The sequence below is a fragment of the Benincasa hispida genome, chromosome 6, assembly GCF_009727055.1.
Source record: "Benincasa hispida cultivar B227 chromosome 6, ASM972705v1, whole genome shotgun sequence".
Lineage (NCBI taxonomy): Eukaryota > Viridiplantae > Streptophyta > Magnoliopsida > Cucurbitales > Cucurbitaceae > Benincasa > Benincasa hispida.
This window is the reverse complement of record NC_052354.1, coordinates 14,156,785-14,300,963: the sequence shown is the minus strand read 5'-3', so window position 1 is coordinate 14,300,963 and position 144,179 is coordinate 14,156,785. Positions and strand designations below refer to the sequence as shown.

The following is a 144,179-nucleotide window of genomic DNA, read 5'->3' as shown; positions in this document are numbered from 1 at the left end:
AAAGGTTAAGAAAAGTGATACTTTACATTTAAAAAATGTCAAGAAACACTAATACTTGACATGTTTGAAATGTCAAGAATATGAGTGTTCTTGACAAGGAAAAAATGTCAAGGATATGTATAATCTCGACAAGGAAAAAATGTCAAGAAATTTGATTGTGATTTTTTTAAAAAAAAATCTATAATGTTGACGTTTTTACCTATAATTGCTGTTGTATTTTGATCCAACGACCACATTTGGTATATATATGACATACATACACCAATCAAATAAATAATACACACATTTTCAATCTTATATATCAACCAAATTTCTACTAATATCTCTTTATAAAAACTTCACTTTTTTAACATTGTCAATATTACAACCTCATAAAGTATTTCTAAGTTAAAAGAGTATGGAAAACCCCATATGAACAATTCCAACATTATAATCAACCTCATATGAACAATTTCAAAAGTATAACAACTATCAACCCTCATATAAACACATTTCCTATTGTACAATCAACAACCCCATCCCCTCTAAGAACAATTAAAAAAAATTACACCTATCAATCCCATATGAAGTAATCCTAGACAAATCTTGCTCACTATACTCCTGTCTCCACAAGAATAACGTAGCCCATCTTGAACTCGTCACTTTGAGTACCTAACTCGTCACTTTGAGCACCTACATCAATGAAATAATATACAAAAACTACAACATATAGATTGAAACTTTACAACTCCATGAAGGATTTTGTAATTTAATTAGAAGAATATGGACAAACCCATATGGGCACTTCTAAAACAATATAAGGAACATAATTCTTACAGTCAACCAAATATGAACAATTTCAAAACATACATTTCCAAACCTTCTATCAAAACTATCCATCTACTCACATAACAACTATCACATGTACCAATCCAAAACTACCTTTGACATTGTATTATGGTACCTAATTTTAGATCATACCTCTTAAAGGAAAAGCAACTAGACATAATAAAATAAAGCCCAACAACTCAAACGTCCACAAATTACTTTTTACAAAGCTAGAACTTTTCTCATAGCAGTACTTTGCCGTCAATAAAGAACCATTTCGTATAAAATATTCTACAAATGATACAAACACAAAGTTTCAAACAAATATCCCCAACATTGCTCAACACATCAAGATCAATATAAAATATCTTACAAAAGGGAAAGTGAAAATGACTTCAAATAAAGCAAGAAAGATGCATTTAAACCAAAGTTCATGCCTCGAACCAAGAAAATCAAGAATTAAACCTAATCTAAACTAAATCTACTTACGTCAATGAAGAATCTCTTTAAGATTGATGGACTAAAATCAAGCACTAACTTTGAAAGTTCATGCCTCAAACCAAGAAAATCAAGAATTAAACCTAATCTAAACTAAATCTACTTACCCCAATGAAGAATCTCTTCAAGATTGATAGAATAAAATCAAGCCCTAACTTTGAAAGTTCATGCCTCAAACCAAGAACAATATTAAAGAAGAATTTGTTATGAGATTTAAGAATATACATGAGAGATTAAACCCTAACTTTGAAAGTTCAAGCCTCAAACCAAAAAAATCAAGCCCTATATATTTTTTCGTCAAAATATATAGGGCTTGATTTTTTTATTTTTTCATTTTTCCGTCAAAATTTGTAGCGTTGCAACGCTGTCCTATATATTTTAATATTCTTGACGTTTTAAAAACATCAAGAAACCATTAATTGAACTTGATATTTTTAAAATGTCAAGTAAAATATTTAACGAAGACCTCCACTTTTTTAAGACAATTCTTGACTTTTTTTTCTTTAAAATCACCTATTTCTTGACATTTTTTTTCATAAAAACGTCAAGTATTTAAAATTGCAAACGTCAAGAAAGGTGGTTTTTCTTGTAGTGAACCCAACAAACTCCCACTTGGATTGAAACTCCAATAGATATATACAAATACAATGTTGAGTAAATGAGAGAAAAAATATAATAAACTAAGGCATTAGATACTCAGTATTTCTCTTACTTGTCCTTGTTCTATTTCCTTTGTAGTCCTAGTCCCATTGGAAAATCCTCGATCACCAGCGAGTATAACTCGATCCTTGATCCTCGAATAGAACTCGACACCACCACAAGATTACCTTGGTATTCTTGGTGTGAGAATCCAGGAGTTGTGGGCTCTGTATGATTGTGGATAGAGGGAAGAAGGAAGAAACGATCGAGTAGACGATCAAGTAAGCGATGAACAATCGTATAGAGGATGATACTCGATCGCATAGAGGAAGAAGTCTATCATATAGACTTGATACTCGATCATTTAGGCTCTAAGGCTATCGATTAGTAAAACTCGTTTTTACTCGACAGTGTTACTATGAAACGTTTCGAATGAATGATTTGAAAACCCATTTTTCCTTTTTATCTCACGGTTACCATACAACCGTGAATAACCACCCACTCAAGTCGATTATTGAAAAAAATAAATATTATCAAATAATTAATAAATTATAAATAAATACAATAACTAACTTATCATATCATATTTATAACCTATAGTTTTAATATTGCATCATATGTAACATATAAACCATAGTTCTTTTCCTATTTTATGACATTTAATATAAATCATATTTATATCAATGCCTCCAATCTAAAAATATATCAAATACATTATATCAATTATATCATATATAATTTAATTAATTTAATTAAACTATATATAATTAATTTCCCTCTTGTTAATTTGAACACTTCAAACTAACCAAAAATCTGATTCTTAACTTGAATCCATTGAGCTACCAAGTGACCTTATAGACCTGTAACTTGAATCTCCAACGGTACGTGAATAACTGACTAAACTCTTTAATCGATCCACCATCCGTTAACTGTCGGGCACTTCATTAAAGACCGATAGTTGCACTCTTCACACTACAGATATATTTCTGTGTCCATGGATATAACCAATCAACAATGCGATGACCCTTCACAAATCGCTTGTAAATACAGCTGAGCCAAATTACCGTTTTGCCCTTATAGTCACATCTAACTCCTTAAATACCACTGATTCCTCTAATGAACAATAAGTCATAGTCCCACTATGACTGAGTTCTCTCTTCCTAAGAGAGGGTGTGGTCACTATGTTCAAGACTTGGAATCAGCCCTTAAGAGAGTAATTATCTACTTACCCTTGCATCGGGGAAGGAGTGAATTACATCTTGTGAAGCTGAGTTGAATTGTCAATCTGGCCACTCTCACCCATACAAATCAAAGGATCGCCTTCATGAGCAAGAGTTCATAACTCACATAGGATTCAGGTCATGTCACCTATGGTCATCCTAGTGAAATGTAAGTCACTTTTATCAACAGTGTTATATAAAGAGACTAATCATTTCGTAGTCTGGTCTTATACAAACTCTTTGTATAGGATACCCCCGCTCGCATGTCTTCACATGAATGATCAGAATCAGATCATTTGTAGCACTTTACAACACTTGTAACACCTACAAAGCGGGTCGTATCCGTAGTGTCACTAGGATAAGGTACCCAACTTTATCCATCTACTACAAACCATTTAGGTTATTATTTAAACAAGATCTACTTGTATGTCTCTATATACTTGTTTAAATTTACATAAAATAACCTCAAATCTTAGTTTATTGGATTGTGTAAATGCTTATAAAATAACACTTATTTTATTAATAACAATATGTTTACAGAGTTTACAAACTACGAGATTACAAGGAGATTTAAGACACAATTCCCAACAGTTTCATCAACTCTTGTTGAAGAAATTGCTCGATCAACTCCTCTTGTTGATCTATCTGTAGTTTCTCTGGATATCTCACTTAATACTAGCTTACTGCGAGATTGATGATTTTTAATGTGGTATTCCTCAAAGAATGCTACATTTGCCGACATAAATACTTTATCTTCCTGGTGATCATAAAATCAACCACCTTTTGTCTCTTTAGGATAGCCTACAAATAGGCATACTTTCGTTCTAGCTTCTTTGGATTTTGCACCAACACATGTGATGGGCATCCTCAAATCCTGAAGTGACATAAATTACCTTTACGTCCTCTCCATAACTCGTAAAGTGTTACTAAAGCACTTTTCGAGGGAATCATGTGAAGGAACTCTTAACTAAGAGCATCCATGAGCGTGTTCGAATCTTTCCGATTTCATTGTGACCAAAAAATAACATACACATTCTAACAAACAGTTATGCAATTTACACTAATTAACAGCATGCTTTGTTAAATAAAATACAAGGGATTGAGTTCACATACTAGTTGAAGACTCTCTTCAATCTTGAACTCAACGCCGAGAAAACCACCCTCTACGAACTTTATCGTCCATTAAAGAGTTGGCTACGACAGCACGATCGTTTACACGAACGACAGCAACACGAACAAGCACAAGCAAGCAAGAGCGGGGACGACACCACCACTTGGAGCCCTTGGTATTCTCGGAGTGAGAATTCAAAGTGTGGTCTTTGGTGATTTTGGTAGAGGTCGGAGGAATTGGCTGATCGTGTAGATGATAAGCAAGTGGGAGAGAAAGCTATCGTATAGCGGGGACACTTATCATTTAGACAAAGCTACACGATCGTGTAGGTTTTACTAAGTGATCGTCTAGTAATAGGTAAACGATCGTTTAGAAAACGTGGTACGCTAGACGATCGTTTAGGAAAGCTAAGCGATCGTTTAGAGAAAGGTGTGTGATCATATAGACGCGGGTGTGCGATCGTTTAGACGACGAAGCTCTATCGTATAGACTGTCAACTAAGCGATCAAGACGTTTTCACACTGATTGCGAATTTCTCGAACTCTTTTTTTTGTTTTTTTTCCTTTGCAAAATGAAACAAATTTTCATTTTATTCTTCGGTCAAAATAATCGAATAAGGATTCTCCCACTAACGCACGATTGAGGAGAGGATTTCGACTAATTATCACATAATTAATCAATTTAATTATTAAATAAATATAATCATATTATATTTTAACCTATAGTTTGATATCACATATCTACTAATTTCTCTTCCACTTGATATAAACCATATTTATATCTAATTTTCTCCATAATAATGTATCTCATACATTTAGCCAATTATATCATATATAATTAACTAGTTCAATTATATCATATATAATCGAATTCCCTCTTGTCAATTTGAACATTTCAAACTGACCCAAAAACTGATTTTCGACTTTATTCAAGCTACCTAGAGGACCTTATGAACCTATGGCTCGAAGCTCCAACGGTACGCGAATAGCTAACTAAACTTTTTAGCCACGAGATCCACTATTCGTTAACTGCCAGTCATTCCACTAAAGACCAACAGTTGAACTCTTCTTACCACAGATATATTTCTATATCCATCGGATATAACCAATCATTAGTACGATGACCTTTCACAAATGCTCGTAAGTACAACTAGGCCAATTTATCATTTTTCCCCTGTAGTTACATCTTAATCCTTAAGTATCACTGATTCCTCTAATAAACATTACAACATAGTCCAACTATGTGCGAACACCTCTCGGGCCAAGAGAAGGTGTGTGGCACCACATCGTTCAAGCCCTGGAATCGGCCCTTAAAGGAGCTATCTATCTACTTGCCTTTGCTTCGGGAAAGGAGTGAATTCCATCTTGTGTAGCTGAGTTCCTGCCTCCCAAATCAGACGAATCCCTAAAATGGTAGGTTTGAGTCGGCGACCTGGCCACTCGCACCCATACAAATCAAAGGACCACTCTCAATGGTAGGAGTTCCCAACTCACTCAAGATTGAGGTCGTGTTACCTATGGTCATCCTAGTGAAGTGGAGTCTCAGTCATGAACGGTGTTATATAACAAGACATTAACACTTCGTGGTCAGGTCTTATACAAAATCTTTGTATAGGACGCCCCCGCTCGCATGTCCCCTACACGAATGATTAGGATCAGACCATCTGTGACAAGTCACAACACTTGTGACCATTCCAAAAAGCGGGTTGCATCCGTAACGTTACCAGGATAAGGTTTCCCTCCTATATCCATATACTATAGACCATTTTGGTTATCACTTAAGACATGATCCACTTGTATGTCACCACATACATGCTTAAGTTACATCCAGATAACAAAGGATTTTAGGTTTATTGGTTTGTGATAAAGAAAATAAAACAAACAACTGAGCAAAATCAAGATGTGAAGTAAAATATCATATATTATACAACACAAGCGTTCATACAAACTGTTTACAAACTACTGGACACGGGACTTTAGGGCATCAACCCCAACACCATGTTCAATATATACACCACAGTCTCTACTGCGTGACATCAAAAAGAACTTGGCAACTGAGCATAATTCATCATAGAATGAACCATGTCCAACAGGGTTCTATTTTCCCTTTCTACAGCACCATTTTTTTTAGGTGTGTCAGGTGCTGTGAGTTGTAACTGAATTCCGTGTTCTATCAAATAGTCCTGGAATTTTAAATCTATGTATTCGCTACCTTGATCTGATCAAAGTGTTTTAGTCTTTTTACCTAACTGGCTCTCAACCTCTACCTTAAATTCCTTGAAATTTTCAAGTGTATCAGACTTATGATGCATTAGGCAAATGTAGCCATACCTTAAATAATCATGGATGAAGTTGATGAAATATTCATACCTACCTCTCACTTTAACATTCATCAGACCACAAAGGTCTGAATGTACTAGATCTAAGAGTTCTTTGGCTCTAAGGCCTTTTCCAGTAAAAGATCTTTTGGTCATCTTACCCTCAAGACAAGATTCACATGGCGATAAAGAGCTATCTTCTAACTGGTTTAGAAGTCCACTCTTAACCAATCTCTCAATCCTATTGAGATTAATATGACCTAGTCTTAAGTGCCAAAGATAGGCATTTGGAGAAATTTTCCGTTTCTTATTTTGAGTTTCAGCTGTTTTAAACATCTTTATATTTAAAACGACTTTTACCTCAGTTGGTTTTAACACATATAAGTTATTCTCTAGATTTGCAGAACATACTTTATTACCTTTTGAAATAATGACCATTTCATTATATTCAAAAGAAACTTTGTAATTTTGTTTTAGCAAACATGAGATAAAATTAAATTCTTTTTCATAGAAGGAATGTAATAAACATTTTCAAGTAAAATGTGTCTATCTCCAACAAATAACTTTATATCTCCCATTGCTTTAGCTGAAATAACCTTCCCAGTCCTTACCGTAAAGGTTATTTCTCCTTCTGTAAGCTGTCTCCAGGAACTAGTTTCCTGAGCGAAAGTATAAATATAATTAGCTGCTCCTAAATCCATTATCCAGGATAACTATCATTTTCTACTAAGCGTGTCTCAATGACAAGTGCCTTTGTAGAAAAACAAGGAGAATGAGGACATTTCTCTGTTAAAACATAGTTTAAATTATCAACTGCTAGTATATTCGATTTCCATGTTGATTTATTATGACCTTTATTATCATTGGAAGCTAGTGAATTTGAAGAAGACATGCTAAAATTATAAACAAATTCTAATAAGTAAGTTGCTTTTAAACACAATCATATTTTAGTAAAGTATTAATGTACCCAAATATCATTATTTATTGTAACGATACTATAGTGAGTTAGAATAAGTGCTACCGAGGGGCAGACAAATATCCTTTCACTAAAGCAAGACATTCTTGACTAAATACTATCTCCAGAATAACTCGTATTTTGATAGTCATTTAGCTACCGTTTTTGGTCAAAAACTTACTAACACTTAGTAATTCTATAAGTGTAACCCTTCATTTTTCAGATCTCAGAGATTATGGCTCCAACGATACTACCAAATTGGAGAGTCAAAGTTGGAAATCGACCTAAGAAATTCCATCCATTTCTGGAGTTTGAGTTGTTCTGAATCCTATGTTACAACTCTCTGAGGGGATAGCCATGGTTAGCGACTAGCTAATGCCGCCTTAAAGACGACAGCGGGCACAATATAGGAATCTCACGGTCCAAACTAATGGAAAAGCTCGTAGGATACGTTGACACACATCCTTTACCCACTTACTCCTCTATTCCCCTTGATATTGACCCATGCAAACACTTTTCGAATGGAGGTCACTCCGAGGGTGACATAAAACATTGCATGGATCTCACGGTATGAACTCTTAGGGACGTGAGAGCTAAGATCAACATACCGTATATGTTGTTAATCTCCAACTGAAATGTTCTATTTATTTTTGGGTAAATATTTATTTAGGAATGTTCCGGCTAAATAAACAACCTAAGTCCAAGTGACAAACCAGTTTTAAAACCTCACACCGCTCACATATACTCATAAAACCAAGTTAACAATGCTCAATTATTCAGCCATAACCCCCAGGTAAAAGGTATTCCGTATACCGTCAACTTAAGTACCTCCAGCCTTAGACAGGATTATATACCAACTGAGTTTGTAACCAATGTTTTACAAGATAACGACCTATTTTAACAATTAAAACAAGCAGTTAACCTACGTGAACATGCAACTTATCTTTGTTATGGATTTTAAACGTCTAACCCAATTTATAACAACTTATAAAACTTTAGACATGCTTAACATCCATAACATACATAAAGTATCTCATTCTTTAATATAACACTTATATTAAAACAATTGAAACCCTAAACATGCATACTATATATTATAACTCCTTATAACATACTTTCTAAGCTTGTAACATGCTTCCTATAGTGGGATTTTAAATCTACATGGCCTACTATATGCACATACAAGATTTATTTAATTGTAACATACATCACATGCATAAATAATTAAACACATATTGATATGGACCAGTTTTGGCATTTCAAGCAAACAAGAGCACTAAATTATTACAAAATTAAGCAAAACTAGCTCCAAAACTCTTCTGGGCCGCCCGAACCGAACCCGAACCACCCGAACTAGACCTCTAGAGCTAAAAAAGGTGTTAAACTAGACCAAAACGGGTTGAACCGGACCTCTCAAACCTGAACCGCCTGAATCGGTTCACTTGGACCATCGAATCGAGTACGCACGCACTTTCTAGGCTAGGATGCGCAGGGTTGCAACGCTCCCATCCTAGCATTGCAACGCCTCCGATTCAGGATGAGTAGCGTTACAACGCATTGTGGGCAACGTTCAGTGGCCTCGTGAAATCTGTTGCTGACCTTCTGTGCTTCTTTCTTCAATTATATCATAAATTGAACTCTAATGGCTTTAATAAATTTATAGACGTTTAAACACACATTAAGACTCATTAAACAAAAGCCAATTACAAGAATTACAACATAATTGAAGAGAAATTTAATGTCAAAACTAAGAAAAACCATATCAATTCATCATTTTCATATAACTTATGAAAAATGCCCACCAAACGAAAATTAACATGAACTGAGTGTTTAAATCATGCTCTGAAACCAATTGTTAGTTTCAAAAAGCATGCAGCGGAAGAAAACAGAATCATTAAGCACTCTAATTCATTAATTTTCGTAACAAATCAAGCATGTTCATTCAAAATAAGAGGGTTTCAACAATACCTTTGAAGACTCTCTTCAAATCACGAGTTCAGCAACAATCTTCTCCTTTACTAGTCGTGAACCACCAGAAGATCTTCCCTACTATCCTCTAGGAACCTTAGATTAAGTTGTGAGACTCAAAACAAGCTGAATGAAAAGGAATTTGGGAGACTAGTTTTCCAGATTCTTAAAGAACCTTTCTTCAGCAGAATTTCTTAGAAAAAAACCACAGTTTGCATGTCTTTTCAGCTAAAATTTATGTGTGTTTTATGTAGGAAAAACATGGAATCAGATTGCATAAACAGAGAATACCTCATTCTTCAACAAATTGAGTGGTATGGGAATAGGATAATGACTAAGGTGTTATTTCCCACAGTGGGAAAATCCCACTTTTTAGGATTTTTCCAATTTCATTTCCTTTTCTAATTTTGAAAAATATTTTCAAAATCAAAATCATTTTTCAGTTTTAGTTATTTAATTAAACTGAAAAATTTTAATTTTATAAATAATTAATTCAATTAATTAATTTTTCAAATAAAATTATTAATTAATTAAATAATTTTATTAATTTAATATCAAATATTAATTTAATAAAACACCAATTTCACTATCATGAATCTCTATTCATGAAATTAATATTTAAATAATCAATTTTCTAATTTTTTTTAATTCCATAATTAAACGTGTAATTATATCACATATAATTACTAATTCTCTTAACTCGAATTTGAACGTTTCAAATTAATTCATTAATTCATTACGCTATTCTAAGGTTTATTCCGTTTGTGAGCTAGTAGGGGGACCTATGGACCTACAGATCATGGGCTCCAACAATCCGAAATTAATTGGTTAAACTCTTTAAACCGATTTAACCCCTATTTGTTAACTACTGGGTCATTCCACTAAAGCTCAGTAGTTGCATTCGCCTCACTGTAGATATATTGTGTCCACTCGATATAACCATGATTAGTAAGTTAACCCTTCACAGGTTGTTCATAATAACGCTGGGTCAATAGCTATCTACATGGTCTTATCCTGAAATGGGAGGCTTCTTAAGCCAGCACTGTTGAGCCAACTTTCACCCATGTAAATCTAAGGATAATCTCGAATAAATAAGAATTCATAGTTAGCTTAGGATTAAGGTTAGATTACCTAGGTCATTGCTTTGAAATAGTCAGTCTTAAATAGTAAACAGCGTTATAAAATAAGAATGACTTATTTCTTGGTCTGATCTTATGCAAACTCATTGCATAGAACACCCCCACTCCAAATGTCACCACATGAACAAATTAGGGTCACTTTGTTTGTAGCACTTTACAAGTAACAACTACAAAGTGGGCTGCATCCAATAGTGTTACCAGAATAAGGTACCCAATCTTATTCGTATACTATAGACCATTTTGGCTATTTACTGAACTTGATCCACTTTTACGTCCTCAAGTATTCTTATAATAGCCATCAATCTTTAAGTTTATTGGATTTAATTTTAACAATTGCAATTTATATATTCAAAAATAACTTCATTGAATAAACGTCAATAACACCTTTATGAAAATAGAATATGTTTCTAGTTTACAAACTACGAGTTTTAGGACATAAAACCCATTATCCTTCTTACTCATTTTGACACACTCAAAACCAAGAAATTGAATTTTGCATCTAGGAGCTCTAAAGGTTGAAGTGTTGCATCAATCATGCTACATATGGGTCATCAAATTCTCTTCACCGGCTAATGCACACCTACCGTCGTTGGTCAACATTGGCAATTATCGACATTTTTTTTCTTTCCTCCATATTTTTCTCTGTTTTCCCTTCAAATTCTCCTTCTTCAATTCCCTACAAAAAAAAAAAATGAGAAAAAAAATAATTGACGGATTCAAAATACTATTAAATGTGAACCTTAAAAGTAAAGTATATTTCATGATTACAAGAAAAAAAGGGATAATTTAGGGATTAAAGCAAAACTATCTTTGTTATAAATATGTTAGTATACTAAATTTCAAACTTTACTACTTTGTTATCAAAAGATAAATTTGTTATTTGAGAAGAGATAAATTAGAAATTTAAAAGCGAACTAAATTTGTTATAAAACTTAATTTCAAAAGTTTGTTAGTTTGTTTCAAAAAAATAAATTTTTAATGAAAATAACTAAACCATTTTCATTCCTAAATTGTTGTCATGGAAATTAATGGATCAAATGAAATAATCTAGGACTACAAAAGTTGAAGCTGATATAAATTTTATTTCAAAATAGATGGATTAAAATTTTCTTTCAAAGTTATCATAAAAATCTATTCAAAACACACTAGAGATTATATAGTTCACAAAAAAATCACTAAAATCAGGAAAAAAAAAAGTTCATATTACCCAAACACATGCCTTCATCCCAAACACAGGCTTCAAAAAACCAGACTTTCAAACCTTATATCCAAAAACAGGTATTTGTGATTCTCAGACTTCAGAACCTCCTCAGATAAACCCCAAAGCATTTCATTCCTAGGCTTTTTCGAGTTGGTCCAAAAAATTTCCCAACCCAATATATATACACCTACAATTCCTCATTTTGAAGACATTTAAGTGGGAGAAGTTGATTTATTTATTTATTTTTGAAATTGAAGTTGATCTTTTCTTACCTTTTTATCTTTTTTTTTTTTTGTTTGTTACAAATTGGGGCTGTGGGAATTTGAATAACAAACCTTTTGATCCTTAACATATATACATACCAGTTGAGTTAAGCTCTTCTTGGCTCTTACCTTTTTATTTTCACTTTATCATTCAAATTAATATAAATAACAACAAAGATGTAACGCTTTTTCCCATTCTTTTTCTAATAAGTCACTTGTCTTAGATTTTATTTTCAATTAACTAACGCTCAAGCTTTTTCTAAACAATAAGAAATAAAAAAGCCTAAATTAAAAGAAAAGATTGTAGTGTGGTGTTTTTGGAATATCTTCGAGGGGAGGATAGAAGCTTCTTAGGTTTGGTTGAATAAATATAATTTTATATCTTAAATTTTAAAAATATTTTAAATAACAAAATATTTTTGGTTGCACTATATTAAAAAATAAAAAGTAATTTTATTAATTATAGATATGTTTATCCTTTCTTATTTTTGAATTATTTATTTCTCAAATGTTTCTTTAAAAAATAGATTTTAAATTGATAAAGGATTTTTTTTTATTTATTCATATTTTTGAAAAATACTGGATAGCATATTGAACACGCTTTTAACTTAATAATTCGTTCAAATGTTTTCATAAAAAAAATCCTTTCGTTGCGAAAGTGATTTCGAACACGTTCTTATTAATTACATTTTAGTTTTGAATGAATTAACAAATTACCATGCTACTATGCATCTATGAATGTCCAAAACCGTTGGGAATACGACCAAAATCCTACATTGGTTAAATAAGGAGATGATTGTGGATTAAGGAAGATAATTATCTCCACTGCTATGAGGCCTTTTGTGGTAGAAAAAAGGCCATGAGGGTTTAACTGGACAATATCATAACATTGCAGAGGACTACAAGCATAATGTAATTCAAATTCAATAAAGAAGACTAACCATTAAGTTAATCAAAATATGTTGTACTATCTCATTCTCATTTGCAAAGTCATTAAATCACCTTCAAATGCCATAATTTTGATTCAACTAAAACATCTATAATAGCTTCAGGCTGTCAAGCCCTTCATATCAATCAAGAAATCGCAATGCCTATATTTCTCTTGTATTTCTAACTAATCCATTAACCAACATTCAAATTCTCCAACCAAAAAAGAAGACAAAATTTGTAGTCACTTTAAAAGAATGAAGCGGTTTAAGAAGAAAACTTCCTACTAAAATTTGGCAAGTTATTAGCAGGTAACACCAATCGTAATTCAATTTATTTGCTAGATGAAAAATTTTCAATTTGAATGACTTTCTATTTCTCAATAATCTTGTATGTCGCGAATGAAAATTTTCACTTTCCAACTCTCAAAGAAATAGAATAAAAATGGCCCTTAAAGTACTAACAAGCCACTTTACACCATGATTCAATTAATCTTTAAAGTAGAATAATTAGTCTGAGTCCGAGTAACCAACAACCTCAAGGTTACTACTTCTGTATGTGAGCATGTGATCTTTAGTGCCTTGTAAGTATCTTAAAACCTTCTTTGCAGCTCTTCATTGAAATAGTTTGAGATTTGATGGATAACAACCCAATATTCTGACCACAAAGCTTATATTCGGTTTAGTATAAGTCTGAACATACATCGAACTCCCAACTAAAGAAGCATAAGGGATATTATCCATTTCTTTACGCTCCAAATCATTATTGGGACATTGAAATAAATCTGAGGCGAACGATAAAGGACAACGACTGGATAGATCTAGAAGTGACGATGTGAAACGAGACCGATGGTTCTGGATGAAGTTGATCCGGATGGATTGAGTGCAAGAGGACCTGGCTGGCTACACATGTGTGCAAGCACAACAGCAAACGAAATGTATCTGTACTTGGGTGGCAGTGACGGCTGGAGCAGAGCTGGGTGACAATAGCAGAATAACTATATTAAACCCTAATGGGTGACGCCAATGAAGGGAGAGGTTTAACTAATGATAGAGCAAGTAGAAATCGGGGCGAGGCGGCAAATTTATGTGATGAGGGATCGAACAGAGGCAATAGAGAGTTGGGGAGACGATAGCTAAAAATTATAGAACTCTAGAATTTTAGGGCTCTCATACCATGTTGATTTTGTAAATTATATTGAATAATATAATCATAATTCATAACCATGCTTTCATCCCAAATACAGGGTTAAAAAACACAGAATTTCAAACCCTATATCTAAAAAATAGGTATTTGTGATTCTCAGGCTTCAGAACCCCCTCAGATAAGGCCCCAGGCATTTCATTCCTAGGTTTTTTCGAGTTGGTCCAAAAAATTTCCCCAACCGAATTTATATACACCCACAATTCCTCATTTTGAAGACGTTAAAGTGGGAGAAGTTTATTTTATTTTATTTGAAAATGAAGTTGATCTTTTCTTACCTTTTTATCTTTTTTTGTTTGGTACAAATTGGAGGGTGTGGAAATTTGAACAACAAACCTTTGATCCTTAACATATATATATCCGGTTGAGATAAGCTCTTCTTGGATCTTACCTTTTTATTTTCACTTTATCATTTAAATTAATATAAATAACAATAACGATGTAATGATTTTTCCTATTCTTTTTCTAACAAGTCACTTGTCCTGCATTTTATTTTCAATTAACTAACACTAAAGCTTTTTCTAAACAATAACAAATAAAAAACTAAATTAAAAGAAAAGATTGTAGTGTGGTATTTTTGGAATAGCTTCGAGGGGAGGATAGAAGCTTCTTAGGTTTGGTTGAATAAATATAATTTTATCTTAAATTTTAAAAGTATTTTAAATTAAAAAAATATTTTTGGTTGCACTATATTCAAAAATCAAAAGTAATTTTATTAATTATAGATATGTTTATCCTTTCTTATTTTTGAATTATTTATTTCTCAAATGTTTCTTCAAAAATATATTTTAAATTGAAAAAGAATTTTCTTTTTATTTATTCATATCCTTGAAAAGTACTATGGATAATATATTGAACACACTTTTAACTTAATAATTCGTTCAAATGTTTTCATTAAAAAAAAAAAAAAAAAAAAAAAAAAAAAAAAAAATCCTTTCATTGCGAAAGTAATTTCGAACATGTTCTTATTAATTAAATTTTATTTATTGATTTACATACTTATTAGAATTTAAATGAGTATCCACTACCCAACAACCCAACTTATAAGCCCATTAGTTGAAAAAGAAACTCTAACAACCATTGCATTCAGTCATTTGCCTTCACCATCGTTAATCATCGCATCACCTCTCCTCACTACTCTCTAATGAAATAGGTTTCATTTGTTCTATCGTTTTCTTTTAGTTGTTTTCAAGGGACTTTTGGAATGTTGTTAGTTTTGGTATCTGAGTTATTATTTTGAACAAGAATGATTTTGTATTTGGGTTGCAAAAAAAAAATAGTTTGAATCAAACTGAATATGGGAAATTCAATTTAAAATCAAAAGTGAAGACATTTGATTTTAACTGTTCACGGTTGTTATAAACCGATCTATTCGATTCGGTCATTGATTTTGCTCAAAATTAGGCCAAACTAAAGCGTGCATACTCCTATCGCAAACAATGTAGTGTACATGGTCTTTTTAATTGGCTACATATTAGAAGCAAAATAAAATTTAGAGTCTATTTGGTAGAGAATTTGAAAACCAAGACTTGAAAACAAAATTGTATTTCATGTTTTCAAATGTGTGTTTGATAATAGAGTCAGAAATTGGATTATAATTTAAATAATTGTAAATTAGTTGTAATTACTCATTAAATATAAGTTGACAATAAATTATTATTAATTTATTTACGAACATGTTTTACATTAAAAAAATTTGTATAACTATTGTTTTGTAATATTATATAATTTGTGAGATAAATTAAAATTTTGGTCCCTATGATTTGGAGGAAATTAGAATTTAGTGCATATGGTTTTTAATTAGAATTTAGTCCATATTGTTTGATAAAAGTTTCATAAACAGTCTCTATGCTAAGGTCTATTAAGAGGGTTTTAATAAACTATAGGAACTATATATGAAGTTAATTATATCAAACCATAGGGATTAAATTCTAACTTTTAAAATCATAAGGACTAACCTCTAACTTTATCCAAACCATAATTTGAAATTTAATCTAATTTATAATACATTACATATTGCATATTTCAATTTTAAAAAAAATGAAAGCTAAATTATACAAAATATCTCTAAACTTTATACTTTGTGTAGAAACTATCTTTGTACTTTCAAAAGTTTAAAAATACTCTTACCGCAGTCTCTACTACGTGACCCCAAAAAGAACTTGGCAACTGAGCATAACTCATCATAGAATGAACCATGTCCAACAAGGTTTTATTTCTCCTTTCTGCAACACCATTTTGTTGAGGTGTGTCAGGTGCTGTGAGTTATGATTGAATTTCGTGTTCTATCAAATAGTCCTGGAATTTTAAGTCCATGTACTCACCACCTCGATTTGATCGAAGTGTTTTAATCTTTTTACCTAACTGATTCTAAACATCTGCCTTAAATTCCTTGAACTTTTCAAGTGTATCGAACTTATGATGCATTAAGTAAATGTAGCCATACCTGAATGATCATCGATGAAGCTGATGAAATATTCATACGTACCTCTCACTTTAACATTCATTGGACCACAAAGGTCTGAATGTACTAGATCTAAGTGTTCTTTGGCTTTAAGACCTTTTTCCAGTAGAAGATCTTTTGGTCATCTTACCGTCAAGACAAAATTAACATGGCAGTAAAGAGCTATCTTCTAATTGGTTTAGAAGTCCACACTTAACCAATCTCCCAATCCTATTGAGATTAATGTGATCTAGTCTTAAGTGCCAAAGATAGGCATTTGGAGAAAGTTTTCGTTTCTTATTTTGTGTTTCAGCTGTTTTAAACATCTCTATATTTAAAACAACTTTTACCTCAGTTGGTTTTAACACGTATAAGCTATTCTCTAGATTTGCAGAACATATTTTATTACCTTTCGAAATAATGAACATTTCATTATATTCAAAAGAAACTTTGTAATTTTGTTCTAGGAAACTTGAGATAAAAATTAAATTCCTTTTCATAGAAGGAATGTAAGAAGGAATGTAATAAACATTTTCAAGTAAAATGTGTCTATCTCCAACAAAAAATAAGTGTTGTGGCTTGCTTCAGATGGTCTGATCCTGATCATTCATGTGGAAACATGCGAGCGGGGGCGTCCTATACAAAAGAGTTTGTATAATACCGGACCATAAAGTGTTGTAGTCTCGTTATATAACGTCGTTCATGACAGAGACTTCACTTCACTAGGATGACCATAGGTAACAAGACATCAATCCTAAGTGAGTTGGGAACTTCTACCTTTAAGGGCGGTCCTTTGATTTTCATGGGTGCGAGTGGCCAAATTGCCGACTCAAACCTACCACTTTGGGGATTCGCCTGACTTGGGAGCTGGGAACTCAGCTAATTCACTCATTCTCTGAAGCAAGGGTATGTAGATAGATTGCTTGTCACACCCCGCCCCAGACCACCCTCTTAGCCTAGGAAAGGGCGTGACTACAACAGTTATCAACCCTTTGGTTGACACTTACTGCTTAATAACTCTTGCGAAAATAACTCTGATACCACTGAACAAATTCAACAACCAACTGATTAAGTTAAGGAGGCAAACTACAACGGATTAAGTAGGTTCATCTTATATTACAACGATATAACGTTTATACAACTCCAGGACTTAAACACAAGTTTACAACAACGACTGACTGTAAAACTCTTCGAAAGTGTAACTGTGGCTTGTGGAATATCTTGACCTTAGCAGCACCCTGGAACTCCTCACCTTTCGCTACCTAGGAAGAAAAACATGAAATAACGGAATGAGCTTTTACAAAGCTCAGTGAGTGGTAGGCAACTTCTAAAGTCTATTTCAACTTATAAATAACAAGCATATCATGAATACGAGGTTACATTCAAACCTCCGCCTCGAGTGAGTCTGTTCTTAAACTTCTATCTATGTGCACATTAGAGAGCTTAAATCGATAACTAACTAGAATGAGTATACTGTCTACCTACACACACGGTAGATAGATAACTGTTACTAGTTACAACGATTACTCTTTACGTTCCCTCTGTCTCCTATGTGCACATAGCACCCCGCTTATGGGCTCAGAAGCTAGGCCCGTCGGCCCTCTGACCATCCCATACGAGGATCCTCCCACAGGCTCAGGAACTAGACCTCTCGTGTCCCCTGACCATCCCGTGAGGTTTTGCTTCCGGGCTCAGGCACTAGGTCTATTGACCCCCTGACCATCCCAATCACATAATCTCATTCACAAGCTAGATACTCATTCATAACCTAAGCATATACAATTACTCTAAAAGATATGCTTTAAGACTTAAAGGAAAGTACCACTCACCTTGGTTGTTTAGGAACTTTTCTCTCTAGAAGTTCCTTGGTCTTCTCGGGCTCCTCTTTTGAACCCTAAATTCCATATTCAACTTAAAGCTCAAACTACTCATAGTTCTAGGCTTTATCTCGAGTTACTTACTTCTACCAATATGCTCTAAAATGTCTCAGGAAGCTTACCTCAAAATCTTAGTTCATAACTCCCTGTGGTTTGGCCAAAAACATCAAAACATCAAGACTGGCCCAGCTTACCCGACAGCTCGACCCCTCTGTCTTTTTCTCATTCTCCAGTCCAATTCCTTGGAGCTTCTTCTCCGACAGTCCCACCATATCAAGGTGTTTGGGTAGGTAAATATCAAGGTGAATGGAGAGAATGTTCATATTAAGTGAGAGTGGGACGTGCGACAGCATATCCCACGGTCTCTCTCATTGGGTTGGATAACATTTCTGTGCATCGCCTCGATGCACCTTGGGAGTGTCCCCATATAAGATGGAAGTTTTGCAAGATTCTTTATCTAATCTCCTGTATAGGATAAGGTCGCTTTAGTATCTTGTCCTAATCTGGTTTTTCCCTACGGTGGGTGCATTAGAACTTTAGGCCCGAAAATGAGGGGTTACACTTATGCGGAACTATTAAGGGTTAATAGTTTTGGACCAAAAAATGGTGACTGTTAGGGTCAGTTACAAGAATTGTTTCTGCCTAATGGTTGAGAGTGTCTCATCCCAGTGAAAGGGCATCTGATCACCCCACCGGTGACGTTTTTCCTGCCTCGCTGGGGCATCCTTGCGAAATAGAAGTCTTTGCACTTAGGGTACTTGGAAACTATTTTGCTAAAACTAAAATTGGTGTTAAAATGTGGTATTGCATAGACTTATTAAGTTTGTTTGTTTTTCAGTAATGTAATTATGGCTACAGCTACATTAGCTCTATTAAGCGCTGACAAACTGACTGGCAAAAACTACGCTAGTTGGAAACACATGATCACAACAATTTTAATCATCGATGACTTACGGTTCGTCCTTACGGAGGAGTGTCCTTCTATTCCACCTCTAAACGCCACTCGAAATATTCGGGAGGTCTATAAGCGTTGGACACAGGCTAACGAGAAGGCCTGAGCCTATATCTTGGCCAGTCTTAGTGATATTTTGGCCAAGAAGCATGAGCCTATAGTCTTAGCGTGTGAGATCATGGAGTCCTTGCGGGGAATGTTCGGACAACCATCTGGACAGCTCAAGCATAAGGCTCTGAAATGCATATTCAACTCCAAAATGGAGGAAGGCACCTTTGTTCGTGAACATGTGCTTAATATGATGGTTCACTTCAATGTGGCGGAGATAAATGGATCTTGGATCGATGAGGGCAGCCAGGTTAGCATAATCCTGCATTCGTTGCTAGATAGCTTCCGGCACTTTGTCAGCAATGCGATTCTGAACAAAGTGGACTATACTCTTACAACTCTCTTCAACGAGTTGCAGAAATTCCAATCCTTGCTGAAAAATAAGGAGAAGAAGGTTGGTGAGGCAAATGTTGCCTCGTCATCAAAGAAGTTCCATAAAGGTTCGACTTCAAGAACTAAGTCTGCACCTTTTACTTCTAACACTTCCAAGTGGAAGAAGAAGAATGGTGGTAAGGGGAAGGGAAGACACCTGCTAACCTACAGCCTATCGCCCAGTGGGGAAGGCGACCAGCACCTAGAGACAAAGGAAAGTGTTTCCGTTGTAACCAGGATGGGCACTGGAAGCGGAATTGTCCATGCTGGATCAAGGAGAAGAAAAGGTTAAGGCCAAGGCCAAACAAGGTAAATATGATTTACCTGTTTTGGAAACTTGTTTAGTGGAGAATGATGATTCTGCCTGGATTATTGACTCTGGGGCCACTAAACATGTTTGTTCTTCTTTTCAAGGGATTAGATCCTGGTGGCAGCTAGAGGCTGGAGAGATGACGATGCGAGTAGGCACCGGGCACGACGTCTCAGTTGTGGCAGTGGGAGGAGTCCAATTAACTTTACAAAAGAAGTTTATCATTTTGCATGATGTTTATATAATTCCTGAGTTAAAGAGAATTTGATTTCTGTAAAGTGTCTGATACAGTGTAATTATACTTTTAATTTTCAATTGAATAAAGTGTTTATTCAATTGAATAAAGTAATTCTAAGCGAGTTAGAGGAAAATTCATTACCGATGTGCGAAATTAGAATGCATATTTAAAGAAATTAGAGGCAATGAGTTTCGGGTAATTTCTTCTATCTTTGTGCTTAGAAGAAATGCATATGTGTTGTAAAGAAATTTCTAAACTCTGGGTTTTGCTTATGAATTTGAAAGAAATTGCTCAACTCTGGGGTTTTACTCCATCCATTTCTCTTTTACTTTGTTAATTTGTTTCAGCAGCTTCTTCTCTTCAGAAGTTTCTCACTTCTTTTTGTTCTTTTTTTTGGGTTTTATATTATTTATAGCATGGAGAAGAGTTTTGACTGAAATAATAATGATATGATTGGAGATTTTGCATTTGTTATTTCCCAATCCTCAACTCTGGGATCTTTGTTATTGACTTTTTTGCCCTTTTTTAGAGGCAATTTGGACCTTCTCATTGTAGAAAAGCTATGGATAGGGGGTGTAATTTCAATTGAATTTCTAATGTTGAAAACTCTTATTTTCTAAGGGGCAGCCCAGTGGGATAAGCTCATATTTTCTTTCCCTTTTTATTTACATTTTATAATTTAAACTAATTTGATGTAAAGAACTTTCTCGCTTGTCTTGCTTTTTATTTTCCAATAAGTTTCTTCTCACTAATAACAAATAAAAGAAAATTAAAATTCAGTGCAAGCTTCCGACCTCTACAATTCATGAAGTGACCTACTTATAACCATTTTTAACAATGTTAATAGAACATAGATGGAATGTCAATGAATTCTTGAACCATCCACTACAAGAAATTTGACTTTTTATGTCGGTTGGAAAACTAAAAATGGATGTATAATGTCGGTTTTAAAAAGTGGATCTTTAATGTCGGTTTTAAACTGATATTAAAGGCATACTTTAATATTAGTTTTAAACCGACATTGTAGATGTCCATTTATTTTTTTTAGTAAAGTGTTCTCTCTCTTTCATTTAATTTCTCTAATAATTTTTCTTCCCTCTCCTCTCTCACTTCTCTCCTCCAAATCCTCCAAACCCTCTCCATTCATCCGTCAATTTTGAGTGAAGAATATGTTGTGGTCCATCAATCATCGATCGTGGGTACAGGTCCGTTCACCATGCAGGTTCGTTCGTTGTGCATATTCGTCCTTCGTTCATTAATTGTGTTCATTGATCCGGTCTCTGTGTACGGATTTAACCTCTGTTTGTCGATCTGGCCTCTGTTTGTCATCGATCATGCGAGTTTGGTGTGGATTCGGCCTTCGTTCGTCAATCCGGCCTTCGTTCTCTACAAGTTCATACAGGACCTCGTTGCTTTAGGAAATTCACATTTCGAATCTACCCAAGAATTTCTTCTCGCCCTTCTTGAATATGGCGAAGAAGGGTTTTATTACTTTGTCGAACAGTTCATTTAGTTAGCTAAATCTAAATTTGGTTAGATTGACAAACGACCCTCGAGTCGCTTGTAAAAGATCAGTGTGTGGGTGGGATTTATCGGGCATGTTGGGAGTATTTCGTTGAAATTTAGGGATTTTAATTGTCTTCTTGAAGACAAGGCATGTTTGAAAGTCAGTATTGAGATTGCAGTCACCGGGGGAATGGAAATCTTGAAGAGGATGAGAAGATGAAGAAGTTGCGTGCGAAAATGTTGATGGAGAAGCTTTCGATTGTTCAAGATTTTGTCGATGGATTCATGGTGGTGGCAAACATTCGTCATCGAAGCGGCCAGTTTTTTAAACGTTTTTAACACTTAAATGTAATGTAGAAGACTTAAAACCCACCACGACGGTAAAAGAAGTTCAAAATCATAATGGTATTTGGAATATCAGAATAACCTGGCTTTGATACCAATTGAAGGAAGTCAAACATGAGGATTTCTATGAGCAGCGGAAGTGAATGTTCCAAATTCCATTCGAGTTGAAAATAAATAATTATAGTACAAAAATGAAAACTAAGAAATTACAGCATGCTAACAAGAGTATCAAGGGATAGAGTATGCATACCTTTGAAGAAACATTCTTCACGAATCCCTCGATCAGCCTACAAGCGTCCAAGACAGCACTCGAACACAATACCGAAACAACACGAACAACAGCACGAACACAACGAACGGCCAACAGCTCCTTGAAACCAATCAAGTCACACTCAATTCACAAAGTGAGTGAGGAAACCACCACAATGGTTACTTTGGTATTCTCGGTATGAGAATCCAGGAGTTATGGGCTCTGTATGATCTTGGCTTGAGGAAGAGACTGGAGGACAACAATCGAGCAAGTGGGAGATAAGATGCTATCTATCGTATAGACGATGTGCTCGATCGTGTAATAAATGATAGCCTACTGTATAGACTTAGCCACTTAATCGTTTAGCTACAATCAGTTGATGAACTATCGTATAGTCAAAGCTCCACGATCGTTTAATCTCTGTCAGCTATCGCTTAGTGAAACTCTTTCATTTGATAGCTTATCTGTGAGTTCTTTTCGAATGAAGTAACCACCAATTTTAGGAAAACCATTTTTCTTTTTATCTCACAGTTACCATAAAACCATCAATAACCTCCCACTCAATCTGTTATTAGAGAAAAAGAATCAATTATCATATAATTAATATATTATAAATTTATGATAACCTACTTATCAAATTATATTTATAACCTATAGTTTTAATATTTCATCTCATGAAACATACAAACCATAGTTCTTTTTCTATTTTATGGTACTTAATGTAAATCATATTTACATTAATCCTCCACTTGATGTATCTCATACATCACACCAATTATATTATATATATAATTGAATTTTCTCTTGTTAATTTGAACACTTCAAACTAACCCCAAGAACTGATTCACAACTTGAATCCATTGAGCTACCAAGGAGACCTTATGAACCTATAGCTTGAAGCTCCAACAGTACGTGAATAACTGACTAAACTCTTTAGTCACGGGATCCACCATCCGTTAACTGTCGAACACTTTATTAAAGACCGACAACTGCACTCTCCTCATTACAGATATATTTCTATGTCTATATCAACCAATCAACAGTGCGATAACCCTTCTTAGATCGCTCGTAAGTACAGTTGGGCCAATTTAACGTTTTGCCGCTGTAGTTACATCTAACTCCTTAAGTACCATTGATTCCTCTAATGAACAATAAGTCATAGTTATATTATGATTGGGTCCTTTCTTCCAAAGAGAGGATGTGACCACTATCTACTTACCCCTGCTTCTGGGAAGGAGTGAATTTCGTCTCGTGTAACTGAGTTCCCAGCTCCCCAATTAGACAAATCTCCAAAAAGGTAGGCTTCTTGAGTTGGCAATATGGCAACTCTCACTAATCAAATGACCGCCCTCAAAGGCAGGAGTTCTCAAAACACTCAGGATTAAGGTCATGTCACCTATGGTCGTTTAAGTGAGATGTAAGTCTCAAGTATCAACGGTGTTATATAAAGAGACTAATCATCTCGTGGTCCGGTCTTATACAAACTCTTCATATAGGACACCTCCACTCGCATGTCTCCACATGAATAGTCAGGATCAGACCATTTGTAGTAGTTCACAATACTTGTAAACCTCTACAAAACGAGTTGTATCCGTAGTGTCACCAGGATAAGGTATCCCTTATTTATCCTTATACTACAGACCTTTTAAGTTATTACTTAAGACATGATCAACTTGTATATCTCATATACATTCTTAAGTTTACATACAATAACCACGGATCTTTGTTTATTGGATATGAGTACATGTAAATAAAATAACTCTTATTTTATTAATAACAATGTATATAAAGTTTACAAACTACGAGACTCCAGGAGAATTAGGACACTGATGATGTAAATTTAGGTGAATGCGATTATGCGATGCATGTCTTAAGTTATGCGTTTTTTCTCATGCGTCGGTGGTCATGCGTTGGAATAGAATGTATGCATTAATCTCATATACAATGACCATACATTCCTGTCACAAGTTTTCTTACGCTCTCACCAAGTATAACGAGAATGCAAGTTTCTCGGGTGAACCGAGGTCGAAATCAGGGGCTTGTAGCTAAAGGGTATGCGGTGATGTGTTTGCGGCAGGTAAATAAAAGAATGATGAGGGTGATAAGCTAAACACTACTCCTACACCTAACTAACAGACAAAGCAGTGGAAGTATGAATGAGAGGTAGAGACACGGCAACTGTTGACGCGTAGTAAAATGCATGGAAAAATAGATAAAATGTGAGGATGTCTTTACTGCAACACTAAGCTAGACCACAAGGGCAACCCTAGCCAACGCAAGTTATGCGATTATGCTATACACACCCAACGCAGATGCACATGATGTGTAATAGAAAATGGAACTTATTTCTAAGTCTCCATTCTTGCTTATGCGATCCAATCTGCTCTCCCAAGACAGATTTGGTTTTTAGACTACTTTTTCAAGTATGCCTAAATGATGAATGATGCGCTCATAAGACAAGGTAATCGCATACACCTGGTTGACGTAAGATTATTCCTATTCCTAGTGAACACTTGCTTACATTGCTTAACGTGACCAACCACTTACCCTCCCCGACAGTTAGTTGCTGCTGATTCTACTTATAGACAAGCATTACGCCCGCTTATAGACAAGCGTTGCTACAACTTCACACTAAACAAATAAGGTTTTCTCACAACACTCGCGCAACACACACCTCCTGGTGGTTTGCTACATACTTCTTATTCCTATGTTGCGATACTCTAACAGTCTCACTAAGTGATGCAATGAAAGTTAAGGATGCTAAGTAAATAAAGATAGAGATGGATTCAAAGGAAAATATAGAAATGTATTGATCACAAAATGTATTAATTCCTTAAGTCAAAATGTAATATAATACAAAAGAAAGAAGAAAAATAGAGGGCCAGCTGGAAGCAATGTCTTGCTTCCAGCAGATGTGTGTCAAGGCTGCTGGTGGAGCCATGGATGGGCGGTGGAGCAGACTCTCTCGAGCTCTAACTCTGGCGAAGGCTCCGGTCCTCACTCGGAATGGATGAAGGAGATGAAGAACTCTCAAGCTATTTTCTCACGCTTTCGTCTGGATCACAAGGATTCGCCCTAAGGCAGGGAGCCTCAGGCGAAAAACCTTGGATGATTTGAAATTCTGCTCATCGGCTTCTATTTATAGAGCTTGATCACCGACAGCATTAATGAACCTACTCTGAATCTGACACTCGCGACGTGATGGTCCTTTTCTGAATCTCTGCTGCTAATGGCGTGGTAGGTGAAATGTCAACATCATCTTTTGATTCTCTCGAGGTATGCGTTCATGTTATCATTCCACCAACCTTGTAGTCATCCCTCTATTATGGTCATCATTATGTAGCCACAATCTCTCTGCGATGACTGCATTCACTTGACAGCCGCAACTTCTATGCGATGGACGGATTCGCTCGACAGCCGCAACACCCATACGACTGACGTATGCGATCACCACATGCGATTAATGGACGCAATATTCATGCGTCGAATGTATGCGTTCGCCTTTGCGATGGAAAGATTCCCCGCATGCGGTCGTTTTTGCTATAGCCTGGCTTCTGCGCACGCGATCGCTTCCTGCGTTAGCTACAAAGATAGACAATTGAATGCATAATAATGCATAATAATGGGTTAGCCGAGATTCTTAATGTCGATCGATGCAAACTCGTTTTCTCATGAATTCCTAACATAATCGCCGCATATTCTACTTACAGCCCTCATAATTCTAAATAAAATGCCTATAATGATGTGCATTTCTGCCCATCATCACACCCCCAAACTTAGAATTATGCTTGTCCTCAAGCATGCGTTATACTCAAGAAATTCAGAATTCACCCTCAAGCTTTCCTTTGCGATGACCAGCCTCTCAGAATATAATTTACTCCTACCTCTAACCAAGGCAGCAACGTTCTCCTCCACTTCGGTTACTTCTCCAAAGAGATCTTTTCTAAGCTTAAATTCGGCAAGCCTTTGCTAAAAAACTTTTTACTCATTCCCCGCAACTTTGTGTTCAGCTTTTGAGAATGCGTTCAATCAAAACAATTCAAAGCCTTGCATTTATTTATTGGAATGTGGCGTTGAACTTGGTTACGCTCTTCGTTTTGACTTGCCCCCACGTGTGTCATGCAAATAGCCAACTTCGGATGCCATATTCAACTCAACTCTTGTTTTGGCTTAATCTGGCTTGCGCCAGACAGAGGTGTTGCGCTTATGCGTTGATCCTAGCGACTTACCTTCGTTTTGGCCCGAGTAAATACCTTTCACAACTTAACTCTTATGAACATGGGTTTCCCCATTGCGTTGGCAGTGGAGTTGTTATTTTCAACTTTTTTTTTATATATAGAATTGCAATATAGTGAACGCATTTCCCTAGGATCGCTGCCACCCCCAAACTTAGAGGTTGGCAGCACTCTCGCCGCAAAGCTAAAGACAAAATCAACAAGAATATAGTAACAAATGTTTGAACAGAGGTTTGCACATAATAAAACTTAGACTGTCAAATTTTGAATAAGCTATTAAAAGTAAGGAGGGTTTTGCGATACTTAGTTATCGGATGTAGTGAATTATACGTACCATCATAGATGCATCGCAAAGGAAAATAATCGGACAAAGAGGATTTCAAAAAGATAATGCATAAAAGATAACAAGAAAAGAATCTTAAGTAAAATAACACTTGCGATCATGCTTTAGAATTCATGCGGTCGAAGCCTTACGTTGAATGATGGGGAGGATTCTTCCATTATAACTGCGCATCGAGGAGAATTATTGTCGCACCTACAAGAAGCAAACGCACCACAACCAAGGAAGCAACCGCATATCCAAAATAAAAATAAGCTAAACTAAGAAAGCAAGGTAAAGATAGAGTAGAAGACGTCCCTGGAGAAATTGGAGTGATGTCACCGCAAGGAGTCTCTCATGCAGAAGATTGCTCTCAACTGCTTAGGTCAAGGGGCTCACCCTGACCATTAGAACTTCCGGTAATTGTTAGGCGCATGTTGGCTACCATGTGCTTAGATACACCTTCAGCTCATGTGACTGATTGCCCTTCTATCTTGGGGCCAATACTGGTTTTCGGTACATCGCCTACACGGCAATATTGTTTGCAACTTGGTCACACAAGCTACAATACTTCCGAAGGTAAAAAGTTTTCTGGCGAAAACACAAAACTCAACAAACTATTAGCTGCCAAGTCCCTGGCAACGGCATCAAAAACTCGATGACGTAAATTTAGGTGAATGCAATTATGCGATGCATGTCTTAAGTTATGTGTTTGTTCTCATGCATTGGTGGTCATGCGTTGGAATGGAATGTATGTGTTAATCTCATATGTAATGACCATGCGTTCCTGTCACAAGTTTTCTTGCGTTCTCGCCAAGTATAATGAGAATGCAAGTTTCTCGGGTGAACCGAGGTCGAACTCAGGGACTTGTAGCTAAAAGGTATGCGGTGATGTGTTTGCGGCGGATAAATAAAAGAATGATGGGGGTGATAAGCTAAGCACTACTCCTACTCCTAACTAACAGACAAAGCAGTGGAAGTATGAATGAGAGGTAGAGACACGGCAACTGTTGACACGTAGTAAAATGCATGGAAAAATAGATAAAATGTGAGGATGTCTTCACTGCAACACTAAGCTAGACCGCAAGAGCAACTCCAGCCAACGCAAGCTATGTGATCATGCTATACACACCCGATGCAGATGCATGTGATGTGTAATAGTAAACGGAACTTATTCCTAAGTCTCCATTCTTGCTTATGCGATCCAATCCGCTCTCCCGAGACTTAGATTTGGTTTTCAGACCACTTTTCCAAGTATGCCTAAATGATGAATGATGTGCTCATAAGACAAGGTAATCGCATACACCTGGTTGACGTAAGATTATTCCTATTCCTAGTGAACACTTGCTTACATTGCTTAATGCAACTAACCACTTAACCTCTCGGACAGTTAGTTGCTATTGATTCTACTCATAGACAAGCATTGTGTCTGCTTATAGACAAGCGTTGCTATAGCTTCACACTAAGCAAATAAGGTTTTCTCACAACACTCGCGCAACACACACTTCCCGGTGGTTTGCTACATGCTTCATATTCCTATGCCGCATGATTAAGTATGTGATGCTCTAACAGCCTCACTAAGTGATGCAATGAAAGTTAAGGATGCTAGGTAAATGAAGATGAAGATGGAGTCAAAGGAAAATATGAAATGTATTGATCACAAAATGTATTAATTTCTTAAGCCAAAATGTAATACAATACAAAAGAAAGAAGAGAAATGGAGGGTCAGCTGGAAGCAATATCTTGCTTCCAGCAGATGTGTGTCAAGGTGGTGCCATGGATGGGCGGTAGAGCAGACTCTCTCGAGCTCTAACTCCGGCAAAGGTTCCGGTCATCACTCGGACTGGATGAAGGAGATGAAGAACTCTCAAACTATCTTCTCACGCTTTCGTCTGGATCACAAGGATTCGCCCTAAGGTAGGGAGCCTCAGGCGAAAAACCTTGGATGATTTGAAATTCTGCTCATCGGCTTCTATTTATAGAGCTTGATCGCCGACAGCATTAATGGACCTGCTCTGAATCTGACACTCGCGGCGTGATGGTCTTTTTCTGAATCTCTGTTGCTAATGGCATGGTAGGTGAAATGTTAACATCATCTTTTGATTCTCTCGAGGTATGCGTTCATGTTCGCATTCCACCAACCTTGCAGTCATCCTTCTATTATGGTCATCATTATGTAGCCGCAATCTCTCTGCGATGACCGCATTCGCTTAATGGCCGCAACTTCTATCCGATGGACAGATTCGCTTGACAGCCGCAACAACCATACGACTGACGTATGCGATCACCGTATGCGATTAATGGATGCAATATTCATGCGTCGAACATATGCGTTCACCTTTGCGATGGAGAGATTCTCCGCATGCGATCGCTTCCTGCATTAGCTATAAAGATAGACAATTGAACGCATAATAATGGGTCAGTCGAGATTCTTAATGCCGATCGACGCAAACTCGTTTTCTCATGAATTCCTAACATAATCGCCACATATTCTACTTACAGCCCTCATAATTCTAAATAAAAAGCCTATAATGATGTGCATTTCTGTCCGTCATCAGACACCAATCCCAACAGATCCAATCTTCGCTACTCTTGTACCATTTTTCTAAAGCCATTTCGGTGATACAAGACGCATGAACATGGTACTCCCAGCACTTAGATATGTAGGACAAACAATTATCGTGGCCATCACCTTTGATGCTCTTCTTTTTGCACCATATGCACTTCTTCTGGACTATCTTGTGGAGATTGAATTCCACACCTTTGATTTGGTAATTCTTTTTGAGGTTTTGGCAGTAGAGGTAGAATTCCAAGTCATCTTTCTTACGGTGGTACGTAAAGCCATTAATAGGCTTTGTGCAGGCGTCGCATATCTGTTTGCATTCGTCGTGGCAAGCTCTTGGTGGGGTTTTGAAGAACTTGAAGGTGGAATGTGGGAAGTTTGGGTTTTGCATATGCTCAAATGCATATGAATTTGAATAAGATTTCTTGAAAATGTGTAAAAATCTGTTATTTAGAAGGATGTGAAGTAGTTTATGTTATGGAAGTTGGTTGATTTGTGTAAGGGCCCAACAGCTTCTACTATTCAACTCCTCAACATTGCCATACTCACCCACATAGAAGGTTCTCCGTTCTCTTCTATTCTGAATAATATTTTATCATGGGAAAGGTGTTTTGACTGAAATTCTATTAATTGAAAATATTCCATTTGCTTTATACTTTCCTTGTCCTTGACTCTAGGAGCTTTATTGACCTTTTTGCCCCTTATAAGAGATATTAATTGTATGGTATGGAGGGACTTTCTGTGGAAAGCTATGATTAGAGGGTCTAATTTCTTTTATAATTCAATTGAAATTCCTAATTTTGAAGACGTTTCTGCGGGATATGCTCATCTTTTCCTTCCCTTTTTATTTACACTATAATTCGAATCCTTTTAAATAATATCTCAAGCTTTAATTGTGAAAATTCATCCCTTTTTATGCAAGTCGAACTTATATAGTTGTAAAATTGGAATCCAAACATTTAACGAGAAATATTAAGCCACCAAACTTATACAAGAGATAAAAGTTAGGCCTTGAATAATTTAATTTTAGAAATTAAACTGCTTTTATAAGGACAATTTGGAGAAGTTAAAATTCATTTAACTACAAAGAAGTCTCTTGTTCAATACTTGAAGCGTACACCAAAATGTCATCCCACTGTTAAAATTGAAGTTGAAGAAGGCAAAGAGACAATGAAACAGTAATATAGTATAAGGCTGTTTGGCAGAAGGGAAAAAGAGAGTTTTTCTTCTTATTGAGGAGCTCTTCTTCGGTTCAAGAGAAATCTAAATTTGTAATTAAAGGATGTTTGAGGTAAGGGGTGAAGTTGTGAATTCTATGAAGTTATAAAGTCTATAGAGTTGTGAACAAAATGACCAAATATTTAGAATTATTCGACTCCTTTCGAGTATCTAGCCACCCCGATATTGATACAATCCTAAAGAGAAAACGATGGAATTTTCAAAATTAAACTAACGATTATATATCTAATTAAAAGTTAAAGGGTTAAATTTATATTAATTAGTAAGTTTGGGGGCCTAATTTTAGTTATTGCAAAGTTGTGGGTTCAATTTTTATCATTAAATATTTGATTCCTTACAAATTGACAAATAAAGAAAAGAGCATAGCTCAGTTGGCATCAAATACGTATTATGAACGTCATGGTTAGAGGTTTGATTCCTTATAAATTGACAAATAAAGAAAATGTACATGATCAAAAGGGTAGGGGAGCCACCTAATAGAAATGTGCTACTCGGCATCTATTAAAGTCAAAAACTTCACTCCCCCTCTTTGATGCCAAGATCGAAAAATGTAGACTAATTCAAATTAACATTAAGCTAATCAAAATATGTCGAAAATATAGATGCAAATACAGATGTACTATCTTATTTTTCATTTACAAAGTCACAAGACCCTTTTTAACTTCCTTCTGTTGTGTCATTGGATGCAAACATCACGTAAAAACCCAATTTTGTGAAAAATATCACATTAAAATGCCATAATACAAACATGATTAATATAGAAGAAGAAAAAAAATTACTCCATTAAAAAAGCTCAGATGGTAAAGCCCTTTATATCCATCAAGAAAACACAAGAAAAAATGGTCAGAAATAATCTTTTTTAGATTCCACCTTTCACAACTAGTTCGTTTTTTTGAAAACTCATTAAAATAATTTTGCTCGAAGTTTCTCGATCGAGATCGACAACCAAAATTTGTATAAAAAATTAAGCCTTTAAACTTATATCCAAACTATCTTATTCTTTTGGGCTTGCTCAGTGGAATCTCGACCAGGATGAGGATTGAGATTCCCGAGATTCACATGATTTTCCCCAATCTTAATCTTTCTAATGTTTTCAAAATTTAAAAAACACAACCAAATATTACTATAAATTTGAAAAGATAATTGGTAAATCTATTTAGATAATCGGTAAATCAATTTGAAAATTCGTGGAAACATAAATTGGGCATAAGATTTGCAAGATTACGCAATATTTTATAAAAGATTTGGGAAAGATTATAGGAGAATATTTGAAAAAAAGAGTTGATATAATATCGAGAAAGAATGCATACTATTTGAAAAAACTATCTGGATCTTGGGAAAATTGTACCAAGAAAGTCCAAATTTATCAATCCTTTTGGACTTTCTTAGTACAATTTGCCCGAAATGAATACCGAGATCAAGCTTTCTAATTAATCCATTAACCAACATTCAAATTTTCCAACCAATAAACAAGTAGAAATATGTAGTAACTGCAGAAGAGATAGTGGGAAAAAAGTGGTGACTAAATAAGAGAGTGAATCTGTTTAAGAAGCAAGCTTCCTACTCAATGTTTTCTAAAATTCAAGCACGATAATCTTTTAGGATTGAAACGTAAGGCACAAAAAAAAACGTTTTTTTTAAGACACTATATATAAGAATATTATAGAATATTACAATAAGAAGAGAAAGTATAGTTGAAGTGAAAATGTACAAAAAAGAAAAAAAAAAACCTTAAACATAAGAAATATTTTAGTTAATAAGGGAAACCCCTAATTATTACTATAAAAGAAAAATGAAAAAGCCCCAAACGCGAGGCTTTAAGCCATGAGGCTTCACAAAAGGTGTATGCCTCCTTTTGTGAGCCTTGTCTTGCCAGACCTGCACCTTGAGCCTAGGCGTGTCTTAAGGAGGGCTTTTTAAAACACTATTGCTATTGGAATCTTGCAAGTTATTAGCAAGCAACGGTAATTATGACTCAATATATTTCCTAGATAGAATTTCCAATCTGAACGACTTTCTATTTCTCCAGTAATTTTGTTGTCTCTCTTTCCAGCTCTCAAAGTAGAATAGGAAGGGCCTTTAAAGGAAAGCGACTTTAACCATGATTCAGAATGTGTTTCGATTGACTTTCTAAATGTTTACATAAGTGTTATAAGTGCAAAAAAAATGTTTATAAACACTTAGAAAGTCAATCCAAATGGATATTCAATCTATTTACTTCACTCTCCGATTGATTGAATCATCTTTATTATTTCCGGATGGTCCAATCCATGAGGAAAAACCCAAGCACTTAGAATTCCAAGCACTTAGAATTCTAGGACACAGGTTATATAGAACAAATCCAAACAATTTCCAAGCACAAATTCCAAGCTCTCAACAAATTCTTCCATCAAAAAAACATTTGACTAGTTTTTTTATACATTCTAAAAACTTAATAAATAGGTTAAAATACTACTTTGGGTTAATGGAGATTAAATATAATTTTAAAAATTAACCATAAACTAATTTCGAGATTATTGAAAGCATAGAGGTACAAGGACAAACTGTTCTAAAATTCCAGGATCAAGATAGGAGCTTGGCAAACCCTCGGCTGCAAGAGAAGATTACCAAAGGCTGTTCCATCCAGGATAAATGCAAAGAATCAAATAACAAAAGGAAGAATGCCCTTGTTATAACTGGTGAATCTTATAACACTTGAAGCTCTCGTGATGAACCTTTTAATATTCTTTTGTTCCTTTCCCAACGATAGAGAACTTTGACATCAGAGTATGTAAAAGACAATTTGAGCTCAACAATAAGAAAAATATGTATCTGGATAGAAATAAACTAACTATACTCTAATGTTTATAAAGTAATTTATTTTTAAATAGGATCTTTCTTGTTCGTCGTTTGAACACTATCCACCGGAGGCAAGGTCTACAAAGACATTAAAAAGGATAAAAGTTAGAAATTCAGAGACCACTCTGAATGTACCACTCTTTAATGAAACAAGAGAAATGGATGATGCAATACGACTGCAAAAATCTATGACCACAACTAATTTACCAACAATTTATGAAAAGCTAAAAAAAGAAAGTCATGAAATAGAATATGGATGCGCGATCCTTATATTTTCTTGGAAAAAGAAAACGAAAAATGGAAATTAATATCTGACTTCAAGAACATATCCCACAATTTTTCTGAAACCCCATGAATCAAAAAAACGTAAAGGGTAGGCTTATACTCGAATAAGAAGGCAATGGGCATAATCTACGCGGTCGACCTTTCATCCAACATGTTACATGCATTGTCAGGTTAAATTGAACACGGCACACAAATGAGAAATTATCATACTTCTGGAAAAATAAGAAGCTGAAATTGATAAATGATTTCAAGAGAACATAGCAAGACAGTTTTTCTGAAGTCCATTAACCAAAAACAGAAAATGAGAGCTTATACTGAAAAAAATTAAACAATTGGCACAAAATAACAAGGTGGGCATTTCATCGAACAGGTTACAGGCTATGGTTAAGTTAAAAAGCACCCAGTAATCGACACATACATGACTATATTTCCGTCAAGGAATAATCATCAAAGGGTCAGTCTACGTTTATATGCACATAGTAAACAGAGAGAAAGAGAGAGTGAAAGTACAAGATTTGGTTTGTAGATGTTGTGGACAATAGAGGCGCCGGCGAGAAGCGAGGAGATGACGACCACGAAGGACCAACCCACTGACGGAGTTCCCGTAGGGCGCAACCCACCACCGAATTTCTGAGTCATGATTCAGCTCAACACCCACCACCAAGATTTCGATTTCCGTTCAGGAGACTCCAATTACATTACGCTAAAGGTCCGGTGGATAAATAGCCTTATTTGAGGAAAATGACCCAAGATTCAAAAACAAATGTGAAAGGGCCTTCTATGAAATTACCAACTTGACCCAAATGCGGGTGAGAGCCTATCGCTCAAAGTCATTTTCGCTCTCGTTCCCCATCGCGCTCTCCGATTCTCACTCTCGCTCTCCATCGCGCCCCTCTGATTCTCGCTCTTGCTCTCCATCTCACTCCTCGATTCTCGTTCTCACTCTCCATTGTGCTCTCGGATTCTCGCTCTCGCTCCCCATCGTGTTCTTCGATTCTCGCTCTCACTCTCCATCGTGCTCTCCAGTTCTCGATTCTCGCTCTCATGAAAGGTTTTTTGCATTAGTTAGAACAATTTCCTATTTTTAGCTTTTGTATTCTTTTTATTCCCAGTTCTATTTCCACTGGGTCAGTTGCTATTTTTTCTCATTTGTTTCGTAGATGCAGTTTAGCTTTTATTTAAACTTAACAACATTATCAATAAAAAGTAGTTTTGTTGTGCAATTCTATTTGTGTTCTCAACATTCTGGTATCAGAGCCAAGGTGGGTTTGATTTTTAAAGCAACAGTCTTTGGAACTTTGCAGCAAAAATGACTACAGAAGGAAATAAGAATGAATGAAGTTTTGTACAATCGACAATTCCACACTTCGATGGTTATTACGATTATTGGAGCATGTTGATGGAAAGCTTCCTTTGATCCAAGGAATACTAGGAGTTGGTGGAACATAGATATGTTGAACCAGCTAGCGAATTGCAAATAGAAGTCCAACGAAAGAAAAATGATGAGATGAAGCTAACAGACTTGAAAGTAAAAAATTATCTCTTTCAAGCTATTGACCGTACAGTTTTAGAAACCATTCTCAAGAAGAACACTTCTAAAGAAATATGGGATGCAATGAAGAAAAAGTTTGAAGGCAATGCAAGGGTTAAGAGGTCTCATCTATAAGCTCTTCGTAGAGATTTTGAAATTCTTGAGATGAAGTCTGGTGAAGGAGTGATAAAATACTTCTCCAGAGTCATGACAGTTGCAAATAACATGCGAATTTATGGAGAAGATATGCGAGATGTGAAAGTGGTCAAAAAAATTCTCCGCTCTTTAACAGAAAAGTTTAACTATATAGTTTATTCCATTGAAGAGTCAAATGATATCGATATTCTCACTATTGATGAGTTACAAAGTTCTTTGATAGTACATGAACAAAAGTTTCAGCGACGAAGCAGAGAGGAGCAAGCCTTGAAGGTGACAAATGATGAAGGAAGTGGTGGGGGTTGAGGCAACTACAGAGGAAGAGGCAGAGGAAAGGGTCGAGTGAATTTCAACAAAGCAAATGTGCAGTGTTACCGATACCAAAAACTTGGACATTACCAATATGAGTGTCCTGAAAATAAAGAACCAAACAATGCCAAAATCGATGAAGAAGTATAAATGCTTCTAATTTCCTATGAGGAATTACATGGAGTCAAAAGAGAAGATACATGGTTTCTTGATTTTGGGTGTTCTAATCATATGTGTAGTGATCGATCCATGTTTAATGAGCTCAATGAAGATTTCTGACATTCATTGAAATTGGGAAACAACACTAAAATGAATGTGATGGGCAAAGAAAATGTGGGGTTGCTGCTGAATAGAGTCAATCATGTTGTTACTGAGGTATACTACATTTCAGATATGAGTAACAATCTCTTGAGCATAGGACAAATGCAAGAAAAGGTTTGACTATTTTGATCAAGGGAGGGAAATGCAAAATATTTCATCCAAAGAAAGGCTTAGTTATTCAAACAAAAATGAGCAGCAACAAGATGTTTATTTTGCTAACCTAAACTTCTTCTCAAGCATAAGTTGATCAGTGCCTTCAAACAAAAGCTGAAGCTGAAAGTTTATCTCATCTTTGGCATCGACAATATGGACATTTGAGTTACAAAGGTTTGAGAACTCTACAGTGCAAAAACATGGTATATGGGCTTCATCAATTTAGTGCCTTAAATGCTACGTGCACTGATTGTATCAAAGGGAAACAACATTGAGATCCCTTTCCAAAGAGAAGCACTTGGAGAGCAACACAAAAGCTGGAACTTATTCATGCAGATATTTGTGGCCCGATCACTCCTACATCCAATAGCAATAAAAGGTACATTATGTTATTTATTGATGATTATAGCAGGAAAGCATGGGTATATTTTTTGGTAGAAAAGTCAAAATCTTTTAACTCTTTCAAATACTTTAAGTCCTTGGTCGAGAGAGAAGTTGAGTTGCCTATTAAGTGTTTATGCACTGATAGAGAAGGAGAATTTAATTCAGTTGAGTTCAATGATTTTTGCAAATAAAATGGGGATCAAAAGACAATTAATGACCATCTATATTCTGCAACAGAATGGTGTACCGAAAAGAAAAAATAGAACGATAATAAACATGGTACGTTCAATGCTATCGGAGAAAAATATACCAAAAACCTTTTCGCCGGAAGTAGTAAATTGGACCATCTATGTCTTAAATAGATGTCCTACCTTGGTGGTCAAAGATACCACACCAGAGGAGGCTTGGAGTGGGATAAATCCCTCAGTAGATCATTTTCGGGTTTTTGGATGTGTAGCATATGCACATGTTCCAAATGCAAAAATAACCAAATTAGACAATAAAAGCATTTCTTGTATGTTATTGGGAGTTAGGAGGAGTCAAAAGGTTATAGACTATATGATCTGGTCAATAAAAAGGTTTTCGTGAGTAGAGATGTAACTTTTGAGGAAGAAAAACAATGGGATTGGGATGCAAAACAAATAGCAGCAGTATACTTTGATTTGGGTGATGGTGATGACACAGATGAGAAAGAAAATACAACGATTGTCCACAACATCTATGATGAGGATCACGTCTTCCTACATGGATGGATGATTATATTGGTGAAGAATGTCTTTCAGAGGATGAAGCTCATATGGCACTAGGGATATCAACTAATTCGTTGTATTTTGAGGATGTTATACAAGATGAAAATTAGAGGTTGGCCATGGACAATGAAATCAGATCTATTGAGAAAAACAAAGCATGGACACTTATTAAACTACCAATTGGAGCTAAAAGGATTGGAGTAAAGTGGGTCTACAAAATCAAATACAATGAGCACGAAAAAAATTGATAAGTACAAGGATCGATTGGTTGCTAAAGGCTATTCTCAACAATATGGAGTAGACTACACAGATGTTTTTGCACTAGTGCCAAGGATGGATACAATAGGAATGATTATTGCTCTAGCTGCACAAAAGGATTGGAATATTTTTTCAGCTTGATGTAAAGTCAGCTTTTCTCCATGGTGAATTAAATAAAGATGTTTAGAGTAGCCAAAAGGGTATCAAAAGAAGGATAATGAGCACTTAGTTTATAAATTGCATAAAGCTTTATATGAATTAAAACAAGCTCCACGTGCTTGGTTTAGTCGAATTGAAACACATTTCATCAATGAAGGATTTCAAAGGTGCATTAGCGAACAAACATTATTCACCAAGAGAAGTTTGGAAGGAAAAATTATCATTGTAAGTGTGTATGTTGATGATTCAATTTTTACTGGTGATGATGAATCTATGATGACTAAATTTAAGAATTCTATGTTGCATGAATTTGATATGACTGATTTGTGAAAAATACGATTCTTTCTTGGGATTGAGGTTTTATAACAATCTTCTGGATTTTTTATATGTCAAAGGAAATATGCATTGGAGGTTTTAAAAAGATTTGGCATGTTGGAAAGTAACTCTGTGAACAGCCCAATTGTTCATGGTTCCAAATTGAGTAAAGATGGAAATGGTGTCCCTGTTGATGATACATATTACAAACAATTAGTGGGAAGTTTAATGTATATTACTGCCACAAAACCCGATATGATGTTTGCTACTTGTCTTATAAGTAGGTACATGTCAAAACCAATGGAAGATCATCTACAAGCAGCTAAAAAAATACTTCGATACTTAAAAGGGATTGTGAATTATGGAATTCATTACATAAAAAGAGGAAATGTTGGATTGTTGGCATATACAGATAGTGACTATGCTGGAGATTCGGAGGATTGAAAGAGTACATCTAGGTATGTGTTTTTAATGAGTTCAGGTGTTGTTTCCAAAACAACCCATTGTTACCTTATTAACTACAAAAGTTGAGTTTGTAGCTGCTGCAATTTGTGCTTGTCAAGGAGTTTGAGTGAGGAGAATTTTAAAGGAGTTGGACTATTCAGATGAAAGTTGCATTACCATATTGTGTGACAATAGTTCAACTATCAAGCTGTAAAAAAATCCAATTATGCAGGTTGAAGCAACCATATTGATGTGAGGTTTCATTCTCTAAGAAATCATACAAAAGATGGTGTAGCTGAATTGGTTCATTATGGAAGTCAAGATCAAGTGGTAGACTGTTAGGATTGGTGTCCTAATTCTCCCAGAGTCTCATTGTTTTGTAAAGATACACATTGTTCAATGATAAAAATAAGTGTTATTTAATTCTTGCATTTACTCATATCCAATAAACAAACCTCCTTGGTTATCTTATGTGAACTTAAGCATGTATATGTGATATACAAGTGGATCATGCAAGTGATAACTTAAATAGGTCTGTAATATAAGGATTAAGGTGGGATATCTGATCCTGGTGACACTACGGATACGACCTGCTTTGTAGAGGTTTGCAAGTGTTGTAAACTACTACAGATGGTTGATCCTGACCGTTCATGTGGAGACGTGGAGCGGGGGTTTCCTAGACAAAGAGTTTGTATAAGACCTGGACCACGAGATGATTAGACTCTGTATATAACGCCGTTGATACTAGAGACTTACATCTTACCTAAACGATCATAGGCGACACGACCTCAATCCTGAGTGTTTTGGGAACTCCTGCCTTTGAGAGCGGTTCTTTGACTAGTATGGGTGAGAGTGGCCAGATTGTCAACTCAACATGCCTACCTTTTTGGGGACTTGTTTGATCTGGGAGCTGGGAGCTCAATCTACAAGATGAAATTCACTCCTTTCCCGAAGCAGGGATAAGTAGAGAGATTGCTCCCTTAAAGGCTGATTCCACGGTTTGAACATAGTGGCCACAGCTTCTCTTTGGAAGAGAAGACTCAGTCATAGTAGGATTATGACTTATGTTCATTAGAGGGATCAGTGGTACTTAAGGAGACAGATGTAACTACAGGGGCATAACGGTTATTGGCCAACCTATACTTACGAGCGATCTATGAAGGGTTGTCATACTGCTGATTGGTTAAGATGGACACATAATATATCTGTGGTAAGAAGAATTTAGTTGTCGGTCTTTAGTGGAGTGTCTGGCAGTTAACAGATAGTGGATCTTGTGACTAAAGAGTTTAGATAGTTATTCACGAACCGTTGGAGCTTCGAGTTACAGACCCATGAGGTCCCCTTGGTAACTCAATGGATTCAGTTGAGGATCAGTTCTTGATGTTGATTTGAAATGTTCAAATTGACAAGAGGTATTTTGATTATATATGATATAATCGGTATGATATATGAGATACATCTAGTGGAGGATTGATGTAAATGAAATTTACATTAAGTACCATGGAATAGAAAAAGAACTATAAGTTTATATGTTTCATGAGATGAAATATTAAAACTATAGGTTATAAATATAGTATGATAAGTTAGTTATCAATTATATTTATAATAATATTAATTATTAGATAATAAATTATTTTTCTTTAATAACCAAGTAAGTGGGTAGTTATTGGGTTCATGTTAACTGTGAGTTTAAAAGGAAAATGGTTTTTCTATTTTGAAAGAAAGTTTTACAAACGCTAAAAAGTATTTTGAGTTTTCTTCTCGCATAAAAGAAACTCACGGGGTCGTCAAGTAAACACAGATTTACTAAATGACGGCTGGGTGAGCTAAACGATCGTGCAGTGGAGAGCTAAATGATTGTGCAGTATTTACTAAACGATCGCATAGATTTGCTAGATGATTGCTTGCAAGTAAACGATCGTGTAGTGTTTGTAGGCGATAGACCGAGCTAAAAAATGAGTTAAACGATCGCATAGCTTTTTCTAGACGATCGCTTAGGTTTATCTAAACGATTGGGCATCGACCTATACGATAGGTCTCCCCCATCTCCCACTTGCCCAGGTCGTATATTCGATCGGTGTTTCCTCCTTCGTCTGTCTCATACCAAGTCCAAACAGAGCCCATCCTCTGGATTCTCACACCGAGAATACCAAGGTAGCCTTGCTGGTATTGTCAGACTCAACTCGACATCGTTGAGGTTTTCTGGAGGCCATTCGTATTGCTGAGGAGTTCGTGACCGAGGCGGTTGTTGAGGAGTTCGTGATCGACCGTGAAGTGTTCGTGCTGTGTTCGTTGCGATGTTGCGGTCGTGTAGATCGAGCGTTCGAGGTTGCTGTTGTTCAAGCGGCCATCCTCATCGGAGTGTGGAGACGCTTCTGCATTTTTTCGTACAGTTTTTCCCTCTATACATTTGAAATTTTCATGCTGTAATTTCTGTATTGTTTGCATAACTGCTTATTTAAAGTCGACTGTAAATATATGTTCATTCATGATTGTGGTTTGGAATAATCTTGCTTCCGCTGCTCAAGGAAATCTCGCTTTCGATTTCCTTCAATTGGTATCAGAGCTAGGTTCTCTGATATTCCAAATTACAGATCTGAATTGAACGCATTTTTCAGTCGCAGTGGGTTTCTGCATTTGTGGTTAACTGTTTTCTGCATTTGTGGATGAATATGATGAATGTTTCGGGTTTAAATTTCTTTTTTGTTAAAGCTTTCAGTATTACAAAGTGTTAATTGTAAGGGCCCTTTGTTTTTGGGCGAAATTAACTTTGCAATTGACTATGTATTTCGAAAAGTTCGAGTTTGTCAAGTCGTTCGTGATGAAGCTTCGGCGCATGGCGATGCAGTTCTCAATGAAGAAGAAGACTAAGCGTTGGTCGGATCGTGTAGCCTCAGATAAACAATCGTTGGGATTTGATAACGGGCAGAAATGCACATTATTACAGCGCAAAGTTATAAAACAATGAAGGATTGCAATAATAAAAATATACAATATTGCGTCCAAAAGCATTAAATTCACAATATTGCGGTCGCATGCGTCCATCGCATTAAAACAACTAACTTATGTATTTTTGTGCAGAAAATGCGTTGATGCAAGGTGAAAATGCGATCCAAAGAAATTAACGTCCAAGCACATTAAGAGACTGCGTTGACGCAAGGCTATGCGATCATTTGCGATCGTGAATATCTGCCCAAGAAGGTTTCGATGGGACAGAAAGCTGATGACGATCGATTCCGAATTAAGTTGATAAACCGTTAACAATCTACTGTAACAAGTATACTCAACTTTTTGGTGACAAATATTCGGCGCATCAGATAGAGAATTAATGTCATCCCATCAGTGCAATCATAAGAGAGAAGAATCCTTTCACCCCGAAGCTCTATAAATACCGAAGGCCACCTTCAGTAAAGGAGTTCGTTCAGTTAGATAATTTTCCCTATAGATAGAAGTAGCCTTGTTCATAGTTTTCTTTTACTTAGAAGGCATATACGAGTGAAGGGAGATTATACGGAGAGATCGTTCCGGTGAACTTGGAAGAGTGTCGGAAGCGTCAAAACCAGAGAGAGGGCTAATTCTTGCAGAAGTAATAACATCTTTTGAGTAGAATAGAGATAACAGTGTAAAAGCCTTGGGAAGCAAGGAATTATTACCAGGCTTTCTACCCTTATTCTCCATTGTCATTTTGTACTTTGAACTTATTTATATAAATGGAAATTGCACCTTTATATCTGTTCACTCTCTATACATTACGCATGAGTAGCTAAATCTGTCGAATGGGTTGAGAAGCTCTTAGCTATGCAATTATCTTGTATTATGTATACGTCATTCGTCTATTAGAGATACTCGGGAGGGTAGTCTAAGGATAGAATCTAGGCTTGAAAAAATCAGATTAGAATCTAGGCTCGGGAGAGTCAGAATAGAAACGCATAATCCAGAGATAGAAGGTTAGGAATAAGCTATGTTTGCTACTAACGCATCGCATGCATCCTACAGATAGGTTATGATTGTATGCGGTCACCTTGTCTTTGTGTGCATCTTGCATCATCGCATAGGCAAGAAGTAGAGACTTAGGAATAAGCTCTATAGACACTATCGCATTAATCACATGCGTCCTAAAATTAAGAGCCACCGCATTTGCATTGGAAAATGATTTGCTGTCGCATGAGTGTAGCATGATCGCATAGTTTGACACATTCTTGGGAAACACTAGATAAAGACCTTTTCAACCCGTTCCGCCACATACTCAGTGTATCTGTCACATAATCACTCTTATCTCAAATCTGCCGCAAACTTTTTATACTGTAACAACAAACCAACCAACTCTTTGAATCATTTGTTACCGCAAAGTAATCTAAAAATTACCACCGCATATTGTTTCCCTTAGTCCCTGAGTTCGACCCTGGGCTTACCAGAAAACTCAGTAGAATTTATACTTGGGTTCTGCTGAGAAAACTTGTTTACACAACACATTCCACTCCATTATTTCATCGCATAAAATAACGCATCAAGTTTTTGGCGCCATTGCCGAGGAACTCAGCAATACATTGTGCTAACAGTAATTTTATGATTTTCTTTGCAGCTTTCAATCTCTGGCACATTACGACCCAGAGATTCAAAGGACATTCCAACGAAGATTGAAAGATAGCCGCCAACAACAGCAATAAGAGAAAGATAACATGGCGGAACAACCGGGAAATGGAGCACCAAATGAAAATAATGTTATGGTGAAACCCATCCTATTGGCGAACGACCGCAATAGGCCCATTCGGGACTATGCATCGCCCAACCTCTATGATTTCTCCCCAGGAATCATGAGGCTCGCTCTTGATCGATCGAGATTCGAAATGAAGCCGGTGATGTTGCAAATGATCCTTACTGTCGAACAGTTTAGTGGAAGGCGTGGCGAGGACCTGCACACCCACCTCCGGAGTTTCATCGAGATCTACAACACTTTTGTGTTCCCTAATATCTCCACCGAGGAAGTTCGACAAACTTTGTTTCCATTTTCGTTGTGTGACCAGGCACGAAAATGGGCTTACTCTCTCGAACCGGGGGGAGATTACTTCATGGGAGTAAGTGGTAGAGAAGTTTATGAAGAAATCTTTCCCTCCAATGGAGAATGCAGAAAGAAAAAAATTGATCACCAATTTTGAATAGGATATTGACGAATCGCTCAGTGATGCTTGGGCGAGGTTTAAGAGGCTGGTAAAAGATTGCCCGCATAACTACTTACCAGACTGTTTACAGATGGAGATTTTTTATCACGAATTAAACCCTGCTTCGCAGACCGCTGCCAATGCGGCAGCAGCTGGAGGTCTGCTGGATAATACTTATGATGAGGCCAAGAACATCCTTGATCGCATTTCTAAAAATCATGAGGACTGGAGAGAAAGCGATCAAAGACTGAGAATAAAGGAAAATGACACGAACAATGGTGCTATCGCATCCCTTCAGAGTCAAATGACTGTAATGATGAACTTGATACAGGGAATCGCAATCAACAGCCCATCAATGCATAGTGGGCAAGTGAATGCAATCAACCAGACAACCGCAAGGTGTGCTACTTACGGTGAAGGACATGCAATGGAGGAATGCCCGCATAACCCAGAGTCAATTTGTTTTGTGAAGAATAATTCGTTCTCTAACATGTAAAAACCTGGGTGGAGAAACCACCCTAATTTCGCGTGGAAAAATCAACAGCAAAATTTCCAAACAGTGGTAAAGAAAGAAGGGCCACCTAGATTTTTCCTGTGAACCAACGGTCAAACGAGTAATCAAACCAGCAGTTCGCAAGCGCCACAATCTTCCTCTTTGCAAAGTTTGTTGAAGCAATACATTGAAAAGAACGAAACTCTGCTTCAAAACCAAGCGACGTCCAATCGCAATCTGGAAATTCAAATAGACTAGATTCAATTTGGAACTCAAGAATAGACCGCAAGGAACCCTGCCAAGTTCAACAAAACTCCCATACAACCCGGGGGTACGGGTAAATAGCAATGTCAAGTCGTGATGTTACGGAGTGGAAAGATTGTGGTAGGGGAGAAGAAGGAGTCTAACTAGACTGCTCTAATTGCGCTAGAACCAGAGATTGCGGTGACTCGAGAAGAAGTTGGAGAAAAAAAGGCGAGAGAGCCAGAGATTGCGTCCACCTCAAACCCAAAAGAATAAGGGACCGTAAGAATACAACTGTCACCATTTTCACAGAGACTCAGAAAGAAGAAAAATGATGAGGTACAGTATCAACGCTTCATGAACATGTTAAAACAATTGTATATTAATATTCTGTTCACTGAAGCAATTAAAGAGATGCCCGCATATGCGAAGTTTCTAAAGGATATGGTGACAAAGAAGAGAGGCACTGGTAAGTTCGCTACTGTGGATTTGACGCAAAGTTCAAAATCTATAATCCCATCGAAAATGCATGACCCTGGGAGTTTCACTATACCTTGCTCCATTGGAGGATTATACATCGGTCAAGCGCTATGCGATCTCGGGGTCAGTATTAACTTGATGCTCCTGTCAATTTTTAAGCAACTGAATGTGAGGCAACTTGCACCCACGACGGTGATTCTCCAATTAGCGGATAGATTACTTGTGCACCCAGAGGGGAAGGTGAAAGATGTGTTGGTTACAATCGACAAATTTATATTACCAGCAGACTTCATCATCCTGGACTACGAAGCCAACAAGGATGTGCCCACCATCCTGGGGAGACTATTTTTATCAACCAGTCGTGCCCAGATTGATGTGCACAAAGGAGAGATCACCTTGAGCGTGAATGGACAAAAGCTCAGGTTTGACATTATCCGAGCTATGAAATATCCTAATGAAGAAGATCTTAATGAATCCGACGATGAATAGAGTTTGAATGACGAAGAGAAGCCTGAAGATGAAAACGAAGATGAGGATGCTATCGCATCCATTGTAGCATGCAATGCGATCGCAGAAAAAATAAACAAGGAAGATGGGGTGATCGCATCCCAAGAAGCTAATATGACAGTGAATGAAGAAAGAAAAACAACAAAACCGTCCTTAGACAACAACCAACAATAGAGCTGAAGACCTTTCCTAACCACCTGAAGTATGCATTTTTGGGGCAGAATGAAAAGCTACATGTGATCATTTCCTCTGCACTTCGCGAAAAAACTAGGCAACAAAGCTAGACAATGCGCCGTGGGCATACAGAACCGCCTATAAAACACCTATAGGCATGCCTCCGTATACGTTGGTGTTTGGTAAAGCATGCCATTTACCACTAGAGCTGGAGCACAAGGCGCTGTGGGTGGTGAAAAAGCTTAACTTTGACTTAAAGGCAGCAGGGGAAGCAAGAAAACTCCAATTGGTCGACCTTGATGAGTAGAGAACGCAAGCTTATGAAAATGCCAAAATTTACGAAGAACGAGCAGAACGTTGGCATGACAACTGGCTATGCGACAAAAATCTCCACGTCGGACAAAAGGTCTTACTTTTCAATTCACAGTTATGACTCTTTCCTGGCAAATTAAAGTCACACTAGTCCGGACCCTTTATAATTAAAGAAATATTCCCGCATGGTGCAGTTGAACTGATTAATGAGGAAGGGACCCGTACATTCAAGGTTAACCTGAAAAGAGTCAAGGCATATTGCAGAGGTGATTTTCATTGGGAAAAGACCTTTGTAGACCTGAGAAATCCGGAATGAAGGAAGATCGAGTGGCCCCTGCGCTGGCATGCAATAGAAAATCATCTGGGGCGCAAGTCTTTTGGAATATCCTTTTCTTATCAATTTTTCATGAACTCTCACTACTCTTATGTTATTTCAATTATCGTTATCTTTGCATCTTTATATCAAAAAAAAAAAAAAGAGAGAGAGAGAGAGAGAGAAATTTTTTTGTTAACTTTGTTTTTTTAGTTAACCCTCTCAATGTTTTTTCTTTGCAAACGATCAAGGTAAACGATTGTGGAGGCACTACACGAAGACTGAACTACTTTATTTTGTCACCACAATTAAAAGAAAGCAAATCGCCGCAAAACAGGATGCGTCCACAAATAATGCGGGCGACAGTGCAAATTTGGGAGTTGTATCTTTCCTTGACTTTGTTTATTCCAAATTTTGCACTATCGCATCGCATTTTAATTTTGAAAATTTTATCACCGCATCCTCTTTGGTTGGCACAATCATTTAACATTGATCAATTTAATAAATCACCGCATGATTTCTCTTTGCCAATTATGATTTCAATGATGAAACGCATGCTTCTATTTTTTTTGTATATACTAGAGTCAACTTAATTTTAGAACAGTCACCTCATGAAATATTTCTAGAAGTTAGTGGTCTGCTAGCTTTCTTTCAAACTGACCCTTTACGAAACTTCCTAAGAGCATCGCATGATTTCTTTCGATCTTTTAGCAATGAGGACATTGCCGCATTTTAAATTTGGGGGTGCGATATTCATTTTTCGACCTTGCTATTTTTAGCCTTACAAAAAAAATATTTTCAAATCATAACATTGCGATCAGATCCTACTCATACTTGGATGTTCACATGACACCGGTGGGGGCAAGGCAAAACGAAGGTAGGAATCGTGATCAACGCATAATCGCAACTCCACTGCCAAATGGGCATGAGTTTAGACTGAGAAAAAGCAACTTGCTCGTAGTTGGATGTCTGCATGACACACATGGGGGCAAGCCAAAACGAAGACTAGGCACTTGGATCAGCACAAGATCATAGAAAAAAAATGTCTAAAATACGAAGGATAAAAATCATTTGAAAATACCCCAGCGAAAAAGTTTTAATTGAAATAAATCATGTGATGCCCTGGAATCTAGTAAAGTCTTTTTGAAGGTTAAACTTGTGGTCCCTAAATTTTAGAAATACTTTAAGAAGAGACTTGGATAAGATAAGGAGATTTTGGTGTATAGGATTTGAATAAGGCATCCTTGAGAAATCTAGGAAAGAGTAGGCGGTCGACTTTCTAAAGAAAAACTTTAGCTTATGCTTGAGGACAAGAATTGTTTAAATTTGGGGATGTGATAATGGGCAGAAATGCACGTTATTATAGTGCAAAGTTATAAAACAATGAAGGATTGCGATGATAAAAATATACAATATTGCGTCCAAAAGCATTAAGTTCACAATATTGTAATGATAAAATTTTTAAAATTAAAATGCTCTTGTGTTTTTGGGCGAAATTAACTTTGCAATTGAGTCAGTATTTCGAAAATTCGAGTTCGTTGAGTCGTTCGTGATGAAGCTTCGGTGCATCGCGATGCAGTTCTCAATGAAGAAGAAGACCAAGCATTGGTCGGATCGTGTAGCCTCAGGTAAATAATCGTTGGGATTTTATTAAGCGATCGTTTAGTAGTTTTTTCTAGACGATCGTGTAGTATTTTCTAATCGATCGTTTAGTTAATGCTAAGTGATGGGGTAAGTCGTTTACCATATCGCATAGAGTTGGTTGCCCGATCGCGTAGGCGCTGGAGATAGGCGATCGTAATGGGAGCATGCGATGCTCGTCGTTTAATAGCGCCCGCTAAACGATTGTGTAGTTAGCAAGCTTCATCGCTTAGTTACTACCTATGCGATCACGCGTATGTGATACGGAGGCGCTAGCTAAGCGATCACTTAGGTGATGGTGCTTCGCGCCATCGTAGTCACTTAGACGATCGCGGAAGGCAGGCGTCGTGTGGAGTGCGTTAAGAGATCGTGTACTTCAGGCTTCATCACTTAGTAAAGGTACAAGATCGTGTAGTAATAGCTAAACGATCGTTCGGATTTTTCTGAACGATCGTATAGTCAATGTTAAACGATCGTTTAGCTCTGGGCGCGCTGGTAAGCGATAGAGCAAAGAGTTTGTTTTATCATCTAGACGATTACGGGGTGCTTAGTACACGATGGTTGGTTGGAGAAGCGATGTTTTGCTCGAGCGGTCAAGACCCAGTTCGCCTGTCTGAACTGGAGACTCCTTGTCTTTGTAATAGTTAGCTTTCCTTTTGTGTTTTTAAGGCAATTTCTCCCAGTTCATCAACTTTTATTGCTTATACATGTGATGTATGGTACTTATATGTCAAAGTGTTTGTCATATAGTTAAAAACCCACCTTAGGTTGTGCAATTATTCATGCATCATGTATTATAAATGTTATAATATTACATGAAGAAATTATTTGAAAGCATGCACATGTATCATGAAATATAAGAGTTATATTTTGCATGCAGTGAGCATCATCATGCATCATCCTTTTATTATAAATGTTATAGTCTAAGGGTGAATGGAAGCATGTTTTGCTTATTTCATTGCTGTTTTGTATAAGTGTTATATAAAAGAAGTAGCAATGAATGGAAAATGCATTGAGCATGACACTTAGGCTGTTTATAAGCGTAATGAATGCATTGCATGTGTTAGCTTCGCATTGTGGTAGTTGTTTCCGCTTATAAGTGTTATAAAGAAAATTAGACCTAAAATCGATAATTCAGAGTTGCATGCGGACTTAGGGTGAACTCAAGTTTTTTAAAAGGGTTTTAAAATTGGAATGAGATAGACCTAAGTTCAAGTGGTTCTAAAGAGTTTATTAACCTTGATTAATCTTTTAAAATCGGTTTAATAGGATTAAATTGATCGAATAAAAGATTAAATTTATTGTAAACCTACCTACAAGGGATCTTTTGTCTAAGGCGGGTTCTGTCTAGGCTGGGGTTCTTAAGTTGACGAAAACGTAACATCTACTTGGGAACCTACCTGGAATGGTGAATTAGATAGATTTTCAACAAGTATGCGACGTTTTGGTCAAAGACTCTGTTAAAGAGTTTAATGGATGATGATCAAAAGTTGTTTCACTATCCAAGGTAAATGTTACTCTTTGGAAAACCTAAAAGTCACTTAGTTAAAATCCTTAGCCGTGTTTTTTCTAAGTAAGTTAAACCCTAGGTTATAAAATACTCAGTGGGAAGAAGAGGCGTATCAGATATGTCTATGATTCCACTCACGTTTCTCCCTATATGTTCACACCATGAGATTCATGTTTGGCCTCTGGTGCCCAGGATGCATTCCCCTTCGGATGGTGTTTGCATGAGTAAATATCAAGGTGAACGGAGAGAGTGTTTATAGTAAGTGAGTTAAGGGTGTGTGTCAACACGTCCTATGGTCTCTGTCATTGGTTCACACCGTGAGATCATTCTGTACGCCCTCGTGTCTCCTTCGGAGCATCCCCATTCGGATGGGTTTTATGCAGTTGGTCAATATCAAGGTGAACTCCAGAAATGGATAAGGTCGCTTTAGGTTTTGCCCCAATCAGATTTTTTCCCTTCGGATTGGTCTTTTGAGACGGACCTTTAGGGCTTAAAATAGCGAGTCACACTTACGGGAGATTGTTAAGTAAGTTAATGATCTCTTGGCCAAATCAATGATGGCTAGTCGTTATAGGAACAAGAGTTGTTCTGGTATTAATGACTGGTTGAGAACTTCTCAATTTAGAAGAGGGATAACTGACCTCCCTTCGGCGACTTTTATCCTAAACCTTTGAAGTGTGATTGTGAAACTAGATGTCACATGGGGTTCATGTTAGTTTTACTAAACCTTATTGGATGTTGTTTTTTTTACGAGTATTTGCTTAAAACCTAATGTAGGTCAATGTGTTTTTCTTTTCAGCAACTCGTTAGTATTTCCGTTTAAAACTTTTGAAAATGACTGATTACTTACATTGGAAAGAATCGTGTGAAACGAATTTCGTGGCAAACGATCCCATCCCACTACTCTCCAAAAGAGGAGACAAGACAGTAAATATGATTTATTGGTCTTGGAGACGTGACTGGTAGAGAATGATGATTCTGCCTGGATCCTAGATTCAGGTGCTACCAATCATGTCAGTTTCTCTTACCAAGGATTCAGCTCCTGGCAAACGTTGCCACAGGGAGAGATGACTCTTCAAGTCGGTACACATGAGGTTTTTTTAGCTATTGTTGTAGGCAGGCTGAAGTTATTTTTTGACAAGAAATGTTATCTATTACTGGATAATATTTTTGTAGTTCCTCATATTAAGAGGAACTTAATCTCGATTTCTTGTCTCATTGATGGGGTAAGACCTATTAGGTATAAGTGGATCTTTAAGCGAAAGAGAGGTGTAGATAGAAAGGTGCAAACCTTTAACGCTAGGCTCGTGGCAAAGGGTTATACCCAGGTTGAGGGAGTTGACTATGAGGAAACTTTCTCACCTGTTGTCATGCTGAAGTCTATCAGGATTCTTCTGTCCATAGCCATATTTTATGATTATGAAATATGAAAATGGACGTCAAGACTGCCTTTCTTAATGGTAATCTTGAGGAAACCATCTATATGACTCAACCAAAGGGGTTCATAGTTCCAAATCAAGAGCAAAGAGTTTGCAAGCTTAATAGGTCCATTTATGGGCTGAAACAAGTATCTAGATCTTGGAACATCGTATTTGACACTACTGTCAAGTCGTTTGGTTTTGACCAGAACGTTGATGAGCCTTATGTTTATAAGAAGATCATCAACAGCTCAGTAGCTTTCCTGGTACTGTATGTGGATGATATCTTACTCATTAGGAATGATGTAAGGTATCTGACTGACATTAAGAGTTGGCTAACTGCCCAATTCTAATGAAAGATTTGGGTGAGGCACAGTATGTTCTCGGGATCCAGATCATCTGGGATCGCAAGAACAAATGGTTAGCCCTGTCTCAGGCATCGTACAATGATCAAATGTTGATCAGGTACAGGATGCAGGATTCCAAGAGGGGTTTATTACCCTTCAGGCATGGAATCATTCTGCCTAAGAATCAATGTCCTAAGACGCCTTAAGAGATTGAGAAGATGAGACGGATTCCCTATGCTTCTGTTGTAGGAAGCTTGATGTATGTGATATTGTGTACAGACCCGACATTTGCTATGCAGTAGGGATTGTCAGTCGGTATCAGTCTAATCTAGGATATGATCACTGGATGGTGGTCAAGACGATCATCAAGTATCTTCGGAGAACGTGGGACTACACGCTTGTGTATGGAGATAAGGATCTGAACCTTACAAGATACATGGACTCTGACTTTCAGACTGATCGAGATTCTCACAAATCGACATTAGGGTTAATGTTTACTCTGAATGAGAGGCGGTAGTATGGCAAAGCATCAAGCAAGGATGCATCGCGGACTCCACGATAGAAGCCGAATACGTAATGGCTTGTGAAACAGCTAAGGAGGCTGTTTGGCTAAGGAAGTTCCTTTCAGATTTGGAAGTTGTTCCAAATATGGATTTGCCAATCACACTGTATTGTGATAACAGCGGGATTGTGGCAAATTTTGAAGGAGCCTCGGAGTCATCGTCGAGGTAAGCACATAGAATGGAAATATCACCTGATCAGGGAGATTGTGCATCGCAGTGATGTGATAGTCACAAAGATCGCATCGGAGCACAATGTTGTTGATCCCTTTACAAAGGCCCTCACGACTAAAGTGTTCGAGGGTCACCTGGAGAGTCTGGATTTGCGAGACATGCGGCATCTTGTCTAGGGAAAGTAGGAAATGATACTGGGGTATGCCCTAGTTTATTGTATATTGTACATTTTTAAAATTGTATTGTACATTAGTCTCCCGAGTCATTAGGATAAGTGGGAGATTGTTGGGATTGGTGTTCTAATTCTCTCGGAGTCTCGTTGTTTTGTAAAGATACACATTGTTCAATGAATAAAATAAGTGTTATTTAATTCTTGCATTTACTCATATCCAATAAACAAAGCTCCTTGATTATCTTATGTGAACTTAAGCATGTATATGTGATATACAAGTGGATCATACCTTAAATGATAACCTAAATAAGTCTGTAGTATAAGGATTAAGATGGAATACCTGATCCTTGTGACACTACGGATACGACCCGCTTTGTAGAGGGTTGCAAGTGTTGTAAACTACTACAGATGGTTGATCCTGACCATTCATGTGGAGATGAGGAGCGAGGGTGTCCTATACAAAGAGTTTGTATAAGACTTGAACCACGAGATGATTAGAGTCTGTATATAACACCGTTGATACTAGAGACTTACATCTCACCTAAACGATCATAGGTGACACGACCTCAATCCTGAGTGTTTTGAGAACTCCTGCCTTTAAGGACGGTCCTTTGATTACTATGGGTGAGAGTGGCCAGATTGCCAACTCAACATGCCTATCTTTTTGGGGACTTGTCTGATCTGGGAGCTGGGAACTCAATCCACAAGATGGAATTCACTTCTTTCCCGAAGCAAGGATAAGTAGAGAGATTGCTCCCTTAAAGGCTGATTCCGAGGCTTGAACATAGTGGCCACAGCTTCTCTTTGGAAGAGAAGACTCAGTCATAGTAGGACTATGACTTATGTTTATTAGAAGGATCAGTGGTACTTAAGAAGATAGATGTAACTACAGGGGCATAATGGTTATTGGCCCAGCTGTACTTACGAGCAATCTGTGAACGGTTGTCGCACTGCTGATTGATTAAGATGGACACATAATATATCTGTGGTAAGGAGAGTTCAGCGGTTGGTCTTTAGTGGAGTGCCTGACAATTAACGGATGGTGGATCTCATAACTAAAGAGTTTAGTCAGTTATTCACATACCGTTAGAGCTTCGAGCTACAGGTCCATGAGGCCCCCTTGGTAGCTCAATGGATTTAGTTGAGGATCAGTTCTTGATGTTGATTTGAAATGTTCAAATTGACAAGAGGTATTTTGATTATATATGATATAATCNGTATGATATATGAGATATATCTAGTGGAGGATTGATGTAAATGAAATTTACATTAAGTACCATGAAATAGGAAAAAAACTATGGTTTATATGTTTCATGAGATGAAATATTAAAACTATAGGTTATAAATATAGTATGATAAGTTGGTTATCAATTATATTTATAATAATATTAACTATTGGATAATTAATTCTTTTTCTTTAATAACCAAGTGAGTGGATGGTTATTAGGTTCATGGTAACTGTGAGTTTAAAAGGAAAATGGTTTTTCTATTTTGAAAAGAAGTTTTACAAACGCTAAAAAGTTTTTTGAGTTTTCTCTCTCGCGCAAAAGAAACTCACAGAGTCGTCAAATAAATACATATTTACTAAACGATGGCTGGGTGAGCTAAACAATCGTGCAGTGGAGTGCTAAACGATCGTGCAGTATTTACTAAACGATCGCATAGTTTTGCTAAACGATCGTTTGCCCTAAGTAAACGATTGTGTAGTGTCTGTAGGCGATAGACCAAGCTAAACGATGAGCTAAATGATCGCATAGCTTTTGCTAGATGATCACTTAGATTTATCTAAACGATTGGACATAGACATATACGATAGGTCTCCGCCATCTCCCACTTGCCCAGTCGTGTACGCAATCGATGTTTCCTCCTTCATCTGCCTTATACCAAGTCCGAACAAAGCCCACCCTCTGGATTCTCACATCAAGAATACCAAGGTAGCCTTGTTGGTGGTGTCAGACTTAACTCGACACCGTCAAGGTTTTTTGGAGGTCGTTCATGTTGCTGAGGAGTTCGTGACTGAGGCGATCGTTGAGGAGTTCATGATCGAGCGCGAAGTGTTCATGCTGTGTTTGTTGCGGTGTTGCGGTCGTGTAGATCGAGCGTTCGAGGTTGCTGTTGTTCGAGAAGTCATGTGTATCAGAGCGTGGAGACGCTTCTGCATTTATTCGTACAGTTTTTCCCTTTGTACATTTGAGATTTTCATGTTGTAATTTATGTATTATTTGCATAACTGCTTATTTGAAATCGACTGTAAATATATGTTCATTCATGATTGTGATTTGGAATAATCTTGCTTCCGCTGCTCATGGAAATCTCGCTTCCAATTTCCTTCATAGACATCATGACTAAACCCTTAAAATTGGAAGTTTTTCAGAAGCTTCGAATGTTGCTGGGAGTATGTGAAAGTTGAGAGCAAAACTAATTGCTTCTAAGCATTTTTATTAAGGGAGAGAATGAAAGGTTTCTTTGCATTGGTTAGAACAGTTCCCTATTTTTAGCTTTTGTATTCTTTTTATTCCTAGTTTTGTTTCCACTTAGGTGAATTGTAGCTAGGGTGGGTTGCTATTTTTTCTCTTTTTTTTCGTAGATGCAGTTTAGATTTTATTTAAGATTAACAACATTATCAATAAAAGTAGTTTTGTTATGTAATTCTATTTGTGTTCTCAACATCTCACTCCCACTCCCTATCGTGCTTTCACTCCTCATCGCAATGGAAGAAGAAGATGAACATAGACAAAGACAAAGACAAACGCACGCAGAAGCGAAGAAGAAGACGAATGCAGACAAAGACAAACCAACTAAAATCGAAAGAAGAAAAAAGAATGAAGAAAAAACACAAAAAAAAAAAAGGAAGAAGAAGAAGAAACGCTAAAAAAAGAAAAAATGAAGAAGAAATTCATAAAAATGAATGAAGAAAAAAAAGAAAAAATTTGTAAAAGGAAGAAAGAAGAAGGATTAAAATAGTAATCTTACATGATGATAATACGAACAGAGAGCTAAATTTCATTCACTTTTGATTTTGGGGTTACTTTTTATTTGGTCCCTATAAAGAAGCTCTCTATACAATTATCTCTACACTAAATATGGTTTCCATAATTCAATCTGCCTGCCACCCAACTCCCAGCTATGACCCATTTCACAAAACCTAAATAAAGGATAACAACACACAAGGCCTTAATAAATGTCCTATATTTCATTTTTGTTCAACTTTCCTATTATTTTCAAAACTATCCAAATGACTTCTTAATTACACAAAAATTAGGGTCCAATTACCTTTTTGTCTCCAACCTATAATTAATTACACATATTTTAGAAAAAGGAAACTCAAAGTTTCCTTGATTCAAAGTGCAAGATTTATTTCAACCAATTTTTTTTATCAAAATTCTCACTCATTCTCTCTCTATCTCTCCACCTTCACAACAAATTTTGATTGTTGGGATTTTTGACTACTTAAATTGTATATATTATATATATAATGTTTGATAAGTGACGTTGAGTAAAGGTCTAAATTCTAAGGCTGAGATAAATGGCACCCCATTTCCTGTATTGATCAGACGATGTGAACTTTGTTTGAGGAGGTAATATGTATGAGATCTTTGAAAACGTCAATATCAACTTTGGTGAAGTTTATCGTCTCCCATAAGCTATTCCCGATATAGAGATCAAATTTCGGTAGAGAATTCAGGCTATCATAATTCCCATATAAGAAACCTGCTCGAATCAAGTATTTGGTATCTTTTGTAACGCTTACATTGTAACAATTTCTAATTCCTTGGGGGAAGCTTCTAAGTTTCCTCATTTGCCTTTGGTAGGCGTCTCCATAAACTGAAGCTACGCTTCCACTTACACCACTGTTTATGTAGGGTGCATCAGAAACATAGTCGATCTTGGTCGTCGTTTCGGTGTAACTCGTATTTTCTGGGGTTCCACAGTCTAAACTAATGAATCCTGAGAAACATGTAAATAAAACAATCTGAATTTTTATTCTTTATGCAACTCTCTGTAGTGAAGACCACTGGAAGAAAGATTTTTTTACCTGACTGATCCTGGGCTTGAACAAGAAGTAGAAAAGTTAGACTACATAGCAGAAAACCAAAGAGGGAATAGAGCCCTGACAACTCCATTATCTTCATCTTCTTGAATCTGTTTTCTGCTGCACTGATTGATGAGAATTGAGAAAGTAGCCAACTTAATGAGCACTTTGAGGCATTTATTTTAAAGGTTGATGACAATAGGAAGTCAACACTACAGGGATTCTCTTAACACAGATTGGTCAATATTCACTGCTGGTCTTTGTGACATGTAAGAACACGTTACACAGGCAAGTTGCCCACGTACAGAATAAGCTACAATGAATCATTAGTTGAATTCGATTAATTTAATCATTGTAACTAAAACCCAAAGGCTGTTTATAATCCTAGTTTTGCGGAATAGTTTTTGAAAACTCTATACTAAATATATCATGATAATCATATTATATAGAGATTAAGCTTAATTTCTTCATTATGAGCTGCTAAATAATAAAGATTAGGAAGGGCTTCATTTCTATTGACGTTGACATATTTGTTTTGAAGGGAAATTTCAAGGATCATTTCAGTCAAATGCATCATTATTAAGTTTATCAGTGATATATCAATCAAGTGTATTAGTAGTACGAAGGGATTGAATCTCGCAGCGGAAGCAAGTGATCTCTTTACTTTTGATTTTTGTTTTAGAATTTTATAGCACAAAAAAAAATAAAAATAGAACACAACATTCACAATGCATAAAATAGTAGCCTAAGCATGCTCTAAATAAAAACTAGAGGGAAGAAGAAAGAACTCACCTTTGAAGACCCTCTTCACTTTTCCAGCAATCCTAAATATCGCTTGCTTTGTGTTGAAGCATATATGGCAGTTTTTGAGCATCTGGGTTTAGACTTATGTGATTTTATTGCTTGTTAGTTTTGTTGCTTGTGCCCATTATTATGACTATTGATAATACACTCATTGGGATCTTGCATGTTTGAGATGATGTGGGAAGAAAATAAGCATGACTTTTTAGTCTTTTTAAAAAAAAATTCTTATGTTTCTCATGCATGTTGATGTTCTTTGTCTGTCTATCCTATATCTTGCATGCTTAGAGTTGCTTTATGGGGCTTAAATTTTTGTTGTCTTCCCGAAAGGTCTTAGGAATATAATTAGACTATCCCAAACTTCAACTTAGTAATACATGCATAAGGAAACAAACCAACTGATTTTCTCATTTATCTAAATAAGAATAAAAAAAAGGGGTAAAAGAAAAAGGAAAGTATATATATATATATATATAAAGTTAATAGAGAGAGGTTTACTCCGCTTTCCTAGGGGCATGATTAACCTGGGGCGACTATGACACTCGTAGTTTCCCTCTGAGTTAAAGTGTTCCCGAGAAATGGGTAACTTAGGTACCTTTAAAGAAACTCGACTCGTAGTCGGATGTCTTTCACGTAATCTGTGTGGGCAAGCCAAAACGAAAGCAGATTCTCTGGAAAAGGTCTACTCTCCATTTGCTTAGAAAATAAAATGGATAACAAGAAATGAGGTTGTTTTTTTCTTTTTGCATATTATTGCCACTTTGGAGTCTATGAAGTTTAATTTTTAACATTTTAAACAAAAGTAGAGGGAAAACAAATTGAGTATAAATCATTCCGCGTTTTGCTTAGGCTTAGGTAGGAGGGCTTTGAACTCACTTATGCATGAATAGATTTGAAGAAGCTTTCTTAAACTTGCCTCATTTGACTGTTTGTTTTTGGATTACATTGTTGTATGCATGCATGATCTTGTTAGACTATTAAAACAAGAGTAACGAGTCGGCAATTAAGCAAGCATATTTTTGTGCATAATGTGTGTATTTCTTCCTTGCTCGAGACAAGCAAGAATTAAGTTTGAGATATTTGATAACACCATAAAAGTGCTATTTTTCCTAGCTTCAGGCTATTCATGAATTTTATGTGCTTATTATGCTATTTTGTAGGTATTGAGAAACTATGAGGTAAAACCAACCTCCGGAGTCAAAAGGGGACAAAAATGAAGCAAACAGAGCTCTGTAGTATCAACTATGAAGAAAGGATGAAAAATGACCAAAATGCCCAGGAGAGCATTGCAACACTACTATCGAAGTGTAGCCCTCAAGCGCAACGATGCTGATGTTACGCTGCTCATTTTGACAGGTACGCACGTGTGTGACTCCCATGTCAGTTAACTTTCAGAGCATTCAATTCGATCGTTGGAGAATTTGCCATTGCAAGAAAACCCCTAACAAATCAAATAATTTTTATAAACACCAATCTTTACTACCTACACTACAACGTAGGAGAAATGGCAAGACCGGGTCGTCTCTACGAAGAATCTGAGATGAATTGACCAATTTATGAATTTGAGAGGTAACGGGGGGAGGGGATTTGTGAGTAGTATGCTTTGCATTTGAATTTAAAAGCATGAACTTAAAAATGTAATTAAATGTGATGTCTTGATTTGATTTAAAGTCTAGCTTTGGGAGTTCGATATTCATTTATTCAGTTGGTTGTTCACTGAAACTTTAAAGATCACTGCATGCTCAATTCTACTCTTGGCTCGTTGGCTAGACTTACAATCAAAACCAACAATATGATTCTTGAATAATTAATCATGCAATTTCTTAGTCTAGATGCTTAATTAACTAGTTCCATTAGAGGTAAAATTAATTAAAATACCATAGTAAGCCTAGGTAATCTAGCCAAGGTCATTAGCAACCGGGAAAGACCTCAAATTACTAATGATATGATTCTTGAATAATTAGTCATGCAATGAAACAATTGCATTATCCTAAATAATCTACAAATTAATCACAAGCATGCTCTAATTTGTGCCTTAATGGAGATAAACATATAGATTTATTTTTCTCATAGCAAAGTAAAGAAAACGTTATGGGTGATCAAGCCACAATATATTCAAGCATAGATAATAAAACTCGTCAAGAATTCAGAGAATTACAACAACAAAGCATTAAATTCAAGTCTTCATAACTAAATCAAATGAATTTAAACCTATCCCTAAACTAGAAGCACTTACCTTAGCCACTCATGTGCCATGATGGTCTAAAAATCAAAATAAATGAAGAATTAAAGGAATTTAGGTTTAGGAAGGAAAAATGCAGAGAGAATGAAGTTGGTGGCTGTCAAATCGAGCATGGAATGACCTAAAGCAAGTTTTCATTTATACTAAGAGCAGAGTGTAGCTATGCTAAGGGGAGCATTGTAACGTTGCTATCGAAGTGTAGCCCTCAAGCGTAGCTATGTTGATGTTACGCTACTCACTTTGCCAGACGCACACGCAACTTCCATGTCCATCAACTTCTAAAGTATTGCAACACCGTGTGGATCATCAGCTACTACCTTCAAGGGTAAGGCAAAGGGTAAGTACAGGGTTGTGACGCTCCCAAGGGCATTTTGGTAATTCTCACCCTTTCTTCACGGTTGATGCTATGAAGCTTCGTTTTGGTTTGTTTTTGTCTTATTTGGACTCCAGAGGTTTGTTCTACCTCCTAGTTGCTCAATACCTATAAAAATAGCATAGTAAACACATTATTGGGGTTGATACCCTAAATCTCATGGGTCTTGTAGTTTGTAATTGTACTGTACAAATAATTTATTTATCTAATAAAATCTAAGGCTTTTATTTTACATTTAGTAGCATTAACCCACAAAACCAATAAACTAAGATCCAAGGTTATCTTCTGTAACTTAAACATGTATGTGGAGATATACATATGGATCATGTTTAAGTGATAACCTAAACAGTTTGTAGTAGATGAATAAGGTTGGGTACCTTATCCTTGTGACACTACGATTACGGCCCACTTTGTAGTTGTTACAATTATTGTAAAGTGCTACAAATGATCTGATCCTGATTATTCGTGTGAAGACATGTGAATAAGAGTATTCTATACAAAGGAGTTTGTATACGACCGGACCATGAAATAACTAATCTCATTATATAACACTTTTCATAATAAAGACTTACATTTCACCAGGATGACCATAGGTGACATGACCTAGATCATGAGTAAGTCATAAACTCTTGCCTATGACGGCGGTCCTTTGATTTGCATAGATGAGAGTGACCAGTATTTTTTACTCAATATGCCTTATATTTTGGGGATTCGTCTGATTAGGGAGCTGGGAACACAACTTCAAAATAGGGAATGTCACAATAAGAAATTCACTCACTCCCTATTATTAGGGAAAGTAGAGAAATTTCTCCCTTAAGGGTTGCTTTCGGGCCTTAAACAATTTGGCGCCACACATTCTCCTGGTCGAAGAGGGGTTTGGTCATAGTTGGACAGTGACTTATTATTCATTAGAGGGATCAGTGGTACTTAAGCAGTTAGATGTAACTATAAGGGAAAAACAATAATTTTGGCCTAACTATACTTACAAGCAATTTGTGAAGGGTCAACGCACCGTTGATTGGTTATATCAATGGACACAAAAATATATCTATAGTATGAAGAATGTAGTTGTCGGTCTTTAGTGGAGTGATAGACAGTTAATGGAAGTTGATTAATTTAATTAAAGAGTTTAATTAATTATCAAGTACCATTGGAATTTCAATTTATAAGTCCATAAAGTCCCCTCGGTAGCTCAACTAGGATTAATGAGAATTGAATGAATTTTGGATTAATTTGAATTGTTCAATTAATTAAGGAAATTAATTATATATGATATAAATAATTAATTATATATGATACAATTAATATAATTTATTTGATACATTATAATATAAAGTCTTATTTGAGAGGAAATTAATAGTTGAATATGATTCGAATATTAATTATATGAATGTAATTTATATAAATACTATAAGCTAAATTTAATATGAATCTGATTCATATTAAATATTATAGGTTAAATGAGAGAATATCAAACTATAGGTTATATTACATATGATATAATATAAACTATTGTTGGGTTTTATGCCCTAAAACTCGTAGATAGTAAATGTTATCAATTGATCATCATCAATAAAGAGTTGTCGATGTTAATTCAATAAATGTTATTGATTTTGTTGTATTCTATTTTGTCTTAATAACCCTAAATTCAATAAACTAACATCCAAGGTTGTCTTATGAGTCTTGAATTATATGTGGAGACATATAGAGATCAATGTTCTAGAAACAGCCTAAAGGGTCTATAGTGTTGGGGTTGATGCCCTAAATCTCGTAGGTCCTATAGTTTGTAATTGTATTGTACAAACATTTTATTTGTTTAATAAAATATGAGATATTTTATATGACATTTAGTAGCATTAAACCCACAAACCAATAAACTAACATCCAAGGTTATCATCTGTAGCTCAAACATGTATGTAGAGACATACAGATTGATCATGTTTAAGTGATAACCTAAATGGTCTGTAGTAGATGGATAAGGCTAGATACCTTATCCTGGTGTACTACGAATACAGCTCGTTTTGTAGATGTTACAATTGTTGTAAAGTGCTACAAATGATTTGATCCGGATCATTCATGTGGAGACATGTGAGCAAGAGTATTCTATACAAATGAATTTGTATAAGACTGGACCATGAAATAACTAGTCTCATTATATAACATCGTTCATAATAGAACTTACATTTCACCAAGATGACCATAGATAACATGACATGAATCCTAAGTGAGTTGTAAACTCTTGCCTATGAAGACGGTCCTTTGATTTGTATGGGTGAGAGTGGCCAGTTCGCCGACTCAATAAGCCTACCATCTTAGAGATTCGTCTGATTGGGAAGCTAGGAACACAGCTACATAAGACAGAATACACTCCTTTTCTAACGTCGGGGTAAGTAAATAAATTGCTCCCTTAAGGGCTGATTCCGAGGCTTGAACAATGTGGTGTCACACCTTCTCTTGGCCCGAGAAGGGTTTTGTCATGGTTGGACTGTGACTTATTGTTCATTGGAGGGATCAGTGGTACTTAAGGAGTTAGATGTAACTATAGAGGTAAAACGGTAATTTTGGCTCAACTGTACTTATGAGCAATTTGTGAAGGGTCATCGTACTGTTGACTGGTTATATCCAATGGACACAGAAATATATTTGTAGTGCAAAGAGTTCAGTTGTCGGTCTTTAGTGGAATGCCCAATAGTTAATGGATGTTGAATAATTTAATTAAAGGAGTTTAATTAATTAATTATTCAAGTACCATTTGAGCTTCAAGCGATAGGTCCATGAGGTCTCCTCTGTAGCTCAATAAGAATTAAATAAGAATCAATTTTGAATTAATTTGAATTGTTCAAATTATTTGAGGGAATTAATTATATGTGATATAATTAATTTAATTTAATTATATATGATATGATTAATATAATGTATTGATACAATATTAAACTATAGGTTATATGTTTTATGTCATGTAACCTATAGTTACATATATATATATATATATAATAGTCTTATTTAAATTTAAAATAATTTTTTATTTTTATGTTTATTTTTGAATTAATGGGAGGGAAATAACTTCCCTCCCTTAACCTCTCTCAATTCACTACGTGTAAGTGTGGTGTTATGGGTTTTTATTGATCTTCACAAATTCTGTGGAAGAAGATACAAAAAACTCTCTATGTAAAAAATTGAACATAGAAATCTCCCAGAAAGAACACTCCCCTCTCAATTCATCTCAATCTTCCTCTCAATCTTCCTCTCTCCCAAAATTCCAAGAGCCCATACAACTCCTTGGATTCTCATCCTAGAGAATGCAGAGGGAACACTTTTGGTGGTGGCCATTTGGATTTGTTCGTGATATTTTGGAGAAGAGGATACACGAGAAGAAAAGGTTTTTTAAAGGTAAGGGTTTTCTTCAAACCCTAATTTTTCCTTTTCACTTTTAATTTTGGCATGCTGTAAATTTTGATTGTATGCATAATTGTTCTGTTTATTCTATAAAATTCGTTGCTCTATAAAAGTTGGAATTTGGGACTGATCCCCGCTTCCGCAATGGACCTTCACCGATTCCTTCAATAGGGATAAGGTTGGGTACCTTATCCTAGTGACACTATGGATACGACTCACTTTGTATTTAATACAAACGCAATGATCCAACGTGTTCATGTAGGTGACACACGAGTTGGGGCATCCTATGCAATGAGTTTGCATAAGATCGGACGGCAAAATAGTAACCACTAAATGTAACACCATTAACTAGTTTGATTCCTATTTCAATTGAATGACCTAGGCAACTTAATGTTAATCCTCAGTGTATTATGAACTCCTATTCATGAGGGATTGTTCTTTGATTTGTATGGGGGAAAGTGGCCAATTTTCCGATTCAATAAGCCTACCATTTTAGGGACAAGACCGAGTGAAAAGTTGGAACATAATAGTACAAGATGAAATTTGCTCATTCTCGACTTCAGGGTAAGTAGACGAGTGTCCCCTTTAGTGGTGTCTCCGAGACTTGAACAAAAAGCCCTACCCTCTCATTGGCTCGAGAGGGGTTCTGTTTATTGGTTGGACCATAAACGGGTTGTTCATTATAGGAACACTGGTACTTAGGGATACAAATGTAACTCCAGGGTAAAATGGTAATTTGACCCAGTTGGTGTTATGGACACTCATGAAGGACTAATTGTTGTTATTGGTTGTATCCGTGAACACATAAATATATTTATAGTGTGAAGAGTGCAGCTATCGGTCTTTAGCAGAGTGCCCAATAGTTAATGAATATGGATTAATTTAATTAAAGAGTTTAATTAATTAATCTCATATCATTGAAGTTTCTGATCTGTATATCCATAAGATCCCCTTGTTAGCTCACCAAAGAAAAAGAGGAATGATTTGAATTGTTCAAATCAATTGATGGAATAACATATTAATGGGATTAATATGTTATGGTTAATTATAGACCTAATCTATAATTAAGAAAGAAATATTTGAATAGGATTCAAGTATTAAATTCTTACGAATTTGATTCATAAAAAATTAATTAGTTAATTTTAAGAGGTGGAGACAAATAAACATATGATGTTTATTAATTAATTAAATATATATATTAAATTAGATTTAGTTTGTATAAGACCGGACCATGAAATGTTTAGTCTCATTATATAACACCGTTCATAATAGAGACTTTCATTTCACCAAGTTGACCATAGGTAACATGACCTTAATCCTGAGTGACTTGTGAACTCTTGTCTATGAGGGCGGTCCTTTGATTTGTATTGGTGAGAGTGGCCAGATCGCCGACTCAACAAGCCTACCATTTTGGGGATTCGTCTGATTGGGGAGTTGGGAACACAACTACACAAGATGGAATTCACTCCTTCCCCGAAGTAGGGTTAAATAGATAAATTACTTCCTTAAGGGCTGATTCTGAGTCTTGACAATGTGGCGCCACACCCTCTCTTGGCCTGAGAGGGGTTTAGTCAGAGTGGGACTATGATCTATTGTTCATTAGAGGGAGCAGTGGTACTTAAGGAGTTAGATGTAACTACAAGGGCAAAACGGTATTCTAGCCCAGATGTACTTATGAGTAATTTGTGAAGAGTCATCGTACTGTTAATTGATTATATCCAATGGACACAAAAATATATTTGTAGTGTAAAGAGTGCAACTATCGGTCTTTAGTGGAGTGTCCAACAGTTAACGGATGGTGGATAATGTAATTAAAGAGTTTAATTATTTATTCACAGGCCCATAAGGTTCCTTTGGTAGCTCAAAAGAATTTAGTTGAGAATCAGTTTTTGGGTTAATTTGAATTGTTCAAATTAATAAGAGGGAATTTAATTATATATGATTCAAGTATATATGATATAATTGTTATAATGTATTTGATACATTATAGTTTAATTGGAGGAAATAAATATTTGAATGGGATTCAAATATATTTACTATGAATGTGATTCATAGTTGTTAAATTTAATATGAATATGATTTATATTAATTGCCATAAAATAGAGATAAGGAACTTTAGTTTATATTGTATATGATACAATATTAAAACTATATGTTATGTGTTATATTTGATATAACATATAGTTTAATATAAATAAGATATGATAAGTTAGTTATCATATTTATTTATATTAATTTTATTATTTCCGATAATAATTCCTAATTTCTCTACAACAACCTTAGTGGGTGGTTAATTGGTTTTTTATGACAAAAGAAAGAAAAAAAAAAGAAATTTGTTTCTCTTCTTCCTCACAAGACTAACGTAGAGCACTATACGATTAAAGAATAGAAACGTTCTGTATTCTCAATCTTCTTCCTCCTCCAAACCAAAATAGTCAGAGTCCACCACTCCTTGACTCTCACCCTGAGAATACCAAAGGCTCCTAGTGGTTGTGTCTCTTGTTGGTTCGAGAATTCTTGAAAAGGGTCTTCGAGTTTGTTGTTGTTTTTTAGTTCGTAAGCGTTTGAGGGATTTACAAGAAGAAAAGTTCTTCAAAGGTAGTATCTCTTGAATCCTTTTCTTTTTTCATGCATGCTATAATTTATACATAGAATGCATATCTTGTATGTTTACTGTAAATTTAGTTTTTAAATCAAAATGGAATTTGTACGATTCGTTTCCACTCAAATATCTCTATAAAACAGGTTCCTTCACTATAGACCCTTTAGGTTATTACTTGAACATTATCCATTTGTATGTCCACTATATACTGTTTAAGTCTCATGAAATGACCTTGGATTTTTCTCGTAATGGATAGTTCGTTATTGCATATTTAAGATAATCAATTATTATATCAAATAACAAATTAACTACGAGGCTTTAGGGCATAAATTTCAACATAGTATATAAGTCAAGTGTTTCAGTATTACAAAAAAGTGCATCATTATCAAGTTTATCACTAGTATATCAATCAAGTATATCAGTATCAAGTATATCAATCAAATGTATTAAGTTTATTAACATTATAAACGAGTGCATGATTGACTAATTTATCGAAAATTTTATTAGTTAAGTGCATCATTATCAAGTATATCAGCCAAATGTATCAAGTTTATACAACAAAAACATCAAAGCATTAAGTTTCCTAAGAATAGTGTATCAAGATATATCAATAGTATATCAAGTGAAGATAATAGTGTATCAAGTATATCGAGTACATATGAGTAGTAAGGGCATTTGCGACATTTTACATCTTTCATATGTGGGTTAGGCTTCATTTTTGTTTTTTGTTTTTTGTTTTTTGTTTTGTTTTTTTTTTTTTTTTTTTTTTTTTTTTTTTTTTTTTGCAAAGGATTTCTATATAGAAGGTCTTAATTGTAGGTCTATATTATACTATTGTCTTCTATATTCAATTTATTTCAAATATAACCCAATGGACTATAAATTTTCACTAATAATGGAGCCTATTTACCATCAAGGCCTCATCCATGATTTTTATAAAACAAAAAATTAAAAATAGTTACCTAGGGTTTTGCGTATCCATGTGCCCATCAATGTTTCTTTCAAAAAAGGAAAAATAGTTGAAATCCCCTAATTCATTCTCCTTCTTTCTCCTAATTGAATCCTCTCTTCCTCCTCACTCTCTTTTTCTTCTTTCCAATGATGCAAGTTGCAAGCGGTTGGCGATGGACAAAGCTTGAGATTGCCAAGAGAGGAATTGACGTTGTCGTTCAATGTGACTTCGCGATAGAGCATGATCGTAGGCTCGAATGATGGTGGTGCAGTTGTCAATTACAGGTGAATAGTGATTGATGGAGGTTGCCATCATCGTTAGGTTCTCTCACGATCTGGGGAGGCATATGCTCGCGTGAAAGAAGAAGATGGGGGTCATGCGGCTGAGTGAGAAAGTTAAATATTTTCTTCTCTTTTTTTTCATACTCATATATAAACCATATGTATCTAAGTTTATTTCAAATAATTCATATATATCTGAATTTGTTTGAAATAATTCATATATATCTGGTCGATCTAGTCTAAGGTTGAAAATGGATGGACAATTGATCTAGGTGTATTTGTACATTTTGTTTTCAATTTCAATTTTAAATATATATGGATTTATTGTGGCTGCAATATCATCTACCACTATTGTTTAAATATAGTTAATATATAATATGCGACTGTATATTGTAAATTGTAAATTCATACAGTTTTCCCTACAATATATATCACATATACAATCGAATATTTGTATATATATTGTAGGGGAAAAATTACTAACACATTCATAGCACTAACTTATTTCATAGTACTAACTTAAGAATTTGAACTCTACAAATTCTATTAGTTTTTTTTAAAAAAATAATTTGATCTAATTTGTAGCAAATAATATGAGGTACATATCTGTAAAATAACTAAATATACATGTGTATATATGACAAAGTATGTAGAATATATAATTCAATTGAAAGGAGACTAAAATTAAAATATGGTGTACATATTATATAACCATAAATTTATACTTCTTCTAAATGTATTTGAAATAACCTCATATATATTTGAATTACCATTGTATATATTTGAAATGAGTCTCGTATATATAGATAAAAGAGAAAAAACAAATATTTGAAACCATTCAACATCCGTACAATGGTTAACTAAATCTCATTAAGAAGATGAAAGAACACCCTTACAATTAAGAAAAAGAAAATCTCATCAGTCATAAATTAAAAAAAATAGAAAGAATTGTAAGATTTTCTAAAATTATCTCTAGAAGTGTTGAATGAAAATTTTGAAATTTAAGTACATTTATGAAATATATGACCCAAAGATAATTTTTTATTTTAAAACCTCTTCTTACAAATAATAAATATGTGGGATATGCGTAAATGCCTATTTTCTAAACTTAAATCTCTATTCGTCTTTCCTCCATAAATTTTATTAACTTATTTACCTGTTTTAATTAGGGTTCTTTGGACAACTGGTCAAAATCTAATGGACCTTTTAAAAAATGACCATCAAACTTTTTCTTTGAATAAATGGCCAAACAATTGTTTTAGATTTTTTAATAGAATTGATCAAATATCAAAAATACCCCAACAAAATATCTAGCTAAAATACTAACAAATTAAAATTTCAAATAAAAACAAACAAATCCCTCAAATTAAGGAATGTTGGTGATTTCTGGTAGTGAACCAACTTTGAAAATTCAACTCCTAAAAACAAGCAAAAGAATGGTTATTAACAACAAAGTAACAAATATATTACCTAACATAAAATTCTTTGATACGGTAAAAGTTTCAAAAATTGTGTCAAAAGAAGTATATATCTAATTTGGAATACAAAAATATTATGTATATGAAAATAAAACCTAATTTGGGATCTCCATCATATGTCATATACTCACTCACCCCACTTCTTTATTAACCAACAAACCCTCTATGTTTTATTAATTATCTATTTTCGTATTTATAAGGAGGGTATTTGTTTTGTCTTATTTTCCTCATTCATTTACTTCATATTCATAGCATTTCACGTATGTGTTCTACTATAAAATGCTAGATTTCTCTTCATAGTTTTGCCACACAAATACCTTATACTAAAATTAGCTAAAATTTTCATTACTCTTTTAGTAATACAAAATACCTAAGACAATTTAAATTAGACTATATTAATCTTATACCTTGTAACAACAAAAAAAATACCTTTTAACACCTAAAAAAACAACTAAAGTGAGTTATATTGTGCTATGAAAATAGCTTATATTCAAAATACACCATCGAAAATCTTCCTCAAATCTACAATGATAATGGAGAAAAATCTCATCCATGTTTTTAAAAAATTATTAAAATCTACAAATGCAGATACAATGTACTTTGGATGAATAAACTCTAATCCAATAATTATAGGATATAACCCAAAACAACAACGAAATCAATAATAGCATTTAATACCTGCAAAAACCAACACATCTCCCCACATAAACCTTCCATATTCCAACGAGAAATCCTTCAATAAACCACCTTCCATCTTCAAACTTCCATATTCAATGCAAACCTTCCCATATCCCCAATCTTTCATCTCCAACCTTTCATGTCCATCGAAAACCCTCCCACCCCCACCTTTCATCTCCATCCTTCCAATACCCCCATTCAATCCTCTAAAACACCTCCATATCGCAAACCTTTTAGAACTCATCACCAATATTACAAAAAATGGACTACGATACATATCGAAACAAATGGAAAATGAGTCAAATCATGAGTTTGACCCACAAATTTCATGTATAAGATGATTTATGTTACCGAATCGAATTCGTTCTAAATTGGAACATTTGGATTCATGGATTAAAAGAAAAAACTATTTTTTGAACTACAGAAAAAGTTCGAAAAAGAAACCTTATTGTTGGAGAAGGAGCTCGAAGAGAATATTTGATAGTTGAGTTAAATAGTTGATAACTTGAAATTGGGAGAAGAAAAGATTGGTTCTCGTTGTTTTTCCATTTAATTGAGAAGAGAAATGGTTTTGAACAAAAAAGGGAAGATGAAGAGTTTGGTTTTCTAAATCAAAAACAAATTTAACGAAGAAAGATAAACGATCTTCCACGTGTAGATTTGCCAAAAATACATGAAGATATAACTATTTGATTGAGGGTTCCTACATATAACATTCTGGCCATAAATCATAAAATTAAAAAATTGGTTATATTTTCAAATGGACATCTCGTTTTAGCCATTCTGCGCAATTTCTCTTTCAATTATACCATTCTTTTATTTGTCTTGATTGATTAAAACTAAAAGATTCTGATATGGTCCTTCAAAAGTTGCATGTTTTAGTTATACAACTTTTTTTTTTTAAACGGGTGGTGATCAATTTACATGTCATAATACTTACATCATCTTTGATAATCATTAAAAAAAAAAAAAACTAAACTTATAAACATTACTTTCATCTATAAATTCCTTTATTTTTTATTCACTTTTTAAAGATGCTTCTAAATTGATGGGTAGATATGACAATTCGAGCACAAATTAAGTCAATTGGACGAGTCACGTCGTCTTCTTGATAATTGCAAGCCAGTTCACTCGCACTAATGTGATGTTATGTCTAACACACTTTGATGCCTTAGTAATTATTTGATCAAAGTTGTAGTAGATTGAGTATGATATAGAATTATAGATAACATACCTTAATCAGAGATTGCTTCTTTTAATGTAAACATTTCAACATGAGTATTAGGACGGATCATTTTTTAAAATATTTTACTTCAAAAAATTATTTAGAAAAGTACAAAATATTTATGAAAATATGGTTGTTTTTCTTGATAAGAGAGATCTGAATGGAAAAAAATGGTTGCTGTTGTCGGTGTCACACCTGAGGCAATCTTGATGAACAAAATGACCTAAATACCCTTATTTTCTTTGTTTGATTTTTCTTTGTCGTTTATGATAACTATATTTTAACTTAATATCAACCATAAAAAATTTTATTTAATTTTTGGTTTCAAGCAATATATATTACATTCTTAACTTTTATAATTGTATCAAATAAATATATAAAGCAATTAAGTTTATATTTGATAGATCTCCAAATTTTATAAAGACTAAAAATCACTTTTAGTTTATAAACTCTCGTAAAAGTAATAATTTAGTTAGTGAATTTTGGTTTGTAACAATTTAGATCCTAAACTTTACTATATAACAATCTAGTTTCTTTATATTAAATTTTGTAATAATTTAGCCCCTATCGTAGAAATTAGTGTTAAGGTTTAATGAGATTTTTTTTGCATAAATAAACCGATGAACAAGTTAGAGACTCAATGTTTTTATATACTAAAATATCTACATAATAAATTAATAAATTTTGACATCTAATTTTGATGAATTTTCTATGTTAGGGACTATGTTGTTACAAATTTGAAAGTACAAAAATCAAATCAATACATATTAAGTCAAGGGGTTAAATTGTTACAAAATTAAAAGTATAGGACTCAATCATTATAAACCAAAATTTAGGGAATAAATTGTTACTTTCATTAAAGTTTAGGGACCAACAATGTTTTTTAACCTTTTGTAGAGTATCTAAGAATTTATACAATTTCACTTTTGTGTTTAATAAGTTTTTTTTTAGTGTGTTCAAAATATATGTAATATTTTTTATGTATACACTTTTGTGTTTACCATTTTGGATTTCACTCTATATTTATCATATGGGGAGCCTAAAGAGTCTATATGTATACTATTTTAGGGACAAGACCAAGTGAGGAGCTGAGAACATAATAATACAAGATGAATTTCGCTCATTCCCGATTTTAGGGTAAGTAGATGATTGTTCCTGGTGTCTCTGAGACTTGAACAAAGGATCCCTACCCTCTCACTGGCCCGAGAGGGTTTCTCTTTAATAGTTGGACCATAAAAGATTGTTCATGAGAGAAGCACTAGTACGTAAGAATACAGAGGTAAATATAATTGAATATGACTCGCATGTAGGTTAAATTAAATTGTGATATTTAATTTAGTAATTAATTAATTGGAAGATTAATTAATTATTAATTTGATTTGATGTAATTGAATTAAAACTATAGGTTATGTGAGAGATATTCATCTAAATATGATTTAAATGAAATTATTAATTAAATTAGATGAAAACTTTATAAGTTTAGTTCAAATAACCCAAACCAACCCGAACTAGTGGGAAACACTAAGTTATTGTATTGATAATAAAGTTATTATATTGACAATACATTTTAATTAACATTGTATTTATTTTCTAATTCTATAAATAATAATAATAACAGCAACGTATTTTATCTATCTATGCTAGCTAAAAGGGACTATGAAGAAGAAACATTTTATTTCCTTTTTAGCCTATTTTAGTGATTAATTATAAGAGTACCATTCATTTGATTTCCCCTCCTACCCCTTTTAGTTGACGGTGGATATAGGGAGATCATAGATAATTTCACATTTAAACTATTAAATAAACTGTTTTTAAAAAAATACCATATTAAATACTTTGTTTTATCATTGAAAATAAATAATGATATTTTGGTTAAAATTAAAGTTTGAAAATTTATTGAAATCGGTTTCAAAATATTACAATTTTACTCTTGACATTTGATTTTTCTTTCAATTTGGTCTCTAGATTTCAAAATTTATATTTTTGAACATTGATTTTCCATTGAATACCCATTTTTCTGTCTTTAATGTTAATGTATGCTAATAAATTTAATTTAATTAAATGAATTATAATTAATTGAGTTTCATTGTTTTTTCATCACTTTTAAAATTGAATTTAAAATTTCACGTCATAATTATTTTAGATTAATTGTGATTAAAAATGTAAATCATTTAGTCTAGGGACCAAATTGAAATAAAAATCAAATTTTAAGTGTAAAATTGTAATATTACTAATTTGAGCTTTATGTGTGTAAGTGTTACCAATTTAATTTAGTAGTTAGTAATTATTAAAGTATATATTAGCTTTTATTTCTAATTGCATCGAACCATAAATTTATTTTATTTATAACATTTGATTAATTTTAGATTTTGCTACAATTTTTAATTGTGTTCACATTATGTTTAAAGGTATATAAGTCATCTTTATCTAAGAAAAGATATATAAATGAATTAGTTCAATTTGAATTTTTTGAATTAACCTATTGGTTTAAGAAAAAGAAAGGAAAAGAAGAAAGAGAATAAAATGTGAGTCATGAGTGGAGATTATTGGATATTGAGAGAGAAGAGAAGAGAATGTAATTACTGCAAAACTACAATATTTTTCTAAATATTTTTAAAAGTATCACATTTTCATAAATACTTTTAAAAATTACAATATAATTCTAATTTTACCTATTAGGACCGTACAAATAATATATAGTTTTCACTTTAAAAAATCATTGGTAAACTATATTTTCTTTTACAATTTTTTATTTTAAGAAAATTTCAACAAATATACTTATTTACTTATTTAAAAGTTACATAATATTTATTAGTGTTTATAATTGTTGTGTTGATTTAAAATTCTATATCCTAAAGCATCTAAAATCTTCCTCAATAATAAAGTTTCATTTAAGATGAAGTGATCCCAAACTCCAATATTTCACCCATTGTCAAAATTTTAACTCTAAATTGGCCACATAAATGCAAGATGGGCTCAAAATAAATGAGATTGGCTTTTAGATATTTTCTCTATAATTATCATTTGCTCTTCTTTAAACTCACTACCAATTCTTAGATTTTTGGAGTGATGACACAGGCACATTCTCTTCACTAATCCATGGCAAATTTTTGCTGCAACTAGGAATTTAGGTTCACGTTCATCCCAATAAATTTATTTATTCAGTTGGGTGTCAGCCTCCAGCCTCACAGACAGAACGATGTGTCGAATTGCAATAAGGAGATGATTAGCGACACGGTTCATCAGTCATCGGAATTAGCTCTCCTACCCCAACTGCACCCCATTTAATAGCCTACTTCCCAACCTCCCACTTCAAACCCAGAAACTTTTTCCAATTTTAAATTCACACCCATTTGCGGATCTCATCAGAAAACCATTTTTTTTGGTTCTGGGTCTTCTCATTCTGCTCTTTTCAGGATCTGGGTACAAATAATAGGCTTATTCCCCAACTGGGTCTCTAATTTGGCTGCAAAAATGAAGGTCTCGGTAGTTTCCCGCAGCGGGAGAGAGGTTGTTAAAGGGGGTATTCAACTTAGCGACTCTGTAAGTGTTTCGATTTTGATTGATTTACTGTTTTTTTATCACTTCCCTTCTCGATTCTTGATAGGATGAGAAGAGTACAACTTGTTTTGGTGGCTGTGTTCTGTTTGTAGACCTACCAATTTGGCTTCTTACAGATGAGTTGAAGACGGGACTTTAAGTTTCATGGAAATTGATGTTTTGTTTTTTGCAGGCTTCAGTGGCAGATCTACAGGATGCGATTTATAAGAGAAGTGAGTGCAAGATAGTAGAATGCCTTCTTTAATTGTGTTGCACACATGCTCTTTTATTAGCTTAGATTTGCATTTTTATGGTAGTGAGTGACAGGGTGGAAAAATTCGAACCGGCATATGCCTTGAATTGTTGAGCTTTGCTCTAGTTACTTAAGTCATGCATCTGCTTGTGGTTTGCCCATTTATTTGTAGTTATTAAAAGGATAAATCTAAAAATTAAATTCAGCCTAGCCTAGCAGTTTAATTTTTGGGTATGAATTGCTGAGGACTCAAAATTTTGTTACTAGTACGTAAATGGTAAAGTATTTGAAGAAGTCCATTGTATTCTTCCTGTGCCATGCTTCCAGAAAATTAGTCTTTATAACTTCTATGATTACAGAAGATGAGAATAGGCCTTCTGTGCTCGGGTATGCTGATCTTTCTGGCTTTTTACAACTATATGTTTATCGTTCTTGATTATATTGCATAGAGTTATCATTTCTCTAGACTTACGATAGGCAAAGGATGAAATGATTTCGTTATAGATGGTTAGTTGCCTTTTGATTTCGTAGAATGGGGTTTAAAATACATTTTTGGGGCTCAATATGATTTTTAATGCACCTTAACGGCTTTAAATAAATGTTCATATCAGCATGGTTGTGGTGTGAAAACTAATGAAAAGTATCTTTCCTCTCATTTTTCTTACAAAATGCATACTTGGCATTCTAGATGCTACATAGGCAATCCCTCCCCTCCCCATCCCTAGCAAGGTGATAGCCCCCCAATTGTAAAAGTGTATATGCATACGTATGTAGTGGGCCCCAAGGTATTTTGTTAGATAGAACGTGCTAGAAAGATTGTTATTTAGGTGGTTTTGCTTGCTGGGGGTATCTTTTGACAATTCTGTGTATTCTCTTTAGAGAATTGGGAGAGGTAACCTTCCTAGTACCTTGCTATCTTATCATAAATAAAATTGTTGGGCGAGGACTATTGCAAGGTTTTTTTCTTTCTTTCTTTTTTTTTTTTGGTCATAAATTTTAGAGGAATCATTGTCAAAAAATTGAATGAAGAGGTATCTTTTTCAGTATTACTACATAAATTTGTATTTCAACCAACGAGGAGTGCATTAGAATAGCTGCTAAATCCAAATGGTTATCATACTACCATGATGGTATATTTTGTTTCCTCTAATATTCTGCAGTTGCTTCATGCCTTCTGGCTTTTAGTATGCATTGTGGCTAGAGTGGGGAATTTTCTTATTAAGAAAAGAAAACCATGCTTTGCAGGCTTATGCAGTTCCGTTTGCATTATCTACCTGATATTTACTTTGAAGATCAGCATTGTTGTGACATGGCTCTCTTATTGTTGTCAGCTAAGATTAGACATGAAGTCCCTTAACATTTATTGTAGAATCCTCCACCCCACTATGAGTTTTACGAAGAAGGAAAAACAAAAGGGAATTTAAAACTACTTAGACTTGATAGTCTCTTACCTATAGTTCTTATAGTTATACCTGGAACATTTGATATTTTTGCTCGATATTGTTACATGTTTCTTAAGCAGTGGAAAGTTTCCTGTCATTTAGGATGCATACATGTAGTTCGATGTCAGTTTTTATGTAAAGTGCAGCTATCTGATTTCCTTGTTTTGTTGAAACAGCCAAAAAGTTCTACCCGGCTAGGCAAAGGCTAACTCTTCCCATTCAACCTGGTTCAAAGGAGAGGCCTACTGTTCTTAACTACAAGAAAAGCCTCAGAGAATATTGTAGCGACAACTCGGACAACATAACTGTTATCTTCAAGGACTTGGGCCCACAAGTTTCTTATCGTACGCTCTTTTTCTGGGAATACTTGGGTCCCTTGATCCTCTACCCCATCTTTTACTACTTCCCTGTATATCAGTTCTTTGGCTACAAGGCAGAACGTGTCATCCATCCGGTTCAGACGTATGCAATGTACTACTGGTGTTTTCACTACTTCAAACGAATCATGGAAACATTTTTTGTGCATAGGTTCAGCCATGCAACCTCACCACTTTCGAATGTGTTCCGAAACTGTGCTTACTACTGGTCCTTTGGCTCGTATATTGCATATTATGTCAATCACCCACTTTATACCCCTGTTGGTGACCTACAAATGAAGATTGGCTTTGCATTTGGTTTGCTGTGTCAACTGTCAAACTTCTACTGTCATATCTTACTGAGAAAATTGCGGAGTCCTGAGGGCAATGGGGGATATCAAATCCCCAAGGGGTTTCTGTTCAACATTGTGACGTGTGCAAATTACACAACAGAAATATATCAGTGGGTAGGCTTCAATATAGCTACACAGACTTTTGCTGGTTATGTCTTTCTTGTGGTTGCTGCTCTTATCATGACTAACTGGGCCCTCGCAAAGCACCGTCGCCTCAAGAAGGTATCATCTAACTCATCTTTTCTAGCCGTTTAAGCTTTTAGGTCTAGTGGTAATTCACTATAATTAACTTACTATAGTGACCAACCCAGTGCCCCAAACACCTCCTAAAGGGGTTTTTAAGTTGATAGGTTAGAACCTACTAATCCTTTTTCATGTATGGGTAACACTGTCCCTTGCTAGTGGCCTTAGGACCTAACACAAGATCTAATAAATGAATTATCCCTATTAACTGGAGAATTGATACTACAACAGATTGAAAATAGTATTTCTAGCTTTGCTGATATATTGAATCACTACTAAATTCAAAAGCTTAAACCAATAGATTATTAGAAACTTTTGATATCCTTTGCACTATGTTTTGGGATGCTCTGAGCTTAAACGTGTGGTTCCCTTGGACTAAACTTATCACATGTTTGGATCTTGGTAGAGGGTTTTGAAGGGGCAGTAGTTTTGGGTTTTGCAAATTTCTTTAGAAGCATTTTTGTAGTGATTTTGCCTCTCATTTGAACTTGAATTGTTTTGTATCTTCAGCTGTTTGATGGGAAAGAGGGAAGGCCAAAGTATCCACGCAGATGGGTGATTCTTCCTCCATTTCTGTAGAAGGATTTGGTGGCCTCATCATCCATTCTATCTCAAGCTGGTAGCTTTAGATTTAAACATTAAAAATGTCCCTTGAAAGACATAGACAAGGCAAAGACATCATTTTTTCCAAATGCAATTTATGTTCTTTTGTTTTAGTCTAAACATTATGGACAATGGTCCTTTTGTTTTGCTTTGGAGTTTAGTGTATTGTTGGTGATTGATGGTTGCATGTTTTCTTTTCATAGACTTTCCAACTCTCTCGGTTTTTTTTTTTTTTTTTTTTGACAATTTGGGAATGAATCGAACCTAGGTCGATAGTACAAATACTATGTCGATTATACTCATTTTGATATATTTTAGATGCTTATAAGTTATTGTTCTAATAGAATTCTGGCACTACAAAAAAGGGGGAAATGTAAAATAAAATAAAATCAAAACTTCGGTACCATTCTAAATAATATGGTGTTGCTCTTTTTTTAGTACAATAATTGTGAGTATGGAGATTAAATTTCGATCTCTAAGGAGAAAAGTTGAGCTAAGCTTATTTTAGTTATGGTGTCAGACTTGATTAAAAATATTTCAGTTTTTTGAAATAATTATTAAATGACATCCTTTTCTTGTCAATTGAAAGTTTTCTTTCTTCTATTTTGATAAAACATTTGCGTTTTCAATATTTTAAAGGGGAAAATGGATAAAGGCTCATTCTTTACCATTAATTATTATTATTATTATTATTATTTGAGTTGAACTATGTGGGGGTGGATATTTGAACTTTTTAGTTGAGTTATGTTGATGTAGACAAATATATTTGTTTTGTACTTAAATACTACATTATAGAAATTTTATGTTTAACTAATTCAGCTATGTTTAGGTTGAAGTTAAAAAATATAGTGTTTTTTCAAACTATTGACAAAAATGGGTTATATGGAAAAGTATTATGGGAAAGTATTTTTAAAAATATGTGAGAATGGAAAGTATTGACAAAAGTAGAGTAGTGAAATCATGTACGGGGTACACGATTAACCAGTTAGCATCACGTCGACTGACTTGGTTGACCAGTTGCATGGAGACTCATGAGATGGGTCCATGATTTTTTTTCTTTTTTTTTTTTAAAAAAAATAGATTGACTAACTTTTTTAATCGGAGATGTACAACAATATTAAGACTTAAGGACCGGGTCCACAAATTCCTTTATTATTAAGCTTAATTATATATTTAATCTATAATGAAAACATAATTATTCTACACTCATATTAAAAAAAGATGTTATAATATTAAATAAGATTTACAATTAGTTCTTTAATTTGAAAATAGAAATTTACATGAAATTTAAAAACGACCCCCTGGCAGTTACCCCACATAGGAGTTGTCTTCGTGTCCCTCTAAATTAGGTTCACCCTAGCAACATTGAGTCGCCTTGTTTGTTGAATAATAGTTTCTATGTTGACTAATGTTTGGTGACACATTGAACCCAACTTTGGTAGGTTGTGTTGCACTGAATATTATTGTACATCTCCGATAAAATTATTCTGTACGATAAAAAAAAAAATATTAAACAATATTCATATCATATATATGGAAAATATCTGATTTTAAATCTCTTACCATGTAGTAATAGTAAGCACGCGTCAGGTGTGATAAATTGCCTCGTGATTGAATCATACTAGGAAAAGTACATCTGATACAGCTAGCTCATTTGTTATTTCTCCTTGTGCACAATGATCATGTCGTCCATGCCAATAGGATATATATTCCGCGTGGATTCGATGCCAGTTTTGGCCGTGCTTACCTCCCAAATCAATCCGGTGTAGTGCTGAGAGTGTATAAGACAAACGAAGGTATCGTTTGTCGCAGACTGAACTGTCTAAACACACGATCAAGTTGGATAAATCCGATTTGTGCAACCTCAAGAAAACCTGCCTGTTCAACGTAGGGAATAATACGTTGATCAAATGAGATAATATATTGTGCAGATGCCTCCCTTCTCCTACAACTCAAAACTATGGTAGAAGAACTATCCCATATCGATTGTGAACTATGCGTATTTTGTTGATATAGTTTTACAGGATTAGAAGAACCAGGCTCCATGTTCAAATTACATTATATAATAAAATCTATCACATAAAAGATACATAAAAAGATACAATTACATGAAAAATAAATTCATTACATAAAATAAAACTATTACATAAAAAAATATAAGTACATAAAACATATAATTACATGAAAACTACAATTACATAAAAAAAATATAAGTACATAAAAGATACACCTAATGACCCGAAGACGAAATACCTAATGTACGTTGTGGACAAGTACGTCTGTTATGTCTTCTCTTTTGCAAATTGTACATCGAACTTTTTTGGCTTGCCTCTCTCCAATCTATTTCATTATGAATGCGCGTACTTTTTGGCCAACCCTATTCTCTTAGTAAGTCCGCATTCGGGCGAACTTCTATAAATGATAATCCTGGCCAATAATCTGGGTGTTCTATTGGATGAAAGCGACCTTCATAACATCGCTTGAAATTGGACAATTTGTAGCATTCATCAATAAGTGGTATGTATGTCAAACACATGTAATTACAAACTGCAATTACATGAGAGCATGGAATCTTGAATGACTACCAGTTATTACAAGAATAAGTTCCTTCTTTCAAGCTCAAAACTTGTGTGTTGTCCTTTATAGGGAGAAATCATACTTATGTCAGTTTGTACTTCAAAAGTTTGACTTTTCCTGTCAATAGATGTCACTGTATGCGCAGATCCTCGTTTTTCTCACCTCTTAAGTTTTCTCAGGGCACATTCTGTATACATGTCCCCAAGATCGAGTGCTTCATTGATTTCTTGTCTTCGACGTTCAAAATACAGTATTGTGCGATAAAATGCTAGCCTAACCAAAGTAATTGGTAACATTCTAGCACCTTTGAAAATACCATTCATGCATTGCATGTCTGAGTTATTGTTGATTTCCTACCTTAAACACCAAATCTTTTAGTTGCTTTGATTTATATTTCGTATTAAAATTACTGGCAACATGGCGAAGATAATATCGATGGTATGCTCTAGGTTCACTCCAACCAATTTCCTCATTATTAATTGCAGCAAGAATGCCCTTATGTCGAAATCAAGCAAATACCATCTCTTTGGATAACATATTCACACAATGCCTACAAAAACCATGACCAACTGGACGAATTTTCACCTCCAACAATAGCAAAAGCAAGGGAAAATATATGCCCGTTTACATCAATAGATAAGGCGGTCAATAATTTCCGTAGAGACGAGTTCCATCGATCTGGATTAATGGCTTACAATGTTTGAACCATTCTCTTGCAAGACCGAAGGACGACAAAAAATAGTCGTACCTGGCACATCGGACAAAAGGAAATACCAATCTGATCGTATTTTTAGATTGTAATGAACAAGAGCACTCAACCAATACGAAAGCTCTAAATATGATTTTTCCCAATCACCAAACACAACAATCAACGCTTTTCTCTTGGCTTGCCACACCCGTCTATAATTAACAGCAATCTTCTTTAATATTAAATATATTAAACTACAATTATCTACCCATATACTCATTTCCTCCAATGTTGACCCTAGTTCACATGTTGAATTTGTAATTTTTCAATCTATTTGGGTGAACATGTGCGACGGTACCAACTCAAGATCATGTTCCCCACTACTATCGTTTCCAAATAATTCATCAACTTCAACATCAATATTACTATCTCCACCATTTCCAAGTTCAAGAATTACTAAATCTTCCGGACACCTCGGCATATTTATTATGATTTTATTATGATTTTTTCAACTATTATAGTTGACAAAAAAAAAATATGTTAATATGTCAACCCAACAAAATCCAATTTCTAAGTTCAACATATAAGATCTAAATATTATACATTTAAATCAACCCAAATCTAAGATCCATAAACTATACATTTAAATCCGCCTAAATAAAAACAAAATAGTATATCCATGAATCATACATTTGCCTAAATGCAAACAAAATAATATATATATATATATATATGAAGCAATCCTCATTTTTATAAACATATACATATATTTTAAGTTCCAACATAATCATCCAACAAATTAACCCAACAAATAGGTCAACCTAATCATCCAACAAAGTAACCCAACAAAATCTAATTTCTAAGTTCAATATATATCCAAAAATAAATCATGGATCCATAAACTACACATTTGGTTCAGTCTAAATGCAAACAAAATGATACATATATGAAGATTATATATTTAAATCATGGATCCATAAACTATATATTTTCGAACTTGATCCTCACTTTTATAAAAAAAATACATATATTGGGAAAAATTAAAGAAAAAACTTTATCTCAGGCAAAGAAACACTTCAGATGAAGAAAACCCTTAGGTAGATTGACTCACGGTGGCAGCAACAAGAGAAAAAGCGACGCCATAGAGGTTTTTAGATGGTTTTCAGATGATGTTTGGATGGAGGAAGAAGGATTTAGTAGTTTTCGGATGGAAGAAGAAGAAGAGGCACCACCGTTTAATGTAGAGCAAAGTCGTGTATCCGATACACGACTTAAGGTAATCGTGTACCTGGTACACGATTTAGGTGTAATCGTGTACCTTATACACAATTAAAAAACCTATTTTTGTCAATCTTTTCGGTCCTATCCTATTTTTGTTAATATATATCAAAATAACATTATTAAAAAAAAATTCCTATGATTATGAATTCAATCAAAGATAATTTAGCTAATATTAGTATCAACAATTTGATTTTTCTACTTCTACCATTGTTGATCTAAAAAGAAAAACATGTGAGCATGTAGATTTTGATTCTTTAATTTTATGGTTGATGGTATAATGTCTTAGTTTGTGATGTTCATTTAGGGAGTGAGAAAAAAATTCATCCTAAGTTAAACAAACAGTCAACCCTGTTCCCCATTTCTCATTGTCTCTTTTTTAATTTATTACAATAATTATTGTTATGTAATTATTATTATATAATATTATATTTAAATTTAAATTTTTTTTAATGGTCAAGATAATGAATATATTTAAATTGAATAATATATATATATGGATAATTTGGTAGGTAATTATTTCCTTCTACCAATAAATTTGAGTCAATTCGCTAAATTTAAATTGTCTATGTAAAATTAATCATATTAAAAATAGTAAGAAATTTAATTATCTAGGCCCGTTTTAGTAACCAGTGTTTTGTTTTTTTAAATTAAGTTTATGACACTACTCCCAATTCTAAATTTCTTTTTTTGTTATCTATTTTTCACCAATAATTTATAAAACCAAGACAAATTTTGATAATTAAAAAAAGTAACTTTCAAAAAGTTGTTTTTGTTTTTGGATTTTGACTAAAAATTTAACCATCGTATTATATGCAAATTAAGAAATATGAATGATATAGACTTAATTTTAAAAAGCAAAAACAAAAAATCAAATGTTACCAAACAGGGTCTCCACCGAGAACCCAATCCCAAGGATAAGAAAATGAAATGGAGAGTGCATGAGTGGGATAGGAACAAGGACAGAGACGAAGAAGCCATCACTAACCCACACTTAGACTCAATTTTCATGATAACATAGATCAAATACACGTGCAATTGTTGTAGTGGAATAAAGTATTAGGTCAAATCCATGGCCATTGTTTCTTTTTTTTCTCCTCCACCAATGTCATCGGAGGCTCCGACGATGTAGTGACGGCGAGATCGACCTCCATCTCCGACGATTCTGCAACAACAATGATTTTGGGCCTCGTCTGATGACTCTCCAACAAAACAATCTCCTCTGACGAAGTTGCAAACTCCGGGGTCTAGTTTTAAATTTTCTATTCTTTTCTCTGTTCGAATTTTTAATGGTACATTGGAGTTGAAGCATACACCACCTGAAACGATTTTCCATATCAACCATAACTTGTCTTCTCTATCTTCCATTCTTTCTAATTTCTTCAATAATTTTAACTTCTATTTTCTGCACTATGTTGTTGGATGATGATGGGTTAAGATATTTGGATGATTTGTGATATGATGTTGGGATAATTGGATGAGGTAGAATAGTGATAAATATGGCTATGGTAGGATGATGAATGTGGAAGTGGTAATGGTGGCGATCTCCGACCGCTATCTATAGTTTGGCTTCTTCCCTATAACATCATTCGAGGATTTTGATACCACTTTGATGTAGCCGAATAAAGTATAAGGCTAAATCAGAAAATTTATCCTTTAAAATTGAGAGAACACCTTTCAAAAGAACCGAATGTTCTAGATTCAAAAGTTTCTTATTACAAACCTAAAGTGACTATTTATAACCTTATAAAAAAATAAGAAAATTAACTATTTATTATAAAATACTAATTAATCTAAAACTCAAATATACTAATTATCGTAGAATTCTCCTCGTGAGCGATCATTTCAAAAAATAAATAATTATAAAAATTAAAGCTCATGAACTATATAATACTCAAGGGTCATATCTCAAGATTTTGGAATAATAATTATAATCTTTAAATAGTTGAAAGTAAAACTTGAAATAAGATTGGATGAAAAAATGGATAAAAAATAAAATTAACTTTTAGTCCCTAAACCTTCAAAGTTTAATAATTTAATCACAAATCTTTGATTTGTAGCAATTTACTTTCAAATTTGTAATAATTTAGTTTTTGAATTTGCATATAACAATTTAGTTTTTATACTTTCAAATGTTTTAGAATTTAGTTATTTTGAAAAATCTCGTCAAACTTAATTGTCATTTTTTAATGACTAAGTCTTGATAATTTATAAATAAATCCAATCCTCAATCAATTTATTCATCTACACATATAAGAAATTTCAGTAAATCATAATAGTATTTATCAAGACAATCTTTACAAATTATAAATTATTACCAACTTAAATTTAGAAACTAAATTATTAAAATTGAAAAAAAAAAAAAAAAAAAACTATGATGGATTCAATTTGATGAATGAAATGAGTGGTGGAAGAAAGTTTGAAGAGCAAAGCAATAACAACCCCAAGAAATAGGAAGGGCATCCCAATGAAGTCGCAAATCCAGTGAGTGATTACCACAAGAACCTCTCATTTTTCTCTCCCTCTTATGAAAATCCCCCTTTTAATTCCTTCTTTATAATTATAATTAATAATAAATAATAATTACCCCTTCCTTCCCTTTCTCCCTTGGAAGCCTCTCTCCTCTCTCCTTCACTTTTTTCAAAGGTTTTTTCTATTTGCTTCCCCTTCTCTTTCTTCTTCTTATTTCCTCATTACCCATCTCCTTTTCTTGGTATTCTTCTTCTTTCTTCTCTCTTGTTTTTCTGGACCAATAACATTTTTCAAAAGGTTTTTCTTCATTGCTGGATATGTTTGTGTATTAATGAAATTGATTTTATCTTATGGCGTTGGAATTAATTGAGTGTATTATCATGTTACTCCATCATGAGAATCTATTAGGATAAGACTGATGATTTCGATGCTAATGTATGAACAATGAATAAGAAACCTATAAAAAGAACAACATATTATATGTCTTTTGCAGTGTATTATGTGTCTTTTCAATACCAAAGTGATGTGGGGGCTTGGGCCTATTTGAAGATAGAAAGTGTATTGGCTCTGCTAAATGTTTAGGCTCACTTTTGGCGATTAACTTATTCATCCCTAGAAAAAATAGTCACAACCATTCTACGTTATAGAGCCGGTACGGAATAGTTTTTGAAAACACTTGAAAAGTCATTCTAGATATACCCTTATATTTATCATTGGATGTTAGCGTTCCAATGACATGCAGTGAATCTTCTTGTCTGGAAAGTTGTTTTTTTCCCAGCTAATAGTAACTTCTCTAACAGGTATAAAAGATGGCAGATGCAGAGGACATTCAGCCTCTTGTGTGTGATAATGGAACAGGAATGGTTAAGGTAGACTTTTCTAAAAGACAAAAAGAATGAATTATATTATACGTTTGGTTAATACCTCTTCTTCTTTGTGCCATTGTTTTAGGCTGGATTTGCTGGGGATGATGCTCCTCGGGCAGTCTTCCCTAGCATTGTTGGTCGTCCTCGTCACACCGGTGTGATGGTTGGCATGGGCCAGAAAGATGCTTATGTTGGTGATGAAGCTCAATCCAAGCGTGGTATTTTGACCCTGAAATACCCAATTGAGCATGGTATTGTGAGCAACTGGGATGATATGGAAAAGATATGGCATCACACGTTCTATAATGAGCTTCGTGTTGCCCCAGAGGAGCATCCTGTACTCCTAACTGAGGCTCCTCTCAACCCCAAAGCTAACCGTGAAAAGATGACTCAAATCATGTTTGAGACCTTTAACACTCCTGCCATGTATGTAGCTATTCAAGCTGTCCTTTCACTGTATGCCAGTGGTCGAACAACTGGTAAGGCTTCATTATATCATTTACATTGTCTATGTTCATATTATAAAGTTCACCGTTGTTGAAGATTGAATAAGGTTCGAAAGTTCGATGCTTTGATTTGATTGTCTTGCCAACGTAATGATGTTTTCTTGTAGATTTGAAATGATTTCTTGACATGTTGTGAGGCTACCGGATTGGTATATTAGGCAATTACTCTTCTTCTCAAAGGGATTGTTTTGTTTTCTATGATGTAGGTATTGTGTTGGACTCTGGTGATGGTGTCAGTCATACAGTCCCCATCTACGAGGGTTATGCTCTTCCACACGCCATTCTTCGACTCGACCTTGCTGGCCGTGATCTTACTGATAACTTGATGAAAATTCTCACGGAGCGTGGTTATTCATTCACCACCACAGCAGAGCGTGAAATTGTGAGAGATATGAAGGAAAAGCTATCATACATCGCCCTTGACTACGAGCAGGAGCTTGAAACATCCAAAACCAGTTCATCAGTTGAAAAGAGCTATGAGTTGCCTGATGGACAAGTCATCACAATTGGCGCCGAGCGTTTTAGATGCCCGGAAGTTCTTTTCCAACCATCCATGATCGGAATGGAAGCTGCAGGTATTCATGAAACCACATATAATTCCATCATGAAGTGCGACGTGGATATCAGGAAGGATCTGTATGGCAACATTGTCCTCTCCGGTGGTTCGACCATGTTTTCGGGAATTGCCGATAGAATGAGCAAGGAAATCTCTGCATTGGCTCCAAGCAGCATGAAGATCAAGGTGGTAGCACCTCCAGAGAGAAAATATAGTGTCTGGATTGGTGGTTCTATCTTGGCTTCTCTGAGTACCTTCCAGCAGGTTGATATTATTCATAAGACCTTCACAAATGCTTTCAATTTTGCTTTCACTTGTTTTTCTATACTTATCGTTGTCTTGTTTCTTTTCCTGCAGATGTGGATTGCAAAGGCAGAGTATGATGAATCTGGGCCATCAATTGTGCACAGGAAATGCTTCTAAAATGACAAGAAACAGAACGATTAAGACATGGGAGTACTGTTATTTTTAAGTCTCGGAAGGAAATTTTCGTTCTAGATTTACTATCCTTCTCTATTGTTCTAATATTGAAATAATTGATTTCAAGAACGTATTGGAGTTGGTTGCCGAGACCGTACCATTCTTTTATTAATATTTATTTCGTCTCTACTTGCTTACCAAAATTATTCTCGTAAATGAACTTGTACTTCAAATTGCCATTCCAGCATAAACGAAGAAACTTATTTGATGATTAGCTTAGTGTTGGACGACGTTTCAATCACTCCCTTACCCCAATTTTTATTAAAATTGGAAAGAGTTCAAATGAAATAAAGAGATTTAAGGACTACCTGTTATAGTGGAAACTGCAGGACAAGCTGAAATTTTGGCTGCACGACACATTGAGTTGTAAATTGCTTACTGCCCACATATAATCAAGGGGATCTTGAAGAGATTTGAGAGATGTAATGTTAAAGAAGCTTTTGTACTAGGAAAACATAGCCACACCACATGCATCAAAAGAAATAATCTGAGATGTGCTATATTAAATTTGAAAATTAATTGAAGAAGAAACAGTATAATATCAATTTGGTAAACGAAAATTTCCAGCATTATAGATGGGAATGATCAGCAATGGCTGGTTTAAATTCGTTCAGCTCTAAATTTTGCACACCACGGACTATTGCGGGTGAAATATGTACCGTATTGGTGAATTGTTCATTTTTCATCCCTTTTTTTTTTCTTGGTCTGAGAAATTCAGTCGGATGCTGAGTTGAAAATTCTCCAGATTCTGGTTCTGTATCCGACCGACATGAGTGCGAGCTCCCAAAGCATGTTTAAAATGCTCCGTGGACTTAGCTTGGATCCAGGTATTTCAGACCAGTTCACAGATACTTCAATCATAGGAATGCCAAAAAATTTGCAGAGATAAACCAACTCAACATCAAAGCACCACCTGCAGGAAGTGAATCCTTAGTAGGTTAGTCCTGATCAGAATCAGCAATTTCATGGAAGCACAAATCAGAGATGAAAGTTTAATATAGCTGCTGAAAATGATTTATCATCAAGTGTATCATCAAGTGGAAGGATTAAGAAAGAGAACGGGAAACAAAATAAGCCAACAAAGTTCATTTGTTGCGGTTTTGCTCTCAGATTGAATGCAATCAATTCCACTATACTCACTGATTTACCATATTATTTCTGGTGTGGTCGCATGCTCCTAAAAGAGAGCGGGATCTACTCCGTATGACATGATAATCCAAACTAAAACCTCTAATAAGCAGTCGTGACTTAAAGAGAAAATATTGTAGAAGATCTTACCTCTTCAAACGAATGTTGGAAAACAGCTTCCTTCCAGCTGATCTCGTAAACATCTTAAAACCACACTGCATATAATCACAGTGATTGAAAGTCAGGAACAAAAAATGAAGCTTAGCAGCTTCAGCCAGTTGTTGGCATGAATCCGCACTATATCTGCATTACTGCACAGCAACATAAGCACAGAGATAATGGCACATATATACTAAGGAGCATATGCACGCAAACAGTGAGAAGAATCACCTGTGTATCCCGTATTCCAGGACCAGCAGTTAGAAGAACCACAAGATGAAAACCCTTCATCAAGAAATTGCGGTACCACTTCCTCTGAAAATTGAGAGAACCCATCAAATAAAAAATAAAGCTTAAATGATGAAGCTGAGATAACTGCAAGAGCAAAACTAAACTGTCGCCAGAGCCTTCTCCTCAAGATGAGCGCGGGAACCAAATGCAGCGATAGGAATATCAGATATTCTAATGCTTGGATCTCTTGAAGCTTCCTTCTTAACTACTGCATGGATCTGGAGGAGAAAAAAAATCATCTTGAATAACTATCACATTTTTGGAAGTCAGGGCTTTCGCTTACATAAGCTAACTTCATTGAAATAAATTGCACTTGAAAATGGATTGGTTTGTCGAAACCTGGTTTTCAAGTTTTTCTAGGTCAGTAATTTTGGTTGCTCCATCAGCATCCAGCATTAGAAGTAGCTCACCACGTGAGTGAAGCATTCCCTGCTTGATAATACCTTTTAGAAAGTGAGTCTCACAAATTGCCATAAAAAATGGTGTAAAGAAAATAGTAACCATACAAGTGTTGCAAACAAAGTGCGAAGTCCAAACTCACCTTTCTAATAGCTTCCCCTTTTCCATGATTTCTTCCAAGAAGTATAACCCTCACATTTTCGACAGAGTACTTCCTAACAAAATTAAAAGCTACACCTTTTGTTCCATCGACACTCCCATCATCAATTATTATCACCTATACAAGTCAAATGATTATATCTTCAGCAAAGGCAAAGCACACAAAGCATGATCAATTCAGCTTCATGCATTATATAACACCAGACCTTTCCATTCCTTTATCTCAGATGGATGGAGATGGGAAAACAATGAGCATTTATATCTTTTTAATGAGTTTCTATTTCTGTTTTAAAACAACGTAAAAATAAGCTTCCACCTTTGTTTAGTACGAAACAAAATCAATTTCTATGATTTATGTTTTTAAAATTTTTTTATTTAACCTAATTTCTATGATCTATTATACATTAAAAATGCTCAACCTGTTCTTAAGAAAACCTCAAACTTGGAACGAAGTTTCAGACCATTATCTTATCTCCTTTACAAATTATAAATTTACAAAAAGCATGACAAAACCAATTACCCTTAGTTTAAAAAAACATTCCTACAAAGATAATTTTGAAACATTAATGAAAAGTCAAAGATACTATTGCAAAGCATGACAAAACCAATTACACCCTTTGTTTAAAAAAAAACATTCCTACAAAGGTGATTTTGAAACGTTAATGAAAAGTCAAAGATATTATTGCAACTTTTGAAACAATAGGGGTATTTTTTAAATAATGAGAAGAAAAGTTCATTGCTTCAGTGTAATTTTTGTAATTTAGCCAATTTTATTTCATAATTTGGCTTCAGAAACATAATTCATCAGATAAACTAAAGTCTAAATAAATTTGAACTAAACATTATTAGATTTCAACTTTGGTGTTTTAAACAGTTTGTGTTCTGTAAGAAGTAGAACAAGTCTTCATTACAAAAATAGATTGAATCAAAGCAACAAGTTTCAACAACATTCACAGTTTAGTAGAGGAATGCATCATCCACAGTTCAGGAGCCGAAAGCATCATCTACAGTTAATAAAGTTTGAAAGGAAGAACCAAGGTTTTGTGGAAGTTTGCTTCTTGTGCGATAATATGAGGTATTTGGTTCGAATGGAACAGAACATTCGAAGATAAGTCTAGTGACTTCCTTATATTTCCCTGCTTCTTAGTAGTGACTAGTGTCATAGTTATAGCCAATTCTTTTGTAATTACTCCCTTCTAAAGATTCTTCCAGATGGGAAGGTATTTTTGTAAGTAGCTGCTTTTGGGAGCGGAATTCCTCTTCCCCCAACCCCGTAGGTTGTCTTTTCTTTCTCTTAATACATAGCTACAGGTTTCTTATTAAAAAATATAAAAATACAAAGAAGAAGAATATATCAAGGTATCACAAGCAATAAAATATTGACATGTAGAGTTTCATAAGCAACAAATCAACAATACAAATTTTCTTAAAGTTGTCCCGATCAATGCTCATGAACAGAAACAAGAATAAAAGACACAGATGAAAAAAAGAAAATACCTCATAGGAATATGACTTGTCCTTTGCAGCACGTTGTTGAAGATAACTAAAACACAAAGGAGGAATGAGATTTTACTTTGTAAGTTTTTTAGGTCTACTAATATTTTCCATGAATTAGGAAAGATTGTGGCCTTTAAAAGTTGAGAAACATGCTCTTCACATCTTACTTTGCAAGTCGTATCTAGCTAAGTAGAGACTATTACCACAAAATTGAAAAATCCAAGAATTCAGAAAAATCTGAGTAGACAGGATTGGTATGCAGAGAAACCAATGTCAAAGAGAGCTAATAGGTATAAAAGACAAGAAGTAACAATATTTATATGGAAAGAATGAAATGCTTTATGTAATGTTTCAACTTACTTGATGGTTTCCTCGAGAGCTCCATGAAGCCTGTACTCTTCATTGAAAGCAGGGACGATCAAGGACATATACTTCTCAGCTGGATCGAAAATTGAGGGGCAAGGAACCTAAGGATTCAAGAAACTTGCTATCATGCATTCTAAAAACCACTTTGCATCGATTTTGATCCAAATATTACAAACATAAACATGATGTAATATCATTGCAATTTTGGAGCCCTTCCGTATTTAGGCAGTTTCTACAAGGACCCCTTTTATTTTATTTTATTTTTTTTCATTGCATTATTCTTTTTATGAGTTTGCTTATTAATTTTACTTAAAAGAATATTTTTTTTCTTATTACGGACTACTTGATGCAAATAAAATAAAAGTTTTAGTTTCAATCCTACTAAATATGGATTGACATTTACTTTGCGTGCGATTTATTTCTTGGCAAGAACTACAGTGTTCAATCCCTGCCTTTCTCTACTTAGCTTACAACATCGAACATCCTAACCAAACCTCTTACCACACTCTACAGTCTACCCGCTTTGAATTTTCACCAATTAAAAATCAAGCTCAAACTCAATATCTGGTGTGCACCCACTATTGGCTAGCCGGGTGTGAAGAGGATCCATTAGGTGCTGGCAGTGGTTGTTAAGTCGCAGTAAAATGTTTTGTTTTTTTTTTTTCTAATGAGTTGTTAGGCAGTAGTAAATTGTAAGAGAGTTTTGTTTGTCTGATTAACTGGGGTTGCTTTAGATAATTTTTAGAGTTGGAGAACTGCAAGACTTCATGCCTTAAATAATTGTACTCATTATCTGAATAATTTAACGAAAAGCGTTCAAGAAATTTTCCTTCCCCTGTTATCTTTTGAGTATTAGAGCCTTACAAAGGCCTACAAAATGTCGATCACTTTCTCAATCAGGCAAGATCAGATTGCTAAAATCCCATAAGTCATGGAGCTAATAAAATCAACAACTGAACATCCTGTGGCAGAAATCTGGGTCAAAATCTTAGGAACCATATACTGCCCACTATTAACTGCTGAAGGAACCTCAACTCAGGCTGTCCTGGTTCAGCGTTCAAGTTGCTTACATTGAGGTTGTAACACAAGTCTTCAATAGACTTCAGAAGGGCTTTGAAGAGGACTTAAGATTACATCGGGAACCCTCAAACAGAATTGAACAAGACCAAGTGCACCACTGATTACTGGAGCAGACAATGGGGATTTTAACCCCAAAAGGTACTAAATTCATCTTGTCGAACTGAAAGTTCAGTGGAAAAATATAGTCTATAATCACAAAGGATGAAGAACCTACTGCTTTGCTTAAAAACAAAGCTTGGAATCTATTTCCCCTCTCATCAGAATTAAATATCATTGGGAATAAATGGGTGTTCAAGGTGAAACTAAACTCAGATAATCCCTGCACAAGCTAAAAGCCAAGTTGGTTGGGGAAGGATAGGAATCAATGAAATGGTTAAATCTTCAACAATCTATTTTTTTCCTTTTTTGATTTTTTATAAGAAACAATTTCATTGATGCCATGAACTTACAAAAGATGGGGAGTCCCCAGTAGGGGGATCTACAAAGGACCTCTCCGATTAGAACTGAGGAAATAAAAGCTACAGGACCTCTCCGATTAGAACTGAGGAAAGAAAAGCTACAGTAATGAAAGAGTGCAAAACATTTACACCTGGTCACAATCACAACCAAACTAACTATAGCCTCAAAAAATCTATTGTAGGTGAGTCTCTTATATGGAAAGATCCTTAGCTTTCTTTCTAGCCAAAGAATCCAGCAAAATGTTCTAACAAAGTATTCCCAAAGAAGTTTCTTTTTCTTTTCGAAGGGATGACCACCCAAAGTGTATGCTAGGAATATGTTAGGCCCCAATTGTACATACATATGTTAGAAAGACTAAGAGAGGGCAAGGAAGTGTATTTGGGACCGGGTGAGAGTTAGTTTATTGAAAGGAGTTGAGAGTGGGGTCCACAAAGGTTGGGGGGAGGAGTGAGGTTTATATTGTGGGAGGGGCTAGGAGAAAGGGAGGGAAGTCAAAGAGTAAACTTCTCAAGAGTGAGAGGTAGGAGAGGAATCAATCATCTGAGATCGAGGACTGTGATTGTAGGCGATATTGTACTGTTTCTTTGAGTAATAATAAACGATACCTTTCATATTGGTATCAGAGCTTCACCCTAGGAAAATTTGGAAAAATTGCACAGAAGAGGATGCAGAAGATCTATGCGGTTGATGTGGAGGTCTCGAAAATGAGAGTTGAAATTCTAAGATCGACCTAAAATCAGGGTATCACCAGATTCAGATGAACCCAAGTGATGTGGAAAAGAGTGCATTTCGCACGCACGAAGGTCATTATGAATTTTTAGTCATGCCCTTCCGTTTGACTAATGCTCCATCAACCTTCCAAGCACTGATGAACCAGATATTTAAACCGTATCTGAGAAAATTTGTGCTAGTATTTTTCGATAACATCTTGGTGTATGGTAAAGACTTAGAGGAGCATGCGAAGCGTCTTGATTGTGTGTTAACTATTCTACGTGACAATGAGTTGTATGCTAACAGGAATAAATGCCAGTTTATGAGAGGGAAGATTGAGTATTTAGGGTATTTAATTTCCAGTAAGGGGGTGGAAGCAGATCTGGTAAAAGTTAGAGCTATGCTTGAATGGCCAACACCCACTTACATAAGGGAATTGAGGGGTTTTTTGGGACTCACTGGATACTACAGACGTTTTGTGCAAAATTATGGGAGCATCGCAGCATCGTTAACACAATTGTTAAAAAAAGGAGCTTATGATTGGTCCGAGGCTGCTCAAGAGGCATTTGAGAAATTAAAAAATGCTATGGTAACATTGCCTGTTCTTTCTTTACCCGATTTCAGTAAGCCCTTTGAGGTGGAAACCGATGCTTCTGGTTTTGGTTTGGAGGCTATATTGATGCAACAGAGGAGACCAATTGCTTACTTTAGCCATACTTTGTTTACCAGGGATCGCAACAAGCCAGTTTATAAGAGAGAATTGATGGATGTTGTTAAGGAAGTTCAGTGATGGCGTCCATATTTGTTGGAGTAGAAGTTTATGGTTATTACAGATCAACATTCTCTTAAGTATTTGTTGGAGCAGCGCGTGTCTCAACATAAAAAATGGTTATCAAAATTGCTTGGGTATGATTTTGAAGTACTCTATCATCCAGGGGTGGAGAATAAGGCAGCTGATGCTTTGTTTAGGAAGCTAGAGGAGGTGGGATTAGCTAATTTGACAGTTCCTACGTTGTTGGATATCGAGGTGATCAAAGAGGTGAAAAATTATCCTAAGTTGCAGGCGGTGGTACAAAAACTACTCACTGATGAAGATAGTGTCCCTCACTTTTCAGTGTAGCAAGGTGTATTGAGATTCAAAGGAAGAATTGTGCTTTCTAAGACTTCCACATTGATTCCTACCATCTTGCACACATACCATGATACGGTGTTTGGGGGGCACTCGGATTTTTTGCGCATTTATAAGCGCTTAGTAGGGGACTTGTATTGGGAGGGAATGAAGAATGATGTGAGAAAGTATGTTCAAGAGTGCTCTATTCGTCAGCAAAATAAGGCTCTGGCCATATCTCTAGCGGGGTTGTTGTTGCTCTTGGCTATCCCCAATGCTATTTGGGAGGACGTTTCAATGGATTTCATCGAAGGATTGCCCAAATCACATGGTTATCATGCTATCTTGGTTGTGGTGGACCGCTTATCTAAATATAGTCATTTCATTGGACTTAAGCATTCTTTTTCGACTAAGGTGGTAGAAGATGTGTTTGTTAAAGAGGTAGTCCATCTACATGGCTATCCTAGATCCCTTGTCTCTGATCGTGACAAAGTCTTTTTAAGTAAATTTTGGCAAGAATTGTTTAGGCTAACAGGGACTTAAACCGAAGCACAACTTACCATCCCCAATCGGATGGACAGACAGAGGTTGTGAATATGAGTGTGGAGGTCTATCTGCGATGTTTCTATGGGGATCGACATAAACAGTGGCATGCTTGGTTGCACTGGGCAGAATATTGGTATAATACCACGTTTCACATTTCCATTGGAATTATGCCATTTCAAGTTGTGTATGGTCGACAAACTCCAGCTTTGATCTACTATGGAGAGCAGGCTACCTCTACTTCTAGTTTGGATCAGCAACTACGAGAAAGGTATGTAATGTTACGTGTTTTGAAGGATCATTTGGCAGCCGCTCAAGGTCGGATGAAAAAGTTTGCTGATAGGAGGAAGAGGGAAGTTGAATTTGTTGTTGGGGATCATGTCTATTTGAAGCTTCATCCATATCGTCAGACTTCGGTGGCTGGCCAACGGAATGAGAAATTGTCTCCCAAATATTTTGGGCCATAACAGACTGTGGATCGTGTAGGGACATTGGCTTATCGATTGTTGTTGCCCACTGGGGCAAACATTCATCTCGCGTTTCATGTTTCCCAGTTGAAGAAGGCTATGGGGCCACGGCAAGAAGTTCAATCGATCTTCCACCGTTGTTTGATAATATGGAATGGCTTACTAAACCAAAAGAGGTTTTTGGTTATCGCAAAAATCCTTCTACAAGGCACTGAGAAGTATTGATTGGTTAGGAGGGCTTGCCACAACATGAAGCTACTTGGGAAGTATTTGAAGATTTTCAGCAGCAATTCCCTGACCTTGAGGACAAGGTGAAGTTGGAGGCGGGAAGTAATGTTAGGCCCCAAATTGTACATACATATGCTAGAAAGAATAGGAGAGGGCAAGGAAGTGTGTTGGTGGGACCACAAGTGAGAGATAGTTGTATTGAAAGGAGTTGAGAGTGGGTCCACAAGGGTTGGGGGGAGGAGTGAAGGTTATATGGTGGGAGAAGCGTAGGAGAAAGGGAGGGAAGTCTGAGAATAAACTTCTCGAGAGCGAGAGATAGGAGAGGGATCGATCGTCTAAGATCGAGGATTGTGATTGTAGGCGATATTATACTGTTTCTTTGAGTAATAATAAATGATACCTTTCAGAATATCTTTGGAGCCTGTGGTAGGTCATCTTCCAATGAAAGGAAATCTGCAAGTGGTTTCAAAAAATCCTTGCAAAAACACAATCTGTAAGGACTGATGATATGATTCTTCAACCATCAAATCATCCCTGCCAATTACCATATCAGCAACAAGAGACCTAGGCTTTGCTCCTTTTTCTTTTTTCTTTTTCTTTTTTTTTTTCTTCTTCTTCTTCTATTTTGTTTTTGATTAGTGAGGATGGGACATGAACCAATTGGCATTCTCTTTTCTACGGGAAACAAAAATCATAAAAAAGAAATTGGATATAAATAGCTCGTTTTTCATGGATAGTTTAAAACAGATTTGTATGTGCTTCTAGAAGGTTATGTGGACCTAAAAGAAACCTGAACATGAATGCGAGCTACACAAGGCCTTGTATGGTCTAAAACAAGCTCCAAGGTTCGAAAGGTTAAGAACGACTTCTATTAAGTTTGGGCTGCATGACTCAAAACGGATTCTTCCATATGTGTGTTCAAAGAAGCTACAACTCGTTTTAATCTCATTCATGTTGGTAATATATTAATTAGAGAAAATACCAAAGCAATGATGAAAGAGCCCATTACAGATTGGAACAAACTCCTTGTATTGAAACATCTCGGTATGTATTACCTTTTGGGATTATAAGAGATGGAATTACATTTTAGAAGCATTTGGTCGGCAGACTGTCTTTCCTAGCAATATTCGGGACTTTCTTTCTCTTGTGTTCAATGTGAATCCATTCAAAAAGGAAAGGGAAACACATAGGCTAAACTCCATCGGCTTTTTTGTAGTCTATATGGCTTGCGCGAAATGCCAGCATTTCTACAGACAAGGAACAAGATCTCCAACCTATCCTATCCTCACATCAACTACTTTTTTATCCCTGTCATGGTGTAAATTGAGCGCACAATTTGTAAAGCTATGAAGGTACATATAACATACAATCCTACGATCAAATTCTAGATTGTTTGACTAAACCACTAGCTGCCTATAAATTCAACTTCTTCAAAGACAATCTTGGAGTGATTGAGAGTCGATTTTAAACGTATAATTTAATCTTTCAGGCGATGATCAAAAAGTGTTACCCGTTTCAACGAGTTTGGGTCCTCGAAGATTGCTGGAGCTTCAACGTGCCTGAAACAAATCAACAACGAATGAGCACAACAAAAACCTCATCTAAACAGGTATATGAGAAATTGCAATTCAAATCAATGACGAATGCTGCAGTAGCGTACTGGTGATTGAATCTCCTCCTGTAAGCTTCAATGATGACAGCAGATATCAAACCTACTGCAATACAAAGAGCAAGGCTAATCAAAATGAACAGTATCGTCCATGGATACTCCATTCTGTAGCTCAAATTGCAGCGGAAGCCAAGAGAGGTTGGCGCTACTCCGCCCTTCAGCAGTCAACAACCGGAGTTTGTAGAAAGATTAAAAAAAAGGAAGAAAAGCTAAATTCAAATTTATTCTATTATGTGAAGAAACGAAACAACCAGCCCGTCTAGCTCAGTCGGTAGAGCGCAAGGCTCTTAACCTTGTGGTCGTGGGTTCGAGCCCCACGGTGGGCGTTACATTTTTTTGTTATTTCCCTGAACCAAAGTGTGGGCCTGTGAGGCTTTTAATGCTCTTTTGTATATTGGGCTTGGCTATTTTTCCTACATATTAGACTTTCTTTTTTCTTTTTTTTTTTTGGGTTAAAAAACCACTCCTATCCCTAAACTTTTGTAGAATATCATTTTAATCGATGAACCTTGGTTTTTAACGATTTAGTCCCAATACTTTAGGTTTTGTAACAATTAAGTCCATGAATTTTATATGTAAATTTGGTTCTTGTACTTAAAATTTGTAACGATTTATTCCCTATTGTTAAAATTAATGTTAAGACTTAATGAGATTCTTGCCTAAAGTAAATAGATAAACTAATTATATAATCAATATTTACAAATTACAAAGTATCTACATCATGAAATAATAAAATCGATATTTAATTTTCATGATTCTTTTACGATAGGGACTAAATACTTTTATATTACTATCACATAGTAAAGTTCAAAGTCGAGATATCCAAGGGTGAGGCAGGATCGGGATGTCATTCCCTATCTCCATCCTCGCTCCCCATTTCATTTCTCATCCCGTGAAATTCCCAACGAGGATCAGAGCGAGGATCGAAAAATTTTTTCTGTTAATTTTTTAAAAAGAAAAACCAATTAATTTAAAGGGGCAATTGCAACTTTAATTATAAAAAAATGGAAATTTGGAGCGTGTTCCTTGTTTTTGCTTTTTTGCAAACATGAAAAATTCTACCCATGTGGGCATAATTCACTGACTTCCGCCTGGAATTTGATTGCTATCTGATTTCTATATGATTATTATGTGATTGTTATCAATCTTTGGATTGTTGTCTGATTAGTATTTAATTCCTTTTTATTCTTAGACGCATAGTTAGTTATTTTTTATATTTTCGGTCGATTGTCTTCTAATTGCCTTCTGATTGCCTATTGATTACCCTTGGTTTTTGATATTGCCTATTGATTGAGTATTATGATAGGGGTAACACATATCAATTAGATAACAATCATATGTCATCAAATAGAAATCACAAAATACTTAATATCTAATGAACAATCACATAGAAATCACATGGTAATCAGAAAGAAATTACAAAGTACTTAATTTCTAAGAAAAGTCATCAAAGATGACAATCAAGTAATAATCATATATATATATCCTAAGACAATTAGGAAATATTTAATATCTCATGCAAATCAAAACTCACACCTAATATAATTGATTTGGAAATGGAGAAAAGGAAAATTTAGGGAAGAATCTGAAACCGCATTAGAAGAAAAAGGCAAATAAATATTTTTTTAAAAAAAATCAATATGATGTGGTTTGGTTCTCACCATCAAAATTGGAAAAGGTGAAAATTACTACAAAAAAAGTATTAGTTCTCTAAAAACAAACCTAGACACCAAAAAGAAAATAAAGAGAGTTTTTTCATATGTATATATATATATACTGTCTCTTATACACATCTAGATGTGTATAAGAGACAGTAAATAAATAACTTGAAGTCACTTCTTTGCTTTTTAAAATTGTATTTGCATACAATTTTTCTAATTAAGATAAATTTTAATTAAATAATTAACTCCATGACTAAATCATATTATGATTTATTTTACATAATAATTGAAAAAGATAAATTACTCAAATTTTGGCCTAAAAAAATTAATCAACTTTTTTAGTAAAAAAATAAATATAAATCAAATTATTCATCTATATAATTTAAATTTAAATAATTAATTTAAATATATCCATTATCTTAACCAATAAACAATCAAAATTTAAATTTAAATGTAATATTTATGTAATAATAATATAACATTAAATAATTATACTAAATAAATAAATAGAGACTAATCGATGCGAGAATGGGACATGGGCAATGGAGAACGCATTCCTCGTCCCCGTCCCCGTCCCTGTTTAGCTCATAGAAAAATTTTTCTCCCACCCCCTCCCTCATCCCGCCTAATCGGGGAATCCCTATCCCATCCCCAGAAATTGGACATTTCTAGTTCAAAAACTAAATTGTTACAATATTGGAAGTAATTTACAAAATCATAACAAATTAAAGTTTATGAACAAAATTGTTACTAGCTTCTAACTTCTATTACAATAAAAGATTATTAATCCAAGTGGCTTCATGGCAAGGATGATGAAATACATAGCGATTTGAGTGTAAATATTTGAGGCATCTTTAGTAAATAATGATAAATTTTTGTTAGGACTTACGACAACAAATCTATGTATATTTATTGAATGAAACACATTGTCTATCTTTGGTCTAAAATTGAATGATTTTGCCAATGGTTTTCCATTCAAGAAGCCTTATACAAATGAGTAGTATATGCTCAGAATTGTCTACATTTCTACTCATACAAAATTATATATACGTCCTAATCATTCTCTCTTTTAGACAAAAAAAAAAAAAAAAAAGTATCCTTTCAAATAGATTTAACGTCAATCCTTTTCCATCAAATTTTAAGGAAGTAGTACCTATTAAGATTAAATAAAACTTTCCATACTTTACAATCAAGTAATATTGTTTACCTTAGAAATAAGCTCCTTCCCACGTGATTATATTTTTCTTTTCACTTAAAAACAAATTAGTTATGTACCATTGAAGTCATTAATTGATATTGTTTATCTCTAAGTCGAAGGTTCAATTCTCCATCATACAGTTATTGTACTAAAAAAAATCAACATAATCCTATTAATCTTTTAACTATACTATTTTGAGCATAACTCCCTATTACTATAATTTCAAAAGTTAATGTTTCGATATTATCTAAGTGTCAAATGATTCGTTATCAAATTTAAGTATCACCATTGTCATATGTTTATTCAAAGCAAGTGAAGTGAAACTTTTCTACAATTTCTCAATTCCAAATAATGCTGTCTCCTTATCTCTTTCAACTAATTCAAACCCAAAAAGAGAGAAAATTGAACAAGTTGAAGCTGACAAATTATGATTCACTGAAAATTCTTCATTTCTTAGGAAAATAATGATACCCCATTAGGATAAAAATGCCTGCAGAGAAGCGTAACCATACACATGAAAGCTTCCATTTTATTCAAGTGGTGGTAGTGGTGTACTTGATCATGATGACTCGTGGTGCGATAAAGCTCACTGAAAAGGGGCCCTCTCTCTCGACATGATTAATGCCATGGAGTTCGGGGAATCCGAAAAAGCTAAGTCTTCTTTCTTCCTTCCTTCCTTCTCTCTTTAATTTCTTAGACCACAAAGTTATTATGGTGCTGCAGGATTTTGACCTCACTGTTTTTAATTGTACCACCACTCACATGCATCAAGTGTTTGATATAATGCCACAGAGAAAAAAGAAAAGTAGGAAATTAGAAATTTCGTTGATTTGTTCCAATTTCATTAATGGGTTTTGTCTGAATTATGAAATGAATGTGATGTTTTTGGCGTTTGGATGAATCTATTGGGGATTTGACACTTCATGGTATGTGAAAACAATTTTGTTCTGGGACTCTGTGGATTTCAGTTTTAGCATCTTCTGGGATTGCAATGACACTGTTATATGCTAACATGCAAACATGCAATGTAATTCATAGCTAAGTAGAGATCTTTAAGGAATTACTAAAGAAGAACAGAATTTGGAGATAAAGATTAGGAAAGGGAGTGAAATGGGGAAAAGGGCAGGGATTTTGTGGTCTGTAGATGCAAAATCTTCATAATTTATCTGTAAGTACATAGAGAATTCCATGTTGGTGAAGAGTGGATACTCTTCCATTTCAACTTTCACAAAGCAAACTGTGTATACAATCACAACAAAGACAGATATGGGCACAGAGAAAATGTATACAACCAGTATAAGAAGTAGTCTGACTAATCTTATTCATTCTACGGTACAAATGTTCATCTTGGAAAAAAAAGGAAAAGGAAAAAGAAGAGGAGTGTGAACAAATAAACCAATTACCAATTACCAATCAATCCCTTCTGCTTGGCTAATATTGATTATGATGGAGGAAAATGAATAACAATATAATTAGAGGAGAGGCTAATAAGCCATTGCAACAGGAGGTACAGCAAAGCTGATGGTTCTCTGATTAGGCATAGCGAGCATAGCAGTGTGATCCAAGAAATCTTTAAGAGCAACAACAGATTCCAAAATAGTTCTCAAATCATCAGTACAAGAAAACCCAAAACACCCTTCCCTTCTAACTGCATAAACATAAAAAGTTATGCACCCTTTTCTGAATTTGAACCGAGCCATCTCACATCCACTTAGCCCTCTAATCATCTTCTTGTTCACTTCGCCTAAAGGGATTTCTGTTGGCCAAACACGATCTATGGCTGTTTTCATGGTCTCATTTTCAAACACAAAGAGAAGAACTTTGGATTTCTTAGTGCCAAGTCCTAGAGTGAGGGTGTGCCAAGCATGGTGAGCAAGGATTGTGAAGTTTGTAGGAATGAAAGCTGTGGCTGATGGGAACGGCGGTTTGTGGCCGGAATTTCTGGTGGTAGCCGGAAAAGAGAGGAGCTGGAGGAGCTCTAGAGGCCTAGCTCGCCGGATTGTAAAGGATTTAACAATGAATTGGCCACCAAATCTAAGACCCTTTACATCAGAGCTTGGCTTGAAAGAGAAATCAGAGGCTGATTTTGTGTTTTGATCATTTGGGTGTTGATGTTTTTGCTTCTTGTTGTTCTTCTTGCTCTTCTTTTTCTCTGTTTCTTCCATGTCTTGTTCTTCTTTGCGCCCTTCTTTCTTCTCCTTCGTGGTGATGGGTTTTGTTGTTTCTGCTGATTTCATAATTAAAAAACCAATCTTCTGCTTTTCATGGTACAATCAACTGTGTGATGTGTCTCCTTTATTAGGCTTCCTTTGTTTCAATTCAAGATTTTTTACTGTTTAAAAAAAAGGAAAATCATTTTATTTTCCTCAAGTTGAGCCAAAATTTCTCTCTCTTATTCCACTGATCCCTTTGTTTAATTTATTTTTTCTATAATACACATATATTGTATAATAGAATGATATAGAATTCTAAAAATGATTAAACCTGCTGTTTATTATCTACACATCAGATATTCCTCCATTATTTTAATTGACATTATCAATATATTTAATTGTTGAAAGTGGTTGGGGTTGGGAATTATAATATAAAGTTAAATTAAGGTCTTGAGTAACCATCTTTATTCTTATTTGGCCACTTAGCTTAATGATGATGAATTTTTCCATCCTTAACTAATGAATTGTTAACTTAGAAACATCACAACTCATAAAGATAGAAAGAGAGCAAGATGGTGTTGCACAAAGTCGTTATCAAATGTTGTATCAATATCACCGTGTTTGGTGGGAATTAGATCCTAACCATTAGTACCTAGATCAGATTCCCATTCTCTAATATTAAATTTTAGTTTTTAAATTTGAATTACAAGTTTCATCTTCAAGTTTAAGATTGTCTACCAAGTTTTTTTTTTTTTTTAAATCTAATATATAATACGTTTTGAATTTTGAATGGTACTATAAAGGTCCTAGAATCTTCAATTTTATGTGATCTACTTACATTTTTTTAATTCTATTTGTTAAGATCAATGATTTACTGGACATAAAATTGAGTGTTTGTATATTTATTTAACGTTTTTAAAAGTTTGAGAAAATACTAGACACAAACGTGTGACTTCAGTAATTTTTAGTTTTTAACTATAAACTCATTTAGTAGCTATTTCATCTCATTTTTTACATTTTTTTTCTTTTGTAATATTATTGTTCTTCCTAAATTTAGTGGTAAAGTACAAATACGTTGTTAGGGACTTCTAGCATAGAAATTTATAAATAATATTGGTTAAAATACCATTTTGATTCTTGTACTTTAAAATTTGTAATATTGTTGTTTTTTCAAAAAAAAAAATTACAAAACAAATACTTTTGAAAATATTCATATAAACTATGCAATATTTGTTGTAAATACTTCTCTTGAAGAGATGCATCGAGAAAATCTTCGATACACCTTAAAAAAATAATATGAAAGCTAACTGGGTAAACAAACTTGGGTGACAATGCGACATTTTATTTTAAAAAATCACAAAATACAAAATAGGTGCACACACATTTGGCATAGTGGCTATGATAGTGCGAGTTTTGCAACAAATCTTGGTCACGAGTCATCAAGGTCTTTTATAAAACATGGTAGCAGCATAACCACTATGTCAGACGTATTTGTTTGGAATTTTGGGACTTTTTTTTTTTATATAAAAGTGGCCCTCTGAATACGTCTCTTAAAAAACGCATTCTATGAAAGATAAAAAAGATGCATGTTTTACTAAATAGTTTTTAAAATATTTGTTTTGTCTGATTTTTTTTTAACAATAATATTATTCCAATTAATCCAACTTTAAAAGTACAGAAACGAAAAATAAACAAGATTCAAAGTACAAAGATCGAAATAGTATTTTAATTAATAAAATTAAATAGTAATCCTAGTGATAGTAAAATGGATCAAGATCTAGATTGATGTTTGTCTCATAGTTTGGGAATTAAATGGGAAGATTCTAGTTTTTTAGGTTTACTATCAACTTCTAAATATGGTCACAATAGCCCAATTACAGAGGAAGAGGACCACAAAACTGTGAACCTAAATAGGAAAATTACTTGAATCAAGAACTTCATTTGTTTCCCAACTTTCATAATTGCACCCATTTGTTCAACTTCTTAACCTTGGAACCCTAAAAAGTTTCAATTAGTGCTTCAATTTTATTACCCTTTTTCACTTCACATTTCATTGATGGCATAGAATGTTTGTTTTGTTTAGTTATATATCATCCCTAAGCATTGGTAATTAGACAAGTGAAGTATATAAGTTCAAATAGTTGAAATGATTTTGCGGATTTTGCATTTTAAATTTACACATTTGATCTTTTCTAATGACTTAGACATAAACGGAAGTAACATAGATTAAATCAATATAAATCCTAAAAAGAACATTGTATGATTATTGTGTTACAATATAAATATCGTATCAAGAGATATTTAGAGTGCATCCAAATTAATAAGATAAATGTCCTCCTAAAATTTCAACTTCATTAAATTATGCACTGTACTTTAATAAGTGGCCAACCTAACACCTTTTGTTTACTAAAGTTGCTTTATCTCGTAAAGGTTTATAGCTAGATATGAACTTTTTTATGGTTTGAATTATAGGTGATATATTAGTTAAGTATAAATCAACTTTTTCTAACTTCATTTCGAAGAGAATATATGAAGTAGTTGAACTCTGAAAAACAATGTGAAAGTGAATGGTAATAATTCTTTTACCGTAATTTAGTGGATTCATGTTGGTTGGAATAAAGTATATGAGATTTGATTCAAAGAAACTAAAAGAAAAGTCGTATTGAACACATTTTTGATTGTATGTTTTTGGAGAGAGATAAGGTTGGGTTACCAAATTGACAACCTACAAGTCCTTTCAATAAAGGTAGTTTCCTTCTAAAGGCACCATAGCCTTTAATCATTATTTCATACCAAAAGCAAACTGAGAGGCCATGAGGAAGACCTAATAAATTAACCCTTGCAAGAAGGGAGACATTATGGCCCTCACCAAAAGTTTGTTTCACCCATGACCTTCTTATTATTTATAATATGCTTTTTCCATCCATTATTCCTTAAATTAAATCTAATTTAGGTTACTTGTACCGATTTGTAATGAAAATCGTAATGAACCACAATCACAAACGTAATTCGATTGTTTTTGGTCATGTTAACATAGAATTAAATCTGTCATATTTACTATTATTTAGGATCAAATGATAATGATAACAATAACAGTAAAAGTAACAAATTCATAATTCTCATATTCTACAGTAACACTAACATTAGCCTTAATGATATCGTCGGAATTTTCAAATGCATTCCACCTAGTCAATCAATTTGTGTTTTTATTACAATTTAGAAGTGGGCTCTGGATGTAAGTAAGGGTACGGAACACAAGTACACAACACCAAACGTATCCACATGAGATCCACTTTTTAGATTACCATTGATTTATTACGTTTTCCTCATATAAACGTGGCCTTAAATGCTAGTTGACATTCTTCAAATTTTCCTTACGTTCACTTACATTCTTTTTATTAAACATTTTATTATAAATATTATGATAATAAATGTCCATTAGATGCACATGTTTAGTGTCTATTGATCATGTGTCATGTCCCCATTTTCCAAAGTGTTGTCCATATGTTTAACATTACACATTATTAGTGTCCATGCAATCCACCTCTACTTGTCAAATTGCCTATAAATGGTGGCATTTGGTGGATTTTGGAAAACACACACATGAAGTAAATTCCATGAAAATTGGAGAAAGTGGAGTTTTTAGAGAAATTTCTTATTTTATATTTTGCTAATTTATTTTAGTTTGTTTATTTATATATTATGTTTAATTTATTTTAATATTTATTCATTTTTATTATATTATATCATATTTATTTTAATATTATATTTTATTGGTATTCGTATTCTCGTTGTACTCCTCAAGCTCACAACATGTTATCAACACGAGCTCCTATTGATTTTCCTGCTAAAGATAGGTCCCAAAGGTATGTTGGTTTTTTTCTCTTCATTATAATTAATAAATTTAATGTTATTTTACATATTTAATATCTATTAAATTTCTAATATAAATATAATATTTTATGATAGTGCATGACAAATCTCACAAAATTAGAATTTGTAACATTTGATATTAATGGTAATAATTATTTATCATTAGTGCTTGATGCCAAAATACATATTTATGCCATAAAAATGTGGTCATCAGAAAGAGAAAAAATTTCTTCCTAAACCTCGTCATAAATGGATGTTCTTGAGACTCCAATATTTTAAATCAATATGTTAGAGAAGAAATTTTCTACATTTCGGATATGCACCTGCAGTAGCAATATCGAGAGAAATATTTTAAAAGTATTCTATACTCATCTGATGTCTTCTCATGGTTGAATGAAATAACGAGTTATTGACTAAAAAAAATATGAATCTCAGTCAACTAAAGCAACAACATTCCCTAAAGTGAATGTTGTAAATTTTAATAATCGTGAATAAATCATGAATCTCGACCAGCTGGAACAACATCATTCTCTGAAGTGAATAATGTGAATTCTAATAATCGTGGTCGAGATCGTGGTCATAGTTGAGGTCATAACCGTGGCAGAGGAAGAAATAATTATTATTTTCATGGTGGTCATTCTAATCATTCAAATTTCAAAAGAACCACACAAAATGTTGATCACAAAAAAAATGTTCCACAAGATACTTCACCTAAAGCAGAACTTGATGCAGAATGACTGGGCATTGGTCACGTACCTATCGTATGTCAAAACACTTAGACTTAGTTGATCTCTATCAAACATCTCTAAAGGAAAAAGAGAAAAATGTGGAAGCAAATTTTGTATACCAGGATAATAACATATTTGATCCATCCCAAATGACTAATTTGGATGTGGCAGACTTTTTTGAATTTCTTAAAGAGAAGATTGACACAATTAATGAAACATCAAGTGACTTTGAGAATATCTAGATTTAATGTTGTTGTTTTCTCTTATCTATCTTCATATTTTTTTTTTTTTTGGTAAATGTTAACTTTTGTATATTTCAAGTATTATTTTTCTTTTTATTATTATTTTTGTTTAGTGAAGAAGCCTGGATTATTTTCATATGTTGGTGACTCAAAAATAAGCAAAGAAGATATATGTCTAGCAAGACAGTGCAACTACACACACAATGCTTACAAGTAAAGAATATTTTTTTCAAACTGACAATGGTGGAAGCAAAAGTCAATACAATATCAGGTTCTGCAAACCTAATTGAAGGATTTGAAAAAGAAAATATTATTTAGACTAGAGGAACAAAATTTACAATCGACAATGCATTGTTCTCTAGCCAATCAAAGACAAATCTACTTAGTTTTAAAGATATACATTGCAATATTATCATATTGAGATTAATAGAAATAATAATATAAAATATCTCTATATCATATCTACTATCTCATATGAAAAGCGTATATTGGAAGAGTTACCTACTTTATCCTTTGGATTATATTATATACATATACGAGTAATTGAAATATATACAACAATGGACCTGAAGTTCTTGAATCCATACATATTTATAATTTAATTTGGCATGACCGATTAGGTCATCCAGGATCTATAATGATGAGAAGAATTATTGAGAAATCAAATAGACACTTATTGAAGAGCTAGAAGATTCTTCAATTTAATAAATTATCATGTGATGCTTGCTCTCAAGGCAAATTAATAATTAGACCATCACCAGCCAAGGTGGGAATTGAATCCCTGCAATTTTAGAAAGAATTTATAGTGATATATGTGGACCTATTAACCCACCAAGTGGACCATTTAAGTATTTTATGGTATTAATAGACGCATCCAACAGATGACCACACGTTTGTTTATTATCAAGTCGAAATATTGCATTTGTAAGATCACTTGCTCAAATAATTAAGTTAAGAGCACAATTTCCTGATTATACATTTAAGACCATTCGTCTTGACAATGCTAGTGAATTTACATCCCAAGCTTTTGATAATTATTGTATGTCAATTGAGATAAGTGTTGAACATCCTATAGCTCATGTTCATATACAAAATGATTTAGCAAAATCATTCATAAAATGTTTGCAATTAATTGTTAGACCATTGCTTATGAGTGCTAAGCTTCCTACATTTATATGGGGACATGCTATTTTACATGCATCGTCACTTGTACGCATTAGGCGAATAGCTTATAATAAGTATTGCCATTACAATTAGTTTATGGCCATGAGCAAAATATTTCCCTTCTGAGAATTTTTGGATATGCAGTATATGTTTTAATTGCTCCACCACAATGTACTAAGATGAGTCCTCAAAGAAGGTTAGGAATATATGTTGGATATGATTCCCCATCAATTATTAAATATCTTGAATCTCTAAGCGGTGATGTATTTACTACACGATTTGTTGATTGTCATTTTAATGAGACAATTTTTCCAACATTAGGGGAGGAATTCAAAAGTTGGAAAAAGAAATTACTTGGAATGCATCATTATTATTGTCTCATTCAGATCCCCATACAGATCAATGTGAATTTGAAGTTTAGAAAATAATTTATTTGCAAAATATAGCAAATTAATTACCAAATTCATTTATAGATGCAAAGAAAGGAACTAAATCACATGTACCAGCTGCAAATGTTCCATAGAAAAGTGATATCCCAATACAGTAAGTTATCACTAATGAGTCTAGAACACGCAGAAGCATGGTAGACCAGTTACTTCCAAAGATAAAAATTCTCGAAAAAGAAAAATAATTAATAGTCAAGAAGACTTGGTTGAGGATGTAAATACTCATGAAGAAATTCATGACATGACTAATAAGGAAGATGAAATACATAAAGATAATAATGAGATTTCAATAAACTATGTCATGACAGGAAAAAGATGGAACCCAACTCATGTAGTTATCGACAATATTTTTGCGCATAATGTTGCTCTTGATATTACATCTGAAAGTGAGGTTTTTGAATTAAAATTTGTTGAAAAATGTCAACATAGAAAAGATTGGCTTCAGTGGAAAGAAGCAATCAAGGCAGAATTAAACTCACTTTCAAAACATTAGGTTTTTGGACCAAATGAAAATAATGAGGTCACAAGATATAAAGCAAGACTAGTTGCACAAAGCTTTTCACAAAGACCTAATATTGATTATGAGGAGACGTATTCTCCAGTGGTGGATGTAATTGCAGTAAGATATTTAATTGGCCTAACTGTGTATGAAAGTTTGGACACACATCTTATGGATGTAATCACGACATACTTATATGGATCTCTTAATAATGATATATATATGAGCATCCCAGAAGGATTTAAGGTATCTAAAACATATAAATCAAATTCCTGGGAATTGTATTCAATAAAGTTACAGAGATCGCTATATAGATTGAAACAATTAGTACGAATGTGGTACAATCGCTTGAGTGGATATTTGTTGAAAAAAAATATATCAAAACAATCCAATATGTCCATGTATTTTTATAAAGAAATCACAGTCATGATTTGCTATTATAATTGTATATGTTGATGATTTAAATAGAATTGGAATTCCTGAAGAGCTTTCAAAGGCAATAGAATATCTTACGAAAGAATTTGAGATGAAAGATCTCGAAAAAAAACAAATTTTTGTCTTATCTTACAAATTGAGCATTTAACATATGGGATATTTGTCCATAAGTCAACTTATATAGGAATTCTTTTTAAAGATTCTATATGGACAAAGCACCTCCATTGAACATTCCAATGGAAGTTCGTTTACTAGATGTGAAGAAAGATATATTTCGACCTTGAGACGATAATGAAGAACTTCTTGGTCCCGAAGTACCATATCTTAGTGCAATTGGTGCACTTATGTATCTTGCTAATGATACAAAACCAGATATTGCATTTTCAATAAATTTATTAGCAAAATATAGTTCTTCTCCAACAAAAAAACATTGGAACGGAATTAAGTATATACTCTCTTATCTCCAAGAAACGATTGATATGGGTTTGGTTTATTCAAATAAATCAAATTTTGATCTAGTTGGTTGTGTGGATTCTGAATATTTATCTGATTCACATAAAGATAGATCTCAAACATATTATCTATTCACATATGGAGGAACTGCTGTATTGTGGCGGTCAGTGACACAGACCATAACAGCTACTTCCTCAAATTATGCTGAAATTATTGCAATTCACAAGGCTGGTTGAGAATGTGTATGCTAAGATCAATGACTCATCACATTCGTGAAACATGTAGTTTGTTTTCTAATAAAAATCTTCCAACAATATTATACGAAAATAACACAATATGCATATCCCAAATCAAAAGAGGATATATTAAAGGAGATAGAACAAAACACATTTCACCAAATCTTTTCTACACTCATGATCTTGGAGAAAATGGCGGTATCACTGTACCATAAATTTGTTCGAAAGATAACCTGATAGACTTATTTACAAAGGCATTACCTACCGCAATCTTTGAAAAACTGATGCACAACATTAAAATATGGCAACTCAAAAATTTCAAGTGATGTTTCTATGAGAGAGAGTAAGTATACTTTTTAGGAGTCTAAATTATATGAAATATGTACTATTTTCCCTTCACTATGATTTTTTTCCCACTGAGGTTTTTTCTAATAAGGTTTTAACAAGACATATTTCATATATATATATATATATATATATATATATATATATAATGGGCACCCAAGAGGGAATATTATAAATATTATGATAATAGATTAGATGCTTATACTTAGTGTCCATTGATCATGTGTCACATCCCCATTTCTCAAAGTTTTGTCCATATGTCTCAACATTACACATTATTAGGTTCGTGTAATCTACACACTTGTCAAATTGCCTATAAATAGTGACATTTTGTGAGTTTTAAAAGACATACATCAGGCAAATTCCATGAAAATTAGAGAAAGTGAAAAATTTAGAGAAACTTTTTATTTTATATTTTGCTAATTTATTTTATTTATATATTATGTTTAATTTATTTTAATATTAATTTATTATTATTATATTATATTATATTATAATTTAATTTTATACTTTATTAACATTCGTGTTTCCATTGTGCTCATCAAGTTCACAATACATTTCAATTATTTCATATTTATAGGTTTGAATGTACTTTAGAGTTGAATTCACTTGTCGAACAAAGTAACTTTAATAGATAAGATTTTCAATAATAATACTTAATTAATAATGATAAGTTAATACGAAGAATGTTCTGTGGATTTGAATCTAATCTCATGTGATTAGTATGAACCAAAATATCAATAATTTTGGGTTATAGGCCTTTGAAAGTCACCATCTAGTGCAATAGACAGATTACCTAACAATGATTATCAATCACTAAAAAGAGAGATAGGTGTGTTTGTTGAATAATGATAATGGTGGAGAAGGTGAAGAAGTAGGTTTTGTATTTTGAATGGTGAACATTAATCATCAATATTGTTTGAATAAAGGGACGTTGCAAATATAGTCATCAGATTCAAAGTATTTATAGATATATCACAATGTAAAAAGCGCTACTCATTACTTGCAATTATCCTTAAACCAATTGTTTTGGTATGAAAAAACCCTGACTTTTCTGTTTATAATTTGCCTACCATCTACTTATCGACTAAACACAAACTTTGATTGAACCATAACTGTTTATGTTGGCTCTGTGCTCCTTGTAAGTTGGAATTTTGTTTTAATATTTTGAGATGTTTTGCTTTATGGAATTTCACATCTGATTATATTAAAGCCTATAATAATGATTATACATACATAAATTTGAGTTGTTGGATAACAACTTTTTGAAATTTTGATATTTGAAATGTTCTTAAGATCCTAGAAACATTTTGAAAATTAACTTCAAAACAAAGGTTCCAATTCTTTTAAATATTAAAATAAAATAGTAAGTTTAACTTTATAGTGTATATATATAACAAATAAGAGAGATACCAACAGAAATCAAAAATAAAATGCAAAAATAGTTTAAAGGGAAAAAATGATCAAATCATCAGGATAAAAAAGGTACATCCCTTTTAACATCTGAATAAATACCAAAAAACACTTTATATATATATTTTAATATAAATTGAGTTCAATTAATGAATATTCTCCAAATAACTATCAATTATTATTTATATAATTAAAATTCAATATTCCCCTTTTAAAAACATATCCACATATTAAATAACTAAACCTGACAAATAAGTAATATGTCACAAGCAATATTTTAAAAATTAATATATTTATAGGCGAACATTTTATTTATTTATTATCTTTAACTATAATCAATATTTCTAAAAAAAAATATAATAAATTGATCACTATGACAAAAAGTTATTCGATCAATTATTGAATTAACTTAATAATTAACTGGTCGATTTGAGCATGACTCAACTAGCAAAAATTTAAGTATTCAATTGAGAGATCAAATTTTAAATTCTTCACCACGCATATGGTTGAATGAAAAAAAAACAAAAAAGGACAGAAACACAACCATTAATAATGGTTATATTTATTTATTTTTTTAAATAGTAATGATCATATTTGTTAAAAATATTTAAAAGATCATTAAAATTATGTCAATTAGCCTTGATAGCTAATATACTTTCTATTAACTACTAAAGAAAAAAACTTTTTGTGGCTATTGTATAAACTCCCAAATTCCATATAAATATTTCTAAAAAAAAAAAAACTCCATATAAATATGTATAAATTATAAAGTATATGGAATAAGTCAATCACTAGTTTACAAGCTAAGTAACTCGTAATTCCAATGTCTTCGAATTGAATGGCTACTTGATGACAATTTTATTATATTTATTCTCTTGTGTATTATTTAGCAATATTAAAGAGGAACAATGACTAATATTGGGATAATCGTAGGAACGACCAGAAAAAGGTTGAAATTTTATATTAAATGATAAAATTGCTTAAAATATTATAATCTATCTACAATAGATCACGATTAGTAGTCTATAGGAGTGGTCTATCTTAGATAGACAGTGAAATTTTGGTTTGTAAATATTTTTGTCCATTTTCCTACATTTGAAAACGACCCAAAAAAATTAAGCTACATTTTTTAGGCAAAATTAGGCTACATTCTAAGTTTTAAGATTTTTGTCTTCTTCTCTTTACATCAAGGTTTAGATTGTTAAATGTGATGGGAATATCGAGATCTTAATTTTATCAAAATTTTGATGAAAATATCGATAAAATGTCGATTTAGATGGATATTTTTTAAAAAATAAAAAAATGTAAATTAGTAAATAAATATTTTGTGATTTTTAAACGAGTTAAAATGTCTATTATTTATATTATATTTACATTTTTTACATTTTTTTTATGGATTTATTACGAATATATGTGTAAATTTATGAAAATCATTAAAATAATAGCAAAAATAGTATATAAAATAATTTAATCCTTCACGAATATGGAAAATATACAACTAATTTATTAAGAATATACGTATAAAATTATAAAAAACAATTCAAAGATTTGAATAAAATTAAATATGTGAAAGTAATGAAAAAAACATTAAAAAAAATTGAATAACGTTGAAATATGATTAGATAAAATAAAATTTAATAATATATGAATATTTAAAATATTAATTTGATATAAAAATTTGGATATTTAATTTAGGTGAGCTTAATTTAAAAGGTGGTTAAACAAAATCTAAATTAATAATAAAATATGGAGATTATGTTAATTACATGAGCAAAATGAGGATATTCTACTATTACTTTCCATAAATCTTATTCTTTACCATTTTTCAAAACAAAACCTTAAATTTTGTCCTATGCTCCAATTCTCCTATAACTCACTAAAATTTTATTTTAGACAATCCATTTCAATGGCAAATAAATGAATATTCTCTGATACTAGGTCAAATCCAAAATCTTTATTTTAGAAGTTTAGTTTAAAGTTTCATAAAAATATTGAAATGAGTAAAAAGAATTAAGTTACAAAATTTGTTGATAACTTTTAATCTTTTTATGTTATAAATCATTAAATTTAAAAAATGTTTAATAAGTTACTTTTAATTTCATATCTAATAGGTTTTTTTTGTGTTTATCATTATTTAAAAAATAATAATTAATTAATTAAATATAAAATTGAATTTATGTCTAGAAGAATTTTGAACTTTCAATCTAAAAAATTGCGTGAAAGGATTCAAACCTAGACATATGGGAGGATGGATGCTAGAACATTTTAATGCCACGTAAGATGACAATTTTGATATATAATATAATATGAGATTGTGTGAAGTTAGTTGGTTTGCAGCCTTACGTTTCCGCTGAGCTTAGCCCAACTCAAAGTCAAACAAGACTGCCTACTTTCCTTTTATTTCTTTTTTCCTTAAAACGCGGGGGAGCGTGTATGATATTCTGCATTTTTCCTTAAATGCTTTCTTTTAAAATCAAATATTTAATTACTTATCGAAACTACGTTGATTCATTTATGAAAAACTAATTTAAACTATATGCATTATACGTGTTAAAATTAGTTTGAACTATATGTATTGTATGTGTTTCATAACGTTGAAAATGTAATTTATATATAAGTTGAAAAAACTATTCATTCTAAATCTCAATCTCATACAAACTTTTAAAAAAATACAACTTATCTTAAATAATAAGAAAAAAATATTAAAAAAGATAACACACCTTAAACAAAGAAAATTTGATTTTTTAAAAATGTTTTCTTTATTTAAGGTGAAGTAGATATTAGTTAAAGATCGAATATGATTTTTTTAAAAAAAGAAAAATTCATTGTTTAATGTGAAGTATTATTAACTAGAAATAAATTGTGATTTTTTTTCTATTTTCATTTTGATGATTTCATTATCTTCTTGATTTCAAACTTTGATTTAAATCAAGATTTTTTTAAAAAAAATTCGTGATAATTATTTTTTATTTTTTTAAAATTTTTTTTGTTGAATGATTTGATTACTCTCCTAATTTTAAACTTCAAATTATACCAAAAAAATTATTTTTATTTTTTAATTTTCATGATAATAATCACTTAGTTAGTCTTTTTATTTGGGTGATTTAATTATCTTGTTAATTTCAAACTTTGAATTAAATCAAGATATTTTTTTATCATGATAATTTTTTTATTCTCTTAATTTCAAACTTTAATTTAAAGCAAAATTTTATTATTTTTTTCGATACAATCTTATCTATATTATTATTTTTAATTGATTTGATGCAATGGTCCTTTTTATTTCAAACTTTAATTAAAATAACATATTATTTTCTTATATATAAAATTTCATAATGATTATTTCTGAGTTGAAAAAAAAAAATATGATTATCCTCCTAATTTCAATTTCTTTTTTCAAATTTTCATTTTAACAAAAGTATAAATTTTTTTCTATGCAAACAAAAATCCGGAAACTTAATCTTTTTTGATTTGCAATGATGTACTTATTGATTTTAAACTTTATTTCAAATATCTATGAATTGGTGTGTACTTACAACAAATTAAAAAGAGTGGAAAAAAAATAAAAACATGTAAAAAAATTGTAAAAATTATTATAAACCTTTAAACTCGTTACTATACATTTACAAAAATGAAACTTGAAGAAAAACTACAGTAACATCAAAACAATCACTTTCTTCTTTGTTACTTTGTTCATGTCTAAATGGTTTGATCTTTAAGAAATTTGTTAAACCTCAGAAGCAAGGTTTTTACTCTACTATTATGTGAGAATCAACGGTGAATCATGGAAAAAAAAACTATAAAATTGATATTGTATAAGAAAGTTACATTAAATCACTCCGTGTTTTTACAAAATTGAAATGTGAAAATTTGAAAAAGATCACATACGTTAATGAAGAGAAAGGGTTGATATAATAAGAGAAAAATTAAATTTCTTTAAGAATGAAAAGAAACATCGGGAAATATGTTGCTATTAACTAAATTAAAAAAAATAAACCTACAACAAACTTTCTACAAAAAGAAAAAGCAACAAAGAAGTTAGGAAGAGTCGATTAACAAAATTAAAATAAAAAAGAGAGAAAAGAGAAAATATACCTAATGTAAAATGAGAGTTTGAAATGAGCTATTTATAAAGAAAATTTATATCTCAAATCATAATTCTATTTGATTTTATTTTTTTAAAAAAAAAATTGTGAATAAGAGATTACCATAATTCTATTTGTTTTTTTTTAAAAAAAAAAAAAAATAGTTAATAAGAGATAGAGAATAAAACGTGATTTGTTTTTTTATTTTCTTTACCTTTATTAACTTTAGATATTAGAGATAAAATGCGGTTTAGAAAATTTGCAAGAGAATATAGGATAAAATATGATTTTTTAAAATTTTTTCTTTTTATTTAATGTACATTAGATATTAGTGATAAAATGAGATTTTTTTAGTGATTTAAATGTGAAATTACGAAAAATATCCCAATGAACATCAACTAAAAGAGCAAAAGGAAAAATAAAATATTTCTCCCCAGCCCCTCTTGGAAAGTATAGATTTAACTTACGATAGATATTAATTAGAGATCAAATGTGATTGTTTTTTTTTTTTTTTCCTATTTTCATTTTGATGATTTGATCATCTTCCTAATTTCAAACCTTGATTTAAATCAAGATTTTTTTAAAAAAAAATTTTGTGATGCTTTTTCTTATTTTGTTAAAAACATTTTTTATTGGAGGATTTGATCAATCTCATAATTTTAAACTTCAAATTAAACCAAAATAGTTATTTTTATTTTTTAAAAATTTCATGATAATAATCTCTTAAGTTAGTTTTTGAGTCTTTGTTTTTTTTTTTTTATGATTTGATTATCTCCTTAATTTCAAACTTTGATTTTAAACCAAAATTTGTTTTTTTTAAAAAAAAAAAATATCGTGATAATTTTTTATTCTCTTAATTTTAAACTTTAATTTAAAGCAAAGTAGTATTATTTTTTTCGTTATAATCTTATCTATATTAATTTTTTAATTGATTTGGATGATATAATTACCCTTTTTATTTCAAACTTTAATTTAAAAAAGTATCAATATTTTCTCATTTTTTTTGTATAAAATTTCATAATGATTATTTCTTTGTTGAAAAAAATATATTTGATTATCCTCCTATTTTCAATTTCTTTTCATGCAAACAAAAACCTAAAACCTTAATCTTTTTAAGCTTTATTTCAATTTTTTATAGATTGGTGTGTACTTACAACTAATTTAAAAGGAGAATTATTTTAGAAAAAAAAAAGTATGTAAAAAAAAGTAAAAATTATTATAAACCCCTAAACTCATTGGTGTGTATTTACAAAAATTAAAATGTGAAGAAAACTGCAAAAGCATTAAAACAATCACTTCTTCGCTTTATTAACGGTTTGAAAGCAAGGACTTTTCTCCACCATCTTCAATGTATGAGGATTAACATGTGCGTGTATAGAAAAAAAACTATAGAATCCTACAAAAAAAAGTTACACTAAATCATTCTATATATTTTACAAAATTGAAAAGTGAAAAAAAAAATGAAAAAGAGGACATATGTTAATCAAAAGAGGTGAGATAAAATGTGATTTGAAAAATTTGTGAAAAGAGAATAGAGGATAAAATATGATTTTTTAAATGTATTTTCTTTTTATTTAATGTGTAATAGATATTTGTGATAAAAATGTGATTCTTTTTAATGATTTAAATGTAAAATTACGAAAGATATTTTAATGAACATCAATTTTCTTCCCTTAGCACATTTTAGATAGTATAGATTTTCCCAAATTGAAACATAACAACCTCTACAAAAGTTCATGATTTTAATTGTTGATACAATTCCTTGGATCCCATTCACACTACCTCTACCTCTAAATTTCTTAAATAAAAAAAGTAATTTAAATTTAATTAAGAATTCAATCATTGTAATTAAGAAAAATGCAAAGAAATATGCATGAAATAGATTTGATTTTTTTTTTTAAAAAAAAAAAACCAAATGATTATAAAGTTTAGGGATTTAAAAATTGATATTTTCCCAAAAGAAGGTAATTACTACAGATAAAACTTTATATGTTTATTTATTAAGTAGATTTTTCAATATTATACCATTACCGATATTATATTAACTTGCTTCATCATGAATCTATAGTAATAGATTTGGTTGTGTTTCGTTGTAAGAGGGGTAGTGGATTATTTTGGTGCTTATTCTGTTCTGTGACATCTCGGTTTGAGGTTGGATCAGAGTTGTCGTTGTTGAGCCCATTCAGTATTTCAGGGTCATTGGTGATGTTTTGTGGATGCATTCTGTCAAGAAGGTTTCGAGACGGTATTGATAGATGAGTGTTCGAAGGTTAAGGCTACTGCATATGGTTTAAAGGATAAGTGTTCGAGGGTAAAGCTCTAATCCTCTGAGCTACAAGCCCCACTCCGTCTCCACTGGATCCAAGGATAAGTGTTCGAGGGTAAAACAAAGGGATCAAAAGGTAGATCATAGTTTTGCATCTTTATTTCTTTAAATGGAACAGAAAACGTCAAACCAAAGAGTTCTGATACGTTCTTGATATTCACAGAAAGGCAAAATTGAGACAACAAAAGAAGAAATTAGGAAGAAATATGCAATAAAACTGGTATTCAAGAGAATGGGCTCAGCTTCATTTGAGAAAGTAATCAATAAATAAAAAATAATTAATTAAAATACACATATATATGAGATATAAAAATGAAGAAAGTTCCCAATGCCCACAAAAATAACAGGCATGGAATACTGGAGAGAAAAATGAAGTTATCTTTCCTTCCTAATTCTCTATTTGTATGAATAAATATATAAAAAGGAAGCATCCCAAAATAAAAGAACCAAGCAGTGTTTCTCTGTTTGTTGGTTGTTTGTAGTTATAATTGTATTCCCAGAATTCATCCAATCCTCCTTTTTCTTTCCCTCTGCCGGTGCATCAAAATGGAGCGTTACAGGAGAACCCCCCTTTTTATTTGTACATTTTTGCAGCTGCATGAACCTCAGAATACTCACTATCTTCAGGTTCATACTTTTTATTTTCATATATACTAATACCCAACCAACCAAAAACAACAAAAGCCGCGCTACACAATTCCTCGTCTCCTCAAAATTTTCCCCGTTTCATCTGTACATCTTCCCATCAAATGGCTCTCAACAACGAGTGTCGCCGCCTCTCCGTCTTTGTCTTTATTTTCCTGATGTTATCACCGTTCACCGGCCTCAAAAACCGATCTGCTTCGATCTCTGATTGGAGTACCGACTGAAGTCTCTTCAAGTGTCCAAGGCACTGCTTGTGGCTCACGATGTCTCTGCTCCCCAACTGCTGCTGTTCTTCTGGATGAAGCATTCTCTGGCATGGTGACTGCCATTTGGCTTGCAAGTATGCAAGGGATCTCCATGGAGGAAGTGGCATGGAGTTTAGCTTGAGTGAAGACTTCGCAGCTTCGACCATAATTTGAAGGAAATACTTGAGCCGGGATAAGGATCCAACGTAGATTACGGGAAGCGAATTCAATATTCTATCATAGAATTCAACTGCCCTGGCTATTTCAAAGTGGCTTCGGAAGTCGATATCAATAATCAACCTCTCTGAGCTTCCAGAGGTGTACTTAATGACATCGATATACTCATGATCTCCTGTAGATGTAAAGCAAAAGGCGTTATGCCGAATAAAGAAAAGGTGCCAGAATGCAGAGAAGTTTCAGCCTCATTTCTTCAAAAATTAGAGTATCGAGATAATATACCCTCAAGCACTACTCAAAAAGCAGAGAATAGAACTTATGATGGAATAAATTACTAAAGAGAAGCTTATTCTTATGCTTAAAAATGGATCTACAACTAAAAAGTAATTAAACCATACCCACACACTCCCAATTGAATGCTTATCTTTTTATTTGTTATTTCAACAGAAAATTCTCCGTCTTTGAAAGTAAAATCTATATGGTTTTGAGGAAATACCTCCAGGGACCTTGCCAGCACCCTGCCATCTGGTTGTACATACAGCAGCATCATAACCAGAGAGTCGCAGTAGCTTTACCAAAACAAACCGGATACAACTAGCATTGCAAGGACCGGTTTTGTTCATGTTCAGATCCTTCTCATTCATTGACAAAGTAAGCGAATGAACCACCGAAAGCAAATCACTTTCATACTGGGATACTGGGTTCTTATAGAACTGGCAAAAACAAACAACATATTGTGAGAAATTAATCAATTATATCTATCATCTACTTGGTTTCATCAGAACAAAGTGCAGGAGAATACTACATCACAGAATAATATAGATGCAATTCAGGTACAGTTTCCAAAGAAGACATCCAACAATTCAGGTACATCAAACATCACATAATAGTAAAATCTTGTATAGAGATGTATGTTCTTCAAAGGAAAGAAAGGCCACTGCCACTGGGATAGAAGATTAAGCTCCAAGGTATCTATTCATTTTTCACCTGTACTTCAATGCTAAAGCACTTGAACAAGATAACTAATGTATAAAGCTACATAACCAACAAATAGACCACCTCAAAATTTCAGCCAATTGGACACCAAAAGACAGCAAAAAGGACATACAAAACTAGCCACAATTACTCAATCCCACCATATCAATCGATCAAAAATTTGTCCAGGCTACAGATCGAAAAGAAACGAGGCATTGGAAAAGAAAATAAAGAATACAAAGACGAACAAGAGACAGCGGGCAAGTTTATGGTTCAATTGATGAACTTAACATTTAAAGAATTTAAGATTGATCTAGACTCCTCTAAACAAGGGGTTTTAAAAAATGCCTAAAATTTTGAAGGGAGTTAAATTTGTTTCCTCGTTTCCTATCTAACCCAATTCTCAAATCAAATAACAAAATCACAGGCAGCATGACCACAGCGGCAGTTATAATCGAAACTTCAACATTCATTATCATTATTCATATTTCAAAACAAGGAAATGAAAATCCAGCAGGAAAAATGCAAAAGCCTTTTCCTTCTAGTTCCAAACAAAGAAACGTAACAATTGAAAATTCCCATACATGTAGATTAAAATATAAGAGAAATGCTCAATTACTAAGAAACTATAACAAAACATCCCTGTTTGGTAATCATAACCATATCAATCGTTCTAAGTCAAAAACACATTACCAAAAAGAGGAATCATATAAAATGATTACATCCATATCTCCACAACTAAGCTAAAAGTCAATAAATCAAACGAGAATTAAACAAATTTCAAAAGGAGAAAGTTACCACAATCTTTTCAGCAAGATGAGCAAGATCGGAGACACCAGAATCGCTATCGCTACTACACCAAGACTCAGCCCCACCGCTACCATTTTCCAAGAAATCGCTAACCATCAGAGCCAAATCATGCTCGCTCTCATGGCTAAAACCTCCCATCTGACCCACAACACCCCCAATTCCACCTCCAACACGGCCGCCTACCTTGACCCATAAATCCCCACTCGCAACGCATATCCGGCAGTCCATTTCCACCCCCAAATAACCTTCTGTTTCGCCTCTATACTTCTCCACCTACCCACTGCCCTCCGCTTACAACGATTTCCCAACCCCATCTTCTCTATTAGCGAAACTCATCGTCGTCTTCAAGATTAAATGCAAAAGGGGGGGAAATTGGAGAATTTGGGGGACTTCAAAATTGTAGAATTCGATTATGGGTATTGGAATAATGATGTTTTAAAGGGAAAAAACGATGAAATCGAAATGGAATCGAAATGGGCAGAGAAGAAAGAAGGAGAGAAACGAAAAAGAATGAAGCTTTTTTGATTTCCCTGCAAAAGGAAGAAGAGGACGGTAGACGGAAGGAACGAAGGGAGCGAAGAATTGTTTATAAAGGCGCGGATAAATAGTAAAAGGACGAAAATATCCTCTGATATTCTTGAAGACCAAGTAAGTCTCTTCGATTACGCGGAAATATCGCAAAAGTGGATAAGGAAAAAGAAAAAAAAAAGAATACAGTTGAACCAAGACGGAAAATTAAGTAAATTCTTAAAATTAATTTATGTGTTTATTATTATTATTATTATTACTATTACTATTATTAAAAATGGAGTGTAAAAACAGAATTGGATTTTTTGTTTTCACCTAACAATGGATAAAAAGTGGGTTGGATAGTTTTTACTTTTTGTCTTTTTAAAAAAAATCTTAATTTCATTTACTAAAAAAAACTGCAAAAATAGATTAAGCAGTTAGATTCTTTATTAAGAAAAATTATAATTTTTGCTAAAAAAGGATGTTATTTCAATATTGATATTTGACCTAACAATAGTGTAAACAAGTTGTATTACTTATAAACAACAATGCTAGCCTAATTTAACGAGATGGGGTGATAATACTTTAGGCTAGCTAAAAGTGAAAAAAAAAAAGATTTGGACTTAATTGGATTTAACAAATAGTAAAACTAAGTTAGCAAATTAATGGTTTAGACTACCTATTAAGTCTAATAGGTGTTTGAAACGAGCTAAGAGCTCAATATATGTGATGTTTTATGAGTCTTTAATATGAGAATCTAAATGATAAATTTTTACTAGACTAATTCGAAGATGACATTATGAATAGTGTATCAATTATTATCTCAAATGTTGATACTTCGATCCTCTACACTTACACAACGGAAAGAAAAAAAATCCACCAAAGTAGTAGTGTTGTGAGTGAAAAAGTGCATACTAATTTGGTTAAGTATGGAGACTGATTCATAGGGATGACTATAAGTTTTATTTGGTTAAGTATAGAGATCGACCCATAGAGTCAGCTATAAAGTTATAAAGCCTAAGTATGGAGACCGAACCATAAGGTCGACCATAATGCCTAAATATGGAGTTCGGTCCATAAGGACGATCATAGAACTTGAGGAGATCGACTTTATGAATGTAAAATTTATGATTATGTCTAAGTATTGTGCTTTTGCATATGTTTGGGTCACTAGTGAAATAAATTTGACAATTCACAACGGTTAATAAATGACTTGATCATCCAAGGAATTAATTAGCGAATAACTGTTAAGAAACCTATTTCTATATAATCAAGAAGGCTTATGACATTTGAGGTACATTAAAATGCATCTCGACTTTTATAGAGATTAAAGACTTGATAATTGAAGTGTTGGTGGTCAAGCACTACACTGATGTGAATTTCTTTATTTTGTAGGATGTTTATTTGATTCTCTCTTAAAAATTATAAATTTACTATCGGTACCAAATTTTGGTATCAACAGGAAGGGAAGGATACCGTTTGAATAATGGCAGATTTTAGATTCAACTGAGTTGGATCACATCATTTTTATTTTTATTTTTATTTTTTGAATTTGACTAAGAATTCAACCATTGTAAAAGATGCAAATCATTGAAAGAAATAGTGAGGACATAAACTTAAATTTCGAAAACCAAAAATCAAAAATAAAAAACGAAATGATTATCAAATAAGACTTGAATTATTTCCACAAGTTAATATTAAAATTCTAACACACATATAAATTATAATCATATTTCACACCATGTTAATCAAATTGAATATAATTCAATTCGTATAAAATATACCTTCTTTATCAAAACTATGAGCTTCAAACATCCTACTCTAAATTTTTATAATAAGAAAAAAGTTTGTTGTTTTAGGTTTTTTTGGTATTTATACTTTCAATTCTAGTTTATATATTTTAAAAATATTCTTTTTTGTGCTTAAACTTTTAACATGAGTTTATTTTGTTTTTCTATATTTATAATATGTGACCATTTTGGTCTCTTTAAAATATAATAGAAATGAAAATGAATTAAAAACCAAAATTATTTAAAAAAAAGTCCTACCGTGGTAAATTTGACTAAAATATGAAAATAGTAATAAACTTTTCTATGGTCAGAGTTTTCATTTTCAAGAAACTGCCACAATGTTTCAAGGAATAATATGAAGCAAAATAATAGAATATTATGTTAATGTATTAAATAATATAATCACACAATATGGGATATTTAATTGACATTAAACGCAATAAAACCTAGCCACCTAATCTCCACCAAACGTTATTGGCCGAAAAGGGTAAAATAGTAATTTAGCACGAATCTATACTTGGAGACCAAGTCACAATCAAACATCAAGAAAGGAAGTTTTTATCTTATGCACTTTGATGATCCAATCTACTAGATTATATGTCATAACGATGTATTTAAATCAACAAGTTCATAAAATTACATTAACACCTTTTTCCTTTTGCTTTTCTATCATTGTTAAACAATTTATTTGATTTATATATATCCACACACACAACAGACCAAGTTTATAATTCTATAAATCAATAATTTGGTTAAGAAAGTGTGTATATATTTTTTAAAAAATATAAGAATCAATTTCATAAATTCGATGAATATCCTTACAAATAGACAAAATATTCTTTGAGATTAGTTCAAACGACTGTAAGGTGATTTTAATACTTTCAACCATACATAATTATCTTTGAACTTGATAATTTTTTTACTTACAATTTTTTACTTTACTGCAAGATTTAGGCCAATTTAAGGAATCAAACTTCTAATTAGAGGTGACCATTCAAATCACAAAAATTGAACCGAAAATTTAGTGAAATCGAAAAATGCAGTTCGATCCGGTTTAAAAAATTTTAAAATCGAATTAATTCGGTTCAGTTCGGTTTCACTTTCGAAAACCGAATTTGAAATCGAACCGAACTTTTTAAACTAATATATATATATATGTATTTATTTATTTATTTAAAAAAGAGTAATAAAATCGAACTTAAAATCAAACCGCTTTTAATTTAAAGAACAAAATCGAATCGAATCGAACTGTATATATGCAGTTTGGTTCGGTTCGGTTCGGTTTCATATTTTAAAACATTCAGTTTGATTCGATTTGATCATCGAATCGACCGTTTTCACCTTTACTTTTGATCTCGAGATTGATAGTACAAATAATATGTGGTGGCCAAACATTTTTTTTTTTTTTTTTAGAAGTAGATATGTGTTGACCATTTATCTGTTATTATAAAATTAAATTTTAAATTGGAAATAAATAAACAGTATTGAAAAGTTTAATAAAGTAAAAAAAGAAAAAGAAAAAAGGTACAGCCAAGAGAAATAAAGAAGATAAACACGAAAAGCACATGATTTCATTAATTTGATTAAATAATAATATTGAGAGGGAGGAGCGCAGCCGCCGAAGCGGTGGCACCGTGGACCAGCCAGCTACGTACAGATCAGGAATGAATTTGAGTGCGGTGACACGTGTCCTTTAAACCCCTAAAATGGGGACCATGATTAAATATCTTTTTCAAAAAGGGCCAAAAAAGATATTAAATCATGTGGCCGTGGCATCACGAAATTTCCCATACACATCTTTTGGATTGGAATGATGAAAAAGGTTCACTTTCTAGTTTTGGATTAAAATATGAATGTAGATATATACATTCGACTTTCAATTCTATCCATATTGTTAAATATTTTTGTAAATCAAAATTTTGGTTTGAAATTTCTTCCATCTAAACTATCATTCCATCTAAACACATCTATCTCAAAAAAATAGTGTTACGTTGAAAAAAATCAAAGAAAGTTAAAAAAAAAAAAAAAAAAAACTTCAAATCCGAGCAAGAACTAATATAGTCTAGAAATTTCTTCGCAACCCTAATTTTAAGAGCATTTTTTCAAAGAATTATATCACTCATACATCTGAGTTATTAATTGTACCAAACTTAAAACACTATGTTTGTTAATCATTTATTTTTTGTTTATGTTTTTTAAAATTAAGTATATTTCATCCACGATGATTCACATCTTTATTAAGTACAATGATTGATTTTTTAATCAAATTCAAAAAATAAAACAACTTTTTGAAAGCTATTTTTTTTAGTTCTCAAAATTTGTGTTGGTTTTTTTGAATCATTGGTGAAAAATAGATAACAAAGAAATAAATTTGAAGGTAAAAGTAGTGTCTTAATTTTTAAAAAACAAAATAGTTACTGAACGAGGCCAAAGTTAGTCAAATTGAATGAAATTAAGGGCATTGATTTTTTTTATAGTACTTAGAGTCCATCACTTTCTTGAAACTTTTATATGTTAACTATTCTTCTAATATTTTGCCACAATCTAATAATTTTTTTTTATTGTCAATTGAATTTGAAATAGAACTCTCTCTGTTATCTTAATATAATGAGATACATAATGTTTTTTTTTTTAAAAAAAAAGATATATATCTTAATAAGTGTATATTTATATGGGTGATAAATTTATGATCTTTTTTCTTTTATTTATTTATTTTTGGAAAAAGAGAAGAATGTTTTTAGTAAGAAAGAAAAGTAAGTAATAAAATAAGAAGGAAGTTGGCGATGAGAAAAGAGGATGGGACATAATAATTGAAAAGGGCAATATAAAATGAAGCAAGGGTTATTTTGATTTTTCATTTGACAAAAAGATGGAGAGAATAAGATTTAAGTTGGCAATGTTTGGGGAATTGGAGGGACCATATAAACTCAGAGAGAAAAATGGGACAATATGAATACATTAATTAGCTATAAAATTAATACCCTCTTTTTTCTATTGCCATCCAACAAAGGGAATCTCATTATTGCATACAAAGTAGCTAACCTACATATATCACATTTTCACAAGGAATCTGACTCCCACAAAAGGAAAAAAAAAATGGTTGGTCCATGGATTTTAGATTTGATTTTTATTTGGTCTCATCCTCTAGAATGTTATACATTTAATTCTTAAGTGTTCAGTGTGATTTCAATTTAAATTCTAACGGTTAAAAATGTTACAATTTTACCTTTGAGATTTGAGTTTAGAAAAGATTACCTTTTTAGTCCCCAAATTTTGAAGTATTACTGCATTTGGTTCCTAAGTTTTCAAGACATATCTCTTTAGTCCACATATTTTTAAAAATGTGTGGATTTGGTCTCTAAATTTTTAAAATGTAATTTTTAGTATCTGGATTCTTAAGAATAATTTGAAAGGTCCTTAAAGTAATTTTTTTATTATTTTAAATAATTATATGAAATTTCAAATTAGAAAAAAAAAATTGAAAATAATTTTAGAGAGGAGAGTTTTTTTAAAAATTAATTTTCTAATTTAGAATAATACAAAAAAGTTTTACTGCAGTGACCTTTTAAATCTATTTTTGAAAATCTATGGACTAAAATGTCACTTTTTTGAAAACTTAAGCAGCAAGTACACATATTCTTAAAAACTTGATGACTAAAAAGATATACTTGTGACAACTCAACGATCAGACACACATATTTTTCAAAACTCAGGGACTAAATAAATAATTTTCCTTTTGAATGTTTTATTTCAATTTGGTCCCTAAGTTGGTCTCTACAGTTTCAAGGTTTTACATTTTTAACCTTAATTTTTCACTAAATATTCACTTTCAATTATTGACATCACAATCTATTAATAAGTTTAAAATAATTATGAAGTGAAATTTTAAATTTAAATTTAATAGTGATGAAAAATAGTGAAAATTAATTAATTATAGTTATTATACATATTTTAGATTAGTTAACAGAAAATTGAGTATTTAGTAAAAATATTAAGATTAAAAGTGTAGGTCTTGAAACTTAAGAACAAAATTGAAATAAAACTCGCATCTCAAAGGTAAAATTATAGTATTTTGAAACATAGAAGTTAAATTAAAACAAAATAAGAAATTCAGACCACAAAGAAGCTAGACTCAAAATCTAGGGAGAAAAATATATTTTAAAAAAATGTTAAAAATAAGTAATTTGCATGACATTATCATTCAAAACAATATGCTAATTTTAATATAATATATCACTGGTTGGTAGCATTTTTATTCCCTCCAAATTAAGTATATCAATTTTGATTTTAGGTGAACATGAATGTTGGGGACATGGTTTTTAGAAATCAAATTGATGGCTAACAATCTTCAAGGGTTTCATTTCTCATTTATGTAACTCATGTACTTTCCTCCTTGCTAGCTTTAATTCATCACTCTCTCTATAAGGTTAAAAAACAAACTTTTTGTGACATTTTTTGAAATTCTTGAAAATGATTCTTTTTGTATGTAATGCATGTGGCTTTCTAATTTATTAATGAAGTCATATCATATATAGATTTTTCAAAAAATAAAAAATCAGCAAATTCTATATATCATATGTGTTTCAATCATTATCTACCATATTTAAGTTCTTACCCTTTTATTTGAATTGTTGATCTAAAAATATTTTCTTTTTATTATAAATATTATATAATACAATATCCATCCCAAAAAAGATCATGTGTCCTTAAACATGTTACTCCATGTGTCACAAATTTATACAATGGTTAGTGTCCTAATAACCACTCCCTACATGCCAATTCTCCAATAAATAGTGGCCATTTTGCATTTTGTATGATGGTGAAGATTGATGTGACAAATCTAAAGTTTGAGGAAAATAGAGAAAATTTTATGATTTTCATATTTCCTTTATTTCTTTATTTTATTTAAGTTGTTTATTTTATATCTATATATCTATATTTATTTTTTTTATATTCTTTTGCTATTTATTATATTATATATTATTATTATATTTATTTATTATTGTATTTTTCTATATTTGTGTTCTATTGTGCTCTCAATTTTACAACACATTATCGGCACGAGCTTCTATCATTTTTTTTGCTAAAGGTAGGTCTTAAAGATATGTCGGTTTTCCCTTTTTATTATAATTAATAAATTTAATGTTACTTTGCATATTTAATATCTATTAAATTTCTAATATAAATACAATATTTTATGGTAGTGCTACCATGAAAAATATCATAAAATTAGAATTTACCGCCCTTGATATTAATGACAATAATTATTTGTCATGGATACTTGATGTCAAAATCCACCGGATGCTATGAATCTTGGAGAGACTATTAAAGAAGGAAATACGACATCCAGTCAAGACAAAGCAAAAGCTATGATTTTCCTTCATCGCCATCTCCACGAGGCATTAAAAATGAAGTATCTTACAATAAAAGATTCTCGTATCTTGTGGAAAAATGTGAAAGAAAGGTATGATCATCAAAAGACAGTTATTCTTCCTAAAACTCGTTATAAATGAATGAATTTGAGACTACAAGATTTTAAATCAGTAAGTGATTACAATTTCGTATTATTTAAAATCAGTTCAAAATTGTTATTATGCGGAGAAAAAATTACTGCTGATATGTTAGAGAAGACATTTTCTAGATTTCATATCTCAAATATGCTCCTGCAGCTGCAATATCGAGAGAAAGGTTTTAAACAGTATTTTGAACTAATTTCATGTCTTCTCTTGGCCGAACAAAATAATGAGTTATTGATAAAGAACCATGAATCTATACCAACTGGAGCAACACCATTTCCTGAAGTGAATGCTGTGAATTTTATAATAATCGTGGTCGAGGTCGAGATTGTGACCGTGGTAGAGGAAGAAATAATTATTATTTTCGTGGTGGTCGTTTTAATAATTCAAATTTTAAAAGAACTACACAAAATGATGATCACAAAGGAAAAACTCTACAAGATAAAAGTTTAAAAAGTGTTAAAAATAAATGCTTCTATTGCGGAATGACTGGGCATTGGTCACATACCTGTCGTACGTCAAAACACTTAATTGATCTCTAACAAGCCTCCTCGAAGGAAAAAGGGAAAATATGGAAGCAAATTTTGCATATCAGAATAATGATATATTTGACCCATCCCATATGATAAATTTGGATGTGGCAGACTTCTTTGAATCTCCTGAAGAAAAGATTGGCGTTGTTGACGAACATCAAGTGTTTCTTTTGATTTTGAGAATCCTAGACTTAATGTATTGTTTCTTTTATCTATCTTCATATTTTTTTTAGTAATTTTTGTATACTTTAAGTGTTGTTTTTCTCATTGCAATTATTTTCTTTTTATGAAGAAATATGGATCATTTTCATATGTTGAGTGATTAAAAAATGAGATTTATGTCTGGCAGATAGTGCAACTACACATACAATACTTACAAATAAAAAATATTTTTCCAAATTGACAATGCTAAAAGCAAAAGTAAATACAATATTAGGTTCTGCAAACTTAATCGAAGATTTTGGAAAAGCAAATATTATTTTTCTCTCAAGGAAAATTGATAATTAGACCATCACCAGCTAAAGTGGGGACTGAATCACCTACATTTTTAGAACGAATTTATGGTGATATATGTGGACCTACTAACCAAAGTGGACCATTTAGATATTTTATGGTATTTATAGACGCATCCAATAGATGGTCACACATGTGCTTATTATCAAGTCGAAATCTTGCATTTGTAAGATTACTTGCTCAAATAATTAAGTCAAGAGCACAATTTCTTGATTATATAATTAAGACCATTCGTTTCGATAATGTTGGTGAATTTACATCTCAACCTTTTGATAATTATTGTATGTCAATTGGGATAACGGCTGAACATCTGTAGCTCATGTTTATACAAAAAATGATTTAACAGAATTATTTATAAAATGTAAGACCATTACTTATGAGAACTAAACTTCCTTCACCTGTATGGGGACATGCTATTTTTCATGCAGCGTCACTTGTTCCCATTATACCAGTAACTTATCATAAGTACTCGCCATTACAATTATCTTATGGCCATGAACCAAATATTTCTCATTTGAGAATTTTTGGATGTGCAGTATATGTTCCAATTGCTCCACCACAACGTACTAAGATGGGTCCTCGAAGGAGGTTAGGAATATATATTGGATATGATTCCCCATCAATTATCAAATATCTTGAACCCTTGACGGGTAATGTATTTATTGCACGATTTGCTGATTGTCATTTTAATGAGACAAATTTTCTAACATCAGGGGGAGGAATTAAAAAGTTGGAAAAAGATATTACATGGAATGCATCGTTATTCTCTAATTTAGATCCCCGTACAGATCAATGTGAATTTGAAGCTCAAAAGAACAATTCAGTTGCAAAATATAGCAAATAACAACCAAATACATTTATAGATGCAAAAAAAAGTAATTAGGTCACATATACCAGCTGCAAATATTCCATCGAAAATTGATATCCCAATAAAACAAGTTGTCACTAATGATTCTGGAACACGCCAGAAGCGTGGTAGACCAATGGGTTCCAAAGATAAAGGTCTTCGAAAATGAAAAATAATTAATAGTGAAAAAGACTTGGTTGAGGATGTAAATACCCATGAAGAAATCCTCGACATGACTAGCGGGGAAGGTGAAATACCTAAAGATAATAATGAGATTTCAATAAACTATGTTATGATAGGAAAAAGTTAGAATCAAACTAATATAGTTATTGACAACATTTTTTCGTATAATATTGCTCTTGATATTATATCTGAAAATGAGCATCATGAACCAAAATCTGTTGAAGAATGTCAACATAGAAAAGACTGGCTTCAGTGGAAAGAAGCAATCGAGGTAGAATTAAACTCACTTTCAAAATGGCAAGTTTTTGGACCAGTAATCCGAACACCAGAAGGTGTCAAACCTGTGGGGTACAAATGGGTATTTGTGAGAAAAAGAAATGAAAATAATGAGGTCACAAGATACAAAGCAAGACTAGTTGCACAAAATTTTTCACAAAGACCTGGTATTGATTATGCGGAGACATATTCTCCAGTGGTGGATGAAATTACACTGAGATATTTAATTGGCTTGACTATGTATGAAAGTCTGGATATGCATCTTATGTAGGGGTGTTCAAAAAACCCAATGACCTGAAAAAATCGATCAACCCAACCCAACCTGTGCGGTTTGAGTTGGGTTATCAACTCATTTGGGTTGGGTTGGGTTCAAATAAATGAAAAATTTTATGAGTTGGGTTGGTTCATGGGTTCACCTAATATAACCCAAACCAACCTGAATTTATTATTAACTTTAAAATATTTTTTTTTCTTACTTATAACACAATTATTTATACATATATTGATTTTAATTTTATATAATTCCAATATTTTTTGAATAAATTTATTCTTCAACAACTCTTAGAAGTAGTTTCTTTACATTTTAGAAAGAAAATTTTCACTATATAAATTGAAATTAAGTTGTTAATCTTAATTCAATATATGAAAATAATTAAATTAGACTTTTACATATTTATTTTTTACTTCTTTTTAGAATAAAATTCTAAATAAATGACTTGTTTTGTCTAATTTCAAATAGTGTTTCAAATGCTATTATGGTCTTTCTTGTGAATTTTGGAGACTTGTTTTGTTATAATAGATTTTGGATATCATTAATTTAACAAGGAATAGTTTGGGTTAGAAAAATACACAAACCGAACCATAGGGTTGGGCCTAAAATATCTAAACCCAACCCACAAACACCCCTGATCTTATGGATGTAATCATGGCATATTTATATGGATCTCTTGATAATGATATTTATATGAGAATTTCACAATGATTCAAGGTACGTGAAACATATACATTAAGTTCTTGGGAATGGTATTCAATAAGGTTACAGAGATCACAATATGGACTGAAACAATCAGGATGAATGTGGTACAATCGTCTGAGTAGATATTTATTAAAATAAGGATATCAAAATAATCCAATATGTCTGTGTGTTTTTATAAAGAAATCACAATAAGGATTTGTTATTATAACTGTATATGTTGATGACTTGAATATAATTGGGACTCCTGATGAGCTTTCAAAGGCAATAGAATATCTTAAGAAAGAATTTGAGATGAAATATCTCGGAAAAACAAAATTTTACCTTCATTTGAAAATTGAGCATTTAGCAGATGAAATATTTATTCATCAGTCAACTTATACAAGAAAATTTTTGAAAAGATTTTATATGGACAAAGCACATCCATTAAATATTCCAATGAAAGTCCGATATATTTCGACCTTGAGAAGATAATGAAGAAGTTTTTGGTCCTGAAGTATCATATCTTAGTGCAATTGGTGCACTTATGTATCTTGCTAATAATACAAGACCAAATATTGCATTTTCAGTTAGCTAGATATAGTTCTTCTCCTACAAAAAGACATTGGAACAGAATTAAGCATATATTCCCTTATCTCCAAGGAACAATCGATATGGGTTTGTTTTATTCAAATAAATCAAATTTTGATCTAGTTGGTTATGCAAATTCTAGATATTTATCTGATCCACACAAAGCTAGATCTCAAATAGGTTACCTGGTCACATGTGGAAGAACTGCTATATCATGACGATCGGTGAAGCAAACCATAACCGCCACTTCCTCAAATTCTGAAATTCTTGCAATTCACGAGGCTAGTCGAGAATGTGTATGGCTAAGATCAATGACTCAGCACATTCGTGAAATTGGCTTGTCTTCTCATAAAAACCCTCCAACAATATTATACGAAGACAACACAACTTGCATAACCCAAATCAAAGGAGGATATATTAAAGAAAATAAAACAAAGCATATTTTACCAAGCTTTTTTACACTCATGATCTTGAAGAAAATGCCGACATCACTATACAACAAATTTGTTCGAAGGATAACTTGGCAGACTTATTTACAAAGGCATTATCAACCGCAACTTTTGAAAAATTAGCACACAATATTGAAATGTGGTGACTCAAAGATTTTAAGTGATATTTTCATGACGGGGAGTAAATATATTGTATTCTTTTAGGAGTATATATTATATGAAATATGTATTTTTTTTTTCCTTCAATAAGGTTTTTTCCCATTGGGTTTTTCCTAGTAAGGTTTTAACGAGACATATTTCATATACATAATGGGCATCTAAGGGTATTATAAATATTATACAATATAGATGCCCATCCCAAAAAGGACCATGTGTCCTTAAACATGTTACTCCATGTGTCACAAATTTATACATGGTTAGTGTCCTAATAGCCACATCCTACATGCCAATTCTCCTATAAATAGTGGCCATTTATGCATTTTGTACAATGGTCAAGATTGGTGAGAAATCCAAACTTTTGGGAAAAATAGAGAAAATTTTATGATTTTCATATTTTTTATTTCTTTATTTTATTTAAGTTCTTTATATATATATATACACACACACATATATATATACACACACATATATATACACATATATATATACATATACTGACTTATTTATAATATTATATTATTTATATTCTTTTGTTTCCAGTTATTATATTATATTATTATTATTATATTTATTTATTATTATATTTTTCCATGTCCATGTTCCATTGTGTTCCCAATTTTACAAAACTTTTATAAATTTCATATGGTAATTTTATTTTCCAAAAAATAATTTTACTAATCATTTTTGAAATCCACTAAAGCTGGAATATATATGACATTTACCGTAAAAATAATGAGAAGAAAATAACCAGTAAAGTTTACTTTTAACCAAAAAAAAAAAAAAAAAAAAACGTTCGTATAGTGAAAGGAAAAGGACAGGAAACTTAAAATAGGAATGATACGTTCTTTTCCCTATTTTTAAAGTGTTAGTAGTTGTAATTATCCTCTAAAATTTAAATAATTGTAGAAATTATAACAATGGTATAAAATTTGTGAGTTCAATTTTTATTGTTTGGGGTCCGATTTCTAATACTATTATAAGTTTGAAGGTCCAATTTTAACACTTATAGAAGTTTGAGGGCTTTATTTTTACGATTAAAAGTTTAAGGTGTAATTGCAACTGCCACCATATTCCAGGAATATTTTTAAAATTTGCCCTAAATTTAAATTACTTTTAACCTATTATATTGGTTAAAAATAGGCCTTTTTAGTCCGCACTTTTACTAAGAGCAAACTTAAGGCATAACAAATTTTAAAGTTTCATCTGTAAAAATAGAAAAAAAATGTTTGGAAATCAGAAAAATAGCAAAATCATTTTTTTTTAATTATTAATTAGTAATTATTGAAGAACATGAATACCCCAATTCTAAAAAAACATAATTCCCCAAGTTCCCAATTCAAAAAGAATAAAAAAATATTTACTTTGTATTTAAACATCTGGTACATCCATGTTTTACCCTAAAATCTAAAGCTACAAATGCAAAGACAGTACAGTATACTTATATCCTATAGAAGATGACTCATATGCAAACTTATGTTTCTTGAACCTAGCCAACACATAAACCAAGAAACCTAGTTGGATCAGATGATAATCATTTCCACACTACCTTATAAATGTCACAAAGTAAATTTGATACTATTGAAAATAGGGTTATTAATCTAGGGGCATTTACGTAATTATGTAGGCCCCTAGGGTTTTCTACTGTCTATATATACAGTGTGTCCCTGTGTATTAAGTGTATCAGATTAACTAATAAGAAAGATCTCTATGTCATGATTTTTCTCCTTGTACTAGGGTTTCCACGTAACTGTGTGTTGTTATTTTTTTCTCTTATTCTTTTATATTTTAACATGATATCAAAACTAGGCGACGAAACCCTAGTTGTTATGGAAGAGAACCAACCATAATCGTTTTTTTTGCTGATGAAACCTCGAGTTTTGACATGAAGACAACTATTTGAGCGGTCGTGAAGGAGTGTTTTCAAGCAGTCCTACTGGAGTTAATTTCTGCCGTCCAGCTGCAGTCGATGGAGAGCTGGAATCGATGGGAGCCGTCGCGCCAGACAAAAGCCACGATCGGCAACCAAAACCAAGGCGGCACTATCTTTGACGGTCGGATAGAGGTGAATCCAATAGAGCCCAGCCGAGTCTTCGACGGTTGGACAGGAACACATCCAGTCGAGCCCAGCCGTGGGTTGCTTCAATCCATGTTGATCAAGCCCAGACGTGTCTTCGACGGACAGACAAGAACGAATCCGGGCGAATCCAGCCATAGGTTGCTACTATTCGTGTCGATCGTGCTCGCGCCGGATGAATCTTCCGCGTTAGGTCCGTTTGATCAACGTGGAGTCGCGCCGAGCACCCTTCTCGAGCATTTCAGCTGGTTGGGGTATTCTCGTGTCCTGGCGAACTCTTTCCAGCCATCAGTGGCTGCTTCGTTTCCAGTCGCTTTTGGTTCGACCCAATGCCCAGATGATATTAGACAACGGTTGGGTTATCTCCAACAACAGATTTCGGACTTGGATACGATGTTCGGCGCAAATCCTCAACCAGTTCAACCAATCTATTTAGAGAATCTGGTAAATTTGTTCCCTATTTTGCCAAATTGTTCTTATTTATCTGGCTCGATGGGCAACTCTATAGGATTTCTTGTAGGAGAAAAATTAAATGGCAGAATTATTTCTCCTGGCAATCAATCCGAATGGCATTGGAAAGGCGCACAAAATTGGGTATTTGACGAGGGAGATTCCAAATCCAGTACCAGGCGATCCTCAAGAATGGATCTGGAAAGGGGAAGACTCGCTGTTACGCTCTGTCCTCGTGAATAGTATGGAAGCTCAAATAGGCAGACCATTATTGTAAGCTGCAACCGCCAAGGATATCTAGGAGGCTGCACGAGATTTGTACTCAAAGAGACATAATGCCTATTAACTATTATGCTTCACAAGCAGGTCCATGAATGCAAACAAGGATCCATGGATGTTACATCATATTTTAACAAATTATCAATGCTTTGGCCGGAGATGGACTTGTGTCGAGAGATTGTCTGGAACTACGTACAAGATGAGACTCAATACTTGAAAATTGAAGAAGCAGACCGTATGTATGTTTTCTTGGCTAGATTAAATCCTAAATTCGATGGTGTCCGTAGTCGAATATTGGGCCAGCGCCCTACACCTTCTCTCAGAGAATTTTGCTCCGAAATACGGCTGGAAGAAGATCGGTCATGCGCCATGAATAATCCTATTACTACAACTAGTGCAGCTGCCTTAATTGCAAAGTCGCCCAGTACTGATGGTGATAAAAACCCTCTACCTGTGTGTGAGCATTGTAAGAAGCCCTGGCACACAAAGGACCAGTGTTGGAAATTGTACGGGAAACCTCCAAATAGCAGGCGATGACAGTCTCATGACAAATCTAATATTGGTCGTGCCCTAGTAAGTGACTCAGTAGATGAACATACTCAGAAGTAGTCTTTCATTGATAGTAAGAACAATTTGAGTACGGTTGGGATGAGTGCTATTACACAATTAGGTAATTTCCCTTCATTTAGCCTTATAAGTATTAATGGTAAAAAACCGTGGATTGTGGACTCAGGGGCTATAGATCATCTTACAAATTCTTCAGATTTGTTTATTTCTTATAACCCAAGTGCTGGGAATGAGTGCATTCGAATTGCAGACGGGTCTTTTTCCCCTGTTACAGGGAAAGGCCATATCTCCCCGTTTGACAGTTTAGTTCTGCGTGATACTTTACATGTGCCTAAAATCTCTTATAATCTATTGTCTGTCAGTAAAATAGAGATTTGAAGTGTAAGAAAATTTTCTCACCTGATTCCGTTTTGTTTCAGAATCTGAAATCGGGGATGACGATTGGTACTGTCTGGCACAATAGAGGACTTTATTTCCTTTTTGAAGATGCTTCCTCTAGAGATGATCATCGAATTGGGTTTATGTCATTAAATTTTTCTGTTTCTAAAAATGACTTTATGTTGTGGCATTTTCGTTTAGAACATCCTAATTTTCAATATATGAAGTATTTGTTTCCGCATTTATTTCGCAATGTTAATATTTCCTCTTTAAATTGTGTTGTGTGTATTCATGCCAAGCAAAGTCGTGTTTCTTTCCGGTCTCAGCCTTACAAACCTTCGAGTCCTTTTACTCTTATTCATAGTGATGTATGCGGTCCCTCACTTGTTACCACTTCCACTGGTAAACTTTGGTTTGTCACATTTATAGACGACCACACTTGCCTTCCTGGGTCTTCCTCCTCACTGACAAATCTTCTTGTGAGTGATAATGGGCAAGAATTCTTCAATACCTCCTTCAGAGGTTTTCTTGTCTCTAAAGAAATTGTCCACCAGAGCTCGTGTGCCTACACTCCATAACAGAATGGAGTATTCGAGCGAAAAAGTCATCATCTGGTGGAAGTAGCCCGGTCTTTTATGTTATCTGCCACTCTTTCGTCATACCTGTGAGGGGATGCAGTTCTTACTGCCGCCCATCTCATTAATCGGATGCCCTCTTGTATTCTTAACCTTCATACTCCATTGGAACTGTTTAAAGAGTCCTTCCTAACCACTCGATTAATCTCTGATGTTCCCCTTTGAGTCTTTGGTTGCGTTGCCTTTGTTCATTCCCATGTTCTAAACCGCACAAAATTTACTCCTCGTGCTCAGAAGTGTATCTTTGTTCGATATCAACTTCATCAACGTGGGTATAACTGCTATCTTCCATCATCTCGTAAATACTATGTCTCCATAGATGTCACCTTTCTTGAGGATCAACCGTTCTTTCCTATTAGTCATCTTCAGGGGGAGAACATGAATGAAAAGACTAACTGGTTCTCTTATGCTATTCCCTTAGAGTCAACTCTTATTCATATCTCGTCTAAGCCTAGTTCTGAGTATGACGACCCGGTCCTTCCTACCAACCAAGTTCCTTGGAAAACTTACTATAGGAAGGATCTCAGGAAGGAAGTAGTGTCACCTGTCGAACCAAAACTGTCGGCTCTAGTATATGAGTCAATCCCACCATCGGATCAGGTACGTACATTCCTGAAACTAATGATGTTGATGTGTGTATGGAGACTGATGAATGCAGGCAGGATAAGGGCGAAGGAAGTAGTAATACTGAAAGAATGGCAGAAGAGGAGACAATTGAGAATGAAATGATTCTAGTTAATGATGATCTGGAGGATACTACTGAAATCTCTGATACAAAGATAGCCGATCATGGTGAGGAGCCTGGAAAGTTGAAGGATCGTGATGTATCACTTGATTTTCTTATAGCTCTGAGGAAAGGCACTCGTTCATGTACTAAATACCCTATGCATAGTTACCTGACGTATAGTAATCTGGTACCCGAGTTCAAAGCGTTCACTACCAGTCTGGACACTGTGATGGTTCCAAATGACATAAGTGTTGCAATGAAAAAACTAGAATGGAGATCTGCTATTATGGAAGAAATGAGAGCTCTTGAGAAGAATGAAACTTGGGAACAAGTGACTCTGCCTAAAGGGCACAAGACAGTTGGATGCAAATGAGTGTTTACTATAAAATACAAGTCAAATGGGACGATTGACCGTACAAGGCTAGGCTCGTTGTTAGAGGTTTTACTCAGACCTATGGAGTAGATTACTCTGAAAATTTTTCTCCCGTGGCCAAACTTAACACTATTCGAGTACTTTTGTCAATTGTTGTAAATAAGGATTGGCCCCTACACCAATTTGATATTAAAAATGCTTTTATGAATGGGGAACTTGAAGAGGAAGTCTATATGAGTCCTCCTTCTAGGTTCGAGAGTCAGTTCAAAAACAGGGTGTGTAGATTGAGAAAGTCGCTATACGGANGGTTCGAGAGTCAGTTCAAAAACAGGGTGTGTAGATTGAGAAAGTCGCTATACGGATTGAAACGGGGCATTCTGATCACACTCTATTTACAAAAAGGTCGAAATCAGGGACGATAGTTGTTCTTATTGTCTACGTTGATGACATTATTTTATTTGGGGATAGTGATGCTGAGATCATGAGGCTCAAAACAAAGATGGCCAAAAATTTTGAAATTAAAGACCTCGGTAAGCTAAGATACTTTCTGGGAATGGAAGTGACTCGATCAAAAGAAGGTATCTCAGTTTCTCAACAAAAATACACTTTGGACTTACTAAAAGAAACGGGCATAACTGGATGAAAATCTATTGACACACCAGTAGAGTACAATGCAAAGCTCTGTGAGAAGAATGATAGAGTTCCTGTTAATAAAGAAAGGTATCAGCGTTTAGTTGAGAAGTTGATCTACTTTTCTTACACAAGGCCAGATATTTCATATGCAGTAGGTGTTATCAGTCAGTTTATGTAGGCTCCCTGTGAAGATCATATGACAACAGTTGAACATATCCTTCGATACCTGAAAGGAACTCCTGGCAAGGGTTTGATGTTCAAAAAGTCTAATAAACAATCCGTTGAAGATTACACTGATTCTAATTGGGCAGGCTCTGTTGTTGACAGAAAGTCGACGTTTGGGTGTTGTACATTTGTCCGGGGTAATCTAGTCACCTGGAGAAGTAAGAAACAAGGGATCAATGCTAGAAGTAGTGCTGAGGCTGAGTATAGGGCCATGAGTCTGGGGATTTGTGAAGAAATCTGGTTGGAGAAAGTGTTATCTGATCTCCAGCAAGAAAATGAGCTTCCGATGAAATTGTTTTGTGACAACAAAGCTGCCATCAATATTGCAAATAACCCGATTCAATATGACAGAACTAAACACGTAGAGATTGACAGACATTTCATTAAGGAGAGATTGGACAATGGAAACATATGCATCCCTTATATTCCTTCAAATTCGCAAGTTACAGATGTGCTTAAAAAGGGGTTACTAAGACAGTGCTTTGATTATTGTGTAAGCAAGTTGGGCCTTGTTGATATCTATTCTCCAACTTGAGGGGGAGTGTTGAAAATAGGGTTATTAACCTAGGGGCATTTATGTAATTGTGTAGGCCCCTAGGGTTTCCTACTGTCTATTTATATAGTGTATCCCTGTGTATTCAATGTTTTAGATTAACTAACAAGAAAGAACTCTAATCGTGGTTTTTCGCCCTGTATTAAGGTTTTCATGTAATTGTGTGTTGCTATTCTCTTCTCTTCTTCTTCTATATTTTAACAGATACCTATTTTGGAACATTTCTTCTTTAGTAACAATAAGATCTTATGCGATATTTTGACTCAGAAAGACTTAAATTGGGTAAAATAAGCAAGCACATGTCTTTTAACTGTCTATAGTAGCTTTTATTGTTTTGGGCTAATTTTATGAGAGGTTTGTAACTATTTTGCAGAAAAATAAGTTGATGCACCCACATTAGAAACCTTAACTTACCAGATTTTGCCTAGTCATCTAGAGTTATTGCTTTTTCGGTCAATAGTAGTTTTTCGTGCTGAAATTGCCTAGGAGATGTTTATAACTTGATTTTTGATCACCCCTCAACCATATTGGCCTATATAAAGGAGTGGATGCATCCTTCTTCAATGATCTTGGAAATCGAGCAACCTTTGGAAGAATTCTCATGTCCACCTTTAGAAAATCTTCAAGAATGAGAGTTTTTTGAAGAATCCTAGTTTTAGGTCATCCCTACCTCTTGAAAGTGTGTGTATAAAGATGATTCACCCTTGAAAAAGGTTGAATCTGACCTACTAGGCTTAGAGAGTGAGATTATTGCCCAAGAGGCCTTGTTACTGTTATTTTCCAACACCTATTCAGTTTTTGAGTTAGAATTAACACTGTATTAATGACTTTTGTATTAATGGAATCCTTCATTCTTTTTCTAGTTATGAGCTAAATTTCTAAGGGATTTAGTAGTGTCGATCCCTTAAGATTTTATGGCTTGAGTTTATGCTATTGCCCTCTGTCACTTTGACCTATACATTTCCTTTATTGAGTTTATTTTATCTTGTTAAGTTGAACTGATAATTTAATTTAACATGCTGTTAGAGTCTTAATGCCGAGAAGATTAAGACATAAATTGATTTCACAAAGGAATATAAGACTAAAAGTCTAGAGATAGGATTGTCATGATTAGCTACTTAGGCTCTTAAAGCAACTCGAGAACAAGACTGAATAGAACGTTTTCTGTCCATGTTGAGTCATCGTCAACGCAATGCGACCTCATAGCTCAAGGCATAAAGCCTAGTGGTTGAAACTTGACTGCACACCCCTGTTTTCATTTTTTATTTATTTTAGAACTTATCACATCACCTAAAATCACCTCTGCATTGATTGTATTATTTGAAGAAATAAATTTGAATTGCACCTAGTCTTGTGAGATATGATACTTGGAATATTCCCAAGTTATTACTCATTACCGGTGTATATTTATACTAAGACTATTCTTTATATTTCAATCACACATTCACATTTGGTAAATTGATTAGAGACTAATATGTTTATAAGCTTTAAAGAACAAATAAATTTTCACATTAAAAGTAAATGATTACAAATTTTAAAATAAAGATATTAACCCACTAAAACATCAAAATAAAATTAAAAAGAAAAAACCAAAACTTATTCAAGAAAGCCAAAAGTAGCATGTCACGTGGAATATTTTCACAGGAGTGGCAATTTGAATTATAGAACAGATTGTAGGGGACGTGGGATTGGAATTATAGAGGGAAAAAAAAAAGGAAAAAAATAGTATCCCATCCCAAGAATATTGGAAAGTGTCCCATATTTTTCAGTTCATGATGTGAGGGTCTTGTCCACTTAATAATTAGAAGTGGTTCACGAAAATAAACACACCGACAGGTGACGAAAAATTTCCCCTAGACATGTTTGGAATGGCCTTTTCAGGTCCAGAATATTTGGGCCTGACCGGCTTCCAATGGGCCTAACTGTCTCTAAAATTTTCATCCGTGTACGCTACCATAAATCAATATTATCCATGCCATATATATTAAAGGGATTTCTACATATATATATATAGCCTTAATTATAGGTTTATATTATATTATTGTCTTCAACCCTTAGTTTATTTTAGAAATAGACCAGTAGAATATAATTTTTTTTTTTTTTTTTACTGATGTTTGTGTATATTTACCATTAAGGTTTCATCCATATTTTTTATAAGACAAACATTTTTTTTTAAAAAACCTAAAGTTTTGATTCTCTCCCCTATGTAAAGCCCTAGGACTTCACACCCATTGATGTTATTTTTTTAAAGAAAGAAAAAACATTGGAATCTCATTCTTTCTCCTTCCCTCTTCCCTTCTACCTCTTTCCTCCCTTTTTCTCCTTCCTGGCGGTGTAAGTTGCAAGCAGCTAACAATGGAAGACGAACGATGTGGGGCAAATAGACAACGCGAGTCGAGCATATTAGGCACCGCGTGAGCAGATGTGGCTGACGGTGCATAGCGAGAAGATTTGGTCAACGGTGTGGGTTCTGGACGAGATGAAGATGAAGATAGGGAGAAGAGATGAAAATGATGATGGTTCAGACGCACAAATGAAGGAATAAATGTACATATATATATATATACTGTGATATATATAATAATTTATTTTATATAAATGATGATGTTTTTTGTATTTAGATTTCTTGTTTTATGATATATACACTTATATATATATTATGTGTTGAACATTAAATCTATTGGGATTGATGTCCTAAATCTAGTGTATCTCGTGGTTTGTAGTTTTGTTAATATAATTTATTTATCTAATAAAATCAGAGGTATTTTATTTGACATTTAAATAGCATTAATTCAATCTAATAAACTAAAGTTCAAGGTTATATGATGTCACTTGAATAGTATGTGGTTGACATACAAGTGGTTCATGTTCAAGTAATAACCTAAAAGGTCTGCAGTAAATAGATGAAGGTTTGGTGCCTTATCTTGGTAATATTGCGGATACGACCCACTTTGTAATTGTTACATGAGATGTAAGTGTTACAAACAATATGAACCATATTGTTCATGTAAAGACATGTGCGTGAGGATATCCTGTACAAAGGAGTTTATACATAGACCGAACAACGAAATAATTAGTTTCTTTTTATAATACTGTTACTTGAAGAAACTAATATTTCACTAGGATGATCATAGAAGACTTGACCTTAATCTTGAGTGAGTTGTGAACTCCTGTTTATGACGACACTCCTTTGATCTGTATGGATGAGAGTGACCATGATAGTTTACATTACTTCAAAATCTGGGGTTGTTCTACACATGTGTTAGTGATAAATCCTAAGAAGTTGGAACTGTTGGGTTTTATACCCTAAAACTCATAGATAGTAAGTGTTATTAATTGACCGTCATCAATAAAGAGTTATAAAAGTTAATTCAATCAATATTATCGTGTTGTTTTCTATTTTGTCTTAATAACCCTAAATTCAATAAACTAACATCCAAGGCTGACTTATGAGTCTTGAACTGTATATGGAGACATACAAGGATTAATGTTCAAGATACAACCTAAAGAGTCTATAGTATAGGATAAAGGTGGATACCTTATCCTGGTAATATGGATACGACCCACTTTGTATTTGATACAAACACAATGATCCAACGCGTTCGTGTAGGTAATATGCTAATGGGGGTATCCTATGTAATGATTTTGCATAAAATCGAACCACAAAATAATAACCATTAGATGTAACACTGTTGACTAGTCAGGTTTCTATTTCACTAGGATGACCTAAAAAACATAGTCTTAATCATGTGTATATTATGAACTCATTGAAGGAACTCGTTTTACAGAGAACCTATGAGCGGAAGTGGATCGCCAAATCTCATTTCGATTGAAACAAACAATTACAGTAAACAATACAAATTATGTATCAAAACATAAATTACAACATGCTTTTGAACTAGACAAAAGGTT

At 33.6% G+C, this 144,179-nt stretch overlaps 6 protein-coding genes, 2 long non-coding RNA genes and 2 other non-coding genes across 10 annotated transcripts; 4 read left to right on the top strand and 6 right to left on the bottom strand.

The window, feature by feature from the left end:
- Nucleotides 1–33,650: 33,650 nt before the first annotated feature.
- On the bottom strand, nt 33,651–34,900 carry LOC120080137. Its single transcript, XR_005482431.1, has 2 exons — nt 34,639–34,900; nt 33,651–33,921 (listed from the first exon to the last, which is right to left on the bottom strand). It is a non-coding gene; the product is annotated as an uncharacterized LOC120080137 (long non-coding RNA).
- Nucleotides 34,901–44,034: 9,134 nt separating this feature from the next.
- Nucleotides 44,035–44,141, bottom strand: LOC120080679. The gene has a single exon (XR_005482628.1). It is a non-coding gene; the product is annotated as a small nucleolar RNA R71 (small nucleolar RNA).
- Nucleotides 44,142–73,494: 29,353 nt separating this feature from the next.
- LOC120079933 (very-long-chain enoyl-CoA reductase) lies at nt 73,495–77,465 on the top strand. The gene is made up of 4 exons (XM_039034394.1): nt 73,495–74,014; nt 74,205–74,244; nt 75,883–76,637; nt 77,169–77,465. The coding sequence occupies exons 1-4, from the start codon at nt 73,946–73,948 to the stop codon at nt 77,235–77,237; spliced, it is 933 nt and encodes a 310-aa protein (XP_038890322.1). The 5' UTR covers nt 73,495–73,945; the 3' UTR covers nt 77,238–77,465.
- Nucleotides 77,466–82,777: 5,312 nt separating this feature from the next.
- LOC120079720 lies at nt 82,778–85,337 on the bottom strand. Its single transcript, XR_005482331.1, has 2 exons — nt 85,201–85,337; nt 82,778–83,123 (listed from the first exon to the last, which is right to left on the bottom strand). It is a non-coding gene; the product is annotated as an uncharacterized LOC120079720 (long non-coding RNA).
- LOC120079718 (actin-1-like) lies at nt 84,288–86,827 on the top strand. Its single transcript, XM_039034051.1, has 5 exons — nt 84,288–84,450; nt 85,077–85,145; nt 85,228–85,621; nt 85,855–86,468; nt 86,562–86,827. The coding sequence occupies exons 2-5, from the start codon at nt 85,086–85,088 to the stop codon at nt 86,625–86,627; spliced, it is 1,134 nt and encodes a 377-aa protein (XP_038889979.1). The 5' UTR covers nt 84,288–84,450; nt 85,077–85,085; the 3' UTR covers nt 86,628–86,827.
- Nucleotides 86,828–87,110: 283 nt separating this feature from the next.
- On the bottom strand, nt 87,111–97,122 carry LOC120079719 (dolichyl-phosphate beta-glucosyltransferase-like). Its single transcript, XM_039034052.1, has 10 exons — nt 96,940–97,122; nt 96,790–96,838; nt 90,678–90,784; nt 90,318–90,363; nt 88,804–88,938; nt 88,602–88,691; nt 88,367–88,480; nt 88,203–88,286; nt 87,963–88,027; nt 87,111–87,597 (listed from the first exon to the last, which is right to left on the bottom strand). Exons 1-10 carry the CDS (start codon nt 97,050–97,052, stop codon nt 87,399–87,401), a joined length of 1,002 nt encoding a protein of 333 aa, XP_038889980.1. The 5' UTR covers nt 97,053–97,122; the 3' UTR covers nt 87,111–87,398.
- Nucleotides 97,123–97,201: 79 nt separating this feature from the next.
- On the top strand, nt 97,202–97,274 carry TRNAK-CUU. Its single transcript has one exon. It is a non-coding gene; the product is annotated as a tRNA-Lys (tRNA).
- Nucleotides 97,275–100,952: 3,678 nt separating this feature from the next.
- LOC120079488 lies at nt 100,953–102,205 on the bottom strand. The gene has a single exon (XM_039033690.1). The coding sequence runs from the start codon at nt 102,042–102,044 to the stop codon at nt 101,292–101,294; it is 753 nt and encodes a 250-aa protein (XP_038889618.1). The 5' UTR covers nt 102,045–102,205; the 3' UTR covers nt 100,953–101,291.
- A 16,220-nt stretch (nt 102,206–118,425) lies between these two features.
- LOC120079931 lies at nt 118,426–121,624 on the bottom strand. The gene is made up of 3 exons (XM_039034388.1): nt 121,043–121,624; nt 119,766–119,982; nt 118,426–119,444 (listed from the first exon to the last, which is right to left on the bottom strand). The coding sequence occupies exons 1-3, from the start codon at nt 121,280–121,282 to the stop codon at nt 118,948–118,950; spliced, it is 954 nt and encodes a 317-aa protein (XP_038890316.1). The 5' UTR covers nt 121,283–121,624; the 3' UTR covers nt 118,426–118,947.
- A 14,711-nt stretch (nt 121,625–136,335) lies between these two features.
- Nucleotides 136,336–138,856, top strand: LOC120079112. Its single transcript, XM_039033296.1, has 5 exons — nt 136,336–136,642; nt 136,910–137,070; nt 137,163–137,643; nt 138,178–138,356; nt 138,401–138,856. The coding sequence occupies exons 1-5, from the start codon at nt 136,336–136,338 to the stop codon at nt 138,854–138,856; spliced, it is 1,584 nt and encodes a 527-aa protein (XP_038889224.1).
- Nucleotides 138,857–144,179: the final 5,323 nt, after the last annotated feature.

What these genes read in the sequence shown, in the direction of transcription:
- LOC120079933 (XM_039034394.1), top strand. Translation starts at nt 73,946, where the DNA reads ATGAAGGTCTCGGTAGTTTCCCGCAGCGGGAGAGAGGTTGTTAAAGGG. An exon ending in GTATTCAACTTAGCGACTCT is followed by an intron (nt 74,015 to 74,204) that starts GTAAGTGTTTCG and finishes TGTTTTTTGCAG; the next exon opens with GCTTCAGTGGCAGATCTACA. An exon ending in GGATGCGATTTATAAGAGAA is followed by an intron (nt 74,245 to 75,882) that starts GTGAGTGCAAGA and finishes TTGTTGAAACAG; the next exon opens with CCAAAAAGTTCTACCCGGCT.
- LOC120079718 (XM_039034051.1), top strand. Translation starts at nt 85,086, where the DNA reads ATGGCAGATGCAGAGGACATTCAGCCTCTTGTGTGTGATAATGGAACA. An exon ending in TGCCAGTGGTCGAACAACTG is followed by an intron (nt 85,622 to 85,854) that starts GTAAGGCTTCAT and finishes TCTATGATGTAG; the next exon opens with GTATTGTGTTGGACTCTGGT. An exon ending in CTCTGAGTACCTTCCAGCAG is followed by an intron (nt 86,469 to 86,561) that starts GTTGATATTATT and finishes CTTTTCCTGCAG; the next exon opens with ATGTGGATTGCAAAGGCAGA.
- LOC120079719 (XM_039034052.1), bottom strand. Translation starts at nt 97,052, where the DNA reads ATGGAGTATCCATGGACGATACTGTTCATTTTGATTAGCCTTGCTCTT. An exon ending in AGGAGGAGATTCAATCACCA is followed by an intron (nt 96,839 to 96,939) that starts GTACGCTACTGC and finishes GATTTGTTTCAG; the next exon opens with GCACGTTGAAGCTCCAGCAA. An exon ending in AAGGGGAAGCTATTAGAAAG is followed by an intron (nt 88,692 to 88,803) that starts GTGAGTTTGGAC and finishes ATTATCAAGCAG; the next exon opens with GGAATGCTTCACTCACGTGG.
- LOC120079488 (XM_039033690.1), bottom strand. Translation starts at nt 102,044, where the DNA reads ATGAAATCAGCAGAAACAACAAAACCCATCACCACGAAGGAGAAGAAA.
- LOC120079931 (XM_039034388.1), bottom strand. Translation starts at nt 121,282, where the DNA reads ATGGACTGCCGGATATGCGTTGCGAGTGGGGATTTATGGGTCAAGGTA. An exon ending in ATCTTGCTGAAAAGATTGTG is followed by an intron (nt 119,983 to 121,042) that starts GTAACTTTCTCC and finishes TGTTTTTGCCAG; the next exon opens with TTCTATAAGAACCCAGTATC. An exon ending in TGCTGGCAAGGTCCCTGGAG is followed by an intron (nt 119,445 to 119,765) that starts GTATTTCCTCAA and finishes TTACATCTACAG; the next exon opens with GAGATCATGAGTATATCGAT.
- LOC120079112 (XM_039033296.1), top strand. Translation starts at nt 136,336, where the DNA reads ATGGACTTGTGTCGAGAGATTGTCTGGAACTACGTACAAGATGAGACT. An exon ending in CTTCAATACCTCCTTCAGAG is followed by an intron (nt 137,644 to 138,177) that starts GTTTTCTTGTCT and finishes CTATTCCCTTAG; the next exon opens with AGTCAACTCTTATTCATATC. An exon ending in CAATCCCACCATCGGATCAG is followed by an intron (nt 138,357 to 138,400) that starts GTACGTACATTC and finishes GTGTGTATGGAG; the next exon opens with ACTGATGAATGCAGGCAGGA.